This window comes from Stegostoma tigrinum, chromosome 44 (genome assembly GCF_030684315.1).
Source record: "Stegostoma tigrinum isolate sSteTig4 chromosome 44, sSteTig4.hap1, whole genome shotgun sequence".
NCBI classification, from domain to species: Eukaryota; Metazoa; Chordata; class Chondrichthyes; order Orectolobiformes; family Stegostomatidae; genus Stegostoma; species Stegostoma tigrinum.
Window position 1 is genome coordinate 9,503,427 of NC_081397.1, and position 143,829 is coordinate 9,647,255.

At 45.3% G+C, this 143,829-nt stretch overlaps 9 protein-coding genes across 16 annotated transcripts; 3 read left to right on the forward strand and 6 right to left on the reverse strand.

The window, feature by feature from the left end:
- Positions 1 to 27,663: 27,663 nt before the first annotated feature.
- LOC132207032 (histone H4) lies at positions 27,664 to 27,975 on the forward strand. Its single transcript, XM_059642222.1, has one exon. The coding sequence runs from the start codon at positions 27,664 to 27,666 to the stop codon at positions 27,973 to 27,975; it is 312 nt and encodes a 103-aa protein (XP_059498205.1).
- Positions 27,976 to 30,143: 2,168 nt separating this feature from the next.
- Positions 30,144 to 30,538, reverse strand: LOC132206876 (late histone H2A.2.2-like). The gene has a single exon (XM_059641984.1). It carries the CDS (start codon positions 30,534 to 30,536, stop codon positions 30,144 to 30,146), a length of 393 nt encoding a protein of 130 aa, XP_059497967.1. The 5' UTR covers positions 30,537 to 30,538.
- Positions 30,539 to 31,852: 1,314 nt separating this feature from the next.
- On the reverse strand, positions 31,853 to 87,704 carry LOC132207015 (late histone H2B.L4-like). 7 transcript variants are annotated; one of them, XM_059642195.1, is made up of 6 exons: positions 87,682 to 87,704; positions 86,502 to 86,583; positions 79,101 to 79,182; positions 48,128 to 48,203; positions 43,156 to 43,237; positions 31,853 to 32,831 (listed from the first exon to the last, which is right to left on the reverse strand). In XM_059642195.1, exon 6 carries the CDS (start codon positions 32,818 to 32,820, stop codon positions 32,440 to 32,442), a length of 381 nt encoding a protein of 126 aa, XP_059498178.1. In that variant the 5' UTR covers positions 32,821 to 32,831; positions 43,156 to 43,237; positions 48,128 to 48,203; positions 79,101 to 79,182; positions 86,502 to 86,583; positions 87,682 to 87,704; the 3' UTR covers positions 31,853 to 32,439. The 7 variants fall into 7 exon arrangements, 6 of the variants coding, with proteins under 6 accessions (XP_059498178.1, XP_059498176.1, XP_059498177.1 ...); XM_059642193.1 differs by lacking the exon at positions 87,682 to 87,704 and adding an exon at positions 87,350 to 87,484; XM_059642194.1 differs by lacking the exon at positions 87,682 to 87,704 and adding an exon at positions 87,350 to 87,484 and having other exon boundaries at positions 31,853 to 32,900.
- A 9,605-nt stretch (positions 87,705 to 97,309) lies between these two features.
- Positions 97,310 to 103,728, reverse strand: LOC132206992 (late histone H2A.2.2-like). 2 transcript variants are annotated; one of them, XM_059642163.1, is made up of 2 exons: positions 103,595 to 103,728; positions 97,310 to 101,517 (listed from the first exon to the last, which is right to left on the reverse strand). In XM_059642163.1, the coding sequence occupies exon 2, from the start codon at positions 100,745 to 100,747 to the stop codon at positions 100,304 to 100,306; it is 444 nt and encodes a 147-aa protein (XP_059498146.1). In that variant the 5' UTR covers positions 100,748 to 101,517; positions 103,595 to 103,728; the 3' UTR covers positions 97,310 to 100,303. The 2 variants fall into 2 exon arrangements, with proteins under 2 accessions (XP_059498146.1, XP_059498147.1); XM_059642164.1 differs by having other exon boundaries at positions 97,310 to 101,520.
- Positions 103,729 to 111,865: 8,137 nt separating this feature from the next.
- Positions 111,866 to 113,017, reverse strand: LOC132206974 (histone H1-like). Its single transcript, XM_059642117.1, has one exon. It carries the CDS (start codon positions 112,976 to 112,978, stop codon positions 112,340 to 112,342), a length of 639 nt encoding a protein of 212 aa, XP_059498100.1. The 5' UTR covers positions 112,979 to 113,017; the 3' UTR covers positions 111,866 to 112,339.
- A 19,824-nt stretch (positions 113,018 to 132,841) lies between these two features.
- On the forward strand, positions 132,842 to 133,804 carry LOC132207025 (histone H2B 1/2-like). Its single transcript, XM_059642214.1, has one exon. It carries the CDS (start codon positions 132,846 to 132,848, stop codon positions 133,224 to 133,226), a length of 381 nt encoding a protein of 126 aa, XP_059498197.1. The 5' UTR covers positions 132,842 to 132,845; the 3' UTR covers positions 133,227 to 133,804.
- A 1,309-nt stretch (positions 133,805 to 135,113) lies between these two features.
- Positions 135,114 to 135,512, forward strand: LOC132206910 (late histone H2A.2.2-like). Its single transcript, XM_059642008.1, has one exon. It carries the CDS (start codon positions 135,120 to 135,122, stop codon positions 135,510 to 135,512), a length of 393 nt encoding a protein of 130 aa, XP_059497991.1. The 5' UTR covers positions 135,114 to 135,119.
- An 805-nt stretch (positions 135,513 to 136,317) lies between these two features.
- On the reverse strand, positions 136,318 to 136,728 carry LOC132207001 (histone H3). The gene has a single exon (XM_059642174.1). It carries the CDS (start codon positions 136,726 to 136,728, stop codon positions 136,318 to 136,320), a length of 411 nt encoding a protein of 136 aa, XP_059498157.1.
- A 959-nt stretch (positions 136,729 to 137,687) lies between these two features.
- LOC132207031 (histone H4) lies at positions 137,688 to 138,001 on the reverse strand. Its single transcript, XM_059642221.1, has one exon. It carries the CDS (start codon positions 137,999 to 138,001, stop codon positions 137,690 to 137,692), a length of 312 nt encoding a protein of 103 aa, XP_059498204.1. The 3' UTR covers positions 137,688 to 137,689.
- Positions 138,002 to 143,829: the final 5,828 nt, after the last annotated feature.

Genomic DNA, 143,829 nt, shown 5'->3' on the forward strand with positions numbered 1-143,829 from the left:
TGGGGGTTAGTCAAGGCGGGTGGAGTGGGGGTGAGACTGAGAGGAAATGGGAGGTGCAGCATAGAGTGAGGGGAAGGCTGGTGTGAGTGTGTGTGAGAGTCTGACTATGCGTGTGAATCTACACGCATGAGCGTGTGTGTGTGTGAGTCTGTGAGAGAGAGAGTGTGTGATTGCGCACATTTTTCACAATGAGGCAGTGAGCTGGGAAGGGAGTTTGGGCACTCTGTATCATCCGGATCTGGGAGATCAAGAGATGATCTCAATGCAATTTCGAAAACCCTGAGAAGAGTGGACAGGTTGGGGTTTGGTGATGGGGGTCAATGCAGCAAGATTCTTAAGCATTGCTGAAGAAGGGTCTGGGCCCGAAACATCAGTCTTCCTGCTCGTCTGATGCTGGTTGGCTGCTGTGTTCATCCAGCTCCACACGTTGTTATCTCAGATTCTCCAGCATCTGCAGTTCCTCCTATCTATCCCTATTCCCTAATCCCATTTTCCCAGCAGTTGGCCCATAGCCTTTGAATCACAAGTGCACATCTAAATCCTTCTTCAATGTGATGTGGATTTCTGCCTCTCCCACCCTCACAGGCAGTGACTACCAGATTCCCCAGCACTCTCTGGGTGAAAACCTTTTACCTCACATCCCCCTTTAAATCTCCAAACTCTTCCTTTCAATGAAACACGCCCTCTCTCTCGCTCTCTGTGACACACACACACATACACACACACACACACACACACACACACACACACAGTAGACATTCACTGAGCCATGCCCTCCCCTTTAGCTGAAGATACAGCCGAGACAGACAAACGGGAGGCTGGAAGGACAAGCCAGGCAGCATGTGGAGGAAAGGAGCAGTCAACATTTCTGATATTAACCCTCTTCAGGCCGATAGCCACAGGAAATAAGGGGAAACCTGGGAGTTCTGCTGTAAAAAGGACCGATCTGCCATGCAGTCAACAATTAAACTGCCCGAATACAGCAAACAGAGGGCTAAAGTAACAGCCACGTGCAATAAATTGCAAGAGAGTCGTAAACAGATTAGCATTTTTTTAAAAAAAAGTCGATTCAAAGGGGAATGCATTTGTTTTAAATGTAAACAGAAAAGGAGAATTGATTACAGGGTGGGACAGAGGAGGGACAGAAATAGGAAATAAATAAGGCAGATTTGTGGTAATTGCTGATTTTACAGAGGGATAGAGCTATCACAGCTTGTTCCTCAGGGAGTACATATCGCCCACTGAGTGGGAATGGCATAAAATCTGCCCACTGGGGATCTCCAACCACACCATGGCACACTGTAACTCTGTCTGATGTTGTGGTATGTTAGGAACGCCCTCAAAACCAGCTGTAAATCACAAAGGGACAGAGATTATCAACTGCTTGAGGATTTCAGATGAAAACTATTTCTTACAATCCAGGGTAAAATTGTTTCAGTGATAGTAGAACTGCAAATGCTGGAGAATCTGAGATAACAAGGTGCAGAGCTGGATAAACACAGCAGGCCCAGCAGCATCAGAAAAGCAGGAAGGCTGACGTTCCCGGCCGAGATCCTTCTTCAGAAGAAGGGTTTAGACGAAACATCGGGTCGAGGCCCGAAACGTCAGCCTTCAATGTGAGATGAACGTTGGGAAATTTTTCTAAAAAAAACCATACAAGATACAGCTGGGATACGGTGAGCAGTTTTGTGGCCTCGTATCGAAGGAAGGAGAGACTAGAATTGGAGGCAGGTTCAAAGAAGGTTCACTCGGCTGATCCCGAGTATGGAGGGAGTGTCTGATGAGGGAGAGATTGAGTCTGTTGGCCTATCCTCATTGGAGTTTATAGGAATGAGAGGAGGCCTCATCGAAGATCCTTTGAGGAATTTGACCGGGAGCCATTGCCCCTCGTGTGGGAGAATGTGGGACCAGAGGGGCATCATGTCTTAATAGGCGTTCGTCCATTGAAGATGGAGATGAGGAATTTCTTCTTCTGACGAGAGTGAATCTGTGAAATTCTTTACCACAGAGGGCTGTCACTGCCGGGTCATTCAGTATATTCAAGTTTGAGAGAGATTTTCAATCAGGAAGGAGAAGCAAAGGTTATGGGGCAAGGGGTGGAAGAGCAGCAAAGTAGAGTTAAGAATGAGCAGTTCAGCCACAATCATGGTTGAAAGGTGGAGCAGCCAGATGGGCTGAATGGCCTACTTCTGATCCTCTGGTCATATGTACACCATTCCCAAGCAATGTAGTCTCATTGTCCTGTGTTTCCTTTCTGACAGTGATGCAATGTTATTTTCAAATGTGTTAGCCATATCTTTCCTCTGTGCTTGAACAACAGAGGACACCATTTCACCAGGAGTGGTGGCACTGATGTCTGAAGCAAGGAACACAGCTTGTAAGGTTGCAAAAGCAACACAGTGCAGGGTTCTGGAGATCTGAAACCAACACAGAGAGCACTCGGGCAACTCAACCGGTCTGACAGCATCTGTCAGCGAGTCGGGGGTTGGGGCCATGGGGCAGAGAGAGAGAGTTAGGATTTTGAGTTTGTCGACTCTGCATCCGTTCTCATTCCTTTCTGACAAGTGTTTCTATCAGATAAGGACCAACAGATGAGGTTCAGTTCCTTGTCTTGTGTGTTCCGGTTGCAGACAGTCCATTCGACTTCTCTCTGGGTTGTTAGTATAATTTTCTGTTCTCTCTACCCCAAGAAGCCACTAGAGCTTCCCCCCCGACCCCGTGCCAGGTTTAGAGCTGCAGACCGATCTGCAGAAGCTGGAACCTAATCACTCCCTTTAGATTGTCTCCCAGGGGTGGGGAGTCGGTCCCTCGAGATCATGTGCGTTTTGGAAAGGCTGTGCACAAGTAGGTCGTGTTTATCCAGCTTATTGATGGGAGCGAAAGGGAAGGGATAACTGGAGGCAATTCATTCTCTTTGATGGATCCATTGGCAAGATTGATCATGAGAAATCCTTAAATGACCAAAACAGAAATGCATTAAATGCTATGGACAGGATATTATTAAACTGGAAAGATTGACAAGGATGTTCCTGGGAATGGAGGGTTTCAGTTGTAGGGAGGGGCTAATTAGGCTGGGAATTTTTTCCCCAAGAGAGTGGAGGTTGCTGGGTGATCTTACAGAGGTCAGCAAAATCATGAAAGCCAGAGATAAGGTGAATAGCCAAGGTCTTTTCCACAGGGCGGGGGAGTCCAAAACTAAAGGGCGTTGGTTTAAGGTGAGAAGGGAGAGATCTAAAAGGGACCTAATGGACAACTGTTTCACACAGAGAGTGATGCGTGTATGGGATGAATTGGGAGAGGATGTTGTAGATGTGGGTACGATCACACATTTAATAGGCATTTAAACAGGGACGTGAATAGGAAAGGTTTAGAGGGACATGGGTCAAATGCAGGCAAATGGGAGTAGGATAGATTAGAAAACCTGGCTGGCATGGACAGGTTGGGCTGAAGGGTCTGTTTCTGCTGTATAACTGTTTGATGTGTTCCTTTTACTTGCTGCAGTTAAAGGGAGTAAATTGTGGGGAAAGGGGGAGGTGGGGAGAAACTAGTTTGTAATGCTCTCAGGGAGATGGATGGTCACAGATTACAAATTACACCACTGGTAGATGGACCGAGGGGCGTCATTCTCTGCTCCTATTTATTTTCTTTTTCAGGAATGTCAGAGGTGAAATTAGTTGAATTCCCAAAGTGTTTCCCCTCCCAGACAGAAAGGTTGACTTTACATTTGGACCCGTGCGATTTGTTTTCCATGTTTACTTCCTGTCAGTGGGTGTTACATATGTATATATAAATGAAACATCGTGTGCATTTATCTCCCAGATTATTCACATACGACTGAGATGCCACGACCGGGCTGTTAGGAGGGGCTAAAATAATTCAAACTGATTCGCGTCCTCGAGCCTGCAATTAACATTTCTGGAAGCGAGGGTCGGGTGAGGGAGAGAAAGTCAGATCTGATGAAGGGTCCAGGCCCGAAACGTCAGCTTTTGTGCTCCTGAGATGCTGCTTCGCCTGCTGTGTTCATCCAGCCTCACATTTTATCATCTTGGAATTCTCCAGCATCTGCAGTTCCCATTATCTCTGAAAGTCAGATGAGTGCAGGATGAAGGGAGAGAAAAGGATAATGACAGGATTGAGAAAGATAGAGAGATAGATAGAGAGAGAGAGAAATGGGGGCTGGTGGGGGAAGAGATAGAGAGAGAGAGAGATGATGACAGGATTGAGAGATGGAGTCACATTCAATGTTTTGGGCACAATCACTGCTGTGGCAGAGAATCCCACATGCTTCCCACTTTCTGGGTGAAGACATTTTCCCTCATCTCAGTCCTACCCTTCCCCTTTAGACTGTCCCCCGCTGGTTGTGGACTGCCCTGTTGTGACTGGGAACATCCTTTGTTGTTAGTGGGTACAGTCTGGATGGATCAAAAAGACTCTCCAGTACTCTGATACTCTTGTATTAAAGTTACATTCCTGATCACATGCCACCATCCAGATTTCATTTTTGCATCCATCGGTCAGGCCATTGATAATAGGACTTGGGACATCATGTTGCTATTGTACAGGACATTGGTCTGGCCACTTTTAGATTACTGTGTATAATTCTGGTACCTTAGGAAAAGGAAGGATATTATTAAATTGGACAGGGTGCAAAAGGGATTTGCAGGCCAATGAGACTAGTTTATTATGGAAAGCCCAGTTGGCTGTCTGTGTGAAGTTTGCACATTTTCCCTGTGATGGAGTGTGTTTCCTCCAGGTGCTTCTGTTTCCTGGTATGCTCCAATGGATGTGCAGATTAGACATGCCCCTTCTCCCCAACCTTTGAGAGAAGCCATTCCTCCTCATCTCCATTTTCAAGCTGCCCCAACCCCTTATCTTGACTTGATGTCATCTCATTGTAGATTTTCCCACATGAGGAAACATCCTCTCTCCATCTCCTTTGTCAATCCCTCAAATTTAGCATTTTGGATCCCTCAGTTGGATCTCCTCTGATTCTTCTGAAGTCCAGAGATTATCGGCCAAAACTGCTCAGTCTGTCTTCCCAAGATAAATCTTTGGAATTATTCAGTCTGTTATGGACAAGACTAGACCAGGCCAGACCCCCTCAAAATATTTTCAGAAGGTAGTCTCTACCCTAACTTTATTTTTAAAAGCGAACGTGAAGTGCTTGTTTCAGATGCAATGCGATTGGGCAAACAACTCAATGGTAAACAAAACAATGGATTTAAACACGACAGTTAAAATGCAACAAAAGAAGGAAGAATTAAGAATAACTTAACTCTGTTGGAAATGTAACAGAACAGTAGATACAGTAACTATTGCTAATTAACTGATTCAAAATAGTAACATCCCATAAACACACTCCTTGACAAACATGTAAAATTGAGACACAGGTTCTCACGTGCAGAACTCCAATCCAGGAGGGTAAAGAGTCAACAGAAAATACAGAGACAGCAGGAGCCAGGAGACATCCACTGAAGTTTCAAAGGCATTTGAGACCCCAACAGCTTCAGATGCACGTGAAATGAAACAAAACCGAGAAATCCTGATCTGAGAGCTGGCCACACTCATTCAGCCTGGACAAAATAAAACTCAAGCTGTTTAGTCAAGCGGTCTTCACCAGCGAGCTCGACACCTCTCATTCAATCTCTCTCTCAAAAGAAACCAGGACAAAATAATCTCTTAAAGCTACAGTATCATTACAAAGCTCTTTATCTCCAATGATGTTGGGGTGGGGAGAGGGGCAAGGCTATTTGTTTTGTAATTACAACCACTCTCCAGATCAGCGACTATTCCTGTCTCAGAAGTGGACGTGGTTGGGGGGAGGGGGGGCTTTCCTCGATGGCTGCTTTGTGATGCATTAGATTGGTAACAGCGTGGGTTCAATTCATACACCGGATGGGGTTACCGTGAAGAACTCTCCTTTTGAATCTCTCCATCACCTGAGGCGCAGTGACCCTCAGGTTCCATCACCATCCAATCCCCTCTCTCCAACGGAACAGCAGCTCTAATGATCTGGTCAGACTGTGGTGAATTGACCATGATCTGTAATTGATGCACCAATTGCTTTTTAAACAGTAAATATCGACAGAAAGCTGTACTTTGTACAAACCGTTATAGCGATCATGTATCTCTCTGAAGTTGACAGCTCACCCCCATAAAACCCACCCCACAATGCCAACCTCCCACCCCACCCCGCCACCAGAAGATTAGGTCATTAAGTAGATGCAGACCTCTTTGGGAAGTTGGAAATCTTTGACGAGATTCACTTGGCAGGACTGCACCTGGAAAATGAACAGATTCTGTTTGAAGCTTTTCATCTTGCATCAATCAGGAGAAGACAGCAAGAATGGCAAATTTCAAAATCTTAGCCGAATTATGGAGAGGGAGAGAAAGAGGAACAAACTTAATGTTGCAGGTGAGAAACACAAAGTTCTGGTGAAACTCAGCAGGTCTGGCAGCATCTGTGGAGAGAGAGAAACAAAGTTAATGTTTCAAGTCCAGTGACCTGTAATCAGGGTTGACCCTTTGAAATGAAAGAGCAAGCCATTCAGTCGTATTCATCGCTACAAGTTCTGAATAATGAAATGAAATGGGATGGATCACCCAGCATCGACCTAGGCACCGGAAAAGACAACAGACCTGAAACAGCCCTGTCAGCCCTGCCACGTCCTGCTTCCTAACATGTGGGGGCTCGTGTCAAAATCCGGAGAGTCAGCATTATACTCAGAATCATACCTTACAGACAATGTACCAGACACCACCATCACCATCCCTGGAGATGTCATGTCCCACCAGCAGGACAGACCCTGCAGAGGTGGTGGCACAGTGGTATACAGTCAGGATGGAGTTGCCCCGGGAGTCAACATTTATTTCGGATAACAGGAGGACATAGTACGCCCTAACACACTGACCACATTCCCTACATCAAGAACATATCAGAACAGACAAGAAGTCTCCTAAGACCACTAGGAATCAGGGGAGCACACAAGCCCACAGCCACTTTATAATAAACACTCACAAGGATGAAAGACTGCATTCTCACAACATGCAAAACCAATGTGGTCGACAAAATACCAAGCAACAACTGCTGAAACCATTACCTTAGACAGACAGGAAGGAAACTAGCCATCAGGACACATGAACATCTGCTAGCAGCAAAATGGCACAATAAACTCTTCTTAATATTGGTAAACTGACAGTGAAGGCCATCAGTTTAATTGGGACACGGTAACCATAGTTGTCCAAGCCAAACATAGACACACACGGGAATTCCAAGCAGCAGTCATTGAATTGAATTGGAAGAGGGAAATGTACACTGAGAGCTAACTGCTATATTGTTCATTTTGTTTCAAGGAGACACCGAAAGTTTGGGCACTGGAACATCAATCTGTTTGTTACCGCATTACAACTGCTTAATGTCTGAGTGTGGTCCCTTCTGGCCTGGGTCTCTGGGGCAAGGAGCCATTCGCTCTGGGTCCAGCATTGTTCATGCGAGGAGCATTGTCATTTCCTGTTTCTTTGGTGACCGGAAGTTCGGTGGAGGGACAGGTAATGGTGAGGAAGCAGAGAGGCTGCCGAAGGAATTGAACAGGCTCGGAGAGAGGGCAAAGATATAGCATATGGAATACAATGGGGAAAAGTGTGAGGTTATGCACTTTGTTGGGAATAGAGGCATCGACCATTTTTCAAAGGGGGAAGTCTTCGGAAATCTAAAGCCTTACTTCAGGAGTCCTACTTCAGGATTCTCTTAAGGTTAACATGCAAGTTCATTCGGCAGTTCATTTCAAGAGGGCTAGAATACAAGAACAGATGTACTACTGAAGCTGTATAAGGCTCTGGTCAGATCGTATTTGGAATATTGTGAGCAGCTTTGGGCCCTGTATTTCAGGAAGGATGTGCTGGCCTTGGATGGGGGTCCACAGGAGATTTACAAGATCCCAGGCTTGTCTAATGAGGAGTGGGGAGGACTGTGTGTCTGTGCTCAATGGGGCTTAAAAGGATGAGGGAGAATCCGATTCAAACTTACAGAATACTGAGAGGCCTGGATAGAGACCATGACATGAGGGGCACAGCCTTAGCATGAAGGGATGATCTTTTCGAACTGAGATGAGCAGGAACTTCTTCAGCCAGAGGGTGGCGAATCTGCGGAACTCATTGAATGTCTTTAAGACAGTGATAGATAGGTTCTTGATTGGTAAAGAGATCAAGGCCGAGGGGGAGAAGGCAGGAGAATGGGGTTCTCGGCCACAATCATATGGCAGAGCGGACTCGATGGGCCAAACAGCCTAATTTTGCTGTTATCATATGGGTCTTACATTGACTCTTACTGAGTGACCTGTAATGGATTACACACTTTAGCACCTCAGAATAAGAGCTTTCTGTCGCTACTGTCTGTACCACCCACACTAAAATGCGCTCAGGCAACTGATTGACCAATACAACTTCAGGGCTAGGAGCAGGAGGAGACCATTCCGCCTCTTGGGTGCCTATGGCCCCATTTGATACGGCACAGCTGATCCTATCTTGGCCTCAGATCCAGTTTCCTGCCCCGACTCCCATTCCCCATCATAGATTACAAATCTGTCTGTCTCCTCCTCCAACTTATTCAGTGTCCCAACATTCCCCACACACTCGGGAACAGCAGTACACACAGCACAGCAAATTCCCCAGATTCACATCCCTCTCTCCCTTGGAGAGAAGCCATTCCTCCTTATCTCTGTTTTCAATCTGTACCACCACCTTCTCCTGAAATGTTGAACTCTTGTGCTAGATAGTCCCACATGAGCAATCATTCTCTTTCCTTCTCCTTTCCATCTTATATCCCTCAGTTAGATCTTCTCTCATGCTTCTAAACTCCAGAGATTATTGGCCGAAACTGCTCAATCTCTCCTCATAAGACAAACCCCTTCCCTCAGAAAATGACATGGACAAAATCGCGTTACATCTAAGTAGTATACTGGATGTAGAACACACATCCCAAAGTGAGCTAGTCACAGTGTCGGAGAGGTCTCCAGTGCCAGTAAAAGGCCCATCGAGCCTGTGCCAGTTAAAAACAACCACCTCACCATTCTCTAATTCCATTTCCCCAGCACTCAGCCCATTGCCTTGGCATCCCAGGTGCACATCAAAATCCATCTTCAATGTGATGAGGGTTTCTGCCTCTCCCACCTTCGCAGGTAGCGATTTCCAGGTTCCCCACCAGCCTCTGGGTGAAAACGTTGTACCTCATTGGTCCCTCCATCAAGGAGGAAACGTTTCTTCCTGCTCACCCAATCTATGGTCCCTCATCATTTGATACATCCCAATCATGTCCAGCATCTCAATCTCCTCTGCTCTGACGATAAGAACCCCAGTCTGTCCAATCTCTCTCCATCACTGGCACTCTCCAGTGTCGAAGGCAACATCCTGGTAAATCTGCCTCTACACCCTCTCCCCGTGCATTTAGATACATTCTGTCATTAAAGTGTCTTTTCTTTTATTTACAGCTCACTGTGATGTTGCATCAGGCGGGAAACATGTAAGTTATTTTGTAGTGAAAAAGCTGGCAGTTAATTTTTAACCTGCAAAGTTATGTTTTTAGCAGGTGGTTCATGTAGAGTCACCGTTGTCTCCTTAGAGAGAGAGAGGGACAGAGAGAGAGGGACAGAGAGAGAGGGACAGAGAAAGAGGGACAGAGAAAGAGGGACAGAGAAAGAGGGACAGAGAGAGAGGGACAGAGAGAGAGGGACAGAGAGAGAGGGACAGAGAGAGAGGGACAGAGAGAGAGGGACAGAGAGAGGGACAGAGAGAGGGACACAACAGCAACAAGTGTTTTACTGTTTAACCTGAGGGTCACCACATCTAAGGCAAAGGGCGACGATCATTCCCAGCAAACTCAACCAGTGCAGAAACTGAACCACACGCTTTCAGCACGACCAGACACTCAACTGAGCTAAGCAAGCCCTACATGGCAAAAACACTGGGCAACACGGTGGCTCAGTGGTTAGCACTGCTGCCTCATATTGTGTGTGTGGTTTCCACCGGATGCTCCAGTCTTCTCCCATTGTCTAAAGGTGTGCAGGTTCGGTGGATTGGTCATGCTAAATTGCTCAGAGTGTCCAGGGGTGGGTAGATTAGGGAGATTAACCATGGGAAGTGAACGGGTTCGAGGAATGGGTCTGTGTGGGATGCTGTTCAGAGGGTTGCTATGCACTCAATGGGCTGAATGGCCTACTTCTCCAATGTAGGGATTCCACTGCTGTCGAAGTTTGGCTCAATGGTGTGGGGCAAATTATACTGACCTGAACACCGCACTTTGATATGATTCATTTTCAATTTCTGAAATAATGGGGAGGCAATATCCTATTCTGTCAGATGGCTGGGATATACTGTGAGGACTTGAATTGAAATCTTGCTGTGGCATGCGGTGGATTTTGACTTCTACTTTAAACAAAACAGATCTGGAGTTAAGACTCTAATGATGACCATTGTAAGAAGCAAAGAACAATCTGGTTCACTAGTGAAGACTGACATGAGAAGTTATTTCTTCTCTCAGGGAGATAAGAGACTTTGGAACTCCATGCTACAGGGAGCTGTGTGTATTTGTGGCAGCAGGGGGAAGGCAGATTTAAGGCTGAGATTGACAGATTCTTGATCAATTGGGGAATCAAAGGGAAGGGCAGGAAAGTGGACATGAGGAATGTTGGATCAGGCACAGTCCTATTGAATAGTGGAGCAGGATCGAGGGACCGAATGGCCTACTCCCATTCCTGTCTCTGATGGTTCTTATGGGAGCAACATCTGCCATTCTCACCTGATCTGCTCTGCACGTGACTCCTAACCCTTTGCAAACTCCTCATTGCCTTCAGGCCGAGCACGTCGATCCATTCAAGGATATTTTGAGATTGGCATCCACTTGCCACATCCTGTTCAGAGTACAGAGAAATAACATTCGTCATCCTCCGTTTCAACGTTGTTCCAACTGTGTGCTTTTCTAAGAGGAACTGGTCTGTGTAACAACCCCAGATGTTCACAGCTCATGCCATAAACTCTCAGTGTCTTCCAGATAAAGTTTGTTATTCTCACCATCCACTCCCTCCATATCCCCACGTTCACCACCCACCCCCTCCGAATGTCCAGCTTGTAGACTCAACACTGAGATGATTCCAACAGTTTAATGTAGATCAGAGTGACATGATCTGCTTTGGGTGCAAAACCAGGAAACTGGGTTTTTATCCGCCGGATTGGGATGTCGGGGTGCTCCAAGACCTGGATGTACCTCATACACCAGTCACTGACAGTGAGCATTACAGGAGCAGCAGATGGTGAAGAAGGGAAATGGGATGTTGGCCTTCATAGTGAGAAGGTTCCAGTCCAGGAGCAAGGCTGTCTTGCTGCAATTGTACAGGGAGAGACCACTTCTGCTGTATTGTGTCTGCAGTCTGGGGTCTCCGTCTCTGTGGAAGGATGTACTGGCTATGGAGGGAGTGTAGCTGAAGTTTCCCAAACTGAATCCTGGGATGGCAGGCCTGATGGACAAGGAAAGACTAGATTGGTGGGGATTATATTCACTGGAGTTTAGAAGATTGAGGGTCGATCTCATAGAAACCTGTGAAACTTCAATGGGACTTAATAGGGGTAAACACAGATGTTGCTGATGGCTGGAGTTGGGGCTGAGGGCACGTGAGTCCACACTCAGGGGGTCACAGTCTAAAGGAGATGGGGAAGGGCTGAGGGTGGGGAGCCAATGGGATTCTCTGTCACAGAATGTAGTCGGGACCAGAGCAGTGAATGTTGTTCAATTAGTTGCATGGAGTTCTTAGGGGCAAAATGTCTTGTACAGCCACATCATAACATCCCAACTCCTACATTCAGTGTTGGAACTGATGAAGGCAACTGTTCCAAACTTGCCGTCTGCCTGGGACTCCACTTTATGCAACTATGTGCCTGCACCCATCGATCCCTCTGTTTGACAACACTCCCCAGGGCCCTACCATTAACCTGCCCTGGTTTGCCTCAGCAAAAATGCAACACCTCTATATTTGTCTAAATTAAACTCTACCTGCCAGTCCTTGGCCCATTGGCCCAGTTGATCAAGTTCCCGTTGTACTCTGAGATAACCACCTTCACTGTCCATGAGGCCACCGATTTTGCTCCTGCTCCTCATTTGCTATGTTTCTGTATTGTCCTATTTTCAGGCTGAGCAAGCAGACCAGCAACCATCCTGCATCACATACACCACCCTGAGGCACACAGATATGCGAGGGGATGAGGAACCAGGTCAAGGTGAAGAGGGAAATGTTTCTGTCAATCTTCCACGGACATTGTGAGACAGCACAGAAGAATCCCTTCAATGCCTCACAAATTGATGGATAGCAATTGTTCCTTCCAGCAAATAAGGGGGAGAAGGAAGAGAGGACAGAGGAGCGTCAGGTTTCTGCAGCTGATAAATGGCTAAGCTTTCTTCCCAGTCACTCAGCCAGACATCAACTCCAAACATGAATTTGCCTTGAGAAGCCATCGGAATAACTGTCTCTCACATAACTCTGAGTGGGCCAATCTCTTCTGCTGTAACATGATCTGACCCATGATGGCAGGGATTTGAGATTTTGTGCTGTCCATTCCTAACTTGAATAACTACTTAATCTCCCATTTAGTGGGTCAGGACAGATGACATAAAGAAGTGAATCTACTCTGCATTTATTTTATAATTGTGGTGAGCTGGAAATAATTATAGGCAGGATTGTTCTCCAGCCCCATCTACATGACCCTCTAAACTTCTTCATTTTCAAATATATATCCAGCTCTCTTTTCATACCTCACATGGAATCCACCTCCACCACTCTCCCAGGCAGCGCATTCCAAATCCTAACAATGCTCCGAGGAAAGACGTTTCTCCTCATCTCACTCCTCGCTGTCTTGGTGACAGTCTTGAAATTGTGACCCCTGGTTACTGACATAGTGGAAATAGAGTATTGAACTTCACTCTCTCAAAATTCTTCATAATTGTGAACACCTCCATAAGGTTTCCTTTTAATCTTCTCTGCTCCAAGGGGAATAAGCCTGATTTCATTAATCTTTCCTTGTCAGTAAAATCCTGCTATCATTCTAGTAATCTTCTTTGAACCCTCCCCAGAGGCTTCTTCCTTAAATAAGGTGTCCAGAACTGAACACAAATCTAGTCTGAGCAATGTGGTCTCAGCAATGATTTGTAGAGGCGTAGCATTACGTCCTTCCTTTGAGACTCAATGCCTCTATTTTTAAATTCAAAGATCCTTTGAACCTGCTTCTCAACTGTTTCAACTTGCCTGGCCACCTTCAGAGAATAATGCACATGAACCCCAAGATCTCTCTGCTCCAATACTCCCCTCAAAGCTGTACCCTGAAGCTTGTTTTGTTTCTCTGTGTTTTTATTCGCAAAATGCACGAGCTCATATTTTTCTGCATTGAAATTTATCTGCCAGGTCTCTGCCCATTTGGCCAACTTGTCAATGTCCCTGTGAAGTCACTCAGTATCATCCGCACAATTCACTCTTCTCCCTGGCTTAGTATCACCTGCACATTTAGAGATTTTATCCTCAATACCCAACTCCAAATCATTTCTATAATCAATATATTTATCTACATATACCTGTCAGTTTCTCATATGTAAATGTATGACTGTATTTACCAGCCTGTATCTGTCAGTTTCTGCTCTGAGAATTGAGAGTGACAACATTAATCTGTATCTGTCAGTTTCTGTTGTGTGAATATGAGTTCCCAGCCTATGCCTCTCCGTTTCTGCCTTGTCAGTGTGTAAATGCACTTATCGAAGTACACCTGTCAGTTCCTGCTTGGTGAATGTGTGGGTGCTGTTCCCAACATGTACCTGTGAGATTCTGCTCTGTAAATAGGAGAGTCTAGTTAACAGACTATACTTGTCAGTTTATGCGCTGTGAAACTGGGAGTGTAGTTATCATTGCGTATGCCCATTTTAGCTTTGAGAATGAGGGTGAAGTTATTCATCTCTCCCTGACAGTTCCTGCAATGCGAATGCATGACTGACATTAGCAGAAACCAAGAGAGACTGATAACTACAGTCACACCTTTACATTGTAGTCAATGTGTTGTCATCATTTGGGTGTTTCGGCAATATGAACAAGTGGGTGTAGTTATCAATCTGTACGTGTCAGTTTCTCCTCATGTATCAAAATGGCTAAGACTCTGAAGGCCAGTATTATTTTCTGTGACTGTACAAATCACTCTGTGATAGCTATTGTTAGAGGCTGGCTCTGAATCTCTTCTGCATTGTGTGATTTATGAGTTGAGTGTCAGTCCGTGTGGTAGGTGAGGGGGGTGAGGAAGTTCAGGACATGGGGTGATAACAGGAGGGGAACTGCTTTATTCTGAGAACCATTCTGACAAATTGTCACATATTTCCTATTTGGTCAGACAGCCTGAGATCTGTGGTACCACTGATTAAACTGCTTGTTTCTCACCAAAATCAGAATCACAGATATGGTACAGCATAGGAGCAGACCATTCAGCCCACTGTCTCTGTACTGGGAATTTTTTATGCAGCAGTTCCGCAGTAATTGTTAGGAATGTGAACTGCATCTACTCATTGTCAGCGTCTATTTGTAAAGGCCAATATGACATAAGTTGTGTGGGTATCTGGCTTTTCATAACGATCGTGGTAGTTTTGATATGTTTCCCACAGTCTCAGGGAGAGTACATGGATCTCATTCTCGTATGTTCAGTTGTGGTTTGTGTCGGAGTAGTAAACTCTGTCAAACTCTTTTCAATTGCACTCAACTGCATTGCATTTCAGTCTCAGTTTGTTTTTACATTGTGCATGAGGTTGAGTGTGCAGTAGAATCTATCTGTCACTACTGGGCACTGTAATAGTCCAATATCCTCAGGTGTAATCAGAGATTTTGAGAGTCAGTTCATATCTGGAAATTACTGAGAGGCCGTACTTCATTCTTTTCCTTTTAGCATCCACTGGCTGTGTGTGAGTGAGTTTTCCCTCGTGCTGCCAGTCTGTATCTCAGTTCCCGTCTCCTGTAGTGAATGGGAAACCACCGAAGATTTTTAATTGTTGGTGCCTGTGGGAATCATGTGCAAGTGAAAGGCAACACACTGCTACAGAAGGGACTCTGTGCTGTTCCTCAGATTCAAGACTGGAAACACAATGGGCCTTTGTAACATGTATAGTGTAGAGTTGAACAGGGATTAATGATATAAAGTGTTGACTGTCAGAATAACATCCGTTTCTTTTTCAGTGTGTAGTGATATGCTTTTCTGAGTAATGCTAAAGTAGCAATCAGTGTAAACTGTGAAAGCCAATGGCAGTGAACAATTCAACTGCATTGCAGCTGCCTGACCACACAGTGTCGCTTGGACAGAAAAGACAAACGGGGAACTTATTCCCTGATGTAGACAGGACATGACCCTGCTCTGTGCCGTGATGGTGGAAGCAATTACTGGTACTCTTGTGTTGTTCTATGGGAGGGAAGTGGAAAGGAAAAGGAAGTTTATTTTCTGTCTTGCAGTGCAGCAGATTTAAAGTGTGAATTTCAATTTATTGAACAATCAACACTGTTCAACTCTGCTTTGAAACAAAAGGAGTATTTCACAAACCTACCAAGCAAACCAATTTTGTCTATTTTTATTTTGTGCACTGCTTTGAAAAGTAACCAATTGATTAAACTGATTTATTGTGAAAATTGTATTCAGATATCTTGGTATTTCTCTGCAACACATCCAAGGGAGGGCCAGGAGGAATGTCAGGCTCTTTATAGAAAATTGAGATTAATTTTGAAAGGGGTACCAGAGGTTTCTTGCTGGACTGAAAAAGACAAAGCAAATTCTATTCCTGAAAGGTGAAGAAAAGGAGAATGATGTTGCGATAAAGGTGGGGATGGCAGCTCCTCTGCTGCTATCATACATTTATGTGAATGAAATGTTGAATGAATGGGATGAGAATTCTTGGTACAGACTCAATAATGTGAAGGACTGCAGGCCTCTCTGACAATGGTTCTGTGAGTAGAAATCATTCCAGATGTGACAGTTTCTTGTTGCTTGCAATGTATATGGTATTGCATGGCTATTATATGTTGGAATGTGTGTTGGGATGGTTTATGCATTTGATAGTGAGAGAGAGAGAGAGAGGAGGGTGCAAGAGAGGGAGTGAGAGTGTATATTAGCAATTCTCTCAATGTCAGTCTTTGGCACAGCACGTGTATTTGGAATTCACCTTATTTAAGTTTTGTGACTATTGAGACAAATATTCATGGAAATAATAATTGTCTGTCTGTTACTGCTAACTGAAATGTTTGCTTCAATATCTGTACTCCATATCTACTTCCCATGTGGTTGGTCAAACTAACAGCATCATCTATGTGTTCACTTGACTGTAACACTAAAAGTACCCTTACTAAATGCAGATTTCATGCTGTTCCTGTGTATATATTTTGGATGAGGATTCAGTCTGTCATTCCTCAAAAGTGAAATGGTTTCGAACTGGGGGGCTGGAAGTGACAGCACAAATAAAAGATATACACTGGTACTTCCTCAATGGTGTTTGACTCTTGGTTAGAACACATCTCTCTGGAAATTGCATTCAATGTGTGACATTGAATCTGCTATCACTGTGGCTAGGATATTCTATGCTCTGACAGCGTAACATACCTGGTGGTTGTTGTAAGATGCTGGTCACAATTGGCTTTGTACTGAGAAAACACTAAATTGTCCTGGTCCTTCAAGTATTGGCCTGGAGGAAGAAGGAATACCTCCTGTAAACTAACATCAGTTGAGATTGATCAGATTGATATTGCCAATGTAACATTCAGTTAATTATTCATTAGGATTGTTTGTTTCGAGCTATTTATTTGAACAGAACCACGGTCAGATTCTACTCCTAGCCTGAGCTTCTCCTTGTCTATTTTTTTTTCTTAAAATTCGAATACCTGGTTGAGTGAGATCCAAAAGCTAACCAACACTGATACAGCTGCATGAGTGGGACCACATACTGCAAGTGGGTATATAGATATGTGAGTTTCGTCATCGATCTATATCTGTCAGTTCCCATTTGTTGAATGCGTGAGTGTAGTTACAAATATGTACCTGTCAGTATATGTTCTGTTAATTTTGTTTTAATAAATTCACATGTAGCGATAGACAGTGAAATGCTCTGTTTACGAGCAGTACAGGCCGATCACAGTCAGCAAGGATGTACAGAAAAAAACAACTCAGAGAGGAATGCAGGTTACATTTCACAGCGTGCGCACTCGGAGAGAACAACATTAGCAAGATCATCATTATTTGAGGCCAAAGAGTCGATTCATCAATTTAATAATGAACAGAAAGAAGCTGCCCCTGAACCTGTTCGGGCTTCTGTATCTTCTGCCTGAATCAAGAGGTTGTAGGAGATTATTCATCCCTGGAACATCTATACACCGTTACCCTGTGCAGACTGATCTCAAAACTCTGTGACCTTGGTCTCGGCTCCACCCATTGCAACTGGATCCTCAAATTTCTAACCCATAGACTGCAATCAGTGAAGACAGACAACTGCATCTCCTCTACAATAACACACAACACTGGAGGCCACCCGCCAAGGATGCAACCTCAGGCCCCTACTGTACACCCAACACTGTGGGGCCAATTTCCAAATGAACACCATCTACAAGTTTGCTGATGACACCATCATAGTGGGACACATATGGAACAACCAGGAGTCAAAACCCAGAAGGGAGATAGAGGGCTTGATGACATGGTGCAGTGAAGGCGACCTCTCTCTCAATGTTGGAAAAACTAAAGAACTGACCATTGGCTTCAGAAAGAATGGGGGAGCACCACCATCACCGCCGCACCCCCACCCCCCACCCGCCCCTCCGCACACCCGCTACCCCACCCGCCCACCCCCCCACTACCCCGCCAGCCTACCCCCCCGCTACCACACCCACCCCCCCGCCCCCTCGGCCCACGATGTTGTGCCGAACGTCTCCCCTAATCCTCATGTCTATCTAACCTCCACTCCTACCTATTGCTATCATCCATATGCCTGTCTCATAGCTGTTTAAATGCCCCGAAAGAGGCTGACTCCACTCTCCTTTCCAGAATGCATTCCACACCCCGACCACTCTCTGAGTAAAGAGCCCACCTCTGACTTCTCCCCAATATCTACCTCCACTCACTTTAACACTCTGCTCCCTCACAATAGCTACCTTCACCCGAGGAAAAAGTCTCTGGCTGTCCATTCTATCTATACCTCTGATCATTTTGTACACCTCTATCAAGTCATCTCTCATCTTCGTCACTCTAAAGAGAAAAGCCAAAGCTCTCCCAACCTTTCCTCGTAAGATCTTCCCTCCATTCCAGGCAACATCCTGGTAAATCTTGTCTGCACCTTTTCCAATGATTCTACATCTTTCCTGTAATGGCATGACCACAACTGGACTCAATATTCCAGATGTGGACGAACCAGACTTTTGTATAGCTGGAGCATAACTTCATGGCTCTTGAACTCAATCCCTCTGTCAATGAAAGCTGACACAACATACGCCTTCTAAACAACTCTATCCACCTGGCTGGTAGCTTTCAGGGAGCTGTGAACATGAACCCCAAGATCCCTCTGCTCCTCCACACTGCCAAGAATCTTTCCACTAACCCTGTATTCTGCTTTCAAGTTTGTCCTTCCAAAATGTATCATCTCACACGTTTCAAGGTTAAACTCCATTTACCAATTCTTAACCCAGCTCCGTATACTATCAATGTCCTTTTGTAACCCACAACATGATCCACCTTCGTATCGTCTGCGAACTTGCTGATGCATTCTTCCACGCCTTCAACCAAATCATTTACAACAATCACAAATGGAAGAGAACCCAGAACAGATCCTTGTGGTACACCACTCGTAATTGAACACTATGTCAAATATTTTCCGTCCACTACTACCCTTTGTCACCTAAGGGTCAGCCAATTCTGAATCCAATCTGCCACATTTCCCTCTATCCCATGCCTCCTTACCCTCTGCATGAGCCGACTGTGGGGAACCTTATCAAACGCCATACTTAAATCCATGGATACCACATCCACTGCTCTACATTCATCCACGTGTTTGGTCACCTCTTCAAAGAATTCAGTAAGGTTTGTGAAGCATGTTTTACCCCTCACAAATCCATGCTGACTGTCCCAAATCAAACTGTGCCTTTCTAAGTGATCAGAAATCCTACCTCTCAGAGCCCTTGGCAATAATTTGCCCACCACTGACGTAAGACTAACTGGTCCGTAATTTCCAGGGTTATCCCGATTTCCTTTTTTGAACAAGGGATTGACGTTTGCCACTCTCCAATCTTCCAGCACTCTACCCGTTGACAGTGAGGGCGAGGAGATCATTGCCAAGGGCCCTCCAATCTCTTCCCTCGCTTCCCACAGAATCCTTGGATAAATCCCATCAGGCCCGGGGGACTTACCTATCTTCACCTTCCTCAAAGTTCCTGGCACATCTTGCTTCCTAACATTGGTAGGCTAGAAGAGGTCAGACTGTTGCGTACTGTTAAAAAAAAATCCTTAAGAATCCTCCGATCCTTCAGCCACTTCACTTCAATCAATGACCTCTGATTTTTGAACAGTTTCTCCAAGCAGGTTCCTCCTGTCCACTCTGTCTCTCCTTTTCACAGTTTTGTTTTCGAAAATCATGACACCCCTCAGCCTCTTCTATTCCAAGCAATATAACCACAACCTCTGCAAACTCTCCTCGTAGCTACAATCTCCAGCCCTGGCAACATTCTGGTAAATCTCCTCTGCATTCCCTCCACAGCAATTACATCCTTCCTGGAACGTGGTGACCAGAACTGCACACAATACTCCAGTTGCAGACTCACCATTTCCAGATACAGTTTCACAGTTATATCCCTACGTTTGTATTCCATACCATTGTCAATGAAGGGGAACATTCTACATGCCTTGTTTACAATTCTAAATCCTTGTACTGCTACCTTTAGTGACCTGTGCACCTGCACGCCAAGATCTCTCACTTCATCTACCGCTCTCAACATATTCTCAATTATTTTTGATTCCATTTACTGTTTGAGCTTCCAAAGTGCATTATCTCGCACTTATCAGAGCTGAACTCCATCTGCCATTTTCCTGCCGACTCCATGAAACTATCTGTACCATTTTGCATCTTACAATTATCCTCTACACTACCCACTACATGGCCAAGTTTGTGTTGTCTGCAAACTTCTCAAATAAGCCCACCACATTCAAGTCCAAATCATCAATGCAGAAAACGGACAGCAGGGGTCCCAACACTGAGCCATGCTGAGCACCACTTGAAACAGCTTTCTATTCACAAAGGCAGCAATCAACCATTACATGTTGTTTCCTGTTACTGAGCCATCTTTGGACCTCACTAAACTCACTAATACTCTAAATACTCTCACTAATACACTAAATACCTCACTAAACTCCATACAGATGGCATCCAATGCACTTCCCTCACACATTCACATCACAGAAACTGACAAGGACAGACTGATAACTAAACTGATATATCCACATTGTAGAAACTGACAGAGACTGACTGATAAATATGTTTACATATTCACACAGAAGTAGTTCGTCACTGCCTATTTCTGCGATATAAATATGAGCTTATTTATCAATCTGTTTATATTCGTTTCTGCCATTGGAAATTTTGAGTGCAGTTATCTGTCAGTTTGTGTACTGCGCATACGTGAGTGCAGTAATTAATCTCTAGCTGTAAGCATCTGCTACTTCAAAACATGAGTATAATTATCAATGCTTACCTGTTAGGTCCTGCTATGTGAATGCATGACTGCTGTGATCAATCTATTCTTGTACTTGTGCTCTGTGAAATAGTGTTTTAAATTTGTCCCTGTCAGTCTGATATGTGAATGCATGAGTGTATTTACCACACTGTACCTGCCAGTTTCAGGTCTGGGAATATATAAATACAGTTGTCTATTTTTATCTGTCAGTTACTTCTTTGTCAATATGTGAATGATGTTAGCTGGAACTAACAGATAGCAATTGATATGTTAATATGTGAGTGCTGTTATGGATCTGTACCTGTCAGGTTCTGCTCTTTGAATATGATTTCAGTTATCAATCTATGCCTATCAGTTTCTGCTCTGTCAATCTGGGAATAAAGTTATCAATATTTAATTGGCAAACACTTTTCTGTGAAAATGAATTTAGTGGTTCAAACGTACTGTTCAGATGATGTCAAATGAGCCTGGGAGTGATATTTTTATTCTGTCCATATCACTTTCCGTTATGTGCATATGTCAATGTCATTATTATTCTGCCCCTATCAGTTTCTGGTTTGTGAATGTGAGGATTTAGTTATTAATCTCTACCTGTCAGTTTCAGCTAAAAGAATGAGAGTTTCACTGCTGATTTCTGCCTGTCAGTTTCTGTTCTGTCCATGTGAGTTTAACATTCAGTCTATCCCTCTCAGACTGCTGTGTAAATACAGTTGTGTAGTTATCAATCTGTACACTTTCAGCCTCTGCTTGGTGAATATGTTTGTGTAATTCTCAGTCTATCACTTGCAGTTTCTGTTATGTCAATATATGAGTTTAGTTATCAGTGAATACCTGTCAGTTTCTTCTGTGTGAATATGTAAATGTCATTGTCAATCAGTACCTACAGCAGCAGATGAGTGTAGTTATTGCTCTATGCCTGTCAGTTTCTGCTCTGTGCATCGGTGAGTGAAGTTACCAATCTGTCCCCCATCAGTTATTTGAAACCAAGACTGTTATAAACAATCATTCTGCTTTGGGAATGTGTGATTTTACCCATCAATTTCCACCTATGAGTTTCTGGCTTTGAATAGGCAAATGCATTGATCAATGTGTAACAGTCAGTTTTTATTCTGCGAATTTGTGTCTAACAACATTATTCTTGCTGTCAGTATCTGCAACATAAATGTTAGGCTGCATTTCCCCATCTCTCCAGTCAGTTTTTGCTGTGTGAATGGCCAAGTCAAATTATCAGTCCATGCCTGTCAGTTTCTGTTATTTGAATGTGAATATGTGTTTCATCATCAATTTTCTTTTGTGTGTTTCTGGAATGTGAATGAGTCAGTGTAGGTATCAATCCGTATCTGTCAGTTTCTACTGTTGTGTATCAATGTGCCTTGATTCTCTTGCAGCCAGTAATATTCTCTGTGAATATGCAACACATTCTGACATAGCTAATAGGGCGTTGAGACTGGATTTTAATCTCTTCGGCATTTTGAGACTTCTTAGTTCGTTATCAGTTGGCAGGATCTCGGAGGGGTCATATAAATGGGGCTGGTTTCCTCTGAGAACCATTCTGAATCAACAACACAATTTACAGTTTATGTGCTGAGTGTGGGTTTTATATACCGATTGTATCATATGCTGATTCTCTGTCTCAGTAAGGGATTTGTTTTTTCAGGTTTCAGTAGTATCAATGAGACATTTAGATTCTTTTTTTTGTATTGGACATCGTTAGTGCTCTTTCTTAAAAATTTTGTTTTGCACCTGTCTGGCTATTTCTATGTTACATTTTTAAACTAATACTCTATACAACAGAATATCATTTACTTCATCACCAGGATCAGAATCAAGATGAGGTGCAGCGTGGAAGCAGACCATTCAGCCCACTGTGCTTGCACTGGGACATTACATTCTGCATACTAGTTTCCAGTAATTGTTGGAATTGTTAACTTCTTCCACTCACTGCCAGTGTCTGTTAGTGCCAATTTGACATTAGTTCTCCAGTTATCAGCCTGCGAATAGCTGCAGTGCTAGCTTCGTGATGTCTGCAACCATCTCAGGTACAGTAGATATTCACTGACTCTGTACGATTGAGGGATTAATATTACACTGACATTTGTCCGTACCATGAGGACTAACGTGATTGTGCTGCAGGGAAGGTTGACATGAACATCAAGCCCTTTGTAGAAAATTGAAACAAAAAATTCAAAGAGATACACAATGTTTCTTGCCAGACTGAAGAAAAAAAAAGAAATATTAACTCCTGTAAGGTGAAGAAATGATAAGGGTGAGGATAGCAGTTCCTCTTCAGCCTCAATACATTCATGGAAATAGAATGCTGGCTGATTGGGATTTTAAAAGTTGTTCATTGAAAAAAAAGGTGCAGACGCAATGGGCTGACGGGCCTTTCTCTTGTGCTGTAGAGTTCTGTAACTTGAGGGTGTTAGTGGAGATCATTTTGAGTCTATAATTTTCTATGATTTGCAGTGAACACAAAAACAATTTAGTTGTTCCACATTGTAACATACACCTTCAGTCAGTCAGAGTGTGTGTGTGTGAGAGTGAGAGGAGGAGAGAATTATTCATCAAAGGATTAATTCTGTCCTTCTCAGTCACTGATAAACTTCATATAAACATGTTTCATCCACTTTAGTAACTCTTGTTGCACAGGTTCTTCCCATTTCTGTACTTAACATCTCACTGAGGTATGGCTGTTGAAACTATGTTGCAGCATGATCTATTGTTTGTCTTGATTGTAACTTTGAAAATGCCCTTATAAAATGCAGATTTAATGCTGTTCCTGAGTGTCTATTTCGGATGACCAATCAGACTATCCACCTTCAAAACTTGTGTCAACGTCAGTGGGCTACATACCTGCTGATTGTTAGCAGTAACTGGTCAGATTTGGCTTTGTACCGAGGAAATACAACATCATCCTGGTCCTTCAAGTATTTGCCTGGAGGAAGTCAATATACAGAAAGTCTGGCCGTATTGAACTAATCAACATAACATCAAGTTCATAATCATTGGGACGTGTGTTTGTTTTTAAAAGAAGAAAACGAGCAAATTGAACAGAACCAGAGGCTTTATTCCCTGTTCTCCAGATCTGCTCCTTTTCTGGGAATTCTCATGGTACTTTTTTTTCCTGAAATAATTCGAAATCAACTGAGTGAGAATCAGAAACTGAGCAACAACTGTACTTTCATACATGGGGCTATCCGAAGAAACAGGCATGCATACACAGATCAATATCCAGCTCACAACACACTACCTGTGAAAAGGAAGAACAAAGGGCGCTATTTTAAATATTTCAGGTGAGAAATTTAACCTGGGGACTCAAATACCTGTCCTTTTCAGGGTTATAACATGCCTCTAGTCTATGTTTCCACTGTTCACGGCACTATGTCCAAAAACAGCGCGAAACTGAAGCCGAACAACGAAATTTCATCCCAGTTTAGAGGATGAACAGCACAAGACTGACCCCACAGCAGCTTCTTGCCGCTGTGTCTCCCTCCGCAGGCCCACACACAGCCCGAGAAAGGCCTCTCTCTCCCCGCCCCCAGGCCGCTCACTCCAAGTTCCGGGACCAGTTCCTGCTCCGCTCCGCCTCTTACCAACAGCCCCCGGTTCTCCCTGAACTGAACCCGAATCAATGCCGGTCTCGGAGCCCCCTCTGTGCCCCAGACTCACATCTCGATGCGCTGCTGGAAGGAGCCTGCTGTTCCCTCGCTTCCCTGGGCGCTGTTCTCTCCATTGCGGCCTGTTTCAAACAAACCTCTTCCACTCACTGAGTCAATGGCAGCGCTGGGGGAGGGCCTCACGCATGCGCTCCTCTGGGTTGTGTGTGACAAAGGGAAATGCAGGGATGCAGGGTTGCAGGGAAATGGCGGTGCAATGGGTCTGGGAGGGGATGCTCTTCAGTGGGTCGGTGTGGAATTTTAGTTGGGCTGAAGTATCTGTTTCCACATTGTAGGGATTCTATGGTGATTCTATGAAGCGTGCTGCAGATTAAGCGCATAATTGTGAACTATGTGCCAATGTTTTGTTCTGCTCATGTCACCTCTCTTACTGTTTTCAGATAGAATAAAAGTTTGAGCATAATTTTGAATGCTCCTGTTTCCTCCCGCAGTCCGAAGGTGTGCAAGCTAGGTGGATTGGCTGTGCTAAATTGCCCGTGGTGCCCAGAGATGTTTAGGTTTGGTGGATTAGACATGAGAAATAAAGGGTAGGGGAATAGGTCTGGGTAGGGTGCTCTTCAGGGGGCGATGAGGACTTGTTGGGCCAAATGGCCTGGAGCGGTTCAATGTGTGGCAGCATCTTCGAAGGAAAAAGGAACAAAATTAACATTCTGGGTCCAGTGACCTTTCCGCAGATTTGATGGTGGTTGGGAAAACGTCAGTTTATATGCAGATAAAAGGGGAGTGTGATGGGGTTTGGAATAAATGTTCGGACAAAGCCTAACAGAGAGAAGAACATGTGGACAGAGTTGATAACGATCAGACTGGGAGGTTGAATAGTAGTTTTTGGGAACTCTTAGTGGGTGGTGGATAATGGCAGGGTATGTGGTAACAAGGCCTTGTGAGGGGTAGAGTTTAGGCCCAAAAAATATTGATCTCGATACTGGGTCTGGAGGGCTGCAGAGTCCCCAAGTGGAAGATGAGGTGTTGTTCTTCTAGCTTGTGTTGAGCTTCAATGGAACTCTACAGCAAGACAGAGACAGAGATGTTGGACTGGAAATGGGGTGTTGCATTAAAGTGGCAGGCAACAGGAAGTTCAAGGTCTTTTTTGCAAGCAGAACATAGATGTTGTGCAAAATGATTACCCAGTCTATGCTTTGTTTCACAACTGGGTGTTTTAAGAGAATTTGGACAGTCCTTGTAACTGGGCAAGAATAATGCAGACATTTCAAAGAAAAAAAATGCCAGCTGTGGACATCACTGACTGGTCTGAGCATTGATTGACCCTCCTGAAATGCCCGTGAGAAGGTGGTAGTGAACTGCCTTCCTGAACCGTTGCAATCTCTGAGCTGTAGGTCGGCCCACATTGCCATGAGTAAGGGAATTGCAGGATTTTCACAGATTGACACAGACTGAACGGCCAATATACTTCCAAGTCAGGATGGTGAGTGTCTTGGAGAAGATCTTGCAGATCATGCAGTTCCCATAAACCTGCTGCTGCTGTCTTTCAAGATGGAAGTAGTTGTGGGTTTGGTAGGTGCTATCTAATTTTATATTTGAGAGAGTGGATGTTTGTGAATGTGGTGCCAATTAAACAGGAGCAGCCTTTTCGTGGATAGTACATTGCTTGCTGTGTGCAGTTGGAGCTGCACTAATACAGGTAATGGGGGCTACAGAGGGGAAACCTTTACACTCCTGACTTGAATGTTGGAGATTTTGGACAGGTTTGAGAAATCAGGAGGGAAGTTACTTGCTGCAGTATCCATAGCCTTGGCCCTGTTATTGTAGCCAATGCATTTATCGGGTGAGTCCGGTTCAATTTGTCCTTCATGGTAGCTCCCAGGATGTTGACAGTGGAGGATACAATGATGCTGAGGCCCAAGTCAAAGAATGCCTTACTGCACGACTCTGTGACACAGTTTTACACTCACACACTGATCAGACTTGATATAGCCTCCATCCACCCTAACAGCAAGCTCTATCACTACAACCCCCGACTACAATCCCAAATCTCTCTGGTATTGTATAGGTTAACGTGAGTGATAGTGAACAGAATTGGACATGTTGCACTGACCCTGAGAACAATCCTCCTGTATTACAGTGGGGTCATCACTATTCCTTCCCCTCTCGGAAAGTCCGTCCGGGCACACACTCACCTTGACAGTGGTTAGCTACATACCCCCCATGCTGAGAAACTGCACCATCTGTGTGTCTCTGTTTAGTGGAGAACAGCTGATCTCCGGTTGGGATTGATTTTGTACTGTTCACTGTCAGAGCAGGAGGAGCAAATACAATTGAAAACATTGGAAACGCTCACTGAAGCGAAGGCCAAGCTGAAAACCGAAGTTACCAAGAAAGCAGCAAAGAAATGAACCTGGTATTGTATAGGTTAACGTGAGTGATAGTGAACAGAATTGGACATGTTGCACTGACCCTGAGAATGAACCACGTCGGGTGAGCCTGAGCCAGAGGCAGTCATTGAGGAATGTGACATGGCTGTGGAAAGTGAAATGGCTGGATGAAGGGTCTCGGCCCAAAATGTCAGCTTTTGAGCTCCTTAGATGCTGCTTGGCCTGCTGTGTTCATCCAGCCCCACACTTTGTTATGATGGCTGTGGAAATGTCAGTTTCAGTTCCTGTCCATTTCTATTTCACATATTCAGGGAGACAGTAACACTGGCGCAGAAACCCCGCTTCACAACACAGTCCCCAAGAAATGATTTTGTCTGATTCACCGGGAGCAATGGAAACTGACTTTGTCGGATTCTACAGCATCTGCAGTTCCTGCTATCTGTGAAATGGAAGCTGACTTGCTGTCTTCTGAAAGAAAGGCCAGGACATGGGCTTTTAATTGTTTCACAACTGCTTTTAAAATTGTATCAGTGATATCAGCTTTTGTGCTCCTGAGATGCTGCTTGGCCTGCTGTGTTCATCCAGCTTCACACTTTGTCATCTTGCCTTCAAAATATCCAGGTTTTATTATCTTTGAACATAAGTTTGAGTCTGCAGGTTTTCTGCCGGGCCTTGTGTTCACTGCCCTTGTGGAGAAAAGGTTGAGTTCCAGATCCAGTTGGGGGCGGGAGTTAGCTGGAGGCGGAGCTGGACATTTCTCTGCCTGTCACTCAGTTGCCTGCCCGGGCCGCCTCTCACTCTCTGTCAGCTCTTTCTCAGTCAGGTCGGGGCGGGCTATATAAAAAAGGAAGGTGAGGCACCTCGGGTCTTATTCGGCAGCGATTGGAGTGAAGAAACGTGATGTCTGGAAGAGGGAAGGGAGGTAAAGGCCTGGGAAAGGGCGGAGCGAAGAGGCATCGCAAAGTGCTCCGTGATAACATCCAGGGCATCACGAAACCAGCCATCCGGCGCCTGGCTCGCCGTGGCGGGGTCAAGCGCATCTCGGGCTTGATCTATGAGGAGACCCGCGGGGTGCTGAAGGTTTTCCTGGAGAATGTGATCAGGGATGCGGTGACCTACACTGAGCACGCCAAGCGCAAGACGGTGACTGCCATGGATGTGGTGTACGCTCTGAAACGCCAGGGCCGAACTCTGTATGGATTCGGCGGCTGAGCAAATCGTCCCTTTTCCAGCGAACCCAAAGGCTCTTTTCAGAGCCACCCAAACACTCCGATTGAGAGCGGAGACCTGAGGATGGGGAACCAGCACATAGGGCTGGTGCAGCGACTTTTAATTTTGCATCAATCTTTCAGGAAATATATTAACTTCGTGTGCCGCGTTGCAAGAGAGAGAGCGCGATTGTTAAATTATACTGTCTGCAGTAACGTGTTTTATAATCAAGATATCCCTACACTACAGATAGAGGTTTCACGGCCAGTCGAGACGATACGGTTCTGCAGCTGGTTATGTCACATACAGAAGGAGCGGCCGGCTCCGTCATGCGACCATGGCTGATCTGTTTCTCAACCCTAAATCTTTGATTCTCTTCCATGTGAATACCAGAATATCAGTAATAACACCAGCTGTCCATACCAGGAATAATAATTTGCTCTGTCCGTAATTTTGGGCCCAGGCGCAAATGATACATATTACAGTGTTTGTCCTTCATTGACGCTCCCAGGAATGATAATTTGTTCAGTTTTGATTCTGGTAGCCGTGCCGAGGTTTTAGTGGCGTGTTCATTCCACCTGCCTGTTAGAGGTGCGTCAGGAAATGATTCAGAGCCCTCTCCGCGCTGACTGCAAGTTAGGTTCACAAGAAAATTTTGTAAAGCATAAGATATAATCTTAGGCGCAGGCGCATGGGACTTGTTAATATTTTGTAAGGTCAGGCTGAAATCGGCGGGCGATTTGAAATTGACCAACTGTCATTTCAAGTTAACCAATCAGCCTCCAATAATTATTTTACTGCCTTTTCTGTCCTTCAGTGGCTGTTTCTCGGGGATTTGAGGGACGGGACTGTATCCAATCCCAGCTCTAGGGCGGGCTCTCCATTCCCTTAAATAGGCAGCGCCGCAGCAGACTCAGCATTGAGAGTAGCAGCTTGTGTGTGTGTGTTGTAGAGAATGGCCAGAACCAAGCAAACAGCGCGCAAATCCACCGGAGGGAAAGCTCCCCGCAAGCAGCTGGCGACCAAAGCGGCCCGCAAAAGCGCTCCGGCCACGGGCGGAGTGAAGAAGCCTCATCGCTACAGGCCCGGCACGGTGGCTCTGCGGGAAATCCGCCGCTACCAGAAATCCACCGAGCTGCTGATCCGCAAACTGCCATTCCAGCGCCTGGTACGGGAGATCGCTCAGGACTTCAAGACCGACCTGCGCTTCCAGAGCTCGGCCGTGATGGCCCTGCAAGAGGCCAGCGAAGCTTACCTGGTGGGGCTGTTTGAGGACACCAACCTGTGTGCCATCCACGCCAAGCGGGTCACCATCATGCCCAAAGACATCCAGCTGGCCCGGCGGATCCGCGGGGAGCGCGCCTAAACGGAGCGTGCCCGGCCCTGTACATTCACCCCGAGAAACACAACGGCTCTTTTCAGAGCCACTAAACTGTCCCGAGAGAGCAGCAATCGTCAGGCACTGGACTTTAGTTAATGTCAACACACAGCATGCTATTGATGTCTCAATGCAACAAGAGTTACAGAAAATGAATGGGTCTGGGCTGCACGAATTGATATTGAAGACGAGGCAACTCGGGACAATCAGGTTTATAAATTTTCAGTAATCACAACAAATTCAAGTACTGCATTCCACCCTTTATAATTGGTACATTTCCAATTGGACCGCCTGTGTGGGAATTGCTTCCCGTGGCGTTTCCCCAGCTGTAACTGAACTTGCCGGAGAAGGAGGGTGGGAAACAAACGCCAATTTCAAAACCCGCCACATTATACAAATGATTTTTGTAGTTTTGGCCATGCAATCGAAATTTTGCCCAATCTCCCACAAGTGTATTCGATCCTCTGAGGATGGTCGGTTCTGTCTCGCATGGCATCTTTCTGGGGCCGAGCTATTCCATGTCTCATGTTCCCTGGATGGGGATACCGCTTTGAGTCACTATTTAAAGTCGCAGTCGCTGTCCCTGCAGCAAACCCTCCAAATTTATTCGTCCCGTTCTAGTTTTATCACTGTTAAAGCGAAAACAAAAGGGATTATTTCTGCGCATTTACCGGACCGTGTTTGCACATAAAATGAAAATTAGTTAGCCAACAGTGAAAGTCTAGCTGCTTTTCACTGATGTTGTGGATGGCTCTTAAAAGAGCCTTTGGGTTGTCAGATTCAAGAAGTGTCTTCACTTTTTAGTGGCGCCCCCAGCGGCGGTTTTCTTGGGCAGCAGTACAGCCTGGATATTAGGCAGCACCCCACCCTGAGCGATGGTCACACCTCCCAGCAGCTTGTTGAGCTCCTCGTCGTTGCGCACGGCCAGCTGGAGGTGCCTGGGGATGATGCGGGTCTTCTTGTTGTCCCGGGCCGCGTTACCGGCCAGCTCGAGGATTTCAGCCGTCAGGTACTCGAGCACCGCAGCCAGATAGACCGGCGCTCCGGCACCCACACGCTCAGCATAGTTACCCTTTCTCAGGAGCCTGTGAACACGGCCCACCGGGAACTGCAGCCCAGCCCGGGACGACCGGGACTTCGCCTTCGACCGAGCTTTACCGCCACCGCCCTTTCCTCTCCCAGACATCGCCACAGTCTCAAACACTTTCACAGAAAATACTGCAATGCGGCCACATCCCGCACTCTTATACCTTCGGGAGGAATGGGGGTGCGGCCATTGCTGATTGGTCATATTGTTCAGTATCTCCTCATGTCGTTTCAATGCCCAATCAGATATCTGCTTCCCTCACCAATCCGGAGAGGGCCCGGGGAGGAGGCCGGAAAATCCCGGCGCCAAATCTTCAACCGCTTTCTTTCAAACTGGAGAAGCCCGCCAATAACTTCGAAATGGGTAGAAGTTTTACAAAGAAGAATGCGTTCATACTTCAGATAATTTACTTGTAGAATACACCTATATACGTCAACACCATCTCTGTCTAATTTCCCGGCCTAGTTGAAACCAACTATTTTTGATCTTGAATTCCCCCCACCCCGCGAAAAAACTTAACATGAAGCGGAAGGGGGAAAGAAAAGCCCGCCGAAAGTTATTCTCTGCACAGATTGAATTTAATTCACATCTACACCCGGATATAATAATCAAAGTATCACACAACTGTTTCTTTCTCGTTGAACTCAATACTGCTTTAAACAATATTTTACAATCTCGCTCCCTATTGCACAAGATCAACAATGTTTCTACTTTTGCGATGCCAGTCCGGCAGCTGTTCTGCTTTTATCTCAGTTCACTTGGAAATTTTCCCGCCGACAGCAGAAAGCCTCATTTATAGCTTTCTGCAAAACCGGATAGAACCCGCGGGGAGATTTGAAAATAAAACAAAATTCGTCGGCGTGGAAACCGTAGGAAAATACCGGCGCCAAATCATCAACCGTTTTCTGTCCGATTTGAAAAGCCCGCCAATATGGGCAATACGAGGAAGAGGTTTTACAAGGATTTTTGCGTTAATGCTTACGATTTAATTTCCTTTCAGTTAAAAATGTTCACTTCACATAATCTCTCTCTGTCACTCCCTAAGCCACACCGTTTTCAGAAAACATTGTAAAATAGCCCTCACTTATTGTGCTGGATCAGTCTTTCCGGACGGTCTCGGTTCATTTTGAAAGCCTCTCACCGACAGCAGAAAGCCCCACACACTGCAAACTGAAAAAAAATCGGATAAATTCCCTGACAGATTTGGAAATTGAAAAAGGAATCGCGCGGCATTTCTCTTAATGGGACTCAAATAAGAAATCATAATTTTTCATTGCCACGGGTGAAATCCAGCGTTCATACCCCATTGGGACAAATTTGAAAAACCCTCCAACATGTAGGATATAGGGGGAAAAGTTTCACAAAGAGGAATAAACAGTTTAATTTTTCTTTGAATTTAATTCAATTTCACATTACAAGTGCACGCTGATGTATTTATAAAAACTTACACCACGTTTTTCGGGGTGAACGGGTTAAAACTTGAAACAATAGTTTGAAGTTGCCCTCCCATATTCTCCTTGAACACAACAGTTTCACACTTGCGACTGCAATCCTGGCTCTGGCTTTATCGCAGTTTATTTTGAAAGCCTCTCACCGACAGCTGAAATCCTCAATGACAAGAGATCCCCCAACAACTTTTCGTGGGACTCGAGCAGTTAGTTTTCTTTCCAGGGGGTGAAATTCCTGATCAAGGGGTAAATAATAACTGGAACACATCGGAGTTGTTGAAAAAAAATGACTGACTGACGATGAATGTGTTTTCTGTACAGCGAGGGAGAGACTGGGTAGGAAGGCATCCGAAACTAACCGACAGAGGGACAGGGACAGCACATTAATTTTTAGAACGTTTGTGTAAACAAAGATAAAGATTAGAGACATGAATTATAGATACCGAGAATCATTTACAAACGAAAAATGGTTCAACTGCTTCATTGAAATTGTGGGTGGCTCTGAAAAGAGCCGTTGGGTTTTGGATGTGTTTATTTCAGCACAATGTGGGGTCTCACTTGGAGCTGGTGTACTTGGTCACCGCCTTTGTACCCTCCGACACGGCGTGCTTGGCCAGCTCCCCGGGCAGCAGCAGCCGCACCGCGGTCTGGATCTCCCGGGAGCTGATGGTGCTGCGCTTGTTGTAATGGGCCAGGCGGGAAGCCTCCCCTGCGATACGCTCGAAAATATCGCTGACGAACGAGTTCATGATGCTCATCGCCTTGGAGGAGATGCCGGTGTCGGGGTGAACCTGCTTCATCACTTTGTAGATATAGATGGCGTAACTTTCTTTCCTGGACTTTCTCCTCTTCTTACCGCCTTTCGCTGGCGCCTTCTTGATGATTTTCTTGGCGCCCTTCTTGGAAGTTGCCTGCGCTTTCTTCTCATCTACCATCGTGACGGTCACTTTCAGACACAGAATAAGCAAAAACGGGCTCGGAGCTCGCTTTTTATAGCCTTACCGCGTCAGCAATGCTAATGAGGGATGGGGGAAAGTTTTGTTCGTGATTGGACAGTTAAAAGGAATGTCAAACATCACATCAGCCTCGCTGTGATTGGTTAGTTTATGGAGACAATGCGGATCTGTCAGGATCTTCAATGAAATGCGAGACACAAACCAAATTCTGTACACGGAACAAACTCCGAGCTCACTCGTAAAATCAACTGGTTCTTGTCATTTAATGATACCTTGAACACAGTATCTGAGTGATTTTAATTGTGGCAGTGTGTTTTGTTCTACTCAAAGTAATCTCTCTGTGTAATATTATTTTATTTCATCTCTCTCTGAGTTCCGCAGGACACTTGTGTCATTGAGAGATTCAGGTTTATTGAAGGATAGTTTTGTCCAATGTCTGTCAGGCTCTCCTATGTGAAAATGCGAGTGCAGTTATCTATCTGTCCCTGTCTGTTTATGCAGTGTGAATGATTATCACTCTCTCACAATCTGTTCCTGTCATACAGTCATAGAGATGTACAGCACTCTTGGGTCCACCTCGACCATAATAATCAGATATCGTAAATTAATCTAGTCCCATTTACCAGCATTTAGCCGATACCACTCTGAACCCTTCCTAATCTTGTGCCCATCCAGAAGCCATTTAAATGTTGTAATTGTCGTATCCTCCACCACGTCCTTTGGCAGTTCAATCCAGTTATGCACCACTCGCTGCGAGCTAATGTTGCCCACCTTAGGTTGCTCTTCAACATTTCACCTCTCCACTTAAGCCCATGCCCTCGAGTTATGGATTCCTCTACTCTGGGCAAAAGAACTTGATTATTCACCCTATCCATGCTGCTCATAATTTTATAATCTTCTGGAAGGTCACCACTCGGCCTCCAACACTCCGTGGAAAACAAGCCCCTACAAACCCTGTCTCTTCAGTCTTTCCCCAAAGGCCAAGACTCCAACCGTGGCAACAATCTTTTAAACATTTTCTGAACTCTTTCAAGTTTAAAAACCCCTTCCCATTTTAAGGGGACACCAGATCCGAATGCATTTTCTCAGAAGCTGAACCAATGTTCTGTACATTCACAACATGACCTCCCAAACCACACATTCAATGCACTGACCAATAAAGGCAAGTGTATCAAACACCTTCTTTGCTGACCTGTCTATCTGTAATTCCATTGCAAGGAGCTATGAACCTGCACTCGAAGACCCTTTGGTTTGGCTTCCCTGGAGCTTATCTGGAGTCTGCCAGTCCTGCCCTGACTTTCCCTAACAAAATGTAGCACTTCATGTTTGTCAAGATTAAACTCCATCAGACAATCCACAGCCCATTGCTCCTTTTGATCAAGGTCCCATTGTAGTCTGAGGTCATACAGCATGGAGAAAGGCCCTTCAGGTCAAATTGGTTCATGCTGACCACAGTGCTGATTCAGCTAGTTCCAATTGCCTGAATTTGGTCTATGTCTCTCTAAACCCTTGCTATTCAAATGTTTTTTTCAATGTTCCTATTGTACCTGCCTCAACCACTTTCACTGATTCCACATATGCACCACTCTCTCATGTCCTTCTTAATCCTTTGCCCTCTAGTTTTCAATTCCCTATTCTTGCAGAAAAAATACACTGTATGCATTCATCCTAACTGTCCTCTGATGATGTAACACACATCAATAAGGTCATACCTCATTCTCCTATGTTCCAAGGAATAAAGTACTCTCCTGGCTTACCTCTCCCTATAACTGAGGCCTCCTTGCCCTGGCAACATCCTCGTAAATCTTCTTTGCACACTTTCCAGTTTAAAAATGACTTTCCTTTAACAGGATGACCAAAACTGTACATTATCCTCCAAATGTGGCCTTACCAGCAACTTCTACAACTGTAACGTAACTCTTATACTCAAAGTTCCAACCAATGAAGGCCAGCATGTCAAATGCTTTCTTCACCACCCTGTCCACTTGTGGCATCACTTTCGATGAGCCATGTACTTGTATTCCAAGGTGCCTCAGTTCCACAACACTCCTCAGGACCTGAACACTTCCTGTGCAAGTCCTACCTTGGTTTGACTTCCAAAGTGCAAAACCTCACACTTCTCTGTATTGAATTGCATTTTCCAATCCTCAGCTCACTTACCCATCTGATCAAGATCCTTCTGTTATTTTTGACAAACTTCCTCGCTATTAACAATGCCTCTCAATATTGTGTCATTGGCAAACTTACTCATCATACCTTGTACATTCACATCCAGATCATTTATGTAAATGACACATAACTAAGGTCTCAGCACAGACTCCTGTGGCACACCACAAGTCACAGGCCTCCAGTCCAAGAAACAATCTTCAACCATCACCCTCTGCTACCTCCCATCAAATACATTTTGAATCCAATTAGCCTACTCACCCTGGGTAGCCATGCAACCGAACCTTCCTTATTGGCCTGCTGTGCAGGACTTAGTCAAAGGCCTTACTAAAGTCCACACAGACAACATCCACTGCCCTACCCTTATCTATCTGTGTGGTTACCTCTTTGAAAGTCTCAAAACATTTGTCAGACATGACTTCCAACTCTCAAATCCTTGCAGACTATCCCTAATCAGACATGGAATATCCAAATGTTGGTTGATCCTGTCCCTCACTATCCTCTCCGCTAACTTGCCTCCCAGTGATGTCAGCTCACTGGCCTGTCGTCCCCTGGCTTGTCTTTGCTACCTTTCTTAAACAATGCAACAACATTACCCACCCTCCAGTCTTCCAGAACTTCACCAGTGGCTAAAAAGAAAGCAAAAACCTCTGCAAGGGTCTGTGCAATTTCTTGACTAGCCTGCCACATCATCCAAGGCTGGACTTGATCAGGCCTCGGGATTCATCCATCTCAATACGCTCTCAGGCTGAAAACACCTCCTCTCTGGTAATATGTATGCAGTCTAAAAATATCTCCACTTGTTCCCCTTATTTCCTTCGCATCCATGGTTCTCTCCTTAGTAAATACGGAGGAGAAATATTCATTAAAAATCACCCCCCACCCCAAACTCCTCTGGCACCACGCATAGACCACCATGTTGACCTTTAAGGGGGCCTGTTCTCTCCTGAGCCACCATTATACTCTTAATATAGCTGTACAACCGCTTGGGATTACCTTTTACCTAATCTGCCAGATCCATCTCATACCCTCTTTTTGACCTTCTGATTTCCTTCTGTAGCTATCTGGGGATTCATCAGAGTCTGATCGCTTAAACCCAATATATTCCTCCTTGTTTTCCATGAGCAGAGTCTCTGTATCCCTCAATATCTCAGGTCAGCTTTTGTCATTTCTGTCAACTTCTGCTGTCCGAATGTGTATGTTATTAGTCCGTAACATTCAGTTTGTGCTATGTGAAAGTACAGGTGTAATTCTCAATCTATACCGATCAGTTTCTACAAAAGAATGTATGAGTGTTGTGACTAGTCCCTACATGTCCATTCTGTTGCATCAATATGAGTGGGCAGGCATTGATCTGTACCTGCCAATTTGTGCTCCATCAATATGAGAGTTTAGTTTCTGCAAGGCAGATGCAAGAGTGTAGTTATCTCACTCTACACGGGGGATATTGTTCTGTGACTATTTGAGTTCAGTTGTCACAGTGTACCTACCACATGTTACTTGGTGAATATGAGAGTTTGGTTTTAAATCTGTGACTGTCAGCTTCTCCTTGGGGAGTTTGTTTGTACAATTATCAATCTATCCCTGAAAGACTCTGCAGCATGAATGTGTAATTGTAGTTATCATTCTGTCCATATCAGTCTTCGCTATGTGAATAGGAGTGTATTTACTAATTTGTTTCCTTCAGTTTCCTGTCATATGAAAATGTGAGGTTAGTTATCAATCTGTCCATTTTTGTATGCGCTCTGTGAATGTTTGGCAGCAGTTATCACTCTGTACCTGTCAGGTTATGCTCGATGAATACATTTTCAGTCAATCCATGACTGTTTCTGTTATAAGAATGCAAGAGTTATTTATCATTCTGTTGCTGCCAGGCTCTGCTATGTGAATGTCTGATTGCTTTTATCAGTCTTTCCCTCTCAGTTTCTCTGTGCATATGGGAGTGTGGGTATGGGTATCAATTTGTACCTGCCATTTTCTGGTATCTGAATATGAGAGTTTGCATGTCAATCTGTACCTGTCACCTTCTGGTGTGTCAATATTTGAGTGCATCTGTTCCTGACAGTTTGTGATACACAAAGGATGGCAGTGCAGTTATCTATCAGTCACTGTCACTATTTACTGTGTGAATGCATGAATGCAGTTATCCTTACGTATCTGTTAGTTTCAGCTGTGTGGCTTTGTGAATGCAGTTACCAGTCTCCGCCCGTCAGTTTTTGCTGTGTTAAAATATGAGTTTGATAATCAATCCATGCCTGTGAGTGCGTGCTCTGTGAATGTATGGCTGTCATTACCAGTCTCTACCTCAAAGTTTCTGCTGAGTGTGTGTTTCGGTATCCATCTGTACCTGTCAGTTTGTCATGTGAATGTCTGACTGTTGTCATCAATGTGACCCTATAAGTTTCTGCAGTTCAACTATGTGACTGTAGTTATTAACCTGCACCTTCCCATTCCTGCTGTTAAAATCTGAGTGTATTTATCTATCTATGCCTGTCAGTTCCTGCGATGTAAAGATATGACTGTTGTCATCCGCCTTTACCTGTCAATCTCTGCTATGCGAATGAGAGTTTAATTATCAACCTATATCTGACAATTTCTATGAGGTTTATGCGAGTGTCAGGCAATATGCTGTGAAACCATGAGTGCTGTTATCAACTTATACCTGTCAGTTTCTGTATTGTGAATGAGAGGACAGGTATGAATCTTTCTCAGTCACTGCTGTGTGAATATGTGAGTGTGTTTACCAATCTCTCCCTGTCAGATCTGCGCTGCGGACATGAGAGCATAATTGTTAGTCAGTGCCTGTCATTTTCTGTGACGTAAACGTTAGTGTCATTATTATTGTCTCCGTGTCAGTTTCTGCTGTGTGAATGGGGGAAGCAATGGCCAAGTGGTGTTATCACTGGACTGTTACTCCAAAGATCCAGATAATGTTCTGGGCACCAGGTTCAAATCCCGCTATGGCAGATGGTGGAATTTGAATTCAATAAATATCTGGAATTAAGAGTATAATGATGACTACGAATCTATTGGCAATTGTCAGAAGAAAATAAAAATCATGTCTCTTTGGGCAGGAAACTGCCATCCTTACCTGGTCCACGCTACATGTGACCCCAGACCCACAACAGTGTAGTTGACTCTTAACTGCCCTCTGGGCAATTAGGGATGGGCAAAAATGTTGCCTTGCCAGCAACACCCTTGCCCTGTGAATGAATAAAGAAATGTGAGCTTACTATCAATCTGTATCTGTCAGGTTTTGTTTTAAGCTCTGTGGCTATGGGTGTCATTTTCAGTCTCTATAGTTTCTGCTATTACAATGATTTTAGTTATTGATGTGATGTTAGTTTCTGCCAGGTGACTATTTGAGCAGAATTATCAATCTGTAAATGTCACTTTCCAATATGCAAGTATGAAAGTCTGGTTGTCAGACTGTTCTGGCAGGTATATGCAATGTGAATAAAGGGAGTGTAGTTATCGGTCTGTCTCTGTCAAGTTTCTGTCATGTCAACCTCTGAATGTAACCTGCAAGTTTCTGTAATATGCATGTGTGACTGTAGTTATCAACATGTCCCTGTCATTTTCTGCTGTGAGAAGGTGAGTGTACTTATCCTTCTAGGTCAGTCAGTTTCTGCAATGTCCATCTGTGAGTTTAGATATCAGTTTATCCCTGGTGTTTTCTGCTCAGTGAATGTGCGTAGTTATCAAAGTGAACCTGTCAGGTTATGCTGTGGGAGACAGAGTGTTATGATCAGTCTGTTCATGACAGTTTTTGCTCTGTGAATATGTGAGTGTAGATATTGACCTGGACCTTTCAGTTTCTGATTTGTGAATGTATGAGTGCAGTTTTAATTTGTACCTGTTAGTTTCTGCTCTGTGAATCTGAGAGCGCAGTCATCAACACAGTCCACACAGTTTGTGTCAAGTGAATGAATGCAATTATCTGTCTCTGTTACGTCTGTTGAGTCCATTGACCTGCACATGTCAGTTAATGCAATTGGAATGAAAGCGTATAGTGATCACCCTGTACCTGTCAGTTTGTCAGACTTGACTGTGTGAGTGTTGTTATTCATTGACGCCTCTCACTTTCTGTAATATGAAGGTGAAAGTGCCGTTATCAATCCATACTATTCACTTCCTGCTGGGTGAATGTGTGAGTTCATTCTCTGTTTCTGCTATGTCAATATGACAGTTTAATTATCAATCTGTACATGTCAGTTTCTGTGAGGTGAATTTGTGAGTGCAGTTTTCAACATGTAACAATGAGCTGCTCTGTGAATACTTGAGTGTCATCATAAATCTAAACCTGTCAGTTTATGCTGTGTGAAACTGGGAGTGTTATCATCAACCTGTTCCTGTCAGTTTCTGCTAAGTGGGTACCTGAGTATAGAGATCATTCTCTTCCTGTCAGTTTCTACTCAGTGAATGTGTTTCTGAAATTATCAGTCTGTCCATGACACACTGCTTTGCTACGGTAATGTTTCCTTATCAATCTGTACTTGTCAGTTTCAGCTCTGAGCATCTGAAAGAGTAGTTATTAAGGTTTGTAATTCATACAGGTCAGGTACTCAGCTACAACAGCAATCATCCCAAGAACCACAAACAAAGCTGCATCAAAACGCTGTTCAAGTCAGCCACAATACACTGTCACACCCGGAGCTGTGTAGAGCCAAGGAAGAACATTGATACAGTGTCTTTAGAAGTGATAGTTACCTGAAAAGCGTCATTGCCAATAACTACAAAACAGATGACAACAGAAAGACACAACATGTCCAGAGACACTAGTCACCCTGCCATACATTAACGGCATACCAGAAATGACCACTAGATTACACCGCCCAGTAGGAATCATGGTAGGCCACAAACCGACAGCTACTGATGAGAACAAAGGATCCGCAAACCATGACCGACAGAACCAACGTTATTTACAAGATATGAAATGTAAAAAGGAGTTAAGTTATTTACAAGATTATGAAGAGATCGTCGTTACCATTACACAGGGTAAACCGGTAGGAAATTAGCCTTCAGGATAAACACCAACCAGCTACCAAGAGACATGACCAACTATCACTCATCTAAATGTACACGGACAAAGACGGACACCAATTTGACTGGGACAACGTAGGCATACAAGGAGAAGCCAACCAAAGACATGCACCAGAATTCCTAGAGGCTGGCACTCAAACTGGAACTCCATTAATAAACATGTCAAGCTGGACTCCATGTACTAAGAGACAAATCCAGAAGTGATGCCACCCACCCCAGCAAACCGAGGCACATAAACAGCAAGTAGGACATAACACCACTGCTTCACTGGAGGCGCACTGATGATGTCACGTAGGATGATGACAAAATGTCTGTAAACAAACTTACAAGCTTGGCAAGCAAGTCAGCAAAAGCATAGTTATTAATCTGACCCTGACAGTAACTGCAATGCAAATGTGACTGCAATTATCAACTTCTATCTGTCAGTTACTGCAATTTTGAATGTTACTGTTATCAATCTCAGTTTCTACTTGGTGACCGTGTGAATACGCTTATAAGGACCAGCCAGATTCTGCTCTGTGAATATCAGAGTAGTTATCAAAATGTACCTGTCAGTTTATGCCATAGAACAATACAGCGCAGAGCAGGCCCTTCGGCCCTCAATGTTGCGCTGACCTGTGAGCTAATCTAAGCCCACCCCCTACACTATCACATTATCGTACATACTTTTATCCAAGGCCAGTTTAAATGCCCCTAATGTGGCTGAGTTAACCACATTGGCAGGCAGGGCGTTCCAGTGCCTTAAACATTGAGTAAAGAACCTGCCTCTAACATCTGTCTTATATCTATCACCCCTCAATTTGTAGCTATGCCTTCTTTTGCAAGCTGATGTCATCATCCTCAGAAAAAGACTCTCACTGTCCACCCTGTCTAATCCTCTGATCACCTTCTATGTCTCTATTAAATCGCCTCTTAGCCTCCTTCTCTCCAATGCGAACAGACCCAAGTCCTTTCGTCATAAGGCCTTCGCTCCAGACCAGGCAACATCCTGGTAAATCTCCTCTGCACCTTTTCCAGTGCTTCCACATCCTTCCTGTAATGGGGCAACCAGAACTGTATGCAATATTCCAAATGAGGCTGCACTAGTGTTTTGTACAGTTGCAACATGACATCACCACTCCGGAACTCAATCCCTCTACCAATAAAAACCTAACACACTGTACGCCTTCTTAACAGCACTATCAACCTGGGTGGCAACCTTCAGGGATCTATGTACATGGACACCAAGATCCCTCTGCACATCCACACGACCAAGAATCTTTCCATTGACCCAGTATTCTGCCTTCCTATTATTCTTCCCAAAGTCAATCACCTCACATTTATCCACATTGAACTCCATTTGCCACCTTTCAGCCCAATTCTGCAGTTTATCCAATTCTCCCCGCAACATTCTTCCACACTGTCCACCACTCCACCGACCTTAGTGTCATCTGCAAGCTTACTAACCCATCCACCTAGGCCTGCGTCCAATTCATTTATAAAAATGACAAACAGCAGTGGTCTCAAAACAGATCCTTGAGGCACATCACCAGTAACTGGACTCCAGGCTGAATATTTTCCATCAACCACCACTCGTTGCCTTCTTACAGAAAGCCAGTTTCTAATCCAAACTGCTAAATCTCCCTCAACCCCAAGCCTCCGTATTTTCTTCAATCGCCTACCATGTGGAGACTTACCAAAGGCTTTACTGAAGTCCACGTACACCACATCAACTGCCCTACCTTCATCCACATGCTTGGTCACCTTCTCAAAAATACTCGTTGAGTTTTGTGAGACATGATCTGCCCTTGACAAATCCATGTTGACTATCTCCAATCAAATTGTTGCTTGCTAGATGATTATAAAACCTCTCTCTTATAATCCTTTCCAAAACTTTTCCTACAACAGACACAACGTTCACAGGTCTATAATTGCCTGGGTCATCCCTACTGCCATCCTTGAACAAGGCCACAACATTTGCAACCCTCCGGTCCTCTGGTACTAAACCTGTAGACAATGAGGCCTCAACGATCAAGGCCAAGGGCTCTGCCACCTCCTCCCTAGCTTCCCAGGCAATCCTCGGAAAAATCCCATCCGGCCCAGGGGATTTATCTACCTTCACACCTTGTAGAACTGATCTCACTTCCTCCTTACTCACCTCAATCCTTTCAATTCTAGTAGCGCGTAATTCAGTCTTCTCCTCTACAATATTCTCCTTTTCACGTGAAACTGGGAAAGCTGGCTCCAGCATCTGCAATTCATGCTATCTTCAAGGTTATTTTCAAACTTTTCCTGTCAGTTGCTTCGATATGGAAATGTGCATGTACAGCAACTTGTATCTCAAAGTTTCTTCTCTGTCAATTTGAAAGTAAACTGATGTATCATTATGTACCCGTGAGAATCTACTTTGCAAATATTTGAGGACAACTGTGCCTGTCAGTATTTTTCAAATCTGCGGATATGTGAGTGCAGTTACAAATTTGTACCTATCACTTCATGCTTTGTGAAATTGAGAGTGTTATCATCAATATGATAATGTGGATATGACAGCATACTTATTGTTCAGTTGCTGTCAGTTTGCTGTGTGAATGTGAGCGTGGTTATTAATGTGTGCATGCCAGTTTTGGCTATGCGAATATTTTCATCAATCTTTACCTGTCAGTTACTGCAAAGTCAATATGAGAGACTCATCAATCTTTTTTGGTCTGTTTGCATAATATGAATCTGAAAGGTTAGATATCGATCCATGTTTGTTGCTTTCTACTTCTAAAAGTGGTTTAATTGTCAGCAATCAGTAATTTTATGGGTTGAGATGTGATTCATAATGTGATAGATGTTATTAGAGTCATTTTATGTAGATTTTCTTCAATTTCTGCGTGCATACTTTGGACAAGGAGGTCTATCCACCTTAAAAATGGTGTAAATATCAATGGGCTATGAATGGTGAAACTTATTGGAACTGGGCATTTTGAATGGAGAGCAAAGAAAAATAAAATTGCATTTTTTATGTGCTGTCTTACTGTTGGTTTGAACAGATCTGTTGGAAATTAAGCTCAATGTGTGACTGACTCGATCCGCTCTGTGACTGTAGAAAGGATGTTCTCTACTCTGACAGTGGGAACATACCTGCTGTTTATTATAATGAGCTGATCACACTTGGCTTTGATCTGAAGCAATGTTACATTGTCCTGGTCCTTCCAGTGTTTGTCTGTAGGAAGACGGAACAGATAGCTCCTGTAAACCAACATCAGTTGGGTTTGACAATATTTAACTGATCAATGCAACATTTTGCTAATAGTCATTTGGATATTTTGTTTATCACCAGGAATTCTAACATAACTATGGGTCAGATTCCAGTCTTGCACTGAGCTGCTTCTTGTCTAATAATTTTTAATGACATCAACACCATTTGAGTGAGGTCTCAAAAGTAACCAAAACCTGCACAGCTCCATGACTGCATCTACCTTATACAAACCTGTCTGTGGATATGAGTTTAGTTATTGATTTATTCGTGTCAATTCCTACTTGGCGAATGTGAGAGCATTGTTGTCAAATTTGGTAAATTATTTATGTATTACACAGCAGAGACTGACAAGGACAGAATGGCACAGATCTCTAGACTGACTTAAACGATCCAGCACAGAAGGCATCCATGTGGCTCATCATGTCCATGCTGACCCGAACAACACCAGACAGCCATCACCATCCCATTTTCCTGCACACATCCCATAGCCCTGCAGCTTACAGAACTTACGGGGGAGGTTCAGGTTGCTCTTAAAAGAGTTCGTGCATTGTGTATTGGCACCATCTCACTGCATTCGTTGTTGTGTCAGAAAATCAGTTTCCTCAAGTCCTTAATTGCATGAATAAGGAGAATACCTGGTGCTGCCTATTTGGTCTTCTCTGTTACTTGTTTCTTCCATTCACAGGTACAATTTCTGTATATAGGAATTACTTCTCTACCTGTCAGAATGTGCTATTCAATGGGGCTGCAGGTTTCAGTCTGTTGCCCGTTAAAATTAGACAGACAGTCAACACAGACCAGCGTGATTATTTTGTGAAGAACTTGCAAAATAAAATTTAACACTCAGGACTAGGGCTGCTCTCATGTGCAAATTCTCAGAATTCATCTGAGTTTTTTTGAAAAGAGCTGTTGTGATGAAACAAGATGGACAGCCACACTCAATGGATCCTGTTTCAATCTTCCTGCATTATGCGACTGAGCGGTTTAAATGTTTCCTGTAAATTGGAGAACCATTTACCACAGTGGGAGAGGAGAGAGTTTTCAAGTCATCTCTCCTGTAGTGAATGGGAAAGACCGTATGTTCTTCAGTTGTTTGAGCCTGTGGTTTTCACAGGCAGATGAAAATGCAGGACATTGCAATAGTATGAGTGTTGGCTTTTCTTCAGAGTTGAGGAGGGAAAAGGAACGGACCTTTGCAACTGCTATATTAGAGTCTAAACAGCAGTGGTGATATCAAGGGACATCTTCGAGTATGATATGAGTATTGAGTATTGATATGAGTATTGTTTCATATTGCATAGTGACATACGTTTTGGAATACTGAAGTAAAGGTATTAATTTAATATGTTATAGCCAAAGGGAAAGTGCCACGAACAAATCAACTGCATTGCAGCTGACTGATCACAATGTTCCTTGTGCAGGAAAGAAAATTGGCTTATTTACTTCTATTTTATTTTGTGGCTCAGACATTACCCTTGCTGTGTGGGGAGGAAGAAGACAGAATTTTTATTTTCTGTCATGCAGTGGAGAAAACTGCAACAGTCAAACTAAATTTACTGAAGAATAAACATTGCTGAACTCTCCTGGCAAACAAAAAAAAAGGAGAATGTTTACTATCTACCTGATTTGGCCAAATCCTTCTTTCTCCACTGTTTTGAAGAATGGCTTTTTATTATGTTCCTTATTTGAGAAAATGGCAACTAGTTTTCTATTGTGTGAGATGTAATACTTCAAAGGGAGTGTCATGTGGAACACAGGGCTATTTGAATAACATTTAAGCTAATTAGAAAAAAAAAACGTCCATGATTATAAAGTCCTCCTGCTTAGGACAGAATAAAAGAAAAATATATTTCTGCTCGGTGACAAAACTGACAACTATCCGGCAATAAAGGTAGGGATGGTAGTTCCTCTACCACCATGATATATTGATGGAAATTGAATGCTGGCTGAATGGATGTAGAATTGTTGCCTGGTTGTTTCTAACCAGTACAGGCTCAGTGAGAGACAGGACTGTTTTCTGTGTCGCAGATGTCTATGACTGTATATGTGTGAGTGATAATCATTTTGTGTATATCATTTTCTGTTAGCTGGAGTTTAAATGGAACTCCACAGTTGTTAGTCCTTGCATCATATCTGTAGTTATGGCGTTTGCGCTTTGAACTAATTCTGGATCAGTCAGTACCTATGTCTGTCAGTCCATCCACATGGAGACAAAGCAGAATTAATATTATGGGACCTGTGACACTTCTTCAGAACACTCATTTCTCTTCACAGATGCTGCCAGACTTGCTGAGGTTTTGCGGCAACTTCTACTTTTGTTTCTGATTCCTATCAGCTGCAGTTCCTTGATTTTTCTATTTGTCAGGCTTTGACACTAAAAATGCATGTGGAATTCACGTCATTTATTTGTTGTGTTTATGTATGGGATTAATATTTATCAAAGGAGCAATTCTGTCCTGATCAGTTATTGGTCAACTAAACTTAAGTATCATTCATCATTTATTTCGTTGACTCATGGTGACTGCAGTATTTCCCACATCTGTATTAAACATCGACCTCTAAGAAGACTGTTGAAACAATGTCACAGCGATCATCTGGATTGTAACTTGAAAAATATGCTTAATAAACATAGAAACTGAATTCAGTCAGAAACTGAATTAAATCTAAAACTGACAGACTGATTGAAAAAGACATTTATATATTCAGACAGCCATCCCTACCTCTCTTTTCTGCAATGTTGATATGTGAGTTTAGTCATCAATCTGTTCATGTTAGTTTCTGCCATGTGAATGTTTGAGTGCAGTTATCAGTTTGTATCTGTTGGTTTCATGAGCAGTTCATGAGAATTCTGTCACAAAATCCAACAGTTTTTTTCTTCTGAGGGAGCGACCAAATGATATTTAGTTCATGACCACGGCAATTACCATGGGTTTAAATGCACGGGAATTGGATGCCTTCGCTCACCTTCGGTACTGTTTGTCTCTTATGAAAAGGTAGCTCTCTGATCTGAAATCCATGAGGAGAAGCAATTTTGAATGTTACATGCTCTGAGGCTTGCAGTGTATTTGATCTTCATGCCTGGTACATGTTTAGCACATGTCAGGGCCGTGTATGTATTTGCAAGTCATTGTAAACCACTGTAGGTGTGTATGTTGAGAGTGTGTTTGTGTGGTGAGACTTCGAGAGCGAAAAAACACATGCACTCAATAAGCATTCTCTGTCAGGCTTTGACACAGGATGTGTGCATTTAAACGTCACATTATTTAATCGTCCTGTCTCTGTCTGGAACATGTGTTGGTCAAATGATTAATACTATCCTGCTCAGTTACTGATGTGAATGTTTCCATCCACATCTGTACTCATTACCTACTTCACATCTGGTTGGCGTAACTATGCAATGGCATGAACTAATTTTTCACCTTTAAAGGAATGCTTCGTGCACCTTGTTCTGATATAGGAAAGCCTCCGGAGACTAATTAACATCTCTATTTGAAGCTTTCCCCCAAATGCTTTTAGTGATTTGTATTTTATTATGTGCATATATTTCTCGATTTCATCATAATTATCGGAAGAGTCTTTAAAAGTATTTCTTAATACTATGAATAATATGAAAGAAACAACAAATTGCTGCATAATGGCCTTATCTGCTGTTTTCATGAAATTCTAGGCTGACTGTCATCTGGGATCATTCACATCCCTTGCCCTAACCAACTCTGTTCACCCGAAGGGACAATATCCTTTCATTAATGAGATTGGAATTAATCATGGCTGTAATTTGATGAATGTGTTTGATCCTCTGGTACTTATGCAAACCATTAGTTCATCTGTTTGTTCTTGCAGGAGCTGACTCTCCCCTTCAATGTTTGTTCCAAATCTTCAAACTGTCTCACACAAACCTTCTCGCAGTTGTTCATACAAATGCTCCCTCTTGTGTCAGAATAACGTCTTCTCTTCTAATAGTAATACCTGTAATTTTTTATTCATTCACAGCATGATGGTGTTGCTGTCTCAGCTTGCATTTATTGCCTGCACCTAATTGCCCAGAGAGCAGTTCAGAGTCAACCTCATTGCTGTGGGTCTGGAGTCTCACGTAGGCCAGACCAGGTAAGCATGCCAGTTTCCTTCCCTCAAGGAAACAAGTGAGCCAGATGGATTCTTTTTCCTGACAGACAATGGATTCATTGTCATCATTAGATTCTTAATTCCAGATCTTTATTGAATTCAAATTCCACCATTTGCTGTGGGGTGTTCGAAACCATGTCCCCAGAATGTTGTCTGGTCTCTGCATCAACAGTGCAGTGATACGACCACGAAGTCAATGCCTCCCAGATCTGGTGGCCTTTGTTCAGAACTGAGGAAGTGTACCAGGCCTGAAACATTAACTCTGATTTCTCATCACAGATGCTGCCAGACCTGCTGTGCTTTTCCAGAATCTTCTCTTTATTATTTGTCTTCCTCAGTCACTGATAACATGTAAAGTTTCCTTCCATGTCTGTACCCAATATCCACTCCATATATGGTTACATTGTTACAAGGACAACTTGAACTATTTACATACCTTGACTGTAACTTTAAAAATGCCCTTCCTCAACATGCATTCAATGCAGTTAGTGAGCATATATTTGTGATGAAGATTCAATTGATCCCTCTTCAAATGCTTAAAAGAGACAATGGACTTTCAAAGATGAACTTTACTGGAACTGCACCGGTTTATGGGGAAAGAGATACGTTTGTATTTTGTTGATGTTGTTTGACCCTTGGATTGAATGTATATATCTGGAATTTGAGCTCAGTGCAAGTCTCACCCCTATGACTGTGGAAAGTAAATTCTCCACTCTGACAGTGCTAACATACCTGCTGTTTGGTTGGAGCAGCTGGTAGATGCTGTACTGATGAAATATGACACAGTCTTGGCCCATCAAGTATTTGCCTGGAGGAAGAAAGAACAGAATTCTCCTGTAAATTAACATCCAACAATTTTGAAAATATTAGAACTGATCAAGGCAAAATTTAATTAATACTCACAATACTTCCTTGTTTTAAAGCCAACAATTCAAACAGAGAACACTTGGCTCGATAATTTACCTGGACTCCTCCTCATCTTTTTGTGCAAAATTCTAAAACAATTTATTAAGATACAAAAACTAACCAACACCTGTACAGTCCTTGAACTGAATGTTTACACATTTCAATACCCAGCTCCCAATACACTACCTATTTAAGGGAAGAACAACAGGCACTAAAAAAAATACGAGTGCTCTCTGATGAAGGGTTTAGGCCCGAAACGTCAGCTTTTGTGCTCCTGAGATGCTGCTTGGCCTGCTGTGTTCATCCAGCCTCACGTTTTATTATCTCGGATTCTCCAGCATCTGCAGTTCCCATTATCTCTAATACGAGTGCTGTGTTTATCCTTTACATGATTAACACGTTTGCATGGACTGTGACTTCTTTACGATTCAATGCCAATTCGCAACAAACAACGTGAAACAGAAGCTAAACGATGAATTACCATCAGCGTTCGGAGAATTAACTATCACAAGACTGACCCCCAGCAGCAGCTTCTTGCCGCTGTGTCTCCCTCAGCAGGCCCACACACAGCCCGAGAAAGGCCTCTCTCTCCCCACCCCCAGGACCAGGCCGCTCACTCCAAGTTCCGGGACCAGTTCCTGCTCCGCTCCGCCTCTTACCAACAGCCCCCGGTTCTCCCTGAACTGAGCCCGAATCAATGCCGGTCTCGGAGCCCCCTCTGTGTCCCAGACTCACATCTCGATGCGCTGCTGGAAGGAGCCTGCTGTTCCCTCGCTTCCCTGTTCGCTGGTCTCTCCATTGCGGCCTGTCTCAAACAAACCTCTCCCACTCACTGACTCAATGCTCCTCAATGGCAGCGCTGGGGGAGGACCTCACGCATGCGCTCCTCCGGTCACAACAAGCAGCTTTTTTGTTGCCTTTTGGCGGTTTTGGGAGGGGGGGCGGCGCGCAGAAACAACATCACGCATGCGCTGCACTTTACAATGCTCCCCAGAAACAAACATCATTTGGTCATTGTCAGTCGGAACTGCAGACGCTGGAGAATCTGAGATAACAAGGTTTGAGCTGGATAAACACAGCAGGCCCAGCAGCATCAGAGGAGCAGGAAGGCTGACATTCCAGGCCTCGACCCTTCTCTCTGAAATGGCTCCAGGCCCGAAACGTCAGCCTTCCTGCTTTTCTGTTGCTGTTTGACCTGCTATGTTCATCCAGCTCTACACCTTGTTAGCAATTGGTCATTTCCCTATTCCCTTCACTCTCAGTTAGAACAAAGCCACTCCGTCCATTTAATGTGCTTCACTATTCATAGAACATAGGACATAACAGCACAGTACAGGCCCTTCGGCCCTCGACGTTGTGCCGACCTGTCATACCGATTTCAAGCCCATCTCACCTACACTATTCCATGTACGTCCATATGCTTATCCAATGACGACTTAAATGTACCTAAAGTTGGCAAATCTACTACTGCTGCAGGCAAAGCGTTCCATTCCCTTACTACTCTGAGTAAAGAAACTACCTCAGAAATCTGTCCTATATCTTTCACCCCTCAATTTAAAGCTATGCCCCCTCGTGCTCACCGTCACCATCCTAGGAAAAAGGCTCTCCCTATCCACTCTACCTAACCCTCTGATTATTTTATATGTTTCAATTAAGTCACCTCTCAACCTTCTTCTCTCTAATAAAAACAGCCTCAAGTCCCTCAGCCTTTCCCCGTAAGACCTTCCCTCCATACCAGGCAACATCCCAGTAAATCTCCTCTGCACCCTTTACAAAGCTTCCACATCCTCTCTTATAATGCGGTGACCAGAACTGTACACAGTACTCCAAGTGCGGCCGCACCAGAGTTTTGTACTGCTTCACCATAACCTCTTGGTTCCGGAACTCAATCCCACTATTAATAAAAGCTAAAACACTGTATGCCGCCTTAACAGCCCTGTCAACCTGGGTGGCAACTTTCAAGGATCTGTGTACATGGACACTGAGATCTCTCTGCTCATCTACACTGCTAAGAATCTTACCATGAGGCCTGTACTTTGCCTTCTGGTTACTCCTACCAAAGTGCATCACTTCACACTTGTCTGCATTAAACTCCATTTGCCACCTCTCAGCCCAGCTGTGCAGCTTATCGATGTCTCTCTGCAACATACAGCATCCTTCGTCACTATCCACAACTCCACCGATCTTAGTGTCGTCTGCAAATTTACTAACCCATCCTTCTACGCCCTCATCCAGGTCATTTATATAAATGACAAACAGCAGTGGACCCAACACCGACCCTTGCGGTACACCACTCGTAACTGGTCTCCAGGATGAACATTTCCCATCAACTACCACGCTCTTTTCTTTCAGCAAGCCAATTTCCGATCCAAACTGCTATATCTCCCACAATTCCATTCCTCCGCATTTTGTACAATAGCCTCTTGTGGGGAACCTTATCGAATTCCTTGCTGAAATCCATATACACCACATCAACCAGTTTACACTCATCTACCTGTTTGGTCACCTTCTCAAAGAACTCAATAAGGTTTGTGAGGCACAACCTTCCCTTCACAAAACCGCGCTGACAATCCCTAATCAATTTATTCTTTTCTAGATGATTATAAATCCTATCCCTTATATTGTTTTCCAACACTTTACCAACAACTGAGGTAAGGCTCAGTGGTCTATAATTACCAGGGTTGTCTCTACTCCCCTTCTTGAACAGGGGAACCACATTTGCTATCCTCCAGTCATCTGGCACTACTCCTGTAGACAATGACGAGTTAAAGATCAATGCCAAAGGCTCGGCAATCTCCTCCCTGGCCTCCCAGAGGATCAGAGGATAAATCCCATCCGGCCCAGGGGACTTATCTATCTTCACCTTCTGAAGAATTTCTAATACCTCTTCCGTGTGAAACTCAATCCCACCTAGTCTCATAGGCTGTATCTCAGTATTCTCCTCGACAACATTGTCATTTTCTAGAGTGAACACTGTTGAAAAATATTCATTTAGCGCTTCCCCTATCTCATCTGACTCCACACACAACTTACCACTACTATCCTTGATTGGGCCTAATCTTACTTTCCTCATTCTTTTATTCCTTAAATACCTATACCTCGGCCCGAAATGTCACCTTTCCTACTTCTAAGATGCTGCTTGGCCTGCTGTGTTCATCCAGCTCCACAGCTTGTTATCTTGGATTATCCAGCATCTGCGGTTCTATTTATTGCTGATACAAACAGATCAAATTGTTACAGAGTTACAATGACCATATATGGAGTAGGTATTGAGTACAAATATGGAAGGAAACTTTTGATGTTATCAGTGACTGAGGAGGACAGAAATAATAAACAAAAACAGAATTTTCAGGTAGAGCTCAGCAGGCCTGGCAGCATCTGTGAGGAGAAATCAGAATTAATGTTTCGGATCCATGTGACCTTTGTGCAGAACAGTGGAAGTGTTTGAAAAGTTAACTATGATTTCTCTTCACATGCTGCCAGACCTGCTTTGCGTTTCCAGCCAATTCCATTTTTGTTACTGACATACAGCACCGGAAGTTTTTTTGAATTTTTATTTAGGACTAAAATAATCTTTTGATGAATACATGTCCCATACAAAGACACAGAAATTAAATAATGTGAAATACAAACGCACTTTCCCTGCCAAAGCCTGACAAGTAGAGAATGCAACATGGACTGCCAGATGCAGAATAAAACTCTGCAAATAAATAAAACAAAAAATCCTAGTACAAGGTAAAACTAAGTATCTGTGATACCATAGAACCCTAAAAAACGAAACAGCACACACTGACTCACAGGGCTAGCTTTTTAAAAAGAAAAATTAGCTTGTCTGTCCATTTCTACATGATATCTTTATCCTGATACACTATACCACAGATGGATAAATGAAAATGCCTCAGAAATACAGACCTGGTACATGTCAGCAGGAGGCCATTCAGCCCATTGTGCTTGCTCTAGAACATTTGTACTCTTTGACTGACAGAAAGCTCATAAACAACAAATGGAAATGGGATGAAAGCTCACTCTCTACACCCTCATAACTATTCTCTCAGATTGAAGCACAGTCACAGAATATCACTGGTGGCCAGAGAATAAAACCACTTTGATGCACAAGAGTAGAAATTGATTATTTTCGATTGAGAACTTCACTCACACAGTCACACAGCAAAAACTGGTATATTTGCAACAATTACTAAACTCATAAATGGACCTAACAGAAACGGAAAGGCATACATTAATAGTTGCTCTTGTTCACGTTGCAATAACTGACAAGAAGAGAATGATGATAACACACACATTCTCATTGTTCAAAACAGGAGAGGGGTTCGACAGTTAATGGGAGGGCCCTGGGAAGTGTTCCCCAACAAAGACACCAAGGTGTTTGTGTGCGTAGTTCATTGAAAGTGGAGTCGCAAGTAGATAAGGTGGTGAAGCAAGTGTTTGCCTTCATTGGTCAGTGTATTGAGAATAGGAGTTGAGATGTCACGTTGTGGCTGTACAGGAAATTTGTTGAGTCCCACTTTTACTGCTTGAAGTTGTAGCCAACCTGCCATGGGAAGGAAGTTGTTGAACTGGAGAGGGTGCAGAAAGTATTTACAAAGATGTTGCCTGGACTAGATGGTGTGAACTGTTTGGAGAGGGTGAACAGGCTCGGGCTTTCTACCCTGCAGCATCAGAGACTGAGGGGTGACCTTATAGAGGTTTATAAAATCATGCGGGGCATGGATAGGGTGAATAGCCATGGTCTTTCTTTCTTGGGTGGAGGAGCCCAAACCTTAAGGGCATGGTGAGAGGGTCAATGTTAAAAGAGACCTGAGGGAGATTTCTTTAGTGCAGAGTGTGCGGCATGTTTGGAACAAGCTGACAGAGGTACACCTTGTGGAGGGTACAATGATAAGTTTTAAACACCATTGGACGGGTAGATGAACAGGTCGACATGAGAGGGATATGTGCAAAATGCTGGCAAATGGGACGAGATCAGATTGGGATGTTAATCTATTGCAGACCAGTTGGATGAAAGGGTCTGTTCCCATTCTGTTTCACTCATGGACGCTGTGATGCTCGAACTGATTCTGTACATAAATACAGATACTGCAAGGACAAGTCAGAGTCTGGGTATCCTGCAGTGAGTGTCTGGTCTCCTGCTTCCCCAAATCCTGTCCAACATCTAATGTGATCAAGTCAGGAATGTGATAGTTTAGCCCCACTTACCCGGATGAATGCAGCTCCACAAACACACCAGAAGCAAGGTACCATCCAGGAGAGTAACACTTGATTGGCTGCACATCCGCAAACGTCCATTCCCTCAAACACCAATGCTCAAGCAGCAATGTGTACCTTCCAGAAGATGCACAGCTGGAATTCACCAACGCTCCATAGACTGTGCCTTCCAAGCCCACGACCACTTCCATCTAGATACCACTGTGACACAGGGTGCCATCCAATACTTATGTGTTGCTTCAGTGAGAATGTCCCATTTCTTTCATTTCTCTGTATGTTCTTTCAACATTGAATTAATATTTATGGGATAAAGGTCAAGGTGAATGAATACTACAGTTAACAGCTCACTTGGATCAGATATTGTCATTGTACAGTGGAGCAAATTGAATGGGCCAAATTTTAAATCTGCTGCTTTGATTCCTTGCAGGAGTGAAACTGCAGAACTTGGACAAAGACTCGGGGTGCAGTCAGAATTCAGGGCCATCGCAGTATTTCGTCAACCAGTCACCAGATCATGCGGGGAGAGGGCCACAGCCACCCCTCTTGAAGATGCAGTTACATCATTAATCTTTAGCTCAGATTGGAAAGCGAGAGTGATGATGCTCTGATTCTTGCAGTGCAATACGTTTTGTGTTACAGTAATCCAATGCAACGGGATCACTGTACCCTTCCCCTTATTCTATATGACCAATCGTTTGAAACTCCTAATTGGAGATGGACCCACCAATAGCCAGGCCAAGGTTTGACACAATCTCATAATGAGTTTTGAGAAGATTTGTAGCTCAGGTTGAGGTTCTGGATGTGAGTTGGCTCACTGAGCTGGAAGGTTAGTTTTCAGACGTTTCGTCACCCTTTTTTTATTTGAAAAAATATACTTTTTTCATAAGGTGTACAAAAAATAGAACATTTACACACCTACCCAGTCATGCAGACCGCTTTGAGTTACCCAGGGGGTACATACACCAACTAAAGGAAAAAAAACAAACAAAGAAGAAAAAAAACAAAGCAAAGAAAATACCCCGGCAGTCGTCCACCCGCACAGTCCCCGTTGGCCCCCTGACCAGTTGGGGAAGGCTCCAGCTGGGCCCAGTTACCAGATATGGCCCTTTTTACCATTCAGGATGAGGGGCTTCATACAGTGGTCTTTCCCCACCGCGCCTTGGCGGTGGCTGCCCCGAGCTTTAGAGCGTTCCTCAGCACATAGTCCTGGACCTTGGAGTGCGCCAGTCTGCAACACTCAGTCGGGGTCAGTTCTTTCAGCTGGCAGACCAGCAAGTTGCGGGCAGACTAAACAGCATCTTTCACTGCATTGATGGTCCTCTAGGCGCAGTTGATGTTGGTCTCGGTGTGCGTCTTGGGAAACCGCCCGTAGAGCACGGAGTCTCGTGTCACGGAGCTGCTCGGGACGAACCTCGACAAATACCACTGTATCCCCCTCCAGACCTCCTGTGCATAGGCACACTCCAGAAGGAGGTGATCGACAGTCTCGTCCCACCCCCACCCCCACAGCCATCTCGAGGGCAGCGTGCGGTGGTGCAGAGATTCTGGGCATGCATAAAGGATCTCACTGGCAGAGCCCCTCTCACTGCCAGCCAAGCAATGTCCTTGCGCTTGTTTGAAAGTTATGGCGATGAGGCATTCTGCCAAACGACTTTGGCAGTCTGCGTAGGGAACCACACGACGGGATCCACCCTCTCCTTTTCCCGAAGGGTCTCGAGGATACTACATTCTGACCACTGCCTGACGGCCTTGTGGTCAAAGGGGTTTCCTTTCAAAAATTTCTCCACTCAGGACAGGTGGTATGGAACGGTACAACAACTCGGAGCGTTCTGCGGCAACAAGGCCAGGCCCATCCTTCGCAACGCCAGGGGACAGGTAGAACCTCAGTAAGTAGTGACACTTGGTGTTTGCATACTGAGGATCTACGCACAGCTTGATGCAGCCGCACACAAAGGTAGCCATCAGGGCGAGGGTGGCGTTCGGTACGCCCTTTCCCCCATTTTCCAGGTCATTGTACATGGTGTCCCTGCGGACCTGGTCCATCCTCGATCCCCAAATGAAGTGGAAGATGGCCCGGGTGACCGCAGCGGCGCAGGTCCAGGGAATAGGCCAGGCCTGCGCCACATACAACAGTCCTGAAAGCCCCTCGCACCTGACAACCACGTTCTGACTCGCGATGGAGAGGGGCCGGAGCGTCCACCTGCTCAGCTTCTGCTTCAATTTGGTGATACGCTCCTCCCAAGTCTTAGTGAACGACCCAGCTCAACCAAACCAAACACCCAGCACCTTCAGGTAGTCTGTCCTGACGGTGAAGGGGATGAAGGAGCGGTCGTCCCAGTTCCCGAAGAACATGACCTCGCTCTTACCCCTATTGACTTTGGCACCCGAGGCCAGTTCAAACTGGCCGCAGATGTCCAACAGCCTACCCCACCAACCGACGATCAGTGCAGAAGATGGCGACATCGTCCATGTACAGGGAGGTCTTGACCTGAAGGCCTCCGCTGCCTAGGATAGTCATGCCCTTCAGGCTCACGTCCTTCCTGATGGATGCGGCGAAGGGCTCCACACAGCACACGAACAAGGCAGGCGAGAGCGGGCAGCCCTGCCTGGCTCTAGATCTGACGGGAAAACTGTCCGATTCCCACCCATTGATCAAGACTGTGCTAACAATGTTGGTGTAGAGCAGCCGGATCCAATTGCGGATGCCCTCCCCGAACCCCAATTTGGAGAGCATGTCCCTCATGTAAGCATGAGAGACCCTGTCGAAGGCTGTCTCCTGGTCCAGGCTGACAAGGCAGGTGTCCACCCTCCTGTCCTGCACGTAGGCGATCATGACACTGATCAGCGCGACGCTTTCAGCGATCTTCCTGCCCGGCACAGGACAGGTTTGGTCAGGGTGAATCGCCGACTCCAGGACAGACCTGACCCGGTTGGCTATGACCTTAGCCAGGATTTTGAAGTCCACGTTCAATAATGAAATGGGACGCCAATTCTTAATTTCTTCCCTCTCCCCCTTCCTCTTGTAAATGAGGGTGATGATGCCCTTCGTCATGGACTTGCACATTTCCCCTGCCCGAAGCGCACTATCGTACACCTCCAGCAGGTCCTGGCCGACCAGGTCCCACAGAGCGGAATACAGCACGACCAGAAAGCGGTTGCTCCCAGGAGTCTTATTTCTCTCCAAGGACTTGAGGGCTCTGGTCAGCTCGTCCAGGGATATTGGCCCGTCCAGCCACTCCCTTGTGCTGTTGTCCAAGATCTTCGTGATAGACGACAGGAACAACGCAGCGGCTGTGCTGTCCTTGGGCTTCGCGTCCTACAGTCTGGCATAGAAGGATCTGCTGATCCTTAAAATGTCGGGACGAGATGACGTCACCGAGCCATCATCCTCCTTCAGCCGGCTTAGCACTGAGCTCTCTTTGTGCACCTTCTGAAAGAAGAAATGCGAGCACATCTCGTCCTGCTCCACGGAGCGGACCCTGGACCGGAAGATTATCCTGGAGGCCTCCGCGCCGAACAGCGAGGCTTGCTGGCCCCACACCTCACGGAGGTCCTCCGTGACATCGACCCCCATCGACTTCTGCATCCTTTTCTGGAGTCGCTACAGCTTTCCCTGCCTCTCTCTTGCCATCCGGACACCCTTGAGGACAAAGAACCTCTTGATGTTCTCCTTCACTGTCTCCCACCAGTCGCCCGGAGACTCAGAGGGGTTTCACGGTTCTCTAACCAGCGTATTCCTCGACGTTCTCTGGGGTCAGAGTTGTGTTGACCTTCCACGTCCCCTTGCCGGCCTGCTGGTCATCCTGTAAGTGACAGTCGGCCAGCAGGAGGCAGTGGTGAGAAGAACACCGGCTCAACACCGGTGGACCTGAGCGAGAACGCCCGTGACACAAACAGGAAGTCTATCCTTGAGCGGATACACCTGGTCGCGGCCAGACGGGTCTATCTCCGCTGCGCTCCGTCTGCAGCGGTGCTGAATATGCCGAGCCGCTTGGCGTCCTTCACCGTGCCCATCGTGAATCTGGATGTGACGTCCAGTTGACTCCCCCCCACACACTGTGCCCACGCTGGATCTTCCATCTGCATCGATGATGCAGTTGAAGTCTCCGCCTAGGATGACCGGCCTGGACGTAGCCAGCAGGGATGGAAGCCGTTGCAGGACGGGAAACCGCTCACTCCGTACCGCTGGGGCGTACACGTTGATCAGCCTCAGGGGAGCGTTCCTGTCGCTGACATCAACCACACGGAGGTGCCACCCCCACCACCTCCTGAACTTGAGAGATGGTGAAGTTGCGCCCCCGCAGCAGAATAGCCAGGCCCGAGGAGCGACAGTCATTACCCCCCCGACTAGATTGAAGGCCCACAGGTCCAGGCGCCCGACCATTTCCAGTACCTGCTGAGGTGCGGTATCCCGCACTCCTGCAGAAACAGGAGGTCTGCCTTGACTGTGGTCAGGTAGGCCAACGTGGACACACATCTTGTGGTGGAATTGACGCTGCGCACATTAATGCTCGCAACTCGTACCCCCATTGTGGGCAGTGACCGCATTACCCACCCCAAGTCCAAGGTTCAGCAAGCCATCTGTCCCTTCATGCCCATTGCCCGGGCGAACTGCTGGACGCTCTCTGGGCTCAGGAAACCGTCTTCGCTGCCTTCTGGGTGGCGTCCCCCTATCGGGGGTACAGAGGCAGGAGAGTCCGGCTCTGGGTCAGGCTGCCGACACGCTGTTTCCTGCTTCCTGCCTGAAGGTTCTGCAGCGGCCTCCAGGGCCCCAGCAGAGCGTGGCTGTGTGTCGGACGGAGCCTCAGGACACCTCCCGTTACCAGGAATCGGGGTGCTGCTTTCCTTCTCCCTTGATCTTTAGCATCTGCTTTGGGCGGGCCTCCTCTGAATCCCCCTCGTCAGAAGAGTTCTTATAGTCCGCCTGTAGTTGCCTCTTTCTGCCTGATGTTTGCAGAGCCGGGGCCCTCGCCAACCCTTCCTCCTCACCTGGGTCCACTCCCCTGGGTCACCTGTCACCTCCTCCATTGACTCCGGGTTGTTGCAGGGGAGCCGAGCCTGCAGGGGCGCTTTGCTGGCCTCTGGTCCATCCTGCAGGGCTGGGCCCTCCTGCTCGTTAGGGTGTCCTTGCAGGGCCCTGGTGCCTTCCTCTCCTCTGTGGGGGCTTGCCCCACATCGGCCCTGCCAGAAACCCGGGTGTAGGTGGTCCCCCGCCGCAGGCATGCCCGATAGAGCCGGCCCGCTTCCCCACTAAGGTTTCAGCTTTTTTTCTTGTGGGCAATCCTTTGCAAGGTGTCCCTCCTCCCTGCAGTTCCTGCAGATGGTGGCTTTGCAGTCGGCCACCACGTGACCTGACCTACCATAGGCATGGCAGACTCTGGGTTGCCCTGCGTATGTCAGGTAGCCCTTGCTCCTGCCGATCGCGAAGCTGGACAGTGGGTGTACGATGTTCCCGTCCACGCCTGTCCTCAGCGTCACCTTGACCTGCCTCTTACTTGCCCAGATCCCAAAGGAGTCCATGATGTTGGTGAGGTCCCCTTCCACCTTCACGTACCTTCCAAGGAAGGTCAGGACATCAACAGCTGGCACATGCGGGTTGTACGTGTGTACAGTCACCATACGGCTCCTCTGCGCCGGCATCACGAACAGCGGGACAGCAGTCAGCACAGAGAGGGGGCCCTCACCTCCATTCTCCTTGAAAACCTGCAGGAAGCACTCGCAAAGCTTGGCACTCCTGAAGGTTACATCGTAAAAACCACCTCCGGGGAAACCCTGCAGGCAGCAAATGTCCGGTGCAGCGAACCCACAACAGTCCAACAGGACCCTCTTCATGAAGAAGGTGCGGTCCACAGGTGCAACTTCATCCACCTTCTTCACAGAAACACGGATGATGTTCTGGACCCCCTGACCTGGGGCACAAGCACTCGCCGCAGCCATCGTTGCAGGTTGGCTGCTCCTCTGAACCAGCGTTAGGCTGAAGCCAGCATTAAGATCCATCGGTTGCAAGGGTGCACAGCCAACGAGACGTCTTCCTTCCACCTCCAACACAGTCGCGCTCTCCTCTACTCGGTCCACAAAAGAGTGGGTCTTTATTTTGCCCTGGATGTAAGCTGGTTCACTGAGCGGGAAGGTTCATTCCCAGATGTTTTGTCACCATTCTAGGTAACATCATCAGTGAGCCTCCGGTGAAGCACTGGTGTTATTTCCCGCTTTCTATTTATCTGTTTACGTTTAGGCTGCGTTTGTTTGGATTGAGTTGCATTGGTTTGGAGCCTATCTACCATCCCCTGAGAAAAAGAACAGGATATGACATCACCAATGCAGGAGATGACATCAGCAACCCAAGGAAACCCAGACAGACAAATAGAAAGCGGGAAATCACACCAGCGCTTCACTGGAGGCTCACTGATGATGTTACCTAGAATGGTGACAAAACATTTGGGAACGAACCTTCCCGCTCAGTGAACCAGCTTACATCCGGGGCAAAATAAAGACCCACTCTTTTGTGGACCGAGTAGAGGAGAGCGCGACTGTGTTGGAGGTGGAAGGAAGATGTCTCGTTGGCTGTGCACCCTTGCAACTGGTGGATCTTAATGCTGGCTTCGGCCTAACGCTGGTTCAGGGGAGCAGCCAACCTGCAACGATGGCTGCGGCGAGTGCTTGTGCCCCAGGTCAGGGGGTCTGGAACACCATCCGTGCTTCTGTGAAGAAGGTGGATGAAGGTGCACCTGTGGACCGCACCTTCTTCATGAAGAGGGTCCTGTTGGACTGTTCTGGGTTCGCTGCTGCGGACATTTACTGCCTGCAGGGTTTCCCCGGAGGAGGTTTTTACGATGTAACCTTCAGGAGTGCCAAGCTTTGCGAGCGCTTCCTGGAGGTTTTCAAGGAGAATGGAGGTGAGCGCCCCCTCTCTGTACTGACTGCTGTCCCGCTGTTCGTGATGCCGGCGCAGAGGAGCCGTATGGTGACTGTACACATGTACAACCCGCATGTGCCAGCTGTTGATGTCCTGACCTTCCTTGGAAGGTACGTGAAGGTGGAAGGGGACCTCACCAACATCATGGACCCCTTTGGGATCTGGACCAGTAAGAGGCAGGTCAAGGTGACGCTGAGGACAGGTGTGGATGGGAACATCATACACCCACCGTCCAGCTTCGCGATCGGCGGGAGCAAGGTCTACCTGACCTACGCAGGGCAACCTAAAGTCTGCCATGCCTGTGGTAGGTCAGGTCACGTGGCTGCCGACTGCAAAGCCACCATCTGCAAGAACTGCAGGGAGGAGGGACACCTTACAAAGGATTGCCCACAAGAAAAAAGCTGCAACCTTTGTGGGGAAGCGGGCCAGCACTATAGGGAATGCCTGTGGCGGGGGACCACCTACGCCCAGGTCGCCGGCAGGGGCATTGCAGGGCAAGCCCCCCACTCCCCACGCCCCTGGAGGAGAGGAAGGCACCAGGGCCCTGCAAGGCACCCACCCCCCTCCAAATGTGCAGGAGGGCCAGGCCGTGCAGGAGGGCCCAGCCCCGCAGGACGGACCCGAGGCCAGTAAAGCGCCCCTGCAGACACCGCCCCACCCCCACCCCGACCCCGACAACCCGGAGTCGATGGAGGAGGCGTCAGGTGATCCAGGGATGGGCGACGGTCCGGAAAGCAAGGAGGAGGGTGCGCCTGCAGGCCCAGTCACCGCAACCATCAGGCGGTAAGAGACAGCTGCAGGGGGGCTATAAGAGCTCCTCTGATGAGGGAGATTCGGAGGCGGCCCGCCCAAAGCAGAAGCTATAGATCTCAAGGGAGAAGGAAAGCAGCACCCCGCTTCCAGGTGACGGGAGGCGTCCTGAGGCTCTCTCCGACACCCAGCCACGTGCCGCTGGCGCCCTGGAGGGCCCCCTGGAATTTTCAGGTGGGAAGGAGGAAACAGCATGTCCCCAGCCTGATCCAGAGCCAGACTCTCCTGCCTCCCAACCCCCGCCGGGTGGATGCCACCCAGAAGGCAGCACACACGGATTCCTGAGCCTGGAGATCGTCCAGCAGTTATCCCGGGCAATGGGCATGAAGGGACAGATGGATGGGCTGGACCTTGAACTTGGGGAGGGTACTGTGGTCACTGCCCACAATGGGGGTATGAGTTGCGAGCATTAATGTGCGCAGCGTCAAGTCCACCGCAAGATGTGTGTCCATGTTGGCCTACCTGACTACAGTCAAGGCGGACCTCCTGTTTCTGCAGGACTGTGGGACACCGCACCTCAGCAGGCACGGGGAAATGGTCCAGCGCCTGGACCTGTGGGCCTTCGATCTGGTCGGGTGGTAACGACTGTCGCTCCTCGGGCCTGGCTATTCTGCTGCAGGGGCGCAACTTCGCCATCTCTCAAGTTCAGGAGGTGGTGGGGGGTCGCCACCTAGTGGTTGATGTCACCTACAGGAACGCTCTCCGGAGGCTGATCAATGTGTACGCCCCAGCGGTACGGAGTGAGCGGTTGGCCGTCCTGCAGCGGCTTCCACCCCTGCTGGCTACGTCCAGGCCGGTCATCCTAGGCGGAGACTTCAACTGCATCATTGATGCAGATGGAAGATCCGGTGTGGGGATAGCGGGTGGGGGGAGTCAACTGGTCGTCATGTCCAGATTCCTGATGGGCACGATGAATGACGCCAATCTGCTCGACGTCTTCTGCACCCCTGCTGACGGAGCCCAGCGGAGATGCACCTGGTCACGGCCAGACGGCTCTATCCGCTCAAGGATAGACTTCCTGTTTGTGTCACGGGCGTTCTCGCTCAGGTCCACCGGCGTCGAGCCGGTGTTCTTCTCTGACCACTGCCTCCTGCTGGCCGACTGTCACTTACAGGATGACCAGCAGGCCGGCAAGGGAACATGGAAGCTCAACACGACTCTGTTGACCCCAGAGAATGTCAAGGAGCTTAAGAGGGAGTACGCCAGTTGGAGAACCGTGAAACCCCTCTTTGAGACTCCGGGCAACTGGTGGGAGACAGTGAAGGAGAACATCAAGAGGTTCTTTGTCCTCAAGGGTGTTCGGAAGGCGAGAGAGAGGCGGGGAAAGCTGTCGCTACTCCAGAAAAGGGTGCAGAACTTGCTCCTTCTGCAGTCGATGGCGGTCGAAGTCATGGAGGACCTCCGAGGTGAGGGGCCAGCAAGTCTCGCTCTTCGCCGTGGAGGCCTCCAGGATAATCTTCCGGTCCAGGGTCTGCTCCGTGGAGCAGGACGAGACGTGCTCGCATTTCTTCTTTCAGAAGGTGCACCAGGAAAGCTCTGTGCTCAGCCGGCTGAAGGAGGATGATGGCTCGGTGACGTCGTTCTCGGCCCGACATTTTGAGGATCAGCAGATCCTTCTATGCCGGACTGTACGACGTGAAGCCGACAGACAGCACGGCCTCCAAGTCGTTCCTGTGATATATCACAGAGGCCTTAGACAACGGCACGACGGAGTGGCTGGACCAGCCGATATCCCTGGATGAGCTGACTAGAGTCCTCAATTCCTTGTTGTGGAATAAGACTCCTGGGAGCAACGGCTTACCGATCGAGCTGTATTCCGCTCTGTGGGACCTGGTCGGCCAGGACCTGCTGGAGGTGTACGATAGTGCGCTTCGGGCAGGGGCAATGTGCAAGTCCATGACGAAGGCATCATCACCCTCATTTACAAGAGGAAGGGGGAGAGGGAAGAAATTAAGAATTGGCGTCCCATTTCATTATTGAACGTGGACTACAAAATCCTGGCCAAGGCCATAGCCAACCGGGCCAGGTCTGTCCTGGAGTCGGCGATTCACCCTGACCAAACCTGTGCTGTGCCGGGCAGGAAGATCGCTGAAAGCGTCGCGCTGATCAGGGATATGATCGCCTACGTGCAGGACAGGAGGGTGGACACCTGCCTTGTCAGCTTGGACCAGGAGAAGACCTTCGACAGGGTCTCTCATGCTTACATGAGGGACATGCTCTCCAAATTGAGGTTCGGGGAGGGCATCCGCAATTGGATCCGGCTGCTCTACACCAACATCTTTAGCCGAGTCTTGATCAATGGGTGGGAATCAGACAGTTTTCCCGTCAGATCTGGAGTCAGGCAGGGCTGCCCGCTCTCTCCTGCCTTTTTCGTGCGCAGTATTGGGCTCTTGGCCACATCAGGGAGGACATGAGCCTGAAGGGCGTGACTATCCCAGGCAGCGGAGGCCTTCAGGTCAAAACCTCCCTGTACATGGACGATGTCGCCGTCTTCTGCACCGATCTTCGGTCGGTGAGTACGCTGTTGGACATCTGCGGCCAGTTTGAACTGGCCTCGGGTGTCAAAGTCAATAGGGGTAAGAGCGTGGCCATGTTCTTCCGGAACTGGGACGACCGCTCCTTCGTCCCCTTCACCGTCAGGACAGACTACTTGAAGGTGCTGGGTGTTTGGTTCGGTGGAGGTGAGGTGTGCACTAAGACTTGGGAGGAGCATATCACCAAAGCAGAAGATTTGAATGGAGCTGTTTTTGTAAGGTGTGTTCAGGAGGGTTTCCTAACGCAGTACGTTGACAGGCCGACGAGGGGAGAGGCCATTCTAGACTTGGTGCTCGGAAACGAGCCGGGGCAGGTATCAGATCTTGTGGTGGGAGAGCATTTTGGTGATAGTGACCATAACACTCTCTCATTCTACATAGCTATGGAGAAGGAGAGGATTAGGCAGAATGGGAGGATATTTAATTGGGGAAGAGGAAACTATGATGCGATTAGACATGAGTTAGGAAGCATGGACTGGGAGCAGTTGTTCCATGGTAAGGGAACTATAGACATGTGGAGATGGTTTAAGGAACAGTTGTTGGGAGTGATGAGTAAATATGTCCCTCTGAGACAGGCAAGACGGGGTAAGATAAAGGAACCTTGGATGACGAGAGCGGTGGAGCTTCTAGTGAAAAGGAAGAAGGTAGCTTACATAAGGTGGAGGAAGCTAGGGTCAAGTTCAGCTAGAGAGGATTACATGCAGGCAAGGAAGGAGCTCAAAAATGGTCTGAGGAGAGCCAGGAGGGGGCACGAGAAAGGCTTGGCAGAAGGAATCCGGGAAAACACAAAGGCATTTTACACTTACGTGAGGAATAAGAGAATGGTCAAAGAAAGAGTAGGGCCGATCAGGGATAGCATAGGGAACTTGTGTGTGGAGCCTGAGGAGGTAGGGGAAGCCCTAAATGAGTTTTTTGCTTCTGTCTTTACGAAAGAAACGACCTGTGTAGTGAATGAAACCTTTGAAGAGCAGGTGTGCATGCTGGAATGGATAGAGATAGAGGAAGCTGATGTACTGAAAATTTTGTCAAACATTAAGATTGACAAGTCGCCAGGCCCGGATCAGATTTGTCCTCGGCTGCTTTGGGAAGCGAGAAATGCAATTGCTTCGCCACTTGCGAAGATCTTTGCATCCTCGCTCTCCACTGGAGTCGTACCTGAGGACTGGAGAGAGGCAAATGTAATTCCTCTCTTCAAGAAAGGAAATAGGGAAATCCCCGGCAATTATAGACCGGTAAGTCTCACGTCTGTCGTCTGCAAGGTGTTAGAAAGGATTCTGAGGGATAAGATTTATGACCATCTGGAAGAGCATGGCTTGATCAAATACAGTCAACACGGCTTTGTGAGGGGTAGGTCATGCCTTACAAACCTTATCGAGTTTTTTGAGGATGTGACTAGTAAGGTTGATGAGGGTCAAGCTGTGGATGTGGTGTATATGGACTTCAGTAAGGCATTTGATAAGGTTCCCCATGGAAGGCTCATTCAGAAGGTCAGGAGGAATGGGATACAGGGGAACTTAGCTGCTTGGATACAGAATTGGCTGGCCAACAGAAGACAGCGAGTGGTAGTAGAAGGAAAATATTCTGCCTGGAAGTCAGTGGTGAGTGGGGTTCCACAGGGCTCTGTCCTTGGGCCTCTACTGTTTGTAATTTTTATTAATGACTTGGACGAGGGAATTGAAGGATGGGTCAGCAAGTTTGCAGACGACACAAAGGTCGGAGGTGTCGTTGACAGTGTAGAGGGCTGTTGTAGGCTGCAGCGGGACATTGACAGGATGCAGAGATGGGCTGAGAGGTGGCAGATGGAGTTCAACCTGGATAAATGCGAGGTGATGCATTTTGGAAGGTCAAATTTGAAAGCTGAGTACAGGATTAAGGATAGGATTCTTGGCAGCGTGGAGGAACAGAGGGATCTTGGTGTGCAGATACATAGATCCCTTAAAATGGCCACCCAAGTGGACAGGGTTGTTAAGAAAGCATATGGTGTTTTGGCTTTCATAAACAGGGGGATTGAGTTTAAGAGTCGTGAGATCTTGTTGCAGCTCTATAAAACTTTGGTTAGACCGCACTTGGAATACTGCGTCCAGTTCTGGGCGCCCTATTATAGGAAAGATGTGGATGCTTTGGAGAGGGTTCAGAGGAGGTTTACCAGGATGCTGCCTGGACTGGAGGGCTTATCTTATGAAGAGAGGTTGACTGAGCTCGGTCTCTTTTCATTGGAGAAAAGGAGGAGGAGAGGGGACCTAATTGAGGTATACAAGATAATGAGAGGCATAGATAGAGTCGATAGCCAGAGACTATTTCCCAGGGCAGAAATGGCTAGCACGAGGGGTCATAGTTTTAAGCTGGTTGGTGGAAAGTATAGAGGGGATGTCAGAGGCAGGTTCTTTACGCAGAGAGTTGTGAGAGCATGGAATGCGTTGCCAGCAGCAGTTGTGGAAGCAAGGTCATTGGGGTCATTTAAGAGACTGCTGGACATGCATATGGTCACAGAAATTTGAGGGTGCATCCATGAGGATCAATGGTCGGCACAACATTGTGGGCTGAAGGGCCTGTTCTGTGCTGTACTGTTCTATGTTCTATGTTCTATGTTCTAAACTGAAGCAGAAGCTGGACAGGTGGACGCTCCGGTCCCCCTCCATCGCGGGTAAGAACCTGTTTGTCAGGTGCGAGGGGCTTTCGGTACTGTTCTGTGTGGCGCAGGCCTGGTCTATTCTCTGGACCTGCGCCGCTGCAGTCACCCGGGCCGTCTTCCACTTCATTTGGGGGTCGAGGCTGGATGGACCAGGTCCGCAGCGACACCATGTACAAAGACCTGGAAAACAGGGGAAAGGGTGTACCGAACGCCACCCTCGCCCTGATGGCTACCTTTGTGTGTGGCTGCATCAAGCTGTGCGTAGATCCTCAGTCCGCAAACACCAAGTGTCACTGCATACCAAGGTTCTACCTGTCCCCTGTGTTGCGATGGATGGGCCTGGCTTCGTTGCCGCAGAACGCTCTGCGTAGTTGGACCGTCCCGTACCACCTGTCCTTCGTGGAGAAATTTTTGAAACACCTTTGACCACAAGGCCGCCAGGCAGTGGTCAGCACGTAATATCCTCGAGACCCTTCGGGAAAAGGAGAATGTGGATCCCGTCGTGTCGTTGCCCACGCAGACTGCCAAAGTCGTTCAGCAGAATGCGTCATCACCAGAATTTTTAAACAAGCACAAGGACATTGCTTGGCTGGCGGTGAGAGGGGCTCTGCCGTGCAGGACCTTGTCAAAGGCCTTACTAAAGTCCATACAGAGTACATCCACTGCCCTCCACTTGGTTCCCTCTTTGAAAAGCTCAAAAATTTGTCAGATGTGCCTTCCCACACACAAATCCGTGATGACTATCCATAATCATACCTTGACTGTGTTCATTGATCCTGTCACTCGGTATCCTCTCCAATAACTTGCTTACTGCTGATGTTCGGCTCACTGGCTGGAAGTTCCCTGGCTTGTCTTAGCTCCATCTCTTAAACAATGGAAAACATTAGCCACCCTCCAGTATCCAGAACTTCACCAGTGGCTTAAAATGAGGCTAAAATCTCAGCAAGGGAAGGGCCTCTGCAATTTCTTTCTGAGCTCCCCACAAAATCTGAGGATGGACTTTATCAGGCCTTGGGAATTCATCCATCTTAAATATGATCTAAGGCTGCAAACACTCACTCTCTGGTCATATATGTGCGGTACAAAATATCTCCACTTCCTTCCCTTATTTCCTCCGTATCCATGATTCTCTCCTCAGCAAACACTGAGGAGAAATATTCGTTAAAAATCCTCCCCTTCTGCTGTGGCTTCACACATGGACTACCAACCTGATCTTTAAGGGGACCTCCTTTCCCCAGCCAAGCTTTTAGTCTTAATATAGCCATGGACCCTCTATAACCTTTTCTGCCAGATCCATTTCATGCCATCTTTTGCTCTTCTGATTTCCCTCTGATGTGTGCTTCTCCACTCTTTATAGTTATCTACAGATTCACTTGAGCCTGATAGTTTAAACCCAATGTATGCCTTCTTCCCTTTCCTAACCAGATCCTCAATGTCCCTTGATATTTCAGGTCATCTGCCTCTATCATTTCTGTTGTCTGAAAGTGTGACATTATTAGTCTGTTCCTTTCAATCTGTGCTCTGTGAAAGTGTGGGTGTAGTTCTCAATCCATGCCTGACAGTTTCTCCAAGAAAATGCATGAGTGTTGTTACTCGTACCTAAATGTCCATTCGGTGGTATCAATGTAAGAGTGCAGGCAGTACTCTGGACCTGCCAATTTCTGCTCTGTCAATACGTGAGTTTAGTTTCCGTTCGGCAGATGTGAGAATGTAGTTATCACACTGTACCTGGGAGACTTTTGTTCTGTGACTATTTGAGTTCAGGTGTCACGCAGTACCTGCCAGTTTTTGTAGTTTGTGAAGACGAGAGTGTGGTTTTAAATCTGTGACTGTCAGTTTCTCCTAAGTCAGTTTGTTTGTACAATTATCAGCACATTCCTGAAAGATTCTGCTGCATGAACGTGTAATTGTAGTTATCATTCTGTCCATATCTGTCTTTGCCTCGTGAATGTGTGAGTGTATGTGCTATTTTTTCCCTATCAGTCTCCTGTCACGTGAAAATGGGTGTTTAGTTATCAATTTATTTTCATATGTGCTCTGCGAATGTTTGGCAGCAGTTATCACTCTGTATCTGTCAGGTTCTGCTTGATGAATAAATTTTAAGTCTATCCATGAGTTTCTGTTATAAGAATGTGAGAGTTTAGTTGTCACTCTATTTCTGCCAGGGTCTGCGATGTGAATGTCTGAATGCTTTTATCAGTTCTTTCCCTGTCAGTTTCTGTGACTGTGGATGCGAGAGTGTGGTTGTCAATTTGTCCCTGCCATTTTCTGGTATGTGATTATGAGAGTTTGAATATTAAACAGTGCTGGTCAGCTTCTGATGTGTCAACATTTGAGTGCAGTTATCAATCTGTTCCTGACAGTTTCTGCTATGCAATAGGTGGGATTGAAGCTATCTGTTTGTCATTGTCAGTATTTACAGTGTGAATGTATGAGTGTAGTTATCTATCTGTACACGTTAGATGCAGCTGACAAGATAATGTGAATGCAGTTTCCAATCTATGCCAGTCAGTTTCTGCTATGTTAAAATATGAGTTTAGTTATCAATCTGTGCCTGTGAGTTCCTGTTCTGTGAATGTATGACTGTAATTATCAGTCTCTTGCTCAAAGATTTCTCAATGTGAAGATGTGAGTTTAGTTATCGATCTGTACACTGGACCTGAAATGTTAACTCTATTTTCTCCCTCACAGATGCTGCCAGACCTGCTGAGCTTTTCCAGAGCTTGGTTTTTGTTCCCGATTTACAGCATCCGCAAATAACAAGGTGTGGGGCTGGATGAACACAGCAGGCCAAGCAGCATCTTAGGAGCATGAAAGCTGACATCTCGGGCCTAGACCCTTCATCAGAAAAAGGGGGAGAGGGAGAAGGATTCTGAAAGAGATAGGGAGACAGAGGGGGAGGTGGACTGAAGATGGACAGAGGAGAAGATAGGTGGAGAGGAGAGTATGGGTGGGGAGGTAGGGAGGGGATAGGTCAGTCTGAGGAGGACGGACATGTCAAGGGGGTGGGATGAGGTTAGGAGGTAGGAAATGGAGGTTCGGCATGAGGTAGGAGGAGGGAATAGGTGAGAGGAAGAACAGGTTCGGCAGGCGGGGATGAGCTGGGCTGGTTTGGGATGTAGTGGGGGGGAGGGGAGATTTTGCAGCTCGTGAAATCCACATTGATACCATTAGGCTGCAGGGTTCCCAAGCGGAGTATGAGTTGCTGTTCCTGCAACCTACGCATCGTTATGGCACTGCAGGATGCCCAGGATGGACGTGTTGTCTAAGGATTGGGATGGGGAGTTGAAATGGTTTGCGACTGGGAGGTCCAGTTGTTATTGGCAAACCGAGTGTAGGTGTTCTGCAAAGCGGCCACCAAGCCTCCGCTTGGTTTCCCCAATGTGGAGGTAGCCACAACGGGTACAGCGGATGCAGTATACCACATTGACGGATGGGCAGGTGAACATCTGTTTGATGCGGAAGGTCATCTTGGGGCCTGGGATGCGGGTGAGGGAGGATGTGTGGGGGCAAGTGTAGCACTTCCTGCGGTTGCAGGGGAAAGTGCCAGGTCTGGTGGGGTTGGAGGAGAGTGTGGAGCAGACAAGGGAGTCGCGGAGAGTGGTCTCTCCGGATGGCAGACAAGGGTGGGGAAGGAAAAATGTCTTTGGTGGTGGGGTCGAATCGTAGATGGTGCAAGTGTCAGTGGATGATGTATTGTATCCAGACGTTGGTGGGGTGGTAAGTGAGGACGAAGGGGGATTCTCTTTTGGCAATTATTGCGGGGGCAGGGTGAGGCTATGAGGTCATTCTCGACCACTGCGGGGGGAGCATCCGTAGTTCTTTCCATTTTTATTTTGTCCATTTAAGCTGTGTGAAACGGAGAGTGAGGGTATCTAAATGGGCCTTTCAGTTTCTGCTTTGTGAATGTCTGAGAGCAGATTTACTTTGCAGCTGTCAGTTTCTGCTCTGTGAATGTGAGAGGGTATGTTGTCAACCTCGTCGTCACAATTTGTGCTGCGTGAATGAATGCAGTTATCTGTCTGTCTCTGCCACTTTCTGTTGTGTCAATGTGAGAGTGCAGGAATCAATCTGTACCACTCAGTTAATGCAATTGGAATGAGAGAGTGTAGGGATCACCCTATACATGTCAGTGTTATCATCAACCTGTTCCTGTCAGTTTCTGCTCTCTGGGTACCTGAGTATAGATGTCATTCTCTTTCAGTCAGTTTCTACTCAGTGAATATGTGTCTGAAATTATCAGTCTATCCATGACACTGTTTTGCTGTGTGAATGTTTAGACAATAGACGATAGGTGCAGGAGTAGGCCATTCGGCCCTTCAAGCTAATACCACCATTCATTATGATCATGGCTGATCATCCACAATCAGTATGCTGTTCCTGCCTTATCCCCATAATCCTTAATTCCACTATCTTTAAGAGCTCTATCTGTCCCTTTCATGAAACTATCCAGAGACTTGGCCTCCACTGCCTTCTGGGGCAGAGCATTCCATACATCCACCACTTTCTGGGTGAAGACATTTCTCCTCAACTCTGTTCTAAATGGCCGACCTCTTATTTTAAAACTATGTCCTCTGGTTCTGGACTCCCCCATCAACGGAAACATGTTTCCTGCCTCCAGAGTGTCCAAACCCTTAATAATTTTATACATCTCACTCAGATTCCCTCTCATCCTCCTAAACTCAAGTGTACACAAGCCCAGTCACTCCAATCTTTCAACATATGATAGTCCTGCCATTCTGGGAATTAACCTTGTGAACCTACGCTGCACTCCCTCAATAGCCAGAATGTCCTTCCTCAAATTTGGAGACCAAAACTGCACACAATACTCCAGGTGCGGTCTCACCAGGGCCCTGTACAGCTGCAGAAGGACCTCTTTGCTTCTATACTCAATTCCTCTTGTTATGAAGGCCAGCATGCTATTAGCTTTCTTCACTACCTGCTGCACCTGCATGCTTGCTTTCATTGACTGATGCACAAGAACACCTAGATCTCGTTGAACTTCCCCTTTACCGAACTTGACTCCATTTAGATTGTAATCTGTCTTTCTGTTCTTGCCACCAAAGTGGATAACCACACATTTATCCACATAAAACTGCATCTGCCATGCATCCGTCCACTCACCTAGCCTGTCCAAGTCACCTGTATTCTAATAACATCTTCCTCACATTTCATCCTGCCACCCAGCTTTGTGTCATCAGAAAATTTGCTAATATTACTTTTAATGCCTTCATCTGTATCATTAATGTATATTGTAAATAGCTGCGGTCCCAGCACCGAACCTTGTGGAACGCCGCTGGTCACTGCCTGCCATTCCGAAAGGGACACGTTTATCACTACTCTTTGCTTCCTGTCAGCCAGCCAATTTTCAATCCAAGCCAGTATTTTGCCCCCAATACCATGTGCCCGAATTCTGCTCACTAATCTCCTGTGTGGGACTTTATCAAAGGCCTTCTGAAAGAGCAGGTACACTACATCCACTGGCTCTCCCTTGTCCATCTTCATAGTTATATCCTCAAAAAAGTCCAGAAGATCAGTCAAACATGATTTCCCCCTTTGTAAATCCATGCTGACTCTGCCCTGTCCTGTTACTGCTATCCAAATAATTCGTAATTTCTTCCTTAATAATTGACGTCAGCATCTTTCCCACCACTGACTTCAGGCTAACGGTCTATAATTCCCTATTTTCTCTTTCCCTCCTTTCTTGAAAAGTGGGACAACATTAGCCACCCTCCAATCCGCAGGAACTGATCCTGAATCTATAGAATATTAGAAAATAATTACCAATGCGTCCACGATTTGTGGAGCCACCACCTTAAGTACCCTGGGACGCAGACCATCAGGTCCCGGGGACTTATCAGCCTTCAGACCTAACAATATATCCAACACCATTTCCTGCCTAATATAAATTCCCTTCAGTTCATCCATTACCTTAGGTCCTTCAGCCACTATAACATCTGGGAGATTCGATCTGTCTTCGCTAGGAAAGACACAAGGAAAGTACCTACACAACTTCTGCCATTTCCTTGTTCCCCATAATAAATACACCCATTTCTGACTTCAAGGGCCCAATTTAAGTCTGAACCATTTTTTTTTTCTTTTCACATTCCTAAAAAACATTTACTATCCTCTGTAATAAGATAATAAAATGTGAGGCTGGATAAACACAGCAGGCCAAGCAGCATCTCAGGAGCACAAAAGCTGACGTTTCGGGCCTAGACCCTTCATCAGAGAGGGGGATGGGGTGAGGGTTCTGGAATAAATAGGGAGAGAGGGGGAGGCGGACCGAAGATGGAGAGAAAAGAAGATAGGTGGAGAGAGTATAGGTGGGGAGGTAGGGAGGGGATAGGTCAGTCCAGGGAAGATGGACAGGTCAAGGAGGTGGGATGAGGTTAGTAGGTAGACGGGGGTGCGGCTTGGGGTGGGAGGAAGGGATGGGTGAGAGGAAGAACAGGTTAGGGAGGCAGAGACTGGTTGGACTGGTTTTGGGATGCAGTGGGGGGAGGGGACGAACTGGGCTGGTTTGGGGATGCAGTGGGGGGAAGGGGAGATTTTGAAACTAGTGAAGTCCACAATGATACCGTTAGGCTGCAGGGTTCCCAGGCGGAATATGAGTTGCTGTTCCTGCAACCTTCGGGTGGCATCATTGTGGCACTGCAGGAGGCCCATGATGGACATGTCATCTAAAGAATGGGAGGGGGAGTGGAAATGGTTTGCAACTGGGAGGTGCAGTTGTTTGTTGCGACCTGAGCGGAGGTGTTCTGCAAAGCGGTCCCCAAGCCTCCGCTTGGTTTCCCCAATGTAGAGGAGGCCACACCGGGTACAGTGGATGCAGTATACCACATTGGCAGATGTCCTTTACTATCCTCTTATATTTTTGGCCAGTGTGCCTTCGTACCTCATTTTTTTCTCCATGTATTGCCTTTTTTGTTACCCTCTGTTGGTGTTTAAAACTGTCCCAGTCCTTCGGCTTCCCGCTCATCTTTGCTATGTTATACTACTTCTTTTTTATCTTTATACAGTCTTTAACTTCCCTTGTCAGCCACGGCCGGCCCTGCCTCCCCATAGGATCTTTCTTCCTCTTTGGAATGAACGGATCCTGCACCTTTGCATTATATCCAGAAATACCTGCCATTGTTGTTCCACTGCCATCCCTGCGAGGGTATTGAACCGTTGAACTTTGGCCAGCTCCTCCCTCATAGCTCCATAGTTCCCTTTGTTCAACGCCAATACTGACACTTCCGATTCTCCCTTCTCCCTCTCAAATTGCAGATTAAAACTTATCATATTATGGTCACTACTTCCTCATGGCTCCTCTACTTTGAAGTCCCTCATCAAATCTGGTTCATTGCACAACACCAGACCCAGAATTGCCTTCTCCCTGGTAGGTTCCAGTACCAGCTGTTCCAAGAATCCATCTCGGAGGCACTCCACATCAATCTGTATCTGTCAGTTTCAGTTACAAGAGTCTTGACAGTGCAGTTATTACAGTTTTTAATACATACTGATCAGGTACTCAACTACAACTGCAATCACCCCAATCCCCACTAATGGAGCTGCATCAAAACACTGTTCAAGTGAGCCATAACACACTGCAGCATCCAGAGCTGCGTAAAGCCGAGGAAGCACATTGGCACCAACGACATAGGTAGGAAGAGAGATGGGGATTTAAGGCAGAAATTCAGGGAGCTAGGATGGAAGCTGAGAGCTAGGACGAACAGAGTTGTTGTGTCTGGTTTGTTGCCCGTGCCACGTGCTAGTGAGGCGAGGAATAGGGAGAGAGAGGAGTTGAACACGTGGCTACAGGGATAGTGCAGGAGGGTGGGTTTTGGATTCTTGGATAATTGGGGCTCTTTCTGGGGTAGGTGGGGCCTCTACAAGGAAGATGGTCTTCACCTGAACCAGAGGGGTACCAATCTCCTGGGGGCAAAATTTGCTCAGCCTATTCGGGTGGGTTTAAACTAATTCAGCAGGGGGATGGGAACCAAAATTGTAGGTTGAGGACAGAAAAGGTTGAGAGTAGGGAGGTCAGAAATAAAGTTTCAGGGATGCAAGATGGCGCCGGCAAGCAAGAAGTTGCTTTGAAGTGTGTCTACTTCAACGCCAGGAGCGTCTGGAATAAGGTGGGTGAACTTGCAGCATAGGTTAGTACCTGGGACTTCAATGTTGTGGCCATTTCAGAGACATGGATAGAGCAGGGACAGGAATGGTTGTTGCAGGTTCTGGGATTTAGATGTTTCAGTAAGAACAGAGAAGATGGTAAAATGAGGGAGGTGTGGCATTGTTGGTCAAGGATTACAGTTGCAGAAAGCATGTTTGGGGACTCATCAACTGAGGTAGTATGGGCTGAGGTTAGAAACAGGAAAGGAGAGGTCACCCTGTTGGGAGTTTCCTATAGGCCTCCGAATAGTTCCAGAGATGTAGAGGAAAGGATAGCAAAGATGATTCTCGATAGGAGTGAGAGAGACTGGGTCGTTGTCATGGGGGACTTCAACTTTCCAAATATTGACTGGGAACACTATAGTTCAAGTACTATAGATGGGTCAGTTTTTGTCCAGTGTGTGCAGGAGGGCTTCCTGACACAGTATGTAGATAGGCCAACAAGGGGCGAAGCCACATTAGATTTGGTGCTGGGCAAGAGCCCGACCAGGTGTTGGATTTGGAAGTAGGTGAGCACTTCAGTGATCGCGATCACAATTCTGTTATGTTTACTTTAGTGATGGAAAAGGATATGTGTATACCACTGGGCAAGAGTTATAGCTGGGGGAAAGGCAATTACGATAAGATAAGGCAAGATTCAGGGAGCATAGGATGGGGAAGGAAACTGCAGGGGATGGGCACATTAGAAATGTGGAGTTTATTCAAGGAAAACCTCCTGTGTGTCCTACATAAGTATGTACCTGTCAGGCAGGGAGGAAGCTGTACGGCGCGGGAGCCGTGGTTTACGAAGGAGGTGGAATCTCTGGTAAAGAGGAAGAAGAAGACTTATGTTAGGATAAGATGTGAAGGCTCAGTTAGAGTGCTTGAGGGCTACGGGGTAGCCAGGAAAGACCTAAAGAGAGAGCTCAGAAGAGCCAGGAGGAGACATGAGAAGTTGTTGGCGGATAGGATCAGGGTAAACCCTAAGGCTTTCTATAGGTATTTAAGGAATAAAAGAATGACAAAAGTAAGATGAGGGCCAATCAAGGATAGTAGCGGTAGATTGTGTGGGGAGTCAGAGGAGATAGGGGAAGCACTCAATGCATATTTTTCAACAGTATTCACTCCTGAAAACAGCAATGTTGTCGAGGAGAATACTGAGATACAGGCTATTAGACTGGGTGGGATTGAGGTTCACAAGGAAGAGGTATTAGAAATCCTACAGAGGGTGACGATAGATAAGTCCTCTGGGTCGGATGGCATTTATCTGAGGATCCTCTGGGAAGCCAGGGAGGAGATTGCCGAGCCTTTAACGTTGATCTTTAACTCATCATTGTCTGCAGGAATAGTGCCAGATGACTGGAGGATAGCAAATGTGGTTCCCCTGTTCAAGAAGGGGAGTAGAGACAACCCTGATAATTATAGATCAGTGAGCTTTACCTCAGGTATTGGCAACGTGTTAAAAAGATTATAAGGGATAGGATTTATAATCATCTAGAAAAGAATAAATTGATTAGGGATAGTCAGCACGCTTTTGTGAAGGGAAAGGCGTGCCTCACAAATCTTATTGAGTTCTTTGAGAAGGTGACCAAACAGGTAGATGAGAGTAAACCTGTTGATGTGTTGGATTTCAGCAAGGCATTCGATAAGGTTCCCCACAGTAGGCTCTTGTACAAAATGCGGAGGAATGGAATTGTGGGAGATATAGCAGTTTGGATCGGAAATTGGCCTGCTGAAAGAAGACAGAGGGTGGTAGTTGATGGGAAATGTTCATCCTGGAGAGCAGTTACTAGAGGTGTACCGCAAGGGTCGGTGTTGGGTCCACTGCTGTTTGTCATTTTTATAAATGACCTGGATGAGGGTGTAGAAGGATGTGTTAGTAAATTTGCGGACGACACCAAGGTCGGTGGAGTTGCAGGTAGTGACGAAGGATGCTGAAGGTTGCAGAGAGACATAGATAAGCTGCAGAGCTGGGCTGAGAGGTGGCAAATGGAGTTTAATGCAGACAAGTGTGAGGTGATGCACTTTGGTAGGAGTAACCAGAAGGCAAAGTACTGGGGTAAGATTCTTGGTAGTGGCGACGAGCAGAACGATCTCGGTGTCCACGTACACAGATCCTTGAAAGTTGCCACCCAGGTTGACAGGGCTGTTAAGAAGGCATACAGTGTTTTAGCTTTTATTAATAGAGGGATCGAGTTCTGGAACGAAGAGGTTATGCTGCAGCTGCACAAAACTCTGGTGCAGCCGCACTTGGAGTACTGCGTACAGTTCTGGTCACCGCATTATAAGAAGGATGTGGAAGCTTTGGAAAGGGTACAGAGCAGATTTACTGGGATGTTGCCTGGTATGGAGGGAAGGTCTTACGAGGAAAGGCTGAGAGACCTGAGGCTGTTTTCATTGGAGAGAAGAAGGTTGAGAGGTGACTTAATTGAAACATATAAAATAATCAGAGGGTTAGATAGAGTGGATAGGGACAGCCGTTTTCCTAGGATGGTGACAGCGAGCATGAGGGGGCATAGTTTTAAATTGAGGGGTGAAAGATACAGGACAGATGTCAGAGGTAGTTTCTTTACTCAGAGAGTGGTAAGGGAATGGAACGCTTTGCCTGCAATGGTAGTAGATTCGCCAACTTTAGGTACATTTAAGTCATCATTGGATAAGCATATGGACGTGCATGGAATATTGTAGGTTAGATGGGCTTCAGATCGGTATGACAGGTTGGCACAACATCGAGCGCTGATGGGCCTGTACTGTGCAGTAATGTTCTATGTAAGAACGCTGATACAGTGTCTACAGAAATGACGGGGTTACCTGAAAAGCATAGTCCTTCAACACCTGCACAACAGACGACAAATGGATAACACAACACTTCCAGAGACACTGGTCTCCCCACCATACATGAAAAACATATCAGAAATGACCACCATATTACCCCGATCCAACAACCACAACTGACAGAACCAACGTTATTTGCGAGATATCGTGGACAGATGCCAAAAACATTACAAAGGCCAAACTGGTAGGAAGCTAGACATCACAATTCATAAACACCATCTAGCTACCAAGAGACATGGCCAACTATCACTCATCTCAATACACATGGACGAAGTGGGACACCGATTTGACTGGGACAACGTACTCATCTGAGGACAAGTCAACCAAAGACATGCATGAGAATTCCTGGAGGCCTGATATTCAAACTGGAATGCCATTAACAAATGCATAGAGCAGGATCCCATATACCAACCACTGAGAAACAAATCCGGAAGTGATGTCAGCCACCCCAGCAAACTGCGGCACATAAACAGCCAGCAGGACACAACAGCAATGCATCACCAGAGGTGCACTGAAGGTATTATGTCGTATGGTGACAAAATGTCTGTAAACAAGCAACAACAAGCTTGTCAAGCAATTCAGCAACAGCATGGTTATTAATCTGACCCCAACGGTTCCTGCAATGCAAGTGTGACAGCAGTTATCAATGGGTAGCCGCCAGTTTCTGCAATTTCAATGTCACTGTTATCAATCTCTGAGTTTCTGCTTGGTGACCATGTGTGCAGTTATCAATAACGGCCTGTCGGCTTCTACTCTGTGAATATGAGAGTAGTTACCAAACTGTACCTGTCAGCTAATGCTTTGTAAAACTGGGAAGGCTGACTCCAGTATCTGCAGCTCTTGCTATCTCTAAGGTTATCGTCAATCAGTTCCTATCAATTTCTTACGTATGGATATGCGCATGTCGAGCACCTGTACCTGTCAGTACCTCATAATTTGCCAGTAAAGTTATCAATATGTACCTGTGGGAATATACGTTGTGAATATTTGAGTATAGTCATCAAACTCTAACAGTCAGTATTTTTTTAATCTGTGGATATGTGATTGCAGTTACAAATCTGTACCTGTCACTTTGTGGTCTATGAAATTGGGAGTTGTCATCAATATGTAGCTGCCAGTTTCTGCTGTGTGGATATGTGAAAGTAGCTACCGTTCAGTTGCTGTCAGTTTGCTATTTGAATGTGAGTGTTGTTTACGAACGTGTGCATACCAGTTGCTATGATGTGAATGTGTGAATATCTTTATTAATCTTTAGCTGTCCGTTTCTGCAATGTCAATGTGAGTCTCGTCATCATTTTTTTTGTAAGCATTTGCAATACAAATGAGTGAGGTTAGGTATCAATCCATACCGGTCATTTTCTACTTGTAAAACTGGCTTAATTGTCAGCAGCCAGGAATATTATCGGTGGAGGTGTGACTCATTATGTGATAGTTGCTATGAGAGTAATTTTACGTGGATTTCATTCAGATACTGAGTGTATAATTTCAGTCTATCCATCTTCAAAATGGTGTAAAAGTCAATGGGTGATGAATTCTGAAATTTGTTGGAACTGTGCATTTGGAATGGAGAGATAAGAAAAATAAAGTTTCATTTCCTCAACGTTGTTTTACTGTTTGTTTGAACATATCTGTTGGAAATTAAGCTCACTGTGTGTCTGACTCAATCTGCTCTGTGACTGTGGAAAGGATGTTCTGACAGTGGGAACATACCTGCTGTTTGTCAGAAGGATCTGGTCACACTTGCCATTGTACTGAAGAAATCTTACTTTGTCTTGGTCCTTCAAGTGTTTTTCTGCAGGAAAACAGAAGAGATAGTTCATGTAAACCAGCATCAGTTGGGTTTGACAATGTTTAACTGATCAACACAACATTTAGTTAATAATCATTTGGATATTTTAATATCACTAGGAATTCTGACATAACTATGGGTCTTGGTCCAATCTAGCCCTGAGCTGCTCCTTGTCTGATCATTTCTAAAAACTTCAACACCATTTGAATGAGGTCCTCAAAGTAAATGATACCTGTACAGCTCCATGACTGGAACTCCCCAGTGGAAGCTTGTCAGTGGATATGAGTTTAGTTATTGATCTATTCATGTTAGTTCCTAATTAGTGAATGTGTGACTGTAGTTATCAATGTGTCCCTCTAAGTCTTTGGTCATTACTCATGAATTACACAGCAGAGAATGGCAGGGACAAAATGATAAGGAACTATTGATCAATTTAAATTATACAGCACAGAAGGTGGCCATTGAGCTCATCATCTCCATGCTGACCCAAACACCCCAAAATGGCCATCATAATCCGATCTTCTTGCATACATCCCATAGCCCTGCAGCTTACAGAGTTAATGTGGAGGTCCAGGTATGTTCTTACAAGAGTTGAGAATCTCTGCTATCAGCAACTCAGGCAGCGTATTTGAGATAAGCACCCTCTCATAAAAATGGTTTTTCTCCCATCATTTCTCATCCTCTTGCCACTTCACTTAATCAACTCCCGATGGTTTTAAACTCTATGCCAAGGGAAACAGATTCCCCCTGTTGATTCTATCTCTGCCCATCCCAATTGCCTCAAACATGGCACTCCCAGCTTTCACTGTTCAAAATAATACAGCTTCAACCTCTACAATTATTCCTCATAGCTACAACTCTCCAGCCCTGGCAACATTCCAGTAAATCTTCTCTGCAATATATCCAGAGCAATAACATCTTGCTGTAATATGGTGACCATAGCGGCGCACAATACATCAGTTCCAGCCTCACCAGTGTCTTATATAGTTTCATCGTTCTGGCCCTACTTGCGTGCTTCATACCTCTGTCAAAGAAGGACAGCATTCTATATACCTAGTTTAACAACCTTATCCACCTGTACTGCTATTGTCACACTCCAGTACACTTGCACACCAAGACCACTCACTTTATCTACAATTTCCACACCACCTCATGTATTCCCATTTCATGTCCTTTCACCTCTTGAAATGCATTACCTCACATTTATCAGAGTTGAACTCCATGTGCCACTCATCTGCCCCTTCCACCAAACCTTCTCTATCATTTTGGAGCTGACAGTTATCCTCTGCACTACCAGTACACTGATAAATTTTTGTGTTGGCTGAAAATTTCCCAATCGTAACCCACACGTTCAAGTTCAAGTTGTTACCATATAAAACAAACAGCAGCAGTCCCAACACTGAGCTGTGCGAAACACCACCTGAAATAGCTTTCCATTTACAAGGGCAGCCATTGACCATTTGATTCCTGTTGCTGAGCCAACTTTGCTTCCAATTTAACACATTGCTCTGTATCCCATGAGCCTTTCTATTTCTGATTCATCTGCTGCATGGTACTTTATCAAATGTCTTACTAAAATCCATGTAGTTAACATGCATTACACTACCCTCACATTCACGTGGCAGTCACTGACAGGTATCGATTGACAACTAAAATCACACATCCACATTGTGAAAACTGGCAGGGACTGATTGAAAAATACAACTGCATCTTCACACAGCAATCAGTATCTGTTTCTGTTATTTAGATGTGAGTTTTCTTATTAATCTGTTGATAATGATGTGTGAACATGCAACGTGAATATTTGGGTGCAAATTTCAATCCGTACCTGTCCACGTCTGCTCTGGGAACCTGAGAATGTAGTTATTCATCTGCAACTATCAGTTTCTGTGATGTGAATATATAAATGTAGTTATGAATTTATAACTCAGTTTCCTCTACGCGAATACGAGAATACAGTTATCTATTTCTACCGATCATTCTTGGCTATGTGCATATACGGACATTGTGATCAATCTGTCCCTGTCATTACCTGCTGTGTGAATGTTGAAGTGCAATTGAAAACCTTTTCCACTCAGTTTCTGTGATGTGAATATGGAAATATAATTATTATTTCCCCCTGTCAGATTCCGCTCTGTGAATACGAGTGCCTCGTTGTGCCACATGAGGCTTCGGAGTGTTACTGCAAGTTTCTTCCGATCGGTTTCTGCTTTGTGAATTTGAGGGTAGTAATATTGTCAAAGAGTCATACAGCTGCGAAACAGACCTTTGGTCCGACAGTCCATGATGACCACAGGCATCAATTTCATTCCTTTCCTTTCAGCATCTGTTTGTTGTATGAGAGAGAGTTTTCTAATGAGCTGCCAATCTGAATTAAAGATAGGTATTGGTCGAAGTCACACTGTCCTTTAAATGTCTGTTTGTGTTTCTAGCTCGGCATGTATGATCTGATACCCTTGGTGAGGTGTATTATAAAATCATCATAGCACTAATTTATACCACATTAATCATAAAGAGAGTGTGAGAATTCTCTGAAATAGTCAGTCTCCCACTGAGATTGCAAGTGTGGTTATTGTTAGTTTCATCAGCATCGGGCTGACGTTCACCATGGGATCAATTCAGTGTCTGGCATTGTGTGTCAATGTGTTCCTCATGCTTTGTCATCATATTTCACACGGATAACGAATGGGTAATGTTGTGGGTAATGTTCAAATGGGTAATGTTGCATTGAGCATGTTACTTGTAGGAACTGCTGACATCCTTCTGTTGTTCAAATCTCTGCTGCTCAACATGAATGAGATTTTACCCAATGCCCTATGAATCAGATCATGTAAATGAAACTGTTTTAATACCTTTGTCAGTCTCTGACTCTGTAGATGCAGTTTGGTTAATGTCCACAAATATTGAGTCTCTGTACAGGTTATGATAGTAAGTTTGGTTCTCGATTGGGCAGTCACTCATCTGACTGTGTATTTCAAATTTATTCCTCCTGTAACAAGATCATTATGTGAGCGTTTCTTCAATCCATTGCCAATAATCTCCAGTTATCTGTTTGCATCTGTATCTGTTCACGACCCTATTTGCTTTCTTCTTTGGTCCATTTAATAACACCTTTATGCAGTACTTCTGTTCGAGATGAGAGCTGCTTTTTAATTTGTACCTCTTTGGAGGCAAATTACATTGTAATGTTTATTTCATTTTAGACTTGGCCTACTATAGTTCAGTTCCAACAAAGGAAATTGATACATTAGTTACATGTCCAAATCTAAGACATGGTGCGATATTTGGAGGCATATTTAATCTGGCTTTCAATTTACTTCTTGAGCTGTTTCAGTAGAATTCATCATTGATCATGCAATAGCTTCAGTATTTTCTAATGTAGTGAACATGACTAATTTACTTTATGCCAAGCTGATACCTCATACTTAATCCTAAAGGAGAGCATTCACATACCGGGATTGAAGTACTTCACTCTTACCCTGTCCTATGAATGCTGAATGAAAGAGGAGCTCTCCCACCCAGGTGATATTTAAGAGAAATGGCATTTTCTTTTGTTTTCGCCTGGGTATCTACTAACCTGGCAGCATCTCCGTGTTTTGTAAGTTATTCTGTACCCACCGTGCATTGGCACAGGAGCTGCTGTTATGAAACAAGACAGACAGATACACTCAATTGATCCTATTTCCATCTTCCTGCATTGCGTTACTGAGCAGATTAAGTATTTCTTGGAAAGTGGGCAGCCAATTACCACCATGGCAGAGGACAGAGTTTTCAGTTCATCTCTCCTTTCGCATATGGGAAACAGCCTATGTTCTTCAGTTGTTTGTGCCTACAACATTTATAAGCAAGTGAAAATGCAAGACATTGCAACTGAAATGCGTCTGTGCTTTTCCTCAAGAGTTGAGGACAGAAAATAAATGGATCTTTGTAAAGGATACATTGCAGAGACTAATCGCTGTGGTGATATCAAAGGATATTTTCAGGATGATATTAATATCATTCAACATTGCATAGTGGCACAAGTCTTGGAATGCTGCTAAACTAAAGATGTTAATTTTCTATGTTATTGCCAAAGATGAAGTGCAATGAACAAATGAACTGCATTGCGGCTGACTGACCACAATGTTGCTTGTGCAGGAAAAAAAATTAGCTTTCTCACTTCGATTTTGTTTTATGGCACAGACATTAACATGCTCGGTGTTGAACTTTTGTTTTCTGTCATGTAGTGGGTAAAACTGGGGCCGTCAAACTGAATTTACTGAAGAATAAACACTGTTGAACCCTCTTTGCAAAATATAAATGAGGACGGTTATGTAGTTATATTGCTTGTTTGAAAAAAATGGCATGAAGCGTCCTTGTGTTTGATGTAAAAATTCAGATGGAATGTCAAGAGGAACACAGGGCTATTTGAACAAAATTTAAGCTAATTTGAAAACAAAAGGTCTATGATTATAAAGTCCTCTTGCTTAAGATAGAATAAAAGATATTCTAATCATGCTAGGTGAAGCAATTGACAACTGATAAAGGTGAGGATGATACTTCATCTGCCAACATGACACATTTATGGAATTTGAATACTGGCTGAATTGATGTAGAATTGTCGGCTGGTTGTTTCTAAACAGTGCAGGTTCAATGAGAGAAAGGTCTGTTTGCTGTGCTGCAGACATCTATGAATATATGGGTGTGAGTGATAAGCATTGATCCGTACTTGTTGGTAGCTGTCACGTGAAGATATAAGCGTCACCATCCAACTGTCCCTCTCAGTTTCTGCTGTGAAATATGAGAGTTTAGTTATCAATCTATATCCATCAATTCCTCTCTCATGAATGCAAAAGTGTTACAAATATGTCCTAGTCAAAATCTTCTGTGAATATGCAAATGTTGTTATCAATCTACATATGCTTATGCTTTTGCTTTCCTGTCATGTGTGGATGTATTTATCAGCCTGTACCTGTCAGTTTTTGCAGTCTGAATGTGTGTGTAATTATCTTACTGTCCCTGTCACTTTCTGATGTGTGAATGAGTGTACTGTTATCAATATGTGCCTGTCAGTTTCTTCTCTATGGCTGTGCAAGTGTATTTACCCATTTGGCCCTGTCAAATCCTGTCCTGTAAATCTGACAGATGAGTTATTAGGCTATGCCTGAAGCTATCTGGTTTGTGAATGTGTGAATGCATTTATCATTCTCTCCCTGTATAATTTCTAGGGTCGGGTTTATGTCTTATTCCGGCTTGGTCTGTCTCTGGTCTGGACACATTTAGAGTTTAATGTTCATTTGTTGTTGCAAGCTCACTGTATGAGACATTATTAATTGTATAGTCAACAATCTAGGTTATCTGCCTGAATGTAGGTTATTTTCTGTATCATTTCAGGTCAATATTTGATTTCCTTCTGGTCTATTTAAATAGCAAAGTTTATATACAGTAGAAGTGTTTCAGATGGTTTTCACTATTCAGTTTGTAGTTTTATGCAAACAAATGCAATGTCAATGTCAATTTCAATCTGAAACCTGTCCTGATATGCAATTTCTCCAGTTTGTAGAAAAGGAAATGACACATTAATTACCTCTAAGTCGATGAGATGGTAACACGTAGAGAGGTGAAATTAATCTCTTGCTCGATATATTTCTTGGACTACTTCTTGGGAATTCAGTGTGTCAAAGAACAAAAAAAAAAATTCCAGCAAAGGAACAGGCCCTTTGGCCCTCCAAGCCTGCGCCGATCCATATCCTCTGCCGAAACCTGTCGCCTATATTCCAAGGATCTGTATCCCTCTGCTCCCTGTCCAGTCTTGTGTCTGTCTCGATACATCTTAAAGTGACACTATCACGCACATCTCTACCACCTCCGCTGGCAAAGTTTTCCAGGCACCCACCGCCCTCGGTGTAAAGACTTTTCCATGCATATCATCCTTATACTTGTCCCCCCTCACCTTGAAATCATTACCCCTAGTCATCGAGTTCCACACTCGAGGAAAAAGCTTCTTGCTATCCACCCTGTTGTTGCAACTCATGACTCTGTCGGCCTCAATCAAGTCCCCACTCAACCTCCATCTTTCTAATGTAAATAATCCTCATGTACTCAAACTCTATTCAGAGCTAGCACCCTCCATACCAGGCAACATCTTTGTTAACTTCCTCTGCAACCTTCTCCAAAGCATCAAGATCCTTTTGGTAATGTGGCGACCTGAACTGTATACAGGATTCTAAGTGTGTACAAACCAAAGTCCGATACAACTGTAACATGACCTGCCAACTCTTGCACTAAACGACCCATCTGATGAAGCAAAGAATGCAACATGTCTTCTTGGCCATTCTATCGAACTGTGTTGCCACCTTCGGGTACAATGGACCTGAACACCCAGATCTCTGAGCATCAATTTTTGCCAGGGCTTGTCCATTTTCCGTATAGTTCACTTTTGAATTGGATCTTCCAAAATGCATCACCTCGCATTTGCCTGAACTGAACTCCACAAAATTTGTCCAATTTTTTTTCCCCCCCATATAATGAATGAGTGATATTCACATTATGAACACGGGAGTGCATGTACACATGAGGATTGAAGTATTTAGCTCACATTCTGTTCTATTTGTCTCTTATCATGAAAGGCTACCTCTCTGACCTGAAATCCGTGAGTGGAAGTCTTCTTCAATATTACACATTCTGAGGTTTGCAATATACATGATCTTCATGGCTGTTAGATGGTGTAACACATGTGATGGGGATAGTGTATATATTTACAACTCAGTGGAGTGCGTGTGTGCCAGAAAGTGTGCACACACACTCTGCTGGCATTCTACGTTAGGCTTTGGGACAGGATGTGCATTTTGAAGGCACATTATTTAATTGTTCTGGCTGTGCCTGGGACATCTATTTGACAAAAGATTAATGCTGTCCTGCTCGGTTACTGATAATAATGTCAATGTTTTCCTCCATATCTGTCCTCATTATCTGCTAGATGTATGGTTGGTGTAACTATGTAGCAGCATGAACTATTTCTTCACCTTGACAGTAACTTTGAAAACATAGTTACTAAATGCAGATTTACTGCAGTTCTTTTGTGTCTATTTCAGATGAAAATTCAGTCTATTCATTTTCAAAAATGTTGTAAATGCCAATAGGCTACAAATGATGAATTTTTTTGAAATGGGGTGGTGTGTGTTGAGAAAACAGAGGGAGAGAAAGAACTATTTGTATTTTGTTGGTTGTGTTTGACTGTTGTCTTGAAAGCATGTCACCAGAAATTGAGTTTAATGTATCTCTGACTCAATTTGTTCTGTGCCTGTGGAAAGGATGTTCTCTGCTCGGACATGGTAACATACCTGTTGTTTGTTAGAAGCAGCTGGTCACCCTTAGCTTTGTATTGGCCAAGTATTACATTGTCTTGTTCCTGCAAGTATTTTCCTGGGGGAAGACAGAAGAGTTTACTCCTGTAAATCAACATCAACTAAGTTTTACAATGTCAAAAAGATTAATGTAATATTCAGTTAGTAATTATTAGGATGATTCTTTTCTTTAACTTCTTCTGATGAAGACCAGTGCTCCAAAAGCCTATCATTTTAAAATAACCTGTCGGATGATGACAGTGTCATGAGACTTCTGCCTTTACTTAAAATCATCAATTCAAACACAGCTCTGATTCCATTTTAACCTTGAGCTGCTCCTTGTCTAAGGATAATTTCTGTTTTAAATATATATGCTTCGATACCAATTGAGTAAAATCCAGAAGTGGAACGATAATTGGACAGCTCTACGTAAGGTGCTACCCAAAGCCACTGCGATGTCTGCGCCGTTACCAAATCCCAAATCACTAACTGTAGAATACATTGACTCTGATCAATGTCCGTTACAGGGTTCTTATACTTCCATAGTCTTATCTGTGTTTCGACTTAGACTGCACAATGTTAACAAACAGCATGAAACAGAAGCCAAACAATGAATTTCCAGCAGTGTTTAGAAGACTAAAAGCTACAAGACTGACCCCCAGCAGCAGCTTCTTGCCGCTGTGTCTCCCTCAGCAGGCCCACACACAGCCCGAGAAAGGCCTCTCTCTCCAAGTTCCGGGACCAGTTCCTGCTCCGCTCGGCCTCTTACCGACAGCCCCCGGTTCTCCCTGAACTGAGCCCGAATCAATGTCGGTCTCGGAGCCCACTCTGTGTCCCAGACTCACATCTCGATGCGCTGCTGGAAGGAGCCTGCTGTTCCCTCGCTTCCCTGGGCGCTGGTCTCTCCATTGCGGCCTGTTTCAAACAAACCTCTTCCACTCACTGACTCAATGCCCCTCAATGGCAGCGCTGGGGCAAGGCCTTACGCATGCGCTCCTCTAAACAAACAAATGCTCTTTTTCGAGGGGGTGGGGGAAATCGCGCATGCGCTACTTTTCCGAATAATTCCCAGAAACAAACTTCAATTGATCATTTCCCCAATTCACTTTTCTCCCAGTTTCAGCAAAGCAACTGAGGGCTGTGGGGGAAAGAGCAGAGAACGTTTGTATGTAATGACTTTTCTTTCCGACGATTCAATTCCAATTCGCAAAAACAAGAGCGTGAAACAGAAGCTGAACGATGAACTTCGATCGTTTCCCGGAACATGTTAGTAACTGCCTCCCTGCGGCTGTCTCACAATCTGATGGGCAAGTGGAGTAGCTGCCGGCCATTCGACCCTTTAGATGTGCTCCCTAATTCAAAACATCACGTCTAATCTTATGACAACACAGTGTCGAGCTGGATGAATACAGCAGGCAAAGCAGCATCTGAGGAGCACAAAAGCTGACGTTTCGGGCCTGGACCCTTCATTCGAAAAGGGGGATGGGCAGAGGATGCTGAAATAAATGGGGAGAGAGGGGAGGTGGACTGATGATGGACAGAGGAGAAGATAGGTGGAGAGGAGAGTATGGATGGGGAGTTAGGGAGGGGATCGGTCAGCCCGGGGAGGACAGATAGGTCAAGGGGGCAAGATGAGGTTAGCAGGGTGGAAATGGAGGTGCGGCTTGAGGTGGGAGGAGGGGATAGGTGAGAGGAAGAACAGGTTAGGCAGGCTGGGACGAGCTGGGCTGGTTTTGGGACGCAGTGTGTGGACGAGAGATTTTAAAGCTGGTGAAATCCACATTGATCCCATTGGGCTGCAGGGTTCCCTAGCGGAATACGAGTTATTTTTCCTGCAAACTAAGGGTACTGCAGGACGCCCAGGATGGAAATGTCGTCTGAGGAATGGGCCCAAGCTACGCCTGTCTCTTTGTAGGTAATGTGGAACAGTCCCTCTTCCGCACCTACACTGGCCCCAAACCCCACCTCTTCCTCAGTTACATTGATGAATGTATTGGTGCTGCCTCATGCTCCAAAGAGGAGCTCGAACAGTTCATCCATTTCATCAAAACCTTCCACCCCAACCTCAAGTTCACCTGGACCATCTCTAACACATCCCTCACCCTCCTGGACCTTTCTGTCGCGATCTCAGGCGACCACCTATAAACCAATACAACAAAATGTGAGGCTGGATGAACACAGCAGGCCAAGCAGCATCTCAGGAGCACAAAAGCTGACGTTTTGGGCCTAGACCCTTCATCAGAGAGCTCTCTGATGAAGGGTCTAGGCCCGAAACGTCAGTTTTTGTGCTCCTGAGATGCTGCTTGGCCTGCTGTGTTCATCCAGCCTCACATTTTGTTGTCTTGGATTCTCCAGCATCTGCAGTTCCCATTATCTCTGACCTATAAACCAATGCCCATTTCAAGCCCACCGACTCCCACAGCTACCATGAATACACCTCCTCCCAACCACCTTCCTGCAAAAATTCCATCCCCTATTCCCAATTCCGTCACCGCTGCCGCATCTGCTCCCAGGATGAGGCATTCCACTCCTGCACAACCCAGATGTCCTCGTTCTTCAAGGGCCGCAACATTCCACCCCACCCTCCCCCGACAGTGGTCAAGAACACCCTCGGCCGTGTCTCCCGCATTTCCTGTACCTCATCCCTCACACCCCACCCTCTCAATAACTGCCCCAATAGAATCCCCCTCGTTCTCACATACCACCCCTCCAACCTCCGGAAACAACACATCATCCTCCGACACTTCTGCTATCTACAATCCGACCCCACCACCAAAGGTATTTTTCCATCCCCACCCTTGCCTGCCTTCCAGAGAGACCACTCTCTCCGCGACTGCCTCATCCACTCAACACTCCCCTACAACCCCACCACACCCGGCACTTTCCCCTGCAACTGCAAGAAGTGCTACACCTGCCCCCACACCACCTCCTTCACCCCCATCCCAGGCCCCAAGATGACTTTCCATATCAAGCAGATAGTCACCTGCACATCTGCCAATGTGTTATACTGCATCCGCTGTACATGGTGTGGCCTTCTGTGCATTGGGGAAACCAAGTGGAGGCTTACAGACTGCTTTGCAGAACACCTACGCTCGCAGTAAATAACCGCACCTCCCAGTTGCGAACCAGTTCAACTCCCCCTCCCATCAATGTGTCCTCAATTTGACCCAGGAATGCACTGTATAATATAAGGTTATACACGTTGGTAGCAAAATAAAAGGAAGGCACCTTATTTTCTGGACGTCGATAGTTGGACACAGTGGAATTTGCAATGAGATCTGGGTGTCCTCACAAACCAATCACTGAAATTAAGCATGTAGGTGTAGCAGACAGTGAGGAAGGTAACTGGTATGTTTTCCTTCATGGAGAGGTAATTAGAGTACAGGAGAAAAGTAGAAATTGTGGCAATTTAACAGGGTATCTGTGAGACAACATCTCGAATACTGACAGCAGGTGTGGCCTCCTTATCTGAGGAAGGATGGTGTTACTATAAAGGTAGTTTTAGTGGGCAGATTGCTGGGATGGAAGGAGAGATTGAATTGTTTGTGAACTTCTGTGCTAAAGTTCATAAAAATGAGGGATTTTTGTAAAAACCTGTTAGCCACTGGCAGACTTAAACAATATAAATGCTGGAAAAATATTCCTGATGGTAGGAATTACATGTTTCGGAAATAGGATAGGACATTTAGGGCTGAGAAAGTGAGAGCTTTCTTCATTCAGAGAACGGTATGCCTCTGGAATTCTCGACCGCAGAAATCAGCTCCATCCAACACACTATATGATTTCAAAATGTTATTGTGTGCAGCAATTGTGAAGAAATAGAATCAAGGTATAATTGGCTTAATGGCAATAGAGAGAGAGTGAAAGTGGAGGGCTGTTTTGTTTTCAGTCTGGGGGCCTGTCACCAGTGGTTTCCACAGGGATTTGTACTGGCTCTGTTTTTGTTTGTCATTTATAAAAATGATGTGGATCAGAATATAGAAGGCATGGTAAGCATGTTTGTGAATGCTCGCAAAGTTATTATCATAGTGAATGGAGAAGGTTTTCTGAGATTACAAAGGGATCGTAACCCAATCGGTTGGGCTGCAAAATGGAGTTCAACTGGATAACTGTGAGGTGTTGCATTTTGGTGCAACAATCAAGGGTAGGCCCTGTACAATTAATGGGTAGTGTTGTAGAAGAGAAGGACCTAGAATTCTTTTCAGTCTGCATCACACCTCAACAGGATGGTTAAGAAGGTGTTTGGCACGCTTTCCTTCGCTGCTCAGTCTTTTGTGTTTAGGAGGTGGCATTCACATTGACGTTACACAGGGCATTGGGTGAGGCCACTTCTGAAATACTGCCAACAGTTCTGGTCGGCCAGTTAGAGGAAGGACAGGATTAAGGTGGAGACGGTTCAGCTTAAGTTCACCAATATTTCGAGTATGTAAGGTTCGAGTTATAAGGAAAGGATGGATAGGCTGCGAGTCTTTTTTTTTCACTCGAGTGTGGCATGTTGAAAGTCAGCTTATAGAAGTTCATAAAATAATGAGAACTGCAGATGCTGGAGAATCCAAGAAAACAAAGTGTTGAGCTAAATGAACACAGCAGGCCAAGCAGCCTCTGAGGAGTACAAAAGCTGACATTTCGGGCCTAGACACAATGGTAGCTGTCCTTTGCCTGGGAAGGGGGGAATTGAAGAGCGGCATGAACATTTTTAAACTGACAGGAGAAAGATCAAAAAAATATACGCGAGGGTTTTATTATCACAGAGCCTGATGCAAGTCGAATGAACTTCCTGACGAAATGGTCGATGTGGCTACAATTACAACATTAAAACGGCATTTGGATTAGTACGTGAACATGACAGGTTTGAAAGGAAACAGGCCAGGGTCAGGTGGGTGGAACTAGTTCAGTTCGGCATTAAATTCGGCATGTTATGGCTGGACTGAAGGATATGCTGAATGATTCGATATGAGAGAGAAACGGACACAGGCTATTGAGTTGGATGACCTGCCATTTTCATGAGGACTGGGAGGAGAGGTTTGAAGGGCTGATTTGTTAGTTTCAGTTGCTATTATTTGTGTTTCTCTGCCTGTTTATTCCCAGAAAAATATTGACCTGGGTGATCAATGTAACTTCAAACCAGATGATTGGCTCTTGCAGCTGAATCAGGAGAAGAGCGAATCTCCGGCGCTCCGTCCTCAGAGAGTTTAACAGTGACTGAGGAGAGAAAAGAACTACAACGAACTCCCTGGGTATCGGAGCAAAGGCTGAAAGGAAAATAAATTATATCCGCCCACATTTATATTTCGCGATATTTCTGGCCTGCGACTGTATGGATGTGAATATTGTGCCAGAGAGACTGTAGGTAAAGGGCGGTCGGGAGAGTTTAACGTAACTGTGTTTGTGTGTCCGCTCATATCATGATATTTCCCAGTCTGTCTTGAGCAAATTAAAAAGATTTTCGATTCAACTTATCCCCCTGCTCCCTCACTAAACCCCAAAGCTAGAATTCAAGGCAACGTGTTTGTTGCTTTCTAGATTTCAGCCCAAAAGTGATGATAATGCCAGCGCTCAGCTCAGAGAGAGCGATCAGTGCAGCAGCAAAATGCGTTTAACTCGACAACGGAGCCGTCAATTCGAGTGAAAACGCTTCGGCCGCAAACCTTCCCGAGTCAGGGTCAGGAACGATCGAGCCTGGCTCTCTGGAGATGCGGAATTGCAGAGGAATTGGAGAGTTTCTGCCGAGAGAGAAACACAGACAGGCAGCAGGAGCAGGGAGCTGAGGGCAGGTTGTCTCCGCGCCGTCCGCTCGCTGCCTTTAAGTTGCTCAGTGCCGCCACCAGCAGCTTCATTGCTGACCCAGTTCAGTCTGACAGAGAGAGATTCAGCGCAGAGTTCCCGACATGAGCGACAGTGCAGCCGCCGAAACGGCTCCTCCAGCCTCCGCCAGCACCAAACCCAAGTCTCCCAAGAAGAAGAAGGCGACGGCTCCCAGGAAGAAACCAGCCGGTCCTGGGTTGGGCGAGCGGATTGTGAAGATTGTCGGGGAGAACAGCGATCGGAAGGGAACGTCTCTGGTCGCTATAAAGAAGGCGCTGCAGAGAAGCGGGGTCAATGTGGAGAAGCAAAATGCACAGATCAGGATGGCTGCCAAGAGGTGCCTGGCGAAAGGCTCCCTGGTTCTGGTGAAGGGCCAGGGCGTCTCCGGCTCCTTCAAACTCGCAAAGAATCCAGTCAAGGCAAAAGTGGGAAAGAAGGCGAGACCAGCAGCAGCCGCCAAGAAAGCAGCCGTGAAGAAAACAACAAGCAAGAAGGTGGCAGCGAAGAAAGCGACAGGCAAGAAAGCGGGCGGCAAGAAGGCAGCAACGCCGAAGAAACCGGCGAAGAAAGCAACGCCGAAGAAAAAGACTCCCGTGAAGAAAGTGAAAAAGACCAAGAGCCCCAAGGCCGCAAAGCCGGCCCCGAAATCGGCGAAGGCAAAGGCCAAGCCCAAAGCGAAAGTGACCAAGAAAGCAGCAAAGAAATGATGCAGTCGGTGTAACATGTAACAACCTGAACCCAAAGGCTCTTCTCAGAGCCACCACATCTTTCAGGAGAGAGCTGAGCCCGGATCAAATGATCCCTGTCCTAGCTCCGAGTGCAGGAATAATTTAGACACTGATTTATGTGAATAACCGTTCCGTATTTACCTATCGGATTTACACTCAGCCCCTCTTCCATACTCTACAATATGTGAGTGTGAGGTCCTGCTCACATAGACCATAGGCTCTAGTGCTTTGTCAGTTCATGTCAGTCTGCTTGTCACACATGCAGGGAGAGAGTCTCAAAGAGTCAAACACAGGCTCTGAAACCCCTCTTCACCACACAATCCTCAAGAAATGATTTTGTCTCATTCAGCTGGGGGAATAGAAACTGACGTAGAAATGGAAGAAACCGTGTTGTCTTGTTAAGAAAGGCCTGATCATGGGCGTTTAATTGTATCACAACTGCTTTGAAAAAAAGTCCCTGTTTTTATCTGCTTCGAACATGAAGCTCGAGACCGCAGTTCTTTTGCCGAAAATTGTGTTCACTGCATTGTGGAGAATAGTTTTATTTACAGATCCAGTTGGGGGCTGGAGTTAGCATATATTGCTGTATTTGTATTTCATTAACCGTTACAGGAATGATATTTCTTTCAGTTTTGATTCTGGGACAACTGTGAAAGTTTTAATTTACTTTCCATCAGCCTGTTGCAGGAAGCAACGCCAAATTATCTTGGGACTAATTATAACCTAGGCGAAAGGTAGAAATGCCGCTAAATTGAGTTTGTGTAACTTTATTCGTTACACTGTTTTGCACCATATTAGCTTTTAAAATGCTTTATTCGGCGGTGTTTAGATGCATTAACGGTAGTTACACGTTCCGTTCATCATGTTTGTCCGACTGTATTACACTCCCTCCCCCTTTCCTCACGCCTGTTACAGACAGATGAGGCAGTCCTGTCGTCCTGTCTCCGCTGATGTAGAGTTTATTCAAAAAACTTAGTTTGCAAAGTACACGATTTGATCGGAGGCGGACTTTATTATCCTTTTAAATATTTACTTTAAACTCAGGATCGCGAGGGTAAAATCGGCGGGCTTTTTGAAAGAGACCAACTGTCATTTCAAGTTAACCAATCAGCCTCCAAAAAATACTATTCGGCCTTTTCTGTACCTTCCGGAGCTGTTTCTCAGGAGATTGAGGGACGGAACTGTATCCAATCCCAGCTCTAGGGCGGGCTCTCCATTCCCTTAAATAGGCAGCGCAGCAGCCGTGTCGGCATTGACAGCAGCAGCTTGTGTGTGTGTTGTAGAGAGTTGAAGAGGAATGGCTAGAACCAAGCAGACAGCGCGCAAATCCACTGGAGGGAAAGCTCCCCGCAAGCAGCTGGCGACCAAAGCGGCCCGCAAGAGCGCTCCGGCCACGGGCGGAGTGAAGAAGCCTCATCGCTACAGGCCCGGCACGGTGGCTCTGCGGGAGATCCGCCGCTACCAGAAATCCACCGAGCTGCTGATCCGCAAACTGCCGTTCCAGCGCCTGGTGCGGGAGATCGCTCAGGACTTCAAGACCGACCTGCGCTTCCAGAGCTCGGCCGTGATGGCCCTGCAGGAGGCCAGCGAGGCTTACCTGGTGGGGCTGTTTGAGGACACCAACCTGTGTGCCATCCACGCCAAACGGGTCACCATCATGCCCAAAGACATCCAGCTGGCGCGGCGGATCCGCGGGGAGCGCGCCTAAACGGAGCGTGCCCGGCCCTGCACATTCACCCCGAGAAACACAACGGCTCTTTTCAGAGCCACTAAACTGTCCCGAGAGAGCAGCAATCGATTGGCAATGTTGGTTACTTTATTATGCGCCCAGTTTTTTTCTGCTGTTGTATTGTGTCGTTTCGTCTGTTATTAAACAATTTCAATCTGGCCGAGAAGTGGATTTGTCACGTTAATTAGAAGACAAAACGGACATTGCTGTGGGGAAGATATAAATTGATGGCAGTACATAATTGAAGCCTCCCAGTGTGCTGGAGATTTGAGTGACAGGAAAGCACCTCCCTGCCTATGCTTCCCTTGGTGTTACCCCACTCGAACTGAACACGGCTGGGAAGGTGGGCGGGAGAAATAATTGGCGCCAAATCATCAACCGCTTTTATTTCAAATCTGAAAAGCCCGCCAATATGTAGGGGGTTCAGACCAGACATCACACTTTCCCTCAGGCCCCAGCCTGTTTCGGTTGATGCTTGTCGCAGCAAAACCAGAAGTTGCTGAAACAGCTCAGCAGGTCTGGCAACATCTCTGAAGAAGAAAAAAAATCAGAGCTAAGTTTTCGGGTCCCGTGAGCTTTCCTCAGAACTGCAAGAGTGGCCGGAGCTGAAACGTCAACTCTGGATTTTATTTTCTGCACGACTGCCAGACCTGTTGAGCTTTTTCAGCTACTTCTGGTCTTGTTCCTGATTTATAGCATCAGCTGTTCTTTCCATGTTCTTCGGAGGATCGATCAGGCTCGAAAGGCCATTTCCTGCTGTGTCGAGATTCCACGAAAGTTCATCCCTGTCAATGTATCAATGGGGCACCAATGGAGAATGAGTTGCTGTTCCTGAAACCTATGGGTGGCATCACTATGGCATTGCAGGAGGCCCAGGTTGGACATGTCGTCTGAGGAATGGGAGTGGGAGTTAAAATAGTTCATGAGTGGGAGGTGAACTCTGACACTTCCACCATCTACAATCCGACCCCACCACAAGACATTTTTTCCATCCCCACTCTGATCTACCTTTCGGAGAGACCACTCTGTCTGCGACTCCCTTGTCCACTCCACACTCCCCTCCACCCCCACCACACCTGGCACTTTCACCTGCCACTGCAGGAAGTGCTCCACTTGCCCCCCACCCCTCCTCCCTCAACTACATCCCAGGCCCCAAGATGATCCACATCTAGCAGATGTTCACCTGCACATCTGCCAATGTGTTATTCTGTATCCACCGTACCCGTTGTGGCTCCCTCTACATTGGGGAAACCAAGTGGAGGCTTAGGGACAGCTTTGCAGAACACCTACACTCGGTTTGCTATAAACAACTGCACCTCCCAGTCGCGAACCATTTTAACTCACCCTCCCACTTCTTAGGCAAATGTCCCTCCTGGGCCTCCTGCAGTGCAATAATGATGCCACTCGAAGGTTGCAGGAACAGCAACTCATGTTCCACTTGGGAACCCTGCAGCCTAGTGCTATCGATTTCACCAGCTTCAAAATCTCCCCTCTCCCCAATGCATCCCAAAACCAGCCCAGCTCGCCCCCACCCTGTCTCCCTAACCCTTTCTTCCTCTCACCTATCCCCTCCTCCCACCTCAAGCCACATCTCCATTTCTTACCTACTGACCTTATCTCCCCCCCTTGACCTGTCCATCCTCCCCAGGCTGATCTATCCCCTCCCTAACTCCTCACCTATACTCGCTACTCCACCTATCTTCTCCTTCATCCATCTTCAGTCTGCCTCCCACTCTCTCCCTATTTATTTCAGAATTGCCTCCCCAGCCCCCATTTTCTGATGAAGGTGCTAGGCCCAAAACATCAGCTTTTGTGCTCCTAAGATGCTGCTTGGCCTGCTGTGTTCATCCAGCCCCACACTTTGTTATCTCAGATTCTCCAGCATCTGCAGTTCCCATTTTCTCTGACTTAAATAGATGGTAATTGCTTTGTTTGCCAGGGGTGAAGCACATGGTCCATACCCCACTAAGGCTTGTCACCCTGGAAATGGAGTCAAAAAAAGCAACTTGAGCAAATGGAAGTGGCTGAACAATGAGTTACTGGAGTTTATTATGTTCTCTCTCCCTTTTAGGTGTGACTCCACACTCCCATCACTGATATTGACTTATATATAATGGCTCTATGGCAATTACAGGTGGTTTAGCCGAGCCAGTGATGCTAATAATCTGATGAACAAATTCAAACCGCTTTAACCTCTGTATTTATAATAAATGTAACATGCATGCAGGCTTCAGGGCTTTGATGATTAGGGTTGAATATGTTTCTAGTGCTGACACCTGCTCACAAGCTACTGGAGGCATGAGGGGTTGACAGTAAATATGCCAGTTTCCCACATTTTGAACAAGTGGGCGAAGGTAAATTCAGCAATGTGTCTTGTTTTTAAGGACGTGCTCTTTTCATATAATTGAGGCAGAGACAGATGTTCAATGTGAAATGATTGCCTTTTAAAACTGCTTGGAAAGAATGTGTGAATTGACAATATCTTGGCCACACACCTTCTCTTCACAAAAAGAAAAATCAGTTGTGAAACTGGAACCTGATCAGAAGTTGCCGTTTTTGTTTTTGTTTCATGATATTTGAACACATACAATTTAGCTGCATTAACCACCACTGAACTGAAACCTCCAACTGGCCCATTATCACATTATCACATCTTGTACAAAACTTCTTTCAGGGGGCACTGGGGTGGCTTTTTCAGCCTGTTGAAAATAAGGTTGTATCTTGTTTAACTTCTGTTTCAACATTTGTTGCTGATGGTATCCTTCGGAAAATTTGGCCAATATATTGAGAACAGTAGTTGGGAGGACAAGTTGCAGCTTTACAGGACATGGATTAGAACACTTGGAATAATGCATTCAATTCTGGTCTCTCTGCTACAGGAATTTAGTTAGATTTATTGTGACATGTTCCTAAATAGTGAATGGTTTTGTTGGCGAGCAGTATAGCCAGATCATAGTCAGTAAGCACATACAGGTCATAATGTGAAAAATGGAAATGATAAGGCATACAAGTTACACTCCACAGGATGTATGCAGGCAAGATCAACACTTTTGAAATTTAAGATTCCATTCGTCAGTCTGACAATGACAGGGAAGAATCTGTTCTTGAACCTGCTGGTGTGGGTGTTCGAGCTTCTGTATCTTCTGCCTGATGCAAGAGGTTGTAGGAGGGCACCACTGGGGTTGGATGGATTTTGATGTCTCAGGCTTTGCACAGCAATGAGAGCCCATGGTTGGGAAGTTGGGTGCCGTGACGGTGTGGGGTGTGAACACAACCTTCCATAGTTGCTCGTGGAACAGGACAGAGCAGGTTCCATATCAGGCCTTGATGAACCCAGACAGTATGCTTTCTATGGTGCATGAGTAACATGCCAAATACATGAGCAGCCTCAGGAAGACGAGGCCTTTTTGTGCCTTCATTACCATTGCATCTATGTGGGAAGTCCCATGAAGGTTGTTGGTTATTGTAACTCTTGGGAAATTGACACTCTCAGCACCCTGCTCTGTTGATGGACCTGAGGGTGTGTTCTGCTCTTTTCCTTCTGAAACCAATTATAAGTTCTTTTGTTTTGTGACCATTCAGTTTTCTTTTTATAATTGCACCACGTCACCAAACCCTCCATCTCCTTCCTGTCATCTGAATCATCATTATTTATTATCCATCCCATCATCGTGTTGTCAACAGCAAACTTATAGGTGGCATTCATTCAGAATTTGACAACAATAGTGAGTATACAAGGAGTACAGTAGGGACCTGAGAATGCATTCTTGAGGGTTGCAGTGTTTGAATGTCCTCACAGAGGAGATTCAGTTGCCTATCTTCTTGATTTGTGGTCTGTGTTTCAGGAAGCTGAGGAGTCAGTTGCACAGGGAGGAGCCAAGCCTGAGGTGTTAGTTTTGAGTTCCGTCTTGCAGGGATAATGGTGTTGAAGACTGAGCTGTAGTTGATGAGCAGAAGCCTGATTGTAGGTGGCCTTGTTGCCCAGATGTTCCAGGGATGATTGCAGGGCTGGGAAAAGGGCATCTGCTGGGGGCCTGTTGCATTAGTGGGAAAATTGCAAGGGATTGAGGCAGGCTGAAAGTCGAGAGTTCAAGTGGGCCATGACCAGCATCTCTGAGCACTTCATGATTTTGGATGCCAGAGCCACTGGGCAGTACAGATGAAGTCATATTGCATGTAGATTTTAGGACTGGGATAATGGTGGTCTTCTCAAGCAGGTGCAGAGTACAGCTTGTCAGAGGGAGACAAAGATGTCAGAGAGTACCTCCCCACAGGAATTACATGCAGAGTTGGTGCTTCAGTCCAGGTCTGTTACTTTCCTTGGGTGTTCTCACCAGGAAGACGGATCTGACAACTGCAGTGACCGATAGAACAGGTGCGTTGAGGCCTGGCGGGGCAGTGGACACCACGCTGCTGGCATTCTGTGTCAACCAAGCATAGACAGCATCAGGGTGGGAACTGTCTTTGTCCACTGTCTTGCTTTGCTCAGTTTGGTGGGTTGGGGCCACTAAACTGTTCCAGTCCTGCCCCTTGGTATCTTTGATGGATTTGCTGAAGCCTTCTCCGCTGAATTTTCTGAAACAGCCCTGGTCGTCCCCTTTTGATGCTGCACTCCTGGTCTGCTGTAGGGAATGGATTAGACAGTTCATCCAAGGTTTCAAGATGATGAACAGCCAGATTGACGAGAAGCTTTTGTTTTTAACTTTAAGCTTAAACATTCATAAAAGATTTGTAAGGGGCTCAGCTTCAGGGAGAAGCTGTACAGGCCAGGGCTACTTCTCCCAGGATAAAAGGTAGGCTGGTGGGTGGCCTTCGTGTCTTTGAGGATTTCCTCTAGGTGCTCTGGTTTCCTCCATAGTCCAAAGATGTGCACTTTATGTGGCATGGCTATGCTATGGGCCCAGTGTGTCCAGAGAAAGACAGAGTGACAGGGATATGGAAGGGCACCTTGTGAGAGATGCTCTTCAGAGGGTCAGTCGAGCCTCGATGGGCCGAATGGCCTGCTTCCACACTGTGAGGACTCGATAATATCAAAGGCAGGAAAATGAGCTGCACCTGAGATTAATGCGCAGAGGGTCAGCGGCCGTTCATTATCAGAAGCAAATGACCCTGCAACGTGCTGTCCCGGGTCACTTTCGCTTTCTCTAATGCGATGAAGGGAGATGTGAAATTGGCAGTGAACAACAAGCAGTCGGACTGGAAAACGTATTTGCAAAACGATTATTCTGTTCTCCAATTATGTCATACATTGTAATTTATAATAAGCTCATCATAACTTCTTCCTGCTCATCGGCTGCCAGCTCTGAATGGAAATATTACCGAAATCAGGAGCAGCAGGATGGATTTCATTTTCTATCGAACTGTGACAACTACAGGATCAATGAATGATGTGATTGAAATTTGACGTTGCGAAGTCCCAGGCTCTGTATATTTAAAATTAAATCAATCGAACAAAAACGAGGTCTGAGACTCTTTCACTGATGTTGTGGGTGGCTCTGAAAAGAGCCTTTGGATTGTCAAGTTACAGAACGGTCTCTTCACTTTTTAGTGGCGCCCCCAGCGGCGGTTTTCTTGGGCAGCAGCACGGCCTGAATATTAGGCAGCACCCCGCCCTGAGCGATGGTCACCCCTCCCAGCAGCTTGTTGAGCTCCTCGTCGTTGCGCACGGCCAGCTGGAGGTGCCTGGGGATGATGCGGGTCTTCTTGTTGTCCCGGGCCGCGTTACCGGCCAGCTCGAGGATTTCAGCCGTCAGGTACTCGAGCACCGCAGCCAGATAGACCGGCGCTCCGGCACCCACACGCTCAGCATAGTTACCCTTTCTTAGGAGCCTGTGAACACGTCCCACCGGGAACTGCAGCCCAGCCCGGGACGACCGGGACTTCGCCTTCGACCGAGCTTTCCCGCCACTGCCCTTTCCTCTCCCAGACATAACCACAGTCTCACAAACACTTTCACAGAGAATGCTGCAATGCGGCCACATCCCGCCCTCTTATACCTTCGGGAGGAATGGGGATGCGGCCATTGCTGATTGGTCACATTGTTCAGTATCTCCTCATGTCGTTTCAATGCCCAATCAGATATCTGCTTCCCTCACCAATCCGGAGAGGGCCCGGGCAGGAGGCCGGAAAATCCCGGCGCCAAATCATCAGCCGCTTTCTTTCAAACTCGAAAAGCCCGCCAATATTTAACGAAAACTCGGACGTTTAACAGAACAGAATGCGCGAATACATTTACTTTTAGATTATGAATGTATATTTGACTTCATCTCCCTTTCCCGCATTCCCGAACCGAGTGGAATGTCCATTTCTGACCTTGAATCGGATTTTCAAAAACTTAAATGCAAGCGGCAAAAAGGGGCCGAAATCTGCACCTGCATATTCATTTCACATTTCAAAAACACCTCGATATGTTAATAAACCAAACGATAACTTTTTTTTCCTGAAAGAGAGCATTAATCGTGCGCACCATCTTTAGACAATATTTTAAATTGCCTGTTCCGTCAAGACCCTTTACTTTTTGTTTCCTCGAAAGGTTTGACGTCCTTCTTCAAATCTCCAATATATCGAGGCCCAAACTATTCGTACATTCCTCAGACACCTGCCAGCGTGTCTCGGTATCAGTTTTACTCGGATTACCTCGGTCACAGACGAGTGCTGACGTACTGTGACCAGTGCTTTTTGCTTTCTGTTGATTTGACAAATTTTACTCTCTCTCCCACTTCGGCTCTCCAATCAGTGTCACTATCAGTTTCTGCTGCAAGATATGAGTGTAGTTATCCATGTAGCCTGTCAATTTCTGCAATGTCAATATGTCTGTTTAGTTATCCATTTATATTTCTCATTTTCTGCTCCGTGAGAGTGTGTGTGTGTGAGAGAGTGTGTATGTGTGTAGTTACCAATACATAGGTGTCAGATACTGCACTGTTGATATGCATATAGTTATCAAAGTGTACCTGTCAGTTCACGCTGTATGACATTAGGAGGGTTATTACCAAGCTGTTCCTGTCCATTTCTGCTTCATGGATACGTGAAGTTCATGATCAGTACGTACCTATGAGAATCTGCTTGTGAAAATTGGAGTGTAGTTACATTGAACATTACAGCACAGTACAGGCCCTTCAGCCCTCAATAGTATGCCAACCTGTCAGACCGATCTGAAGTCCATCTAACCTACACTATTCCATGTATGTCCACATGCTAATCCAATGACAACTTAAATGTACCTAAAGTTGGTGAATCTACTACCGTTATCACACTGCACCCAAAAAAAAACTGTTAAGTCTGTGGATATTTAAATGCATTTATAAAATTGGACCTGTGAAGTTATGCTGTGAAACTGGAGTGTTAGCAACAGAGAAGAACGGATTGTTGATATGCTGTGGATATATAAGCGTAGTTATCATTTGGGTACATGTAGTTTGATATGTGAGCATAAATATTAATTTGTACATATCATTTTTCAAATGTGAATTTGAGAATGGTATAGCAAACTTTTTTTCCATATATGAGAGAGTGTCAACCTGTTTTTTGCCTGTTTCTACAGGGTGAATGATTGAGCAGAGGAATCAACACATGCTTGTCAGTTTCTATTTGACAACACGGCTGAACTTTGGCAGCCAGTAATATTCTCTGTGATGATGCAATTTGTTATGTGGTAGCTGTTATCAGAGTCATTTAATGCAGATTATATTCAGTTTGAGTGTGTATTTTGGACAAGTATTCAGTCTGTCCATCTTCAAAAACGGTGTAAATGTCAATGTGCTGTGAATGCAGAAATGTGATGTTGTTGACTTGGTCAGTGAGCTGTCATGTTTTTGTTCGGACGTTTTGCCACCATGCTAGGTGACATCATCAGTGGAGCCTCTGCTGATGCAATGTGATTCTCCTCTGCTTGGAATTTGCACTGTCAGGTCTGTTATGCTGAGTACTGTCATTTCAGTTTTGATCTATATGGGTTTATACATGGGGTCCAATTCTATGTTTGTGTGGAGAACAATGTCTCTAGGAATTCCTTAACATGTCTATGTTTGGCTTAGGCTGCTATGGTTACCTTACACAACAAAAATAAAAGGTGCTGGAAAAAGCTCAGGTCAGGCAGCATCGGTGAAGGGAAAAACAGAGAGTTAGCCTTGCGGGTCCAGTAACCTTTCCTCAGAACCAGTTACTGCTGAGCTGCAGAGCTTGTCCAGCAAGTCTGTCTTTTGTTCCTGATTTACAGCATCCACAGTCCTTTCTTTTTAATATGGTAACTTTGTCCCATTTCAACTGATGGCCTTGGTTGTCTGAATGTATCACATATTCAGACAATAAAGGCCATCAGGTTAACATGGGACAAAGTAACCATGGTAGCCCAAGCCAAACACAGACACACAGCAATTCCGAGAGGCATGGTTTTCCATGCATACTTCAATCAACAAGATTATAGAATCGGACCCCAAAAATGAAAACTCAGACAGATCAAAACCAGAAGTGATAGTAGTCACCATAATGGACCATACAGTATAAATTCCACAGGGCGTGGAATAACATTGACTCATTGGAGGCTCCACTGATGATACCACTGAGCATGGTGATGAACTGTATGAAGAAAAGCAAGCCAGCTCAACATTATCCGCTGTCCGAGCTGCAGATCTCGCAAAACACTTGAAATGCTGAAATTTGTTCGAACTGGGCAGGTGTGCATTGTGAATGGTGGAAAAAAACAAAACTTCTATTTCCTCTGTGTTGTTGGAACAAATCTCACTGGAAATTGACCTCAATGTGTGTCTGACTCAATCTGGTCTGTGACTGTGGAAAGGATGCTCTCTGCTCTGACAGCGGTAACATACCTTCCGTTTGTTAGAAGCAGCTGGTCACACTTGGCTTTGTGCCGAGGGAATATTACTTTCTCTTAGTCCCTCACGTATTTGCCTGGAGGAAGACAGAAGAAAACCCTCCTGCAAGTCAACATCAGCCAAGTTCAGTGATATTTCATTATTGGATGCAATGTTCAGTTAATAATCATTACAATATTTAATTTCAAGCCAGGAATCTGAACAGAATTAGGTGTTTGATTCACTCTTGATCTGAGCTGCTTCTTTGTCTTGTGATTTTTCTTTTTGTTAATTCCATACCAATTGAGTGAAGTCCAGAAACAAACTAAGTGTCCAGATCCATGAATGGGACTACACAATGTGAGTGGGTCTGTGGATATGAGTTTATTTGTTGATCTATTCATGTCTCACACATTGGTGAGCCTTTGTTAAATTACTTATGTATTCACACAGCAGAGACTGACGGGGACCTGTGAGATTCTGCCCTGTGTTTATTTGAGAAGTTATCAAATTGGACTTGACTGTGATTATTTTTTTCCCCCCCCTTTGTGAATATGAGAATGCCGTTGTAAGTCTTTACCTGATTGTTGGTGATGTGGGAATGTTCGTGTCAGTGTCTGCAAGGTGAGTATACTTATCCATCTGTGCCAGTCGTTTTCTGCTATCTGAATGTCAGAGAGCAGGCTTCAGACTGTGCTTCTCAGTTTCTGCTATGTCAACACGTGAGCTTGGCTTTTCATCTTTACCTGTCAGTTCCGAGCTTTGAATGTGTGGGTGCAGTTGTTAGCGTAACCTTGAATGTTTCTGCTTGTAAAAATGCACCATATTCATTCAATCCTAACAGTCATTTTCAGACATGTGAATATGAAAATGTAGTTATCCGTCTGTGATTGTCAGTTTCTGTTCTGTAATTATGAGACTGTGCTTTTCAGTGCGTACCAACCAATTCCTGTTGTATGAATGAGATTGTCATTATCAATCTGAACCTTGTCAGTGTCTCCCCAGTGAATATTCTTGTGTAATTATCAGGATTATACCTCTAGGTTTCTGCTGTGAATTATTAATTAATTAGTTCTCTTGCTTTCTTGTAACATTTTGCAGGAAGGATTATCCCATCCCTGTCACATATTGCAAAGCAAATGTGTGGCTATGGTTATCAAATCTGTACACTCAGTTTTTGCCATGTGAATGAGAGGGTGCAGTTATAAATCTCAGTTTCTGCAATGATAATGGAAGTGCAATTATCAGTCTCTGTCAGTTTCTGCTGTATCCATAGATGGGTTTAGTTATTATCAGTACATGTCAGTTTCCGTCACATCAATGTGTGAGTGTTATCAACCTGCCCCTGACAGTTACTGTAATGCAGGTGGGTGACTGTAGTTATTAAGCTGTAGCTCTCTGTTACTGCCATGTGAATGAGTGTAGTTGTGCACCTACACATCAGTTGCTGGTGGTCAATGCATGAGTGTAGTTGTCACGTCTATACCTGTTTGTATTTGCTTGTCAATCTGAGTTTAGTAATCGATCAGTTATTGTCAGATTCTGCTGTGAAAATCTGATAGTTATCAAACTGTACCTGTCAGTTTAAACAAATATGAAACTGGGAGTTTTATTATTAATCTGTTTCTGTCAGTTTTTGCTGTGTGGATATGATAGATTTGTGATCAAAAGTTCAGGAATAGTGCCAGATGACTGGAGGATAGCAAATGTGGTTTCCCTGTTCAAGAAGGGGAGTAGAGACAACCCTGGTAATTATAGACCAGTGAGCCTTACCACAGTTGTTGGTAAAGTGTTGGAAAAGGTTATAAGGGATCGGATTTATATTCTAGAAAAGAATAAAATTGATTAGGGATAGTCAGCATGGTTTTGTTAACGGAAGGTCGTGCCTCACAAACCTTAGAGTTCTTTGAGAAGGTGACCAAACAGGTAGATGAGAGTAAACCGGTTGATGTGGTGTTTATCGTTTTCAGCAAGGCATTTGATAAGATTCCCCACAAGACGCTATTGTGCAAAATGCGGAGGAATGGAATTGTGGGAGATATAGCAGTTTAGATCGGAAATTGGCTTGCTGAAAGAAGACAGAGGGTGGTAGTTGATGGGAAAGGTTCATCCTGGAGAGCAGTTACTAGTGGTGTACCGCAAGGGTCGCTGATGGGTCCACTGCTGTTTGTCATTTTTATAAATGACCTGGATGAGGGCGTAGAAGGATGGGTTAGTACATTTGCAGACGACACCAAAGGTCGGTGGAGTTGTGGATAGTGACGAAGGATGCTGTAGGTTGCAGAGAGTCATCGATAAGCTGCAGAGCTGGGCTGAGAGGTGGGAAATAGATTTTAATGCAGACAAGTATGAGGTGATGCACTTTGGTAGGAGCAACCAGAAGGCAAAGTACAGGGCTAATGGTAAGATTCTTAGTAGTGTAGATGAGCAGAGAGATCTCGGCGTCCATGTACACAGATCCTTGAAAGTTGCCACCCAGGTTGACAGGGGTGTTAAGGTGGCATACAGTGTTTCAGCTTTTATTCATCGAGTTCTGGAACCAAGAGGTTATGGTGAAGCCATACAAAACTCTGGTGCGGCTGCACTTGGAGCATTGTGTGCAGTTCTGGTCACCGCATTATAAGAAGGATGTGGAAGCTTTGGAAATGGTGCAGAGGAGATTTACTAGGATGTTGCCTGATATGGAGGGAAGGTCTTGAGGAAAGGCTGAGGGACTTACATTACAGAGAAGAAGGTTGAGAGGTGACTTGAAACATATAAAATAATCAGAGGGTTAGATAGGGTGGATAGGGAGAACCTTTTTCCTCGGATGGTGACGGTGAGCACGAGGGGGCATAGCTTTAAATTGAGGGGTGAAAGATATAGGACAGATGTCTGAGGTAATTTCTTGACTCAGTAGTAAGGGAATGGAACACTTTGCCTGCAACGGTAGTAGATTCGCCAACTTTGGGTACATTTAAGGCGTCATTGGATAAGTATATGGACGTACATGGAATAGCGTAGGTTAGATGGGCTTGAGATCGGTATGACAGGTCGGCACAACAACATCGAGGGCCAAAGGGCCTGTACTGTGCTGTAATGTTCTACGTTCTATGTTTTGTCATTAACTACCAGACGAATGTCCGAGTCCATTTACCGGTCAGTCCCTGTCAGTTTCAGCTGTGTGTCTGATTGTGCAGTTATAAATCTGTAACTGGTAGTCTCTGTTACATGACTATTTCAGGACATTTATCAATCGTTCCCTATCAGCCAGTGAGTGTGCTGTGAATGTGCTTAGCAATTTGGATTTGCCAGTCCTGGTATTGAAATATAAATAATTTCTCCTTGTCAGTTTCTGCTCGGTGTGTTAATGAGTGGAGTTAGAAATCTGTACCTATAATGTTTATACCACATGAATAAGAGTACAGATGTCAATCTTTCTCTGTCTGTTTCTGCTCTGTGAATATCAAAGTATAGTTATCAATCTGTACATGCCAGCTGCTGCTTTGTGAACCTCCGAGTTTAGTTATCAGCCCAAGCCTGTCAGTTTCTGCTTTAAGAACGCAGGAGTGCAGTTATCAGCCTGTGCCTGTCAGTTATTGCTCCATGCATTTGTTTTGTGCAATGGATTGTGTAATGTAAAAGCAAAAAGGTTTTGTAACTCCAAGAGAGCAGAGTCTAACTGACAGAAATTGTATCAAGGGCTGTTCTTCAAGGTGACATCAGCTTTTCTGTGTACACAGGAACAGAATTTTGTGAATAATGCTGAGGGAATAGATTGATGTGGCATTCCTTTCTTTGAGTCTAAAGAAAAGGGCAATGAACAAATCAACTGTATTCAGCTGAATGACCACGAGGTTCCTTCTACAGGGAAGGGTATCGGCTAATTCACTTAAATTATACTACCATGGATATAACAGAACCCTGCTCTGTTGTGCAATGGCACATGGCATCAGCAATACACTGACAATGCGCTGTCGTGGGGATGAAGAAAGAAAAAGGAATTGTATTTTCTGTCTTACAGTGGAGAAGATTTAACCTTATTGAATATGGTCGAACTGTGAGAAAGTAAAATTTGACAATTACAAGATTTAGTTAAATGGATCATTCTTCGTTGCTTTAAATGATGATTACATCACTAACGTGAAGAAACAGCATTCTGTTTTCTTGCGTGTTTCTGGAATATTTCATTGGGAGGGACAAGTGACACTAGAAAACTGTTTAACTTAGTTGCCAAATTCACTTCAATGCTTCACCCCACACAAAAAAAAGAAATTTTGCAAGACAGACGGAAAATATGGTTTCTATTCCTGAAGGTGAACACATTGAGAATCACACTGTGATAAGGTAGATTGGCAAATCGTATACTGCCATGGCACACTTATTGAAATGGAATGCTGGCTGAACGGGATCAGAAATGTCAGGTGCTTGTTTTTGTCTACTATCAACCCCATGGGCTGAAAGGTATTTTTTTCTGTCTGGTAGACTCTCTTGCTTTTCTTAAAACAGAGCTGTAAACATTTTCTATGTATTTGCTTCTGTTCCCTGCAGTGTGTATGACAACAATGTATACCCAGTCTTTGTATGTTATGTGTTGATACAATGAGCATATTTGGGACTCAGTCAGCAGCTTTGTCTATGTGTTTGCATGTGCTCAGTAGTGATTTGCTACTTGTCAGACGTGGTTGTTCAAACTATGTAACATGTCTTCCTTTGAGGGGGTAACAAGGTGTAGAGCTGGATGAACACAGCAGGTCAGGCAGCAGAGGAGCAGGAGAGCTGACATTTTTGGATTGGACCCTTCTGTCAGAAATGGGGGGGGGGGGGGGGGGGGAAAGAGGGAAGAGAAAGGGACTCTGCAATAAATAGAGAGAAGTGAGGAGATGATGACGAAAGGTGGATAAAGGACCAGATAGGTGGAGAAAAGATGGCCAGTCAAGGAGGCAGGGCTGGAGCCAGTAACGGTAAGTGTAGGGAGGGAGGTCAGATTTGGGTTGAGGGAAGGCTGACAGGTCAAGGAGGCAGGGCTAAGGTTAGTAGGCCAAAGTGCGGGTGGGGGTTGATCAGTGAGGTGGGAGAAGCAGATTGGTTGGAGAAAAGATGGACAGGTCAAGGAGGCAGGGATGGGTTTGGGGTGGACAGATTTTGACGCCCTTGTTGAGAACATTGTGCTGCAGGGCTCCCAAGTGAAATACGAGCTGCTGCTCATGCACCCTTCCGGTGGCAATGTTGTGGCACTGGAGGCGGCCTGGGATGGACATGTCGTCCAACGAGTGGGAGGGGGTGTTGAAGTGGTTCATGACTGGGGAGGTGCAGTCGTTTGTCACGATGTGAGCGTAGGTGTTCAAAGTGGTTTCCAAGCCTCCGCTTGGTTTCCCCAATGTAGAGGGAGCCACATCGGGAACAGTGGACACAACACAATGTATTACTGGACATACAGATGAACATCTGTTTAACATGGAAGGTTTTCTTGGGACCTGGGATGGAGATAAGGGGAGAGAGATATTGGGGCAGGTGTAGCACTTCCTGTGGTTCCAGTGAAATGTGCCAGGGGCGGTGGGGCTATGGGGAGTGTGGAGTGGATGAGGGAGTCAGAGAGAGCAGTCCCTCTGGAAGGTTGATAGGGTTGGGGAGGGAAAAGTGTCCTTGGGAGTGGGGTGAGATTGAAGGTGGCAGAAGTGGCGGAGGAAGATGCGTTGAATCCTGAGTTTGTTGGAGTGATCCGTGATGACAAAGGAGATTCTGTCTTTTTTGTTATTGTGAAGAGGGTGTCTAAGGGGCAAGTTGCAGAAATGAGAGCGATGAGGTCAAGGGCATATTCAGCCACTGTGGAGTGGAAATGGCAGTCCTTGAAAAACAAGGACGTCTGCAATGACCGGGATTGGAATGCCTCATCTCGGGAGCAGATGAAACAGAGGAAGGAATTGGGAATAGGGGATGGCATTCTTGCAGGAAGGTAGGGGAGGGGAGGTGTATTCTAGGTAGCTGTGACAGTCGGTTGGCTTGAATTAGTTACCAGTTTCCAGAAATGCAAACAAACAGAGTTGTCCAGGAAGGAGAGAGATGTACTTAAGATGGTCCAGGTGAAGTTAAACTTGGGGTGGAAGCTGTTAGTAAAGTGGATGAACTGTGAGTTCCTTGAGGGAGTACGAGGTGGCACCGATACAGTCATTGAAATAACAGAGGAAGAGGTGGGGGTGGGGACAGTGTAGCTGCAGAAGAGGGGCTGGTCCATGTATCCTACAAGAGGCAGGAATAGCTTGGGCCCATGTGGGTACCCGTGGCCACCCAATTTGACTGCAGAAAGTGGGAGCGTGAGAGACAGTGTGCATCAACGGGGCAGTCGGGTATGTGGATTTTGGGGATAAGGCAGAAACAGTTAACATGGCGTTGGGGAAAGATGAGGTCAGAGGCTGTTGGCAGGAGAGTACCTGAGGTGCTGAGGTTGAGGATGGTCTGGGAGTTGATATTGTTTTGGCGATTGGAGCAGGGTCATGATCAAAGGGGGTGGTAGGAGGAGTCTCTCTATCCGGTTTGAGATATTATAAAACACCTTTCCTAAATGCAAACTTGATCCAGTTCCTGTTTTCAGTACTTTCAACAAGGAGTCAGCTGTTAACATTTCAAACATGATGTGAATGTAAATGGGCGACAAATGATATTAATTGGAACGAGCATGATGTCAATTGACAATGAAAACAAAAAAAATAAACTTGCCTTTCCTCAGTTGTGCTTGGTTAGTTGTTTCCATGGACAAGTCTCTGGAAATTGAGCTCATACAAGTCTGATCCAATCCACTCTGACTATGGAAAAGATATTCTCCATTCTGATCACAGGAACATGCCTGGTGTTAGTTAGAAGCAACTGCTCACACTTGGCTTTGTAACAAGGAAATATTGTTTCTGCGAGTACTTTCCTGGAGGAAGACAGAAGAGTTATCTCCTGTAAATCAACATCAGCCAAATTTGACAATATCAATCAGATTAACATATATTCAGTGAACAGTTTTTAGGGTGTTTCGTTTCTTGAACTTCAGCTCCCAAAGCAACAGAACTCCAAAATAAACCTGTTGGACAACAGCATAGAATTCTCTTGACACAGTCTTTTCTTTAAAGGGCATCAATTCAAACACAAGTCTGATTCCATTCTTACATCGAGCTGCTCCTTGTCTGAGGAATTTTTTTTCAAATATTTCATTCGATACCAACGGAGTGAGATTCAGAAACTGAGCAATAATTGCAAAGCTCCATCTGAGGTGCGACCTGAAGATGCTACACTGTTGACACAGCTCATGTTACCAGATCCCAACACACTGTTGAAAAGAACAGCAGCCGCTGTTTCAAATGTGTTTTTTCCCCCCGAGACGTATAATCTGTTAACTCCAATCTACGTCCTTTATCGGAAGCCCCACAACTGGCAACTAACAGCGTGAAACAGCAGCCAAACAATGAATTTCCATCAGTGTTTAGAAGACTAAAAACTACAAGACTGATCCCCAGCAGCAGCTTCTTGCCGCTGTGTCTCCCTCAGCAGGCCCACACACAGCCCGAGAAAGGCCTCTCTCTCCCCGCCCCCAGGCCGCTCACTCCAAGTTCCGGGACCAGTTCCTGCTTCCCTCCGCCTCTGACCAACAGCCCCCGGTTCTCCCTGAACTGAGCGCGAATCAGTGCCGGTCTCGGAGCCCCTTCTGTGTCCCAGACTCACATCTCGATGTGCTGCTGGAAGGAGCCCGCTGTTCCCTCGCTTCCCTGGGCGCTGGTCTCTCCATTGCGGCCTGTTTCAAACAAACCTCTTCCACTCACTGAGTCAACACTCCTCAATGCCATCACTGGGGGAGGGTCTCACGCATGCGCTCCTTTCATCGGCTGCCGGCGTCTTGGTGGTTTGGGAGGAAGGAACACCCCTGCGCTGCTAACACACCAATTTGCTTGAAACCGACCTTGCCCACAGCGCGGACAGGACACGGGATCATTGCCTGATCTGTCTGTAACAGGCAGGAGGGAAGCGCGGAGATTGATACAGCCCAGGCAAACTGATCAACCGGCCGTGTAACCGTGGGTAATCAATCTTATCAAACACGCCGAATTAAACTTCTTCAAAGCGATTAATTGCAAAATCCCTTTTTTTCGGGACATGTTTATTTCTCCCAGATTGTAAACATTCCGAACACAATTTGGAATTACTGCCTGAAATGTGTTTCGCAGGTAAATGGGAGGAATACACCGTTAAAACATCGCCAGAGGTCCTATCATCAAAATTAAACAAATTAACATTCCTGGAAGGTTTAATGAGATGCATTTCCTGCATTATGTAAGATTTGTGTCTGGGCAGAATTACAAGTCGCGGTATGAAATAGCCAGATGCAGTTCCAGTGACCCTCCCCATGTGATACCATCCCCATTCTCAGTCTCTGCTCTCGGAAATGTGATATTTCAGTTACTCGAATCAATTCAAGTTTATGCTGTGTCTGCACTCGGAACCGGGACAGGGATCATTTGAGAGATAGACGGAATTACAGATGCTGGACAATCTGAAATAACAAGGTGTAGAGTCGGATGGACAGAGCAAGCCGAGCAGCACCAGAGAAGCAGGAAGAAGGATCTGGGCCCGAAACGTCAGCTTTCCTGCTCCTCTGATGCTGCTTGGCCTGTTATGGTCATCCAGCTCTGCACCATGTTATTTCAGGGATCATTCGATCCGGGCTCAGCTCTTTCCTGAGAGATGTGGGCGGCTCTGAGAAGAGCCTTTGGGTTCAGTTTGTTACATGTTACACGGACTGCTTCATTTCTTTGCTGCTTTCTTGGTCACTTTCGCTTTGGGCTTGGCCTTCGGTTTCCTCGATTTCGGGGCCGGCTTGGCGGCCTTGGGGCTCTTGGTCTTTGTCACCTTCTTCACGGGAGTCTTTTTCTTCGGCGCTGCTTTCTTCGCCGCTTTCTTTGGCGTTGCTGCCTTCTTGCCGCCCGCTTTCTTGCCTGTTGCTTTCTTGGCTGGGGACTTCTTCGCTGCCACCTTCTTGGCCGTTGTTTTCTTCACGGCTGCTTTCTTGGCGGCTGCTGCTGGACTCGCCTTCTTTCCCACTTTTGCCTTGACTGGATTCTTTGCGAGTTTGAAGGAGCCGGAGACGCCCTGGCCCTTCACCAGAACCAGGGAGCCTTTCGCCAGGCACCTCTTAGCAGCCATCCTGATCTGTGCATTTTGCTTCTCCACATTGACCCCGCTTCTCTGCAGCGCCTTCTTTATAGCGACCAGAGACGTCCCCTTCCGATCGCTGTTCTCCCCGACAATCTTCACAATCCGCTCGCCCAACCCGGGACCGGCTGGTTTCTTCATGGGAGCCGCCGCCTTCTTCTTCTTTGGAGACTTGGGTTTGGTGCTGCCGGAGGCTGGAGGAGCCGTTTCGGCGGCTGCACTGTCGCTCATGTCGGGAACTCTGCGCTGAATCTCTCTCTGTCAGACTGAACTGGGTCAGCAATGAAGCTGCTGGTGGCGGCACTGAGCAACTTAAAGGCAGCGAGCGGACGGCGCGGAGACAACCTGCCCTCAGCTCCCTGCTCCTGCTGCCTGTCTGTGTTTCTCTCTCGGCACAAACTCTCCAATTCCTCTGCCATTCCGCATCTCCAGAGAGCCAGGCTCGATCGTTCCTGACCCTGACACGGGAAGGTTTGCGGCTGAAAGGTTTTCACTCGAATTGACGGCTCCGTTGTCGATTTTACCGCATTTTGCTGCTGCACTGATCGCGCTGTCTGAGCTGAGCGCTGGCATTATCATCATTTTTAGACTGAAATCTTGAAATCAACAAATATATTGCCTTGAATTCTATCTTTAGGGTTTAGTGGAGGAGCAGGGGGATGATTTGAAATGAAAATCTTTTTGATTTGCACAAGAGAGACGTGGAAATATCATGATATGAGCGGACACACAAGCACATTTACGTGTGACTATCCCGCCCGCCCTTTTCCGACAGTCTCTCTGACTCAATATTCACATCCATACAGTCACAGGGCAGAAATATCTCTAAATGTACCTGTGGGAGGATGTACTTTCTCCCCCTTTCAGCCTGTGCTCCGGTACCCAGGGAATTAGTTGTAGTTTTTCTCCTCAGTAATTGTGAAACTCTCCGAGGTCTGTGCGCCGGAGATTCGTTCTGCTGCATATTCAGCTGCAAGAGCCAATCATCTGGTTTGAAGTTACATTGATCACCGAGATCAGTTTTTTCTTTCATTGCAGTGACAATACTCAACATCGTTTCTGGGAATCACACTCATATAAACGTAAAGAATAGCAACTGGGCAAATAACACCCATCAGCCCTTCAAACCTCTCCTCCCACTCACCATGAAAATGGCAGATCATCCAACTCAATGGCTTGTCTCTGTTTTTTTTCTCCCACAGAGTCATACAGTGAGGATGCAGACCGTTCAGTCCAATCAGTAGAGGCCGAGTATAATACCAAATTGAATTCGTTCCATCTACCTGTCCCTGACCTATTTCTTTTCAAAACTGTCGTGTTTATGCACTTCTCCAAATGTCGTTTTAATGTCATTATAGCCACGTCGACCATTTCGACAGGTAGTTTATTCCACATCCTTCCGTGTTCTATGTTTAAAAAACGCCCCTCGTGTCTTTTTTTTCAATCTCTCGCCTGTAACATTAAAATGTCCGCCCTGGTTTTCTATTCCCTCCATCCCAAACAAAGTTCAACGACCATTAACTCTGTCTCACCCCATCAGTATTTTACAAACTGTGAGAAGGTGACTTCTCAACATCCTACTCTCCAGTGAAAAAAAGCCCCAGCCTATCCATGAAAACACGGTGTGGAACTGAATGAACCTAGCAGGTCAAGCAGCATCTTAGGGACAGGAAACGTTATGGATCTTGACCCCTATCCATCCTTTCTATATGACTCGAGCCTTACATACTCTGCAAATACTAGTGAATCTCTTCTCAAATTTCAAAAACGGTGTTAAATAGCCCTCTAAAATGACAGTTTTGTAGACTGTAAAAAGACCACCATCCATACTCACGAATATATCCATTTGAAAGGGCTTGGGCAGTTGATGTGGAGGAACACCACCTTGATACTAGCCACGTTCCCCTCCAATCACCCACAATCCTAACTTGGAAATACGTCCCCTTGCCTTCACTGTCTCTGAATCAAGACCCTGGATCTACCTGCGAACTGCAATGTGGGCAGCACATGGACCAGAACTATTTTAGAAGGTGGCTCAGCACCAACTTCTCAATGGGGGAAACTAGGGACGCGCAATAAATGCTGGACCAAGCCAGAGACGTCCTCTTCCCAGGAATGCGCAAACCAGAAAAAACAGGTGGGTCATTCGTTGCGGTAACCCATTCATCACAAGGTTTCTGCCTGCAGCATACTGAGAATAAAATCAGTCATCAATTCCAAACTGGTATTTGCATCGGGCCCAGGGATATTATTACACTCCTCTGGTCCGGGTGTGGCTTTAGGACGGCCCACCTGACCCAGAAATAGGGAAACTACCTCTGCGCTGCAAGACACCCCACAGCAGTTACATTCTGCCTTCGTCATAATGTCGCATTTATTCCATCGCTCTGTGAGTCAATATGGGACGAAGGCCAGCAGAATTAAATATCACAGTTAACATGAGATCAGACGTGATTTTATTGATAGTAGAGAATATTAAATGGGCCGAACGGCTGCCAGCTTCTCCGCTTCCCCACCAGGTTGTGAGAAAGCCGGGGGGAGGCAGATATTAACATGACCCGGGAATGAGCTCCATTGGAGCTTCACAAAGGGCCAATGCCCCAGTTTGAAACACTTTATGCCATTTCCCCCACAGCCTCCATTCGCTTTGCTTAAACTGGGAGGAAAGGGAATTGGGCAAGTAACCAATTGATGTTTGTTTCTGGGACACAGCGGGGAAAGCAGCGCATGCGTGATCCTTGCTATGCCCACCCCGAAAAAGCTGCTTGTTGCTGACCAGAGGAGCGCATGCGTGAAGCTTTCCGCTGAGCCGCTGTTGAGGGGCATTGACTCAGTGAGTGGAAGAGGTTTGTTTGAAACAGGCCGCAATGGAGAGACCAGCGCCCAGGGAAGCGAGGGAACAGCAGGCTCCTTCCAGCAGCGCATCGAGATGTGAGTCTGGGACACAGAGGGGGCTCCGAGACTGGCATTGATTCGGGCTCAGTTCAGGGAGACCCGGGGACTGTTGGTAAGAGGCCGAGCGGAGTAGGATAATAAAATGTGAGGCTGGATGAGCACAGCAGGCCAAGCAGCATCTCAGGAGCACAAAAGCTGACGTTTCGGGCCGAGACCCTTTATCAGAGAGCGGAGCAGGAACTGGTCCCGGAACTTGGAGTGAGCGGCCTGGGGGCGGGGACAGGGAGGCCTTTCTCGGGCTGTGTGTGGGCCTCCTGAGGGAGACGCAGCGGCAAGAAGCTGCTGCTGGGGGTCAGGCTTGTAGCTTTTAGTCTTCTAAACACTGATGGAAATTCATTGTTTGGCTGCTGTTTCACGCTGTTAGTTGCGAGTTTGCATTGAACCGTGAATAAAACAAAGCAGTGTGTGCAAACGGGCTCATCCCGCGAAGGAGAAATATAGCAGTCACCGGATTAAGAGTTTCCAGCAAAATATTTGAAATCGTGCCTGTTGTGCTTCCCTTCAATAGTTCGTGTATTGGGAGCTGGATATTGAACCGTGTAAGCATTCCATTCGTGGATCTGGTTAGCTTTTGTATCTTAGTAAATTGTTTTAGAATTTCGCTAAAAGAAAGAGGAGGAACCCGGGTTAGTTGTGTAACCGGACTCTTTTCTGTTCGACTCGTTGGCTTTAAAACAAGGAATTATCATGAGTATTCACGAAATTTTCTATTGATGAGCTTTGATATTTTGAAACTCGGTAGATGTCGATTTACGGGAGAATTCTCTTTTGTCTTTCTCCAGGCAATTATCTGATGTGTCAAGACAATGTCACGTTTCCGTGGTGCAACACCAAGTGTGACGAGCTGCTCCTACTAACAGCAGGTATGTTCCCACTGTCAGAGCGGAGACTGTCCTTTCCACAGTCGCGGCTTAAGTAAGACTCGCATTGAACGCAATTTCCATAAAGAAACAATTAAACCAGCGAACAAATGCCACCAACAAAATACAAAATGTAACCTTTTTTTTCCTCTTCTCAATATAAACTAACCCAGTTCCAGGAAAGTTTATCTTTGACAGCCCATTGTCATTCACAGCATTTGAAGAGAATAGATTGAATTTATGTCACAAATATACTCTCAATAACTACATTGAATTCACATTAAGCGAGGGTATTTTTATAGTTATAATCCAGGTATACAACCTGATCACAAGGTTTAGAGCTGGATGAACACAACAGGCCAAGCAGCATCATAGGAGCAGGAAAGCTGATGTTTCTGATGAAAAGTTTAGGCCCAAAATGTCAGCTTTCCTGCCCCTGAGATGCTGCTTGGCCTGCTGTCTTCATCCAGCTCCACACCTTGTTATCTCGGATTCTCCAGCATCTGCAGTTCCATTTAAGTCTGATACAAACAGATCAAGTTGTTACAATGACCATTATATGGAGTAGGTATTGAGTACAAATATGGAAGGAAACTTTTGATGTTTATCAGTGACTGAGGACAGAAATAGTAAACAAAAACAGAATTTTCTGGAAAAGCTCAGCAGGCCTGGCAGCATGCGTGAAGAGAAATCAGAATTAATGTTTCGGATCCAGTGACCTTTGCGCAGAACTGAGGAAGTGTTTGAAAAGTTAACCATGATTTCTCTTCACGTGCTGCCAGACCTGCTTTGCGTTTCCTGCATATTCCATGTTTGTTTCTGACTTGCAGCACCTGAAGTTTTTTGAGTTTTTATTTAGGACTAAAATTATCTTTTGATGAATGATGTCCCATACAAAGACACAGAAATTAAATAATGTGAAATGCAAATGCACTTTCTCTGCCAAAGCCTGACAAGTAGAGAATGCAGCATGGTCTGTCAGATACAGAATAAAATTCTCCAAATAAATAAATGAAAAAAAAACTCAATATCCCAGTACACAAAGTGAAACTAAGTATCTCAGTAAAACTGGAAACAGCCTACACTGACTCACAGGGCCAGCTTTTTTAAAAGAAAAATAAGCTTGTCTGTCCATTTCTACATGATATCTTTACACTGACGCACTATCCAACACTTGGATTCATGAAAATGCCTCAGAAATACAGACCAAGTACATGTCAGAAGCAGGCCATTCAGCCCATTGTGCTTGCTCTAGAACATTTGTACTCTTCAACTGTTTCCACAAATTGTTGAGAATATAATCTGCTCTCCACCTCCTTACCCCCTCAGACTGACAGAAAGCTCATAAACTGCAAATGGAAATGGGGTTAAGGCTCACTCTCTACGCCCTCATAACTATTCTCTCAGATTGAAGCACAGTCACAGAATATCACTGGTGGCCAGAGAATAAAACTATTTTGATGCACAAGAGTAGAAATTGATTATTTTGGATTGAGAACTTCACTCTCACAGTCACACAGCAAAAACTGGTGTTTGCAACAATTACTAAACTCACAAATGGACATAACAGAAACGGAAAGGCATACATTAATAGTTGCTCTTGTTCACGTTGCAGTAACTGACAAGAAAAGAATGATAATAACTCTCACATTCTCATTGTTCAAAACAGGAGAGGGGTTTGACAGTTAATAGGAGGGCCGTGGGAAGTGTTCCCCAACAAAGACGCCAAGGTGTTTGTGTGCATAGTTCATTGAAAGTGGAGTCGCAAGTAGATAAGGTGGTGAAGCAAGTGTTTGCCTTCATTGGTCAGTGCATTGAGAATAGGAGTTGAGATGTCATGTTGTGGCTGTACAGGAAATGTTTTGGGTCCACTTTTACTGCTTAAAGTTCTGGCCAAACTGCTGTCGGAAGGAAGTTGTTGAACTGGAGAGGGCGCAGCAAATATTTACAGAGATGTTAGCTGGACCAGATGGTGTGAACTGTTTGGAGAGGGTGAACAGGCTCGGGCTTTCTCCCCTGCAGCGTCAGAGACCGAGGGGTGACCTTGTAGAGGTTTATAAAGTCATGAGGGGCATGGATAGGGTGAATAGCCATGGTCTCTTTTTCTCGGGTGGTGGAGCCGAAACCTTAAGGGCATAGGTTTACAGTGAGAGGGTCAATGTTAAAAGAGACCTGAGGGAGATTTCGTTAGTGCAGAGTGTGGGGCATGTCTGGAACAAGCTGACAGAGGTACGCCTTGTGGAGGGTACAATGATAAGTTTTAAACACCATTGGACGGGTAGATGAACAGGTCGACATGAGAGGGATATGTGCAAAATGCTGGCAAATGGGACGAGGTCAGATTGGGATGTTAATCTATTGCAGACCAGTTGGATGAAAGGGTCTGTTCCCATTCTGTTTCACTCATGGACGCTGTGATGCTCGAACTGATTCTGTACATAAATACAGATACTGCAAGGACAGGTCAGACTCTGGGTATCCTGCAGTGAGTGTCTGGTCTCCTGCTTCCCCAAATCCTGTCCAACATCTCATGTGATCAAGTCAGGAATGTGATTGTTTAGCCCCACTTACCCGGATGAGTGCAGCTCCACAAACACACCAGAAGCAAGATACCATCCAGGAGAGAAACACTTGATTGGCTGCACATCCGCAAACGTCCATTCCCTCAGACACCAATACTCAAGCAGCAATGTGTACCTTCCAGAAGATGCACAGCTGGAATTCACCAATGCTCCATAGACAGTGCCTTCCAAGCCCACGACCACTTCCATCTAGATACCACTGTGACACAGGGTGCCATCCAATACTTATGTGTTGCTTCAGTGAGAATGTCCCATTTCTTTCATTTCTCTGTATGTTCTTTCAACATTGAATTAATATTTATGGGACGAAGGTCAAGGTGAATTAATACTACAGTTAACGGCTCACTTGGATCAGATATTGTCATTGAACAGTGGAGCAAATTGAATGGGCCAAATTTTCAATCCACTTCTTTGATTCCCTGCAGGAGTGAAACTCCAGACCGAGGACAAAGACTCGGGGCAGGCGGAATTCAGGCCCGTGGCAGTATTTCGTCAACCAGTCACCAGATCATGCGGGGAGAGGGCCACAGCCACCCCTCTTGAAGATGCAGTTACATCATTAATTTTTAGCTCAGATTGGAAAGCGATTGATGACTCTGATTCTCACAGTGGAATACAGTATTATACATTTTGTTGCAGTGATTCAATGCAACGGGATCACTGTGCCTTTCCCCTTATTCTATACAACGAATCCTTTGAAACTCTTAATTGAAGATGGGCCCTCTATTAGCCAGGCCAAGAGTCGCCACAATCTCATAATGTTTAACAGACAATGTAATCACCAGGCCATGGGATCTTTCCATGCATCTATTAATTCGCTTTTCAAAGTTACTGGCTGTACACCTTCAGTCATGCCCCAGAATCGCTTACCTATCAGGCTAGCTTGAATTCTGCTGTCAATTGTATTAATTTTGTGTCTCTATTAAATTCTGTTACTCCTCTTATTTTCCCACTGTCTGAATTATAATAAAACAGACAGTTGACTCCTACTAGGAGGCCAGGCAGCATCAGAGTATCAGGAAAGTTGATGCTTCTGAAGAAGAGTCCTGACCCACAACTTAAACTTTCCTGCACCTCTGATGCTGCCTGGCCTGCTGTGTTCCTCCAGCTCCACATTGTGTTATCTCCAACTGCAGCATTGGCAGGGCTTACTATTGCTGAGTTGATTCTTACGACTTGCTGTGAGATTCATGATATTAATTGTATTCTAAAGTGAGTTTTATTTAAAGCATTATGCTTACCCTACTCTTAGCTCTGTTGGAGCTAATGAATTGTGAGCCATTTGCTTCTTATTGGATGCACCAGGCATTCCTTTAGTGACATAGGAAACCTTCTGGTGACTAATTAACTTTCATACCCATGTTTGAATCTTCTCCCCTAATGCTTATATATAGATTTAGAATTACATTGAAATCCATCTGAAGGATCTTTAACTGGAACCAATTTCTTAATCGCGTGAATATTGCTGCAAGATGGAGTTATCTGCTGTTTTCATGATGAGCTAGGCCAGCTGTCTTTGGGATGATTGACACCCCTCGTCCTAACTAACTATATTCATCTAATGGGACAACATCCTTTCATTAAAGGGACTGAAGTCAATTGCTTATCAATTTTAATGAACTTGTTTGATTCTGTAGATTTTTTTATGAGCCATAATCCCATGAGTTCAACTGTTTGTTTCTTGCAGAATTTACTGTCCCCTTCAATCTTTGTTGCAAACCTTCAAACTGTCTCCAACAAATCTTGCAGCTGTTGTTTGTGCAATGCTCCCTTTTGCCTCGGAATAACCTCTTCTCCAAAGTACCATTGTGGCTTTTTTCATTCGTTCTGTTTAACCACGTGTCAGTCATAGGCAGCAGGGCTAGAGGAACAGCTTAGCTGCCAGCCATTCGGTGTCTCTTCGACTTGGGCAGCCCGAACATTGCTCATTCAATTCTGAGATAGCTGGAGGCAGGGAGTTATTAACATGACCTGGGGAAGAGTTCTATTATTGCTCCACAAAGGGCCGACGCCTCAGGTTGAAGCATTCTCTGCCCTTTTCCCCACAGCCCCAGTTGCTTTCTTCACAGTGGGAGAGAAGGGAGTTAGGGAATGACCCATTGATGTTTGTTGTTGGGAATTATTGGGAAAAGCAGTCCATGCCATTGGTGGCCCTGCCCCAAATGCTGCTTGTTTGGCTACTGTTTCACACTGTTTATCGTCATTGTGCAAAGAATAGTGGAAACACAGGCAAGATGGTGGAAATATAAGAATCCTGTAAAGGACGCAGATTGGAGTCAACAGATTATATGTCTCGAGCAAAAACATTTGAAATAGTGTCTGTTGTGCTTCTTTACAACAGTTAGTGTGTTGGGATCTGGTAACACAAACTGTCAATATTACAGCATCCTCAGGTAGCACCTTTAGATGCAGCTGTGCAATTGTTCAGTTTCTGGACCTCGCTGAGTTAGACCTGTGTTTGAATTGATGGCTTCAAAGAAAAGGCCGAAGTCTCACGATTTGTGTGATAGTCCAATAGGCTTATTTTAAAATCTGTTTGAGATTGTCAAACCTGGCTGATGCTGATTTACAGAATGTTTCTCTTCTGTTTTCATCCAGGCAAATACATGAAGGACCAAGACAGTGTATCATTTCCTTGGTGCAAAGCCAAGTGTGAGCAGCTGCTTCTCACAAACAGCAGGTATGTTACCGCTGTCAGAATGCATCATTTCCACAGGCAAAGAGCAGTTTGAGTCAGAGACACGGTGATCTCAATTTCCAGAGAAATGCATTCAAGCCAACAGTCAAATACAAGCAACAAAATACAAGTAGTTTGTTTTCTCTCTTCCCAATGCACCCCTCCTCGGTTGCTATAATTTTCTTCATTCATAGCCTACTGATATTTACAACATTTTTGAAAAGTCACAGACTGAATCTTCATCTGAGACGGACACCGAGGAACTGCACTAAATCTGCATTTAGTAAGCATGTTTTTCAAGTTACTGTCAAGGTGAAGAAATAGTTCATGCAGTTACATAGTTACTTCGCACAGTGTGAGTACAGATATGGAAGAAAACATTCACGTTATCAGTAACTGAGCAGGACGGTGTCTATGTTTTGACAAATTGATGTCCCATGCATAGAGAGAAGAATTAAATAATGTGACTTCCAAATGTGTGACATAAAATGGTTACTGAGAGCACATAACATAAACTGCACATGCGCGCGCGCACACACGCACCGACTTACTGAGTGATTTACAATGTATTCCAAATACATACATGCACCGTTCCAACACACATTCCTCAACATCTAATAGCCATGAAGACCATGTACACTTCAAGCCTCAGCACATGTAACACTAAAAATGATTTCTACTCTCAGATTTCAGGTCAGAGAGCTAGCCTTCTATGAAAGAGACAAACAGAACAAAAAGTGAGCTCAGTTCTCCAATCTCCATGCACTCCCTGTAGGATTTAACTACATGGTAATGGCCATGGTCATAAATTAAGTATCAATTGTTTGCGACATCATCAAAAAAAATTGTGTGAATTTTTTGACATACTGAATTCCCATGAAGTAGTCCAAGTAGTAGATTGAACAAGAGATTCATTGTACCTCCAAATATCGAACGGTGTCTTAGACTGAGAGAGGTAACTAAAGTTTTTTTTTCCTTTTGTACAAACTGGAGGAATTGCATATCAGGACAAGTGACAGATTGAAACCTACATTGCCATTGAATTTGTTTACCCCACAAACTGAATAGCAGAACCCACTGCCGAATATAAAGTTTTAAATCTACCTGAAGGAAATTAAATATTGACCTGAAAACAGGCAGAAAATAACATATGTTCAAGCAGATACCAAGTTTTTTGACTTACAATTAAGAATGATTCGTACAGTGAACTTGCAACAAAAATGTGCACATTAAACTCAACACATTCAAACCAGAGACTGACCAATATTAGAATAAAACTTAAACTGTACCATAGAATGAATATTGTGGAACATACTCAAACTTCAGCCGCACTGCTAGAGTTAGCGAATGGTATAAACACTGACGGTTTCACTTACAGCACCTTACATAGCTGCAGATAAAATCTTATTCATGTTAATGAGCAGATATTTGAACATCAAAGAAAACCTGCAGATGTTGAAAGAGCAATATTCAGCTGAAACTGACAGTCACAGATCGATAACTTCACTTGCACATTTACACAGCAGAAACTTGACAGGGAGAGAATGATAAATGCATTTACAAATCAGATAGCGACAGGTATAGCTTAATAATTAGTTTCTCAGATTTACAGGGCAGGATCTGACTGGCAGAAATGAGAGAAAATACTGTCTCAGCCAGAGAGAAGAAAGTGACAATCACATATCATTGAGGCAGAGAGTAGTAGTAGAAGGGAGTTTCTCAAAATGGAGACCTGTGACCGGTCGTGTTCCACAGGGATCTGTGCTGGGACCACTGTTGTTTGTGATATACATAAATGATCTGGAGGAAGGTGTAGGTGGTCTGTGCAGCAAGTTTGCAGATGACATTAAGATTGGTGGAGTAGCAGATAGTGAAGGGGACTGTCAGAGATGACAGCAGAATATAAATAGACTGGAGAGTTGGGCAGATGGAGTTCAATCCGTGCAAATGCGAGGTGATGCATTTTGGAAGATTTAATTCAAGGGTGTACTATACAGTAAATGGAAGAGTCCTAGGGAAAATTGATGAACAGAGAGATCTGGGTGTTTAAGTCCTTTGTTCCCTGAAGGTGGCAACGCAGGTCAATAGTGTGGTCAAGAAGGCATATGGCATGCTTTCCTTCATCGGACGGGGTATTGAGTACAAGAGTTGGCAGGTCATGTTACAGTTGTATCAGACATTAGTTCGGCCACATTTAGAATACTGTGTACAGTTCTGGTCGCCACATCACCAACAGGATGTGGACTGTTTGGAGAGGGTGCAGGGGAGGTTTACCAGGATGTTGCCTGGTATGGAGGGTGCTGGCTATGAAGAGAGGTTGAGTAGATGAGGATTATTTTCATTAGAAAGACGGAGAGTGAGGCGGGGATCTGAATGAGGTCTACAAAATCATGAGGGATATAGACAGGGTGGATAGCAAGAAGCTTTTTCCCAGTGTGGGGGACTCAATTACTATGGGTCCTGAGTTCAAAGTGAGAGGATGAAAGGTAAAGGGAGATATGTGTGGAAAGTTCTTTATACAGAGGGTGACGGGTGCCTCGAATGCGTTGCCAGTGGAGGTAGTAGATGCAGACACATTAGCATTTTTTGAGATCTATTTGGACAGGTATCTGGATGGGCAGGGAGCAAAGGGACACAGACCCTTAGAAAATAGATGACAGGTTAGACAGAGGATCTCGATCGGCACAGGCTTGGAGGGCGGAAGGGTATTTTTCTGTGCTGTAATTTTCTTTGTTCTCTTTATTCTTTGTATATCGATAACTACACTCTTGTCTTCACGTATCAGAAAACGACAGGGACAATGACAATTATGCACACATTCAGAATGCAAAATAACTGACAGGTACAGATTGATAAATATATGCACACATTATGAAAATGTAGAGATTGTGATCTATATTTGCACATTCACAGAAATTTGACATTTTTTTTGCAATGCACTTCCACATTCATGACGCAGGAATGGATGGGTATTGATTGACAACTAAACTCACATATGACACAGCAGAAACTGAGAGGGACAGTTTGATAATTACAATCACATCTTCACGAGCAGCTACTGACAAATACAGATCAATAGCTACACCCAGTTCTTCACAAAACCAAAGTTAACAGGTACAGATTAATAACTAAATTCCTGTCTTGATGATACAGAAACTGCTAGGTACAGGTTTATAAAAATGCTCACACATTCCCCAAGCAGAAACTGACAGGAATATATTGAAAACAAAACCTCAGTTTCTGCTCCATGAATGTATCAGGGATAGACTGACAATTACACAAACACATTTGAATATTCTGATTTCAGATACTGACAGGGACAGATTGACAACTTCATTCATTGACACACACACACACACACCCCTGAAACTGACGGGCAAACTATGATAAATGTATTCACACCTCTACAACTTTCTGAAGAAGGGCCCAGGCCCGAAACATCAGCTTTCCTGTTCCTCTGATGCTGCTTAGCATGCTGTGTTCATCCAGCTCTGTGCCTTGTTATAACAGATTTATAACTACACTGTCAGATACACACGGGAGAAACTGAAAGTTACAGATTGGTAAATATGCTCATGCTGGCATGCAGCAAAAACTGACACAAAAAAAAAACAGCTCCTGTAAACCGTCATCAGATGGGTTTGAAAACATTTAACTGATCAATTCAACATCTAGCTAATAAGCATTCAGATATTTAGATTATCACCAGGAATTCTAACAGAACTGTGGGCCTGATTGCACTCTTGCCCTGAGCTGCACTACATTTGATCAATTTTAAAAACTTCAACTCTAATTGAGTGATGCACAGAAAGTAACCAACACCCGTACAGCTCCATGACTAGAACTACCTAATGCAAGCTTGTCTGTGCATATGTGTTTAGTTACTGATCCATGCATGTCAGTTGCTACCTGTTGAATGTGTGAGTGTAGTTATCAATGTGTCCCTCTAAATCTTTGGCAAATTACTTCTGTATTACACAGCAGAGACTGACAGGGAAACATTGGTCTAGACCAATCAATCATTGTAAAAATGGTACAGAACAGAAGGAGGTCATTTGGTGCATCATGTCCATGCTGACCCAAACACCCCCAGATGGGCATCACAATCACACCTTCCTGCACACATCCCATAGCCCTGCAGGTTTCATTCTATTATCCTTCAGAACTTGGTCCATATGTGACAGACCATCAAAAGAGGAGAGCCAAATTATTTTGTGAAGAATTTGGAAACTAAAATTTAACACTGAGGACCATTGGGTGAGTACCCAGGTTTTAGATAATGAGATTTTTTTTTGAAAAGAACCGTTGTTATGGAACAAGATGGACAGCCACACTCCATTGATCCTTCAATCTTCCTGCATTCGAAAACTGAGCATTTTAAATGTTTCATGTGAAGTGGAGAGCCAGTTACGATTTAAATTATTATTTTTTTAAATAAATGTCCATGATTATAAAATCTTCTAGCGTACAACAGAACAAAAAAATTCTAGTTCCACAAGATGAAGAATTTGAGAACAATCCTGCGATAAAGGTGGAGATGGTAGTTCCCCTGCCACCGTGATACATTTATGGAAATTGAATGCTGGCTGAATGGATGTAATTATTGGCTTGTTGTTTCTATCATTGCTGGCTTGGAGAGACAGGACTGTTTGCTGTGCTGTTGTTGTCTATGACTAGATATGTGTGAGTGATAATCATTTTGTATAGATCATGTATCTGTTGCTGGAGTTTAAATGGAACTCCATAGCTGTTAGTCCTTGGATCACATCTTTAGTTATGATGTCTGTATTTTGAACTAGTTCTGAGTCAGTCAGTACCTGTACCTGTCAGTCCATCCACGTGGAAACAAAGCAAGTAATATTACAGGTCCCGTCACACTTCCTCAGAACAGAGGTTCAACTTCAGAACATTCATTTCCATACTCATATGCTGATAGACTTGCTGAGATTTTGCAGCAATTTCTACTTTTGTTGCTGATTTCCAGCATCTGCAGTTCCTTGGTTTTTCTCATTTGTCAGGCATGTGTGTTTGAAGTTGTCATGATTTGATAAATGTATGCACACATTATAAAAATGTAGAGATTGAGATGAATGAAATGACATGAATGGATCAGTAACTAAACTCATATGCACAGACAAGCTTGCATTAGGTAGTTCCAGTCATGGAGCTGTACGGGGGTTGGTTACTTTCTGTGCATCACTCAGAGTTGAATTTTTCAAAATTGATCAAATGTAGTGCAGCTCAGGGCAAGAGTGCAATCAGGCCCACAGTTCTGTTAGAATTCCTGGTGATAATTTAAATATCTGAATGTTTATTAGTGAAATGTTGAATTGATCAGTTAAATGTTTTCAAACCCATCTGATGACGGTTTACAGGAGCTATCTGTTTTTTCCTTCCTGCAGACAAACGCTTGAAGGAACAAGGCAATGTATCATTTCTTCAGTACAAAGCCAATTGTGACCAGCTCGTCCTAACAAACAGCAGGTATGTTCCCACTGTCACAGCAGAGAACGTCCTTTCCACAGTCACAGAGCAGATTGAGTCAGACACCATTGAACTTTAATTTCCAGTCAGACACGTTCAAACCGACAATAAAACAACACGGAGGAATGCCACTTTATTTTGCTTCTCTCTCCATTCAAAATACCCAGTTCAAACAGATTTCACCTAACATAACCCATTGACATTTACACCATTTTTGAAGATGGGTAGACTGAATCCTTATCCAAAGTATACCCTCAGGACTTGAAGAAAATCTGCATAGAATTATTCTGATATCAACTCCACATAATGAATCACGCTTCCACGGATAATATTTTTGGCTGCCTGAAACCTAATCCACTTTAAGGAGTAGAAAGTGACCAGTACGCATGGATACCTAACCTCACACATTCGTATTGTAGGGTCAGACGAAAAAAATAGTATTTGACCATATTGATACTTCAGAAACTGCAAGTAAAAGGTTGATTAAAAATGTTCACATAGTCACATAATAGAAACTATCATGCATATATTCATTGATGTACTCGCTTTCACAGAGACTGAAACTGGCAGGAATATATTGATGATAACACTCCCAATTTCACAGAGCATCAAGTGACAGCTACAAACTTAAAACTGCAATCACAAATCCACAGAGAGACATGCACGGATTGCTGACTGTACTCAAATATTCAGAGTAGGTTCTCACAGGTACATCTTGGTAACTGGACGCTCAAATTGACAGAGAAGCAAATGATAGGTGCATGTTGCTTTCATGCACATATCCAAATGGACGAACTTGACAGGAACAGATTGATAACAACCTTGGACATAGCAAGAACTGCAGATGCTGGAATCAGCCTTCCCAGTTACACACAGCATAAACTGACTGACATGTACAGTTTGATAATTACTCTCATTCACAGAGCGGAATCTGAAACGTCCTTATTGATAACTGTACTCACATGGCCACCAAGCGGAAACTGACAGAGTTTGATCACAGTGACAGTTAAATTGCGGAAATTGACAGATACATGTTGATAATTACTTTCACGCTTGCCTTGCAGGAAATGTCAGGGTCAGTTCATTAAATACGATGCTGTTGACTTGCTCACTGAGCTTGTAAGTTTGTTCACAGACATTTCATCACCATACGACATAACATCATCAGTGCACCGTGAATGAAACGTTGGTATTCTGTCCTTCTTGCTATTTATGTGCCTCACTTTGCTGGGGTGGTGAGCATTACTTCCAGATTGGTTTCTTAGTGGTTGGTGTGTGGTGTCCAGCTGGACATGTTTGTTAATGGAGTTCTAGTTTGAACTCTCGTGCATGTCTTTGTTTGGGATGTCCTCTGATGGCTACGTTGTCCCAGTCAAACAGGTGTCCCTCTTTATCCATGTGCATTAAGGTGAGTGATAGTTGGCCATGACTTTTGGCAGCGAGTTGATGTCCATGAATCCTGATGGCGGGTTTCCTACCGGTTTGCCTTGGGTAAGGTTTGTGGCAGTATTTGCATGGTATCTTGTAAATCGCATTGGTTCTGCTAATTGTGAATGTTGGATCCTTCATTCTCAACAGCGGCTGTCACTTCGTGGGCTATCATGATTCTTACGTGGTAGTGTAACCTGGTGGTTATTTCACACCCTCAGTGCATAGTCTGATGACTACTATCACTGGATGTGTTGTGTCTTCCTGTTGTCATCAGTTGTGTGGCATCTGCGAACAATGCATTTTGGGTAACTGTCATTTCTAAAGACACTATCAGTGTTCTTCCTTGGCTTTATGAAACTCCGGGATGCTGCAGTGTGTTGTGGCTCACTTGAACAGGGAAAGCTAGCTCATTGGATTCAAAATTGGCTTGATGGTACAAAGCAGAGGGTGACAGTTGAAGATTCTTTCTCGGACTGGAGGCCTGTGACTTGTGGTGTGCCACAGGGATTGGTGCTGGGACCTTTGTTATTTGTTATTGACATAAATGATCTGGATGTGAATGTGCAAAGCATGATTCGTAAGTTTACAGATGATGCAATGTTAGGCAGTATCGTTCATAGTGGGGAAGGTTATCGAAAATTACAGAGGGATCTTAATCAGACGGGGAAGTGGGCTAAGGATGGGAAAATGCAATTCAATGGAGATAAGTGTGAGGTGTTGTACTTTGGAATGTCAAACTACAGTAAGCCTTTTACAGCAAATGGTAACGTCCTGAGTAGTGATGTGGTACAGAGGGTCCAAGGAGTACAGGTACGTCGTATGTTTAAAGCAGTGTCACAGGTGGATAGGGTGCTGAAGAAGGAATTCAGCATGCTGGCCTTCATTGATCGAGGCATTTTGAATAGACATGGAGTATTGTGTACAGTTTTGGTCACCCTGTTGTAAAAAAGACCGAGTTCAACTAGAAAGCGTTCAAAGAAAATTTATGCAGGACTAGTGGTCCTGAGTTATGGTGAGATGTTGGCCAGGGTAGGACTTTATTTCTTGGACCGTAGGAGAATGAAGTGTGACCTTATTCAGATGTATAAAATCATGAGCACCATAGGTCGGATAAATGCATATCGTGTTTGTTTTTTTTCCCCCACAGATGGGGAATTGAAAACTAGAGGGCACAGGTTTCAGGTGAGAGGGGGCAAGAATTTAAGAAGGACCTGAGGGGTGCCAACTTCACAGAGAGAGTGGAGCACATGTGGAATCAGCTGCCAGAGAAAGTTGTTGAGGCAGGCACAATATCAACACTTAAAAAAAAATGAACATGTACATGGATAGGAAGGATGTAGAGGGATATAATGTGGGCAGTTGGATCTAGCTGAGTGGGCACCACAGTCATCATGAACCAGTTTGGGTGCAAGGGCCTGTGTCCGTACTGTATTACTATATGACCATAAGACATAGGAGCCGAAATCAGGCTATTTGGCCCATCAAGTCTGCTCCGCCATTCAATCATGACTGAGACGTTCCTTTAGCCAATTCTCCTGCCTTCTCCCCATAACCTTGATCCCCTTGATAATCAAAAACCTATCTATCTCACCCTTAAATGTACACAATAACCCGGCCTCCACAGCCTTCTGTGGCAGTGAATTCCATTGATTCAGCACTCTCTGGCTGAAGAAGTTTCTCCTTATCTCTGTTCTAAAATGTCTTCCCTTTACTTGAAGGCTGTGCCCTTGGGTCCTAGTCTCTCCTACCAATGGAAGGATCTTCCCAACATCCACTCTGTCCAGGCATTCAGTAGTCTAAGTTTTGATTATCATCCTTCTAAACTCCAAAGAGTACAGTCCCAGAATCCTCAACATTGCTCATATGTTCAGCTTTTCATTCCTGGGACCATTCCCGTGAACCTCCTCTGAACCTGCTCCAGGGGCAGGACATCCTTCCTGAGATATGGGGCCCAAAACTGCACATGCTACTTCAAATGTGGCCTGACTCGAGTCTTCCAAAGCCTCATAAGCACATCCTTTTTTTTTTAAACGTCTTCAAGACCATAAGTCATAGGAGTGGAAGTAAGGCCATTCGGCCCATCAAGCCCATTCCACCATTTAAATCAAGGCTGGGCATTTCAACTCCACTTCCCTGCACTCTCCCTGTAGCCCTTGATTCCTTGTGAGATCAAGAATTTGTCAATCTCTGCCTTGAAGTCCTGGCAAAATAAATGCCAGTATTGCAGTTGCCTTCCTGACTACTGACTCAAACTGTGAGTTTACCGTGAGAGATTCCTGGAGTTGAACTCCCAAGTCTCTTTGTACGCAAGACTTCTGAATTTTCTGCCCATTTAGAAAAGAGTCTATGCTTTTATTCTGGAGGGAGGATGGTAACTTCTTCAGGTCAGGCATCCCTGGAAGACGCTTTGCAGTGAAGTTAAAATTGTATCAGAGATAATGGTGACTGCAGATGCTGGAGAATCTGGACAAACCTCAGGGGATCTCTACACCACTGCAACTCTAGATTCCCCTCCACCTACCTCCTCCTCTATCCATCTTTGATCCACCTCCCAGTCTGTCCCTATTTATTTCAGAGCCCTCTTCCCCCTCCCACATTTCTGATCAAGGGTCTCGGCCCGAAACGTCAGCTTTTGTGCTCCTGAGATGCTGTTTGGCCTGCTGTGTTCATCCAGCTCCACACTTTTTTTTTAATCTCGGATTCTCCAGCATCTGCAGTTATCATTATCTCTCATGCTTTTATTCTCCTTACCCAAGTGCATGACCTCACACTTTCCCACATTGTACTCCATCTACCACTTCTTTGCCCACTCACCTAACCTGTCCATTTCATAGTGCAGCCTCAGCACCTCAATACTACCTGTCACTCTACCTATTGTTGTATCATCTGCAAATGTAGTCAGAATGCAAACAGTTCCTTCATCCAGATCATTAATGTATAAAGCATGCCTTTTATCCCCACTCTCTGCTTTCTGCCAGGCAGCCAATCTTCTATCCATGCTCGCACCATGGGCCCTTATGTTACTCAACAGCCTCCTGTGCGGCAGCTTGCCAAGGGGCTTTTCGAAGCCCAGGTAGATAACATCCATTGGCTCTCCTTGGTCTACCCTGCTTGTTACTTCCTTAAAGGATTTAAGCAGATTTGCCAGGCATGACTTCCCCTTGATGAAACCGTGCCCGGAGTGTTGGAGGCTGTGTTTATAAAATTTAGTGGTGTGGAAAGGGTGCATAATCAAGATCTTTTCCCCAGGATAGAAGAATGCAAAATGAGAGGGCATGGGTTTAAGTGACTGGGAAAGTCTTAAAATGAACCAAAGGTGTGCAATATTTGCACACAGAGTGGTGTGTGAATGGGTTGAATGCCAAAAGAAGTGCTGGAGGCTCTTACAACTACAACGTTTTAAAGGCATGTGGATGAGTATATGAATAGGAAGTGTTTCGTGGGATATGGACCAAATGCTAGTAAATGGAACTAGATTAATCTCGGATATGTGCTCTCCATGGACGAGGTGGACCCTGTACATCTCTCGGACTGTATGACGGGGACTGATTTATGAGAGAATAATCATCATTCATACTGCCTAAACAGACAGGGACAGATCGAGAACTGCACTCCCATTCTCATAATGCAGAGACTGACAGATATTCGGCAAAGTGTCCCTCAATAAACCCGAATGTCTGAACAATACAATCCTGCCCACAGCCTAATAAGGAAATCTCAGCTAGTGATGAAACAAGGTAACATTTCACTCACAAAAGATTACTATGAGCAGAATAAAACACCCTGTCACAATTAAAATCTCGGAGGTAGTGTTCAAAATGTTAGTGGATGACAGGAACAAGTTCAACTGCAAGGAGCTAGGAATTTGGTCCGTGTACAAAATTTCGGTTTGTGTTTCACATTTCGTTGTAGATCCGAACAGATCCACTTTGTGTTTCACACTAACCAATCACAGAAAGGCTAATCGCATGGTCTGACATTCTTGTAAACTACCCAATCAGAAACAAGACTTTTCCCCCATCCCTCATGAGCATTGCTGACGCGGTCAGGCTATAAAAAGCGAGCTCCGAGCCTGCTTCCGTTTATTGTATCTGAAAGCGACCGACACGATGCCGGATGAGAAGAAAGCGCAGGCAACTTCGAAGAAGGGCGCCAAGAAAATCATCAAGAAGGCGCCGGGGAAAGGCGGCAAGACAAAGAAACGATCCAGGAAAGAAAGTTACGCCATCTACATCTATAAAGTGATGAAGCAGGTTCACCCCGACACCGGCATCTCCTCCAAGGCGATGAGCATCATGAACTCGTTCGTCAAGGATATTTTCGAGCGTATCGCGGGGGAGGCTTCCCGCCTGGCCCATTACAACAAGCGCAGCACCATCAGCTCCCGGGAGATCCAGACCGCGGTGCGGCTGCTGCTGCCCGGGGAGCTGGCCAAGCACGCCGTGTCGGAGGGTACAAAGGCGGTGACCAAGTACACCAGCTCCAAGTGAGACCCCACATTGTGCTGAGAAAAACACATCCAAAACCCAACGGCTCTTTTCAGAGCCACCCACAATTTCAATGAAGCAGTTGAACCATTTTTCGTTTGTAAATGATTCTCGGTATCTATAATTAATGTCTCTAATCTTTATCTTTGTTTACACAAACGTTCTAAACATTACCGTGCGGTCCCTGTCCCTCTGTCGGTTAGTTTCGGTTGCCTTCCGACCCAGTCTCTCCTCCCTCCCTGTACAGAAAGCACATTCATCGTCAGTCAGTCATTTTTTTTTCAACAACTCCTATGTGTTCCAGTTATTATTTACCCCTTGATCAGGAATTTCACCCCCTGGAAAGAAAACTAACTGCTCGAGTCCCACGAACAGATGTTGGGGGATACTTGTCATTGAGGATTTCAGCTGTCGGTGAGAGGCTTTCAAAATGAGCTGAGATAAAGCCAGAGCCAGGATTGCAGTCGCAAGTGTGAAACTGTGTTCAAGGACAATATGGGAGGGCAACTTCAAACTATTGTTTCAAGTTTTAACCCGTTCACCCCGAAAAACGTTGTGTAAGTTTTTATAAATACATCAGCGTGCACTTGTAATGTGAAATTGAATTAAATTCAAAGAAAAATTAAACTGTTTATTCCTCTTTGTGAAACTTTTCCCGCTATATCCTACATGTTGGAGGGTTTTTCAAATTTGTCCCAATGGGGGTATGAACGCTGGATTTCACCCGTGGCAAGGAAAAATTATGATCTCTTATTTGAGTCCCATTAAGAGAAATTCCGCGCGATTCCTTTTTCAATTTCCAAATCTGTCAGGGAATTTATCCGATTTTTTTTTTCAGTTTGCAGTGTGTGGGGCTTTCTGCTGTCGGTGAGAGGCTTTCAAAATAAACCGAGACCGTCCGGAAAGACTGATCCAGCACAATAACTGAGGGCTATTTTACAATGTTTTCTGAAAACGGTGTTGCTTAGGGAGTGACAGAGAGAGATTATGTGAAGTGAACATTTTTAACTGAAAGGAAATTAAATCGTAAGCATAAACGCAAAAATCCTTGTAAAACCTCTTCCTCGTATTGCCCATATTGGCGGGCTTTTCAAATCGGACAGAAAACGGTTGATGATTTGGCGCCGGTATTTTCCTACGGTTTCCACGCAGAGGAATTTTGTTTTATTTTCAAATCTCCCCGCGGGTTCTATCCGGTTTTGCAGAAAGCTATAAATGAGGCTTTCTGCGGTCGGCGGGAAAATTTCCAAGTGAACCGAGAGGAAAGCAGAACAGCTGCCGGACTGGCATCGCAGAAGTGGAAATATTGTTGATCTTGTGCAATAGGGAGAGCGATTGTAAAATATTGTTTAAAGCAGTATTGAGTTCAACGAGAAAGAAACAGTTGTGTGATACTTTGATTATTATATCCGGGTGTAGATGTGAATTAAATTCAATCTGTGCAGAGAATAACTTTCGGCGGGCTTTTCATTCCCCCTTCCGCTTAATGTTAAGTTTTTTCGCGGGGTGGGGGGAATTCAAGATCAAAAATAGTTGGTTTCAACTAGGCCGGGAAATCAGAGAGAGATGGTGTGACGTATATAGGTGTATTCTAAAAGTAAGTTATCTGAAGTAAGAACGCATTCTTCTTTGTAAAACTTCTACCCATTTCGAAATTATTGGCGGGCTTCTCCAGTTTGAAAGAAAGCGGTTGATGATTTGGCGCCGGGATTTTCCGGCCTCTCTCCGGATTGGTGAGGGAAGCAGATATCTGATTGGGCATTAAAACGACATTAGGAGATACTGAACAATGTGACCAATCAGCAATGGCCGCACCCCCATTCCTCCCGAAGGTATAAGAGGGCGCGATGTGGCCGCATTGCAGTATTTTCTGTGAAAGTGTTTGAGACTGTGGCGATGTCTGGGAGAGGAAAGGGCGGTGGCGGTAAAGCTCGGTCGAAGGCGAAGTCCCGGTCGTCCCGGGCTGGGCTGCAGTTCCCGGTGGGCCGTGTTCACAGGCTCCTGAGAAAGGGTAACTATGCTGAGCGTGTGGGTGCCGGAGCGCCGGTCTATCTGGCTGCGGTGCTCGAGTACCTGACGGCTGAAATCCTGGAGCTGGCCGGTAACGCGGCCCGCGACAACAAGAAGACCCGCATCATCCCCAGGCACCTCCAGCTGGCCGTGCGCAACGACGAGGAGCTCAACAAGCTGCTTGGAGGGGTGACCATCGCTCAGGGCGGGGTGCTGCCTAATATCCAGGCCGTGCTGCTGCCAAAGAAAACCGCCGCTGGGGGCGCCACTAAAAAGTGAAGACACTTATTGAATCTGACAACCCAAAGGCTCTTTTCAGAGCCACCCACAACATCAGTGAAAAGCAGCTAGACTTTCACTGCTGGTTAACTAATTTTCATTTTATGTGCAAACCCGGTCCTCTAAACGCGCAAACATAATCCCTTTTGCTCTCGCTTTAACAGTGATAAAACTAGAACGGGACGAATAAAGTTGGAGGGTTTGCTGCAGGGACAGCGACTGCGACTTTAAATAGTGACTCAAAACGGTATCCCCATCCAGGGAACATGAGACATGGAATAGCTCGGCCCCAGAAAGATGCCATGCGAGACAGAACCGACCATCCTCAGAGGATCGAATACACTTGTGGGAGATTGGGCAAAATTTCGATTGCATGGCCAAAACTACAAAAATCATTTGTTTAATGTGGCGGGTTTTGAAATTGGCGATTGTTTCCCACCCTCCTTCTCCGGCAAGTTCAGTTACAGCTGGGGAAACGCCACGGGAAGCAATTCCCACACAGGCGGTTCAATTGGAAATGTACCAATTATAAAGGGTGGAATGCAGTACTTGAATTTGTTGTGATTACTGAAAATTTATAAACCTGATCGTCCCGAGTTGCCTCGTCTTCAATATCAATTCGTGCATCCCAGACCCATTCATTTTCTGTAACTCCTGTTGCATTGAGACATCAATAGCATGCTGTGTGTTGACATTAACTAAAGTCCAGTGCCTGACGATTGCTGCTCTCTCGGGACAGTTTAGTGGCTCTGAAAAGAGCCGTTGTGTTTCTCGGGGTGAATGTACAGGGCCGGGCACGCTCCGTTTAGGCGCGCTCCCCGCGGATCCGCCGCGCCAGCTGGATGTCTTTGGGCATGATGGTGACCCGCTTGGCGTGGATGGCACACAGGTTGGTGTCCTCAAACAGCCCCACCAGGTAAGCCTCGCTGGCCTCCTGCAGGGCCATCACGGCCGAGCTCTGGAAGCGCAGGTCGGTCTTGAAGTCCTGAGCGATCTCCCGCACCAGGCGCTGGAACGGCAGTTTGCGGATCAGCAGCTCGGTGGATTTCTGGTAGCGGCGGATCTCCCGCAGAGCCACCGTGCCGGGCCTGTAGCGATGAGGCTTCTTCACTCCGCCCGTGGCCGGAGCGCTCTTGCGGGCCGCTTTGGTCGCCAGCTGCTTGCGGGGAGCTTTTCCTCCGGTGGATTTGCGCGCTGTCTGCTTGGTCCTAGCCATTCCTCTTCAACTCTCTACAACACACACACAGGCTGCTGTTATCAATGCTGATCGTGCTGCGGCGCTGCCTATTTAAGGGAATGGAGAGCCCGCCCTAGTGCTGGGATTGGATACAGTCCCGTCCCTCAAATCCCCGAGAAACAGCCACTGAAGGACAGAAAAGGCAGTTAAATTATTATTGGAGGCTGATTGGTTAACTTGAAATGACAGTTGGTCAATTTCAAATCGCCCGCCGATTTCAGCCTGACCTTACAAAATATTAAAAAGTCCCATGCGCCTGCGCCTAAGATTATATCTTATGCTTTACAAAATTTTCTTGTGAACCTAACTTGCAGTCAGCGCGGAGAGGGCTCTGAATCATTTCCTGACGCATCTCTAACAGGCAGGTGGAATGAACACGCCACTGAAACCTCGGCACGGCTACCAGAATCAAAACTGAACAAATTATCATTCCTGGGAGCGTCAATGAAGTACAAACACTGTAATATGTATCATTAGCGCCTGGGCCCAAAATTACGGACAGAGCAAATTATTATTCATGGTCTGGACAGCTGGTGTTATTACTGATAGACTGGTATTCACATGGAAGAGAATCAAAGATTTAGGGTTGAGAAACAGATCAGCCATGGTCGCATGACGGAGCCGGCCGCTCCTTCTGTATCTGACATAACCAGCTGCAGAACCGTATCGTCTCGACTGGCCGTGAAACCTCTATCTGTAGTGTAGGGATATCTTGATTATAAAACACGTTACTGCAGACAGTATAATTTAACAATCGCGCTCTCTCTCTTGCAACGCGGGACACGAAGTTAATATATTTCCTGAAGGATTGATGCAAAATTAAATGTCGCTGCACCAGCCCTATGTGCTGGTTCCCCATCCTCAGGTCTCCGCTCTCAATCGGAGTGTTTGGGTGGCTCTGAAAAGAGCCTTTGGGTTCGCTGGAAAAGGGACGATTTGCTCAGCCGCCGAATCCATACAGAGTGCGGCCCTGGCGTTTCAGAGCGTACACCACATCCATGGCAGTCACCGTCTTGCGCTTGGCGTGCTCAGTGTAGGTCACCGCATCCCTGATCACATTCTCCAGGAAAACCTTCAGCACCCCGCGGGTCTCCTCGTAGATCAAGCCCGAGATGCGCTTGACCCCGCCACGGCGAGCCAGGCGCCGGATGGCTGGTTTCGTGATGCCCTGGATGTTATCACGGAGCACTTTGCGGTGCCTCTTCGCTCCGCCTTTTCCCAGGCCTTTGCCTCCTTTCCCTCTCCCAGACATCACGCCTCTTCACTGCAATCGCTGCTGACTGAGAGCGGAGCTGCCTCACCTTCCTTTTTTATACAGTCCGCCCCGACCTGACTGAGAAAGAGCTGACAGGGAGTGATGGGCGGCCCGGGCAGAAAACTGAGTGACAAACAGAGAAATGTCCAGCTCCGCCTCCAGCTTACTGCCGCCCCCAACTGGATCTGGAACTAAACCTTTTCTCCACAAGGGCAGTGAACACAAGGCCCGGCAGAAAACCTGCAGACTCAAACTTATGTTCAAAGATAATAAAACCTGGATATTTTAAAAGCAAGATGACAAAGTGTGAAGCTGGATGAACACAGCAGGCCAAGCAGCATCTCAGGAGCACAAAAGCTGATATCACTGATACAATTTTAAAAGCAGTTGTGAAACAATTAAAAGCCCATGTCCTGGCCTTTCTTTCAGAAGACAGCATGTCAGCTTCCATTTCACAGATAGCAGGAACTGCAGATGCTGTAGAATCCGACAAAGTCAGTTTCCATTGCTCCCGGTGAATCAGACAAAATCATTTCTTGGGGACTGTGTTGTGAAGCGGGGTTTCTGCGCCAGTGTTACTGTCTCCCTGAATATGTGAAATAGAAATGGACAGGAACTGAAACTGACATTTCCACAGCCATCATAACAAAGTGTGGGGCTGGATGAACACAGCAGGCCAAGCAGCATCTTAGGAGCTCAAAAGCTGACATTTTGGGTCGAGACCCTTCATCCAGCCATTTCACTTTCCACAGCCATGTCACATTCCTCAATGACTGCCTCTGGCTCAGGCTCACCCCACGTGGTTCATTCTCAGGGTCAGTGCAACATGTCCAATTCTGTTCACTATCACTCACGTTAACCTATACAATACCAGGTTCATTTCTTTGCTGCTTTCTTGGTAACTTCGGTTTTCAGCTTGGCCTTCGCTTCAGTGAGCGTTTCCAATGTTTTCAATTGTATTTGCTCCTCCTGCTCTGACAGTGAACAGTACAAAATCAATCCCAACCGGAAATCAGCTGTTCTCCACTAAACAGAGACACACAGATGGTGCAGTTTCTCAGCATGGGGGGTATGTAGCTAACCACTGTCAAGGTGAGTGTGTGCCCGGACGGACTTTCCGAGAGGAGAAGGAATAGTGATGACCCCACTGTAATACAGGAGGATTGTTCTCAGGGTCAGTGCAACATGTCCAATTCTGTTCACTATCACTCACGTTAACCTATACAATACCAGAGAGATTTGGGATTGTAGTCGGGGGTTGTAGTGATAGAGCTTGCTGTTAGGGTGGATGGAGGCTATATCAAGTCTGATCAGTGTGTGAGTGTAAAACTGTGTCACAGAGTCGTGCAGTAAGGCATTCTTTGACTTGGGACTCAGCATCATTGTATCCTCCACTGTCAACATCCTGGGAGCTACCATGAAGGACAAATTGAACCGGACTCACCCGATAAATGCATTGGCTACAAGAACAGGGCAAAGGCTATGGATACTGCAGCAAGTAACTTCCCTCCTGATTTCTCAAACCTGTCCAAAATCTCCAACATTCAAGTCAGGAGTGTAAAGGTTTCCCCTCTGTAGCCCCCATTACCTGTATTAGTGCAGCTCCAACTGCACACAGCAAGCAAGGTACTATCCACGAAAAGGCTGCTCCTGTTTAATTGGCACCACATTCACAAACATCCACTCTCTCAAATATAAAATTAGATAGCACCTACCAAACCCACAACTACTTCCATCTTGAAAGACAGCAGCAGCAGGTTCATGGGAACTGCACGATCTGCAAGATCTTCTCCAAGACACTCACCATCCTGACTTGGAAGTATATTGGCCGTTCAGTCTGTGTCAATCCGTGAAAATCCTGCAATTCCCTTACTAATGGCAATGTGGGCCGACCTACAGCTCAGAGATTGCAACGGTTCAGGAAGGCAGTTCACTACCACCTTCTCACGGGCATTTCAGGAGGGTCAATCAATGCTCAGACCAGTCAGTGATGTCCACAGCTGGCATTTTTTTTCTTTGAAATGTCTGCATTATTCTTGCCCAGTTACAAGGACTGTCCAAATTCTCTTAAAACACCCAGTTGTGAAACAAAGCATAGACTGGGTAATCATTTTGCACAACATCTATGTTCTGCTTGCAAAAAAGACCTTGAACTTCCTGTTGCCTGCCACTTTAATGCACCACCCCGTTTCCAGGCCAACATCTCTGTCTCTGTCTTGCTGTAGAGTTCCATTGAAGCTCAACACAAGCTAGAAGAACAATACCTCATCTTCCACTTGGGGACTCTGCAGCCCTCCAGACCCAGTATCGAGATCAATATTTTTTGGGCCTAACCTCTACCCCTCACAAGGCCTTGTTACCACATACCCTGCCATTATCCACCACCCACTAAGAGTTCCCAAAAACTACTATTCAACCTCCCAGTCTGATCGTTATCAACTCTGTCCAAATGTTCTTCTCTCTGTTAGGCTTTATCCTAACATTTATTCCAAACCCCATCACACTCTCCTTTTATCTGCATATAAACTGACGTTTTCCCAACCACCATCAAATCTGCGGAAAGGTCACTGGACCCAGAATGTTAATTTTGTTCCTTTTTCCTTCGAAGATGCTGCCACACATAGAACCGCTCCAGGCCATTTGGCCCAACAAGTCCTCATCGCCCCCTGATGAGCACCCTACCCAGACCTATTCCCCTACCCTTTATTTCTCATGTCTAATCCACCAAACCTGAACATCTCTGGGCACCACGGGCAATTTAGCACAGCCAATCCACCTAGCTTGCACACCTTTGGACTGCGGGAGGAAACAGGAGCATTCAAAATTATGCTCAAACTTTTATTCTATATGAAAACAGTAAGGGAGGTGACATGAGCAGAACAAAACATTGGCACATAGTTCACAATTATGCGCTTTATCTGCAGCACGCTTCATAGAATCACCATAGAATCCCTACAATGTGGAAACAGATACTTCAGCCCAACTAAAATTCCACACCGACCCACTGAAGAGCATCCCCTCCCAGACCCATCGCACCGCCTTTTCCCTGCAACCCTGCATTTCCCTTTGTCACACACAACCCAGAGGAGCGCATGCGTGAGGCCCTCCCCCAGCGCTGCCATTGACTCAGTGAGTGGAAGAGGTTTGTTTGAAACAGGCCGCAATGGAGAGACCAGCGCCCAGGGGAGCAAGGGAACAGCAGGCTCCTTCCAGCAGCGCATCGAGATGTGAGTCTGGGGCACAGAGGGGGCTCCGAGACCGGCATTGATTCGGGCTCAGTTCAGGGAGAACCGGGGGCTGTTGGTAAGAGGCGGAGCGGAGCAGGAACTGGTCCCGGAACTTGGAGTGAGCGGCCTGGAGGCGGGAGAGAGAGGCCTTTCTCGGGCTGTGTGTGGGCCTGCGGAGGGAGACACAGCGGCAAGAAGCTGCTGTGGGGTCAGTCTTGTGCTGTTCATCCTCTAAACTGGGATGGAAATTCGTTGTTCGGCTTCAGTTTCGCGCTGTTTTTGGACATAGTGCCGTGAACAGTGGAAACACAGACTAGAGGCATGTTATCACCCTGAAAAGGACAGGTATTTGAGTCCCCAGGTTACATTTCTCACCTGAAACATTTAAAATAGCGCCCTTTGTTCTTCCTTTTCACAGGTAGTGTGTTGTGAGCTGGATATTGAACTGTGTATGCATGCCTGTTTCTTCGGATAGCCCCATGTATGAAAGTACAGTTGTTGCTCAGTTTCTGATTCTCACTCAGTTGATTTCGAATTATTTCAGGAAAAAAAAGTACCATGAGAATTCCCAGAAAAGGAGCAGATCTGGAGAACAGGGAATAAAGCCTCTGGTTCTGTTCATTTTGCTCGTTTTCTTCTTTTAAAAACAAACTCACGTCCCAATGATTATGAACTTGATGTTATGTTGATTAGTTCCATACGGCCAGACTTTCTGTATATTGACTTCCTCCAGGCAAATACTTGAAGGACCAGGATGATGTTGTATTTCCTCGGTACAAAGCCAAATCTGACCAGTTACTGCTAACAATCAGCAGGTATGTAGCCCACTGACGTTGACACAAGTTTTGAAGATGGATAGACTGATTGGTCATCCGAAATAGACACTCAGGAACAGCATTAAATCTGCATTTTATAAGGGCATTTTCAAAGTTACAATCAAGACAAACAATAGATCATGCTGTAACATAGTTTCAACAGCCATACCTCAGTGAGATGTTAAGTACAGAAATGGGAAGAACCCGTGCAACAAGAGTTACTAAAGTGGATGAAACATGTTTATATGAAGTTTATCAGTGACTGAGAAGGACAGAATTAATCCTTTGAATAATTCTCTCCTCCTCTCACTCTCACACACACACACACTCTGACTGACTGAAGGTGTATGTTACAATGTGGAACAACTAAATTGTTTTGTGTTCACTGCAAATCATAGAAAATGATAGACTCAAAATGATCTCCACTAACACCCTCAAGTTACAGAACTCTGCAGCACAAGAGAAAGGCCCGTCAGCCCATTGCGTCTGCACCTTTTTTTTCAATGAACAACTTTTAAAATCCCAATCAGCCAGCATTCTATTTCCATGAATGTATTGAGGCTGAAGAGGAACTGCTATCCTCACCCTTATCATTTCTTCACCTTACAGGAGTTAATATTTCTTTTTTTTTCTTCAGTCTGGCAAGAAACATTGTGTATCTCTTTGAATTTTTTGTTTCAATTTTCTACAAAGGGCTTGATGTTCATGTCAACCTTCCCTGCAGCACAATCATGTTAGTCCTCATGGTACGGACAAATGTCAGTGTAATATTAATCCCTCAGTCATACAGAGTCAGTGAATATCTACTGTACCTGAGATGGTTGCAGACATCACGAAGCTAGCACTGCAGCTATTCGCAGGCTGATAACTGGAGAACTAATGTCAAATTGGCACTAACAGACACTGGCAGTGAGTGGAAGAAGTTCACAATTCCAACAATTACTGGAAACTAGTGTGCAGAATGTAATGTCCCAGTGCAAGCACAGTGGGCTGAATGGTCTGCTTCCACGCTGCACCTCATCTTGATTCTCATCCTGGTGATGAAGTAAATGATATTCTGTTGTATAGAGTATTAGTTTAAAAATGTAACATAGAAATAGCCAGACAGGAGCAAAACAAAATTTTTAAGAAAGAGCACTAACGATCTCCAATACAAAAAAAAATGAATCTAAATGTCTCATTGATACTACTGAAACCTGAAAAAACAAATCCCGTACTGAGACAGAGAATCAGCATATGATACAATCGGTATATAAAACCCACACTCAGCACATAAACAGTAAATTGTTTTGTTGATTCAGAATGGTTCTCAGAGGAAACCAGCCCCATTTATATGACCCCTCCTAGATCCTGCCAACTGATAACGAACTAAGAAGTCTCAAAATGCCGAAGAGATTAAAATCCAGTCTCAACGCCCTATTAGCTATGTCAGAATGTGTTGCATATTCACAGAGAATATTACTGGCTGCAAGAGAATCAAGGCACATTGATACACAACAGTAGAAACTGACAGATACGGATTGATACCTACACTGACTCATTCACATTCCAGAAACACACAAAAGAAAATTGATGATGAAACACATATTCACATTCAAATAACAGAAACTGACAGGCATGGACTGATAATTTGACTTGGCCATTCACACAGCAAAATCTGACTGGAGAGATGGGGAAATGCAGCCTAACATTTATGTTGCAGATACTGACAGCAAGAATAATGTTGTTAGACACAAATTCACAGAATAAAAACTGACTGTTACACATTGATAAATGCATTTGC

What these genes read in the sequence shown, in the direction of transcription:
- LOC132207032 (XM_059642222.1), top strand. Translation starts at nt 27,664, where the DNA reads ATGTCTGGAAGAGGGAAGGGAGGTAAAGGCCTGGGAAAGGGCGGAGCG.
- LOC132206876 (XM_059641984.1), bottom strand. Translation starts at nt 30,536, where the DNA reads ATGTCTGGGAGAGGAAAGGGCGGTGGCGGTAAAGCTCGGTCGAAGGCG.
- LOC132207015 (XM_059642195.1), bottom strand. Translation starts at nt 32,820, where the DNA reads ATGGTAGATGAGAAGAAAGCGCAGGCAACTTCCAAGAAGGGCGCCAAG.
- LOC132206992 (XM_059642163.1), bottom strand. Translation starts at nt 100,747, where the DNA reads ATGTGGCCGCATTGCAGCATTCTCTGTGAAAGTGTTTGTGAGACTGTG.
- LOC132206974 (XM_059642117.1), bottom strand. Translation starts at nt 112,978, where the DNA reads ATGAGCGACAGTGCAGCCGCCGAAACGGCTCCTCCAGCCTCCGGCAGC.
- LOC132207025 (XM_059642214.1), top strand. Translation starts at nt 132,846, where the DNA reads ATGCCGGATGAGAAGAAAGCGCAGGCAACTTCGAAGAAGGGCGCCAAG.
- LOC132206910 (XM_059642008.1), top strand. Translation starts at nt 135,120, where the DNA reads ATGTCTGGGAGAGGAAAGGGCGGTGGCGGTAAAGCTCGGTCGAAGGCG.
- LOC132207001 (XM_059642174.1), bottom strand. Translation starts at nt 136,728, where the DNA reads ATGGCTAGGACCAAGCAGACAGCGCGCAAATCCACCGGAGGAAAAGCT.
- LOC132207031 (XM_059642221.1), bottom strand. Translation starts at nt 138,001, where the DNA reads ATGTCTGGGAGAGGGAAAGGAGGCAAAGGCCTGGGAAAAGGCGGAGCG.